The sequence below is a fragment of the Pagrus major genome, chromosome 8, assembly GCF_040436345.1.
Source record: "Pagrus major chromosome 8, Pma_NU_1.0".
NCBI lineage: Eukaryota > Metazoa > Chordata > Actinopteri > Spariformes > Sparidae > Pagrus > Pagrus major.
Window position 1 is genome coordinate 13958754 of NC_133222.1, and position 103678 is coordinate 14062431.

The 103678-nt window shown below is 40.0% G+C and overlaps 2 protein-coding genes across 4 annotated transcripts; both read right to left on the reverse strand.

The window, feature by feature from the left end:
* Positions 1-27485: 27485 nt before the first annotated feature.
* cd82b (CD82 molecule b) lies at positions 27486-51651 on the reverse strand. The gene is made up of 9 exons (XM_073472581.1): positions 51550-51651; positions 45600-45672; positions 44351-44423; positions 38401-38525; positions 37026-37100; positions 34791-34889; positions 32767-32940; positions 30732-30815; positions 27486-29469 (listed from the first exon to the last, which is right to left on the reverse strand). The coding sequence occupies exons 2-9, from the start codon at positions 45660-45662 to the stop codon at positions 29392-29394; spliced, it is 771 nt and encodes a 256-aa protein (XP_073328682.1). The 5' UTR covers positions 45663-45672; positions 51550-51651; the 3' UTR covers positions 27486-29391.
* Positions 51652-54486: 2835 nt separating this feature from the next.
* LOC141001397 (tumor protein p53-inducible protein 11-like) lies at positions 54487-93767 on the reverse strand. 3 transcript variants are annotated; one of them, XM_073472464.1, is made up of 8 exons: positions 93681-93767; positions 88608-88696; positions 67953-68092; positions 62890-62948; positions 62667-62715; positions 61360-61456; positions 58865-58966; positions 54487-57072 (listed from the first exon to the last, which is right to left on the reverse strand). In XM_073472464.1, exons 3-8 carry the CDS (start codon positions 68079-68081, stop codon positions 56939-56941), a joined length of 570 nt encoding a protein of 189 aa, XP_073328565.1. In that variant the 5' UTR covers positions 68082-68092; positions 88608-88696; positions 93681-93767; the 3' UTR covers positions 54487-56938. The 3 variants fall into 3 exon arrangements, with proteins under 3 accessions (XP_073328565.1, XP_073328564.1, XP_073328566.1); XM_073472463.1 differs by having other exon boundaries at positions 88573-88696; XM_073472465.1 differs by lacking the exon at positions 88608-88696 and having other exon boundaries at positions 56850-57072; positions 93681-93760.
* Between the last annotated feature and the right edge of the window lie 9911 nt (positions 93768-103678).

Here is a 103678-nt window from a genome sequence, read left to right on the forward strand (position 1 = left end):
TTCACTCAGTTGCTGTAGGTGTTACATACATTGTGTGTGTCTTGACAAGACATCACGGTTTAGATTAATTCAAACAGGTCTGAGCCACTTCTTCCGTCAGGGGACTGTGGTTGTATGTGCAGCACAAGTATGGAGCTCTGTGGTTATTGGTCCAGCCCAGACTCATTTTCTGGTCTGGGAGTCTTGGAAGGTGGAGCTGTGGGATATAAAAGATTTTGAAAAATGAATAATGATTTGTGGATTCAGGCGATGTGGCCCAGTGCACTGTAAAACATTGCAAGCTGGTTAAACTTAAAAGCAAAAGAGAAACAGAAGTGTTCGGTAGAAATAAAAAGGACTCATGAACAACTCATTTTCAGCTGACTGACTATGCAGACTGACCTTTATCAATTAACTAGCTCCCCTCAAAGTACAATCAAATCCTTGTTTAAAACCTAACAAAACACTCCAACAGCCATAGAAAGAGACATGATGTGATTACAGTGAGTGGTTTAAGCTGACACCTCTGTTGTTTCCAATGTAATGCTGTCAGAGCTGATGATGATTCAACTTTTCCAACGTGCAGTTGCAGCTTGCCATGTGACTATGGCAACGATAGCCACAGTGAGGAAACGATACAGGAGCTAATTTAACTGATAACTGCATTGCACACCTCTTCATCAGATTGATGAAGACAAATGGTGTTGGTGTGAGGAAGGAAGGTTTTTGAACTGAACCAATAAATACTGTTTATGATATTAGGTAGCAAAACTGCTGTATTTATTATGTCATACTGATGCCAGTTTCCTCTATTTTAAGCTACAACCTGCTCATTTAGCTCTGTAATGACATTATACCATGTAAATCGCTGCAGCATGTATTATAGTGGGCTGGTTGGGATCTGTTGTGGCGGTGTTGATGGCAGTTATTTGCTTTCTGAAAACACCTTTATAAACAACACTTTCATAGGCCTGGTTTCATGCTGAACTGAAAGTTTAACAAGCAGCAGACTAAAGGTCACTGTTGAGCTGAAGACAGCCAGAATCAGTGCTGCACATCACGGCCTTATAAACAGTGATGCCTTCACTTACTGTACATTGGCCTACTTGAGTGCATTTGGCAACCACTTAGCATTGTCAAAAAGTGAACAAACTACATAGTTATTGGCAATCTTTGTCCTGAACTGAGTAAAACGATTCAAATCAGCAAAGTGATTTGTAATTTCCACCTCTTATCTTAATAAGCTTCGATGAGCTAAAATGTTAAGTAAACTTAAGATTGTAGGTTCAGTCAACATTTCTTTTGTCACACTGACATATATTACAGTCACATTTCCTTTCCACTGACACTCTCAGTAGGAAGGGTCTGTTCTTCTTTTGCCTCAAAGTCTTCACAGCTTTGGTTGTTCCTGTTGGAGCCACGTTTGAACCAGCGCTAGAATAAAGACGTGAGGTTGCTTCCACCGTCTTTGTTAACTTAAGTGAATAAATACCATGATCAAGGTTGGCATTGGTTTCATTCTTCTTCTTTTGTCAAATGTATCATATCAGGATAAACCACCTGAGATGTATCATCTTGTTTTTAAGGGGGTCTTGAAATCACTAGAACAAACAGGAAATGAGACACAATATAAAACACAACACATAAAACTACTAAAGAAAAACTAAAACACAGACTTAACAACAAAAACAAAACAGACTTTACAATTACAACCTCAGAATAGACACTCTCATAAGAAAAATTAGAGAAAAGATGTGGTCCTAAAGTAGAGCCTTGAGGAACACCCTTTTGGCTATGTTACCAAATTTATTTTACACCATTGGAAAAAAAAAAACACATTGCTTTCTGTCTCTGAAGCATTCATTCTAAAAAAATATTTCTGTATGATGTTTTACAGTGTACTTTGGTGGCACGTCTGCAGATGCCTGGACGTCTTGTTTCCAGAGCTTTTAACCAGAGAGCAGTAACCAGGTGTAGTGTCAGCACTGTCATGGTGGTCAATATTATTTTCTGCCTCCGGCCTGCTGGAGTCCCCTCTCACCAAGATTAATGTGGAGACCTGTTAATACAGTTTGAGCTGGATGCTTGGTGAACCATAACTCCTGCTACTGTCCCATCCCACCATGAACGCTGTATTTTCATGTCCAAAAGCCGATAATGACGTTTGCAGAGTTTATTTTGGACCTGCTACACTTAACGCTGCAGCCTTTTTACAGATGCCCAGGTAATTTCCCTCCTTCCCTTCAGAGCACAAGCATACATAAATGAAATATGGATGCAGCTTGAAATCAACTCCAGCGGCATCCAATCTCTTGAATCAACTTTGGGGATGTTTCCCTGCCAACTCCTGCTTGGATACCAACACTTCCTTAGCAACTGCATGGCCAGCGGCTATATATGTGCATTTAATGCTGACAGGAGCTGCAGGGCTCAGCTGTTGATGGAACACAGTTATCCTTTTTCTCATTACTGCCTGCTCAATGTGAGATCCACCAGGCCTGCAGGATGACCATCAGGGACTTAGGTATGTGTGTGTGTGTGTGTGTGTGTGTGTGTGTGCGCGCGCACATATGGGCCAATAAGAAGAACAGGCCTCCTCCTTGGAAACACCTGTCCAATACTCTGAGCAGATATCTGAGCATACAAACAAAGGATTTTTTTCCTCATCATACTCCAGATGTCATCTGATACAGATGTAAACACGGCTCCCTGAGAAAAATGGAAATTGCTCAAACATGTTCAAAGTGCCAGAACTTGCATGCATAATTTCATTTGAGACCATAAAACACAAATCAGATGCTCCTCCCGTGACAGCAGTGTGGGCTAACCTGTCTCTACACGTACAAAGCTGCAGTCGTGCCTCCATTGACAAAACACACAAGTAAGGAAATACCCAAAAATCTGTGTCCAAAACAAAACCTGCTTCACTGGATGCCTTGTTTCCATGGATAAATACATAGACACATCAGGCTAGAGAAAAGGTGATGTCATGATATTTTTGTTTGCCAGACAATACATCTGACAATTCCTATAGAATCACAGGAGTGAAAGCAATATAAACACTGTATTTTTCTTTATTGATCCCCCTCCCCATACAGAACTTACTGTAAGTGGGCTCAATCATCAGCCCCTAATGGTAACACAAGGTCGGCAGCAAAGGCTTTCCTCCTTTGAAAATCCATGCAGCAAATAGCATTTCGCTCAAAAGCAGCCTTCAGTATTAACGTAAACTGGAAACGTGTAGACTTGATCAACAGACTGTGCCAATTGTTCTTATTGTTTGCAATGCTTTCTTTTATTGTTTGTTTAAAAAACTGCTATCATTACCATTTTACATTAAAAGAGGATTGAATAACATTAACGTGAAAGAGGCTGATCATAGTGATCAGAGAATTAACACCCGTTCTATAGAGCGTTTAGGCATCTTTCAGCCCATTGTCTGAAATGTTACTGTTTGGTTCACACTCTCTACTCTTATAGCACTGTTTTCTAACAGGCAGGTGTGTTGAGCAAAAACACTCACAAAACCAACCGTACACCACCTGCTGAGCTTCAGACAGCAGAATGACAAAGTCAGCGACAAGCTGGGGAACATAATGGAGCATTTAGCTGCTAAAGCACCTGACGTTTATCTCAGGAGTTGGCAGAGACCAAAGAGTTGAAAGAGAGTGAACATGGAATTATCATATCATGTTGACACAAACATGACTACAAGAAAATGCTAATGTTGCTACGTCTCTGCTGGATGTTTGCTTGCAAGTTTGACACATCAACTTAATACGTCTGTGTTTGGTTTCCAGTTTTTTTCTCAAAAAACACATCAGTTTTCTCGTATTGTCCAGTAGCAGTATCTAAAACGCTCTGTTTTAGCTCTTGTCTCTTTTAAGATCCTGCCTCCCGAATACCCAGTCTGCTCTGATTGGTCAGCTCACACACACCTGAGCAAGCATCGCAAACAACATCAGAGCAGCTGTGCTAAATCAACTCTTACATGCCAAACTAGCTGGTAGGCATAAATTATGCAAATGTGTGACATGATGACGTTTCAGGAGCAGTGTTTTCTGTGGGAGAGAGGAGCTTCTGTTAGTGCTGACTTTGATCTTTTTAACTTTCAAGACCTTTTACATACATACAACACTGAAGGAAAGGGAAAAAAACAAAACAATAAACCATAAGATTACCCCAAGATTCTTGCCTCCATACGGGTTAAAGTCAGTATTCTTCTCACAACAACACCCAGCTGCTGCATCTGCTGAATTCACACCATTCTTCACGACCAATACATAATACATTTAAAAGAATGACTGTATGTGTAATAAATAATAATTTCAGGATTTTTTAAATGAGTTCAGATGAAACTAAGATATTAATTATGGCTTGGTCACTTACTTTGGCTGTAAAGGTCATGTCACCAACATTGCTGTCAAAGAAAGTGGAGCGACGGACAAGAAAATGGACAGTTATTTGTTCAAAAGGGCAAAAGTGAGACTCATCACGTCTGAGTGATGTGACACATTAATTTACCGATGGATCTCACTTTCATTATTTGAAGATGTGATCGGCGTCCAAAGATAATCCAGGTGATTGATTGGAACGGTCCATCATGAGAAACTGAGGCACAGTGGTGTAATTATTTCTATACAAGGACAAGATGAGGTAAAGGTGGAGAGTCTGATTGAACGTTTAACCTCGCTCCACCATCATCGGTGATTCAAAGCTCAGCCAGTGAGCTCACAGTATTGGTTGTGAAATGTTGTCACATCAAAGTCCTGCTTCAAGATCAAGCATCAAAGAATAAATGGCAAACATGTCTCACACCATATGAGATGGAGGGCTTAATGAAAAGGGAAAGCAACGAGGGATGAAAAAAAAGCAAATAGGATCTTTGGATATCTAGCTAGGATATCTGATTTTCTTCATCATGTCAAAACTCAGCAGGCGGTTTCAGGGGAATCACCTGACTGCCGAGTTTCATATAGAAGCTCATTTTTAAATCATAAATCCAAGAGCTCTGGTCCATCAGGGGAGAATTGATGCCTTTGTCAGTTGGCAGTGTACATATTCTCAATAAAACAGGATCCGATACTTTAATGTGATATTTATATTCCCACAGGATGAATGTTCAATTTGCTCTGACTCCGTGATACCACTCAGAAAGTGACAGATACATGAAACTTTCACGATAGATGTGGATTCAGAGAGTACTGCTCATATAAAAACACGAGCCACCTCTGTCAATTTTTCCTGAGTGAAAAAACAACAAGTAACAATTTACAACAGGTCTTCCTGTTAAGAAATCTGCCTCGACCACTTACTTTGTGTCAAGAGCTTCCAACTCAGCTGCTTTACGTTTCTTTATTAGACTTTTCAACCTGAAGGAAAATGCATTGTTAATTACTGCTAACGATACAGATGTGCATTGCCGGAGGGCCTTGTTTAATAATGAAAGCATTTTCCTCTCTCCTGGCAGGGATGTACACTACTGGTAAACTGGAACAAATTACTGCTTGTTTTCTTTTAGGCCAACATTGGTCAGAAGATACCACCCATGAGTCAAACTCAGGAGTAAAAAGTGCGTCTTTATTTATGACATTTACATCATCAGAAGTTTAGACGGCAGAACAGGAGACAGTAAGAGAAAAACTGGATGTGGCAGACTTCCTCTCTTCTACAGTATGTGGGATAATGGTTTCATCAGGCAGGTAGAGAAAGGCTTGATTGTAATCAGCCAGTGAGTTCATGCCAGCCAGTGGATTCATATCTTTTTCTGAGCTCCAAAACCAATGTGCTCTGTCTTCTAGTGTCAAGATAAGGCACTATTGTTAAAGTCGAGAAGCATTTTAACAGCATTTTATAAAAAAAATAAAAAAAATAGATCAGACACTTTAGGAGTGTTAATTCTTTTACATGGCAAGAGAGAGATAAGAAGATCGATACCACCTTCAAATCTGTAAAGTTAATAGGTTTCGGTCTGTCCGGCTCATTTTAAAGCTTTTATTCTTGTTATTGGATTCATGCAAACCATTTCGAGATAAAACCACATCACAAAGCGAAAAACTGCAATAGCGGATGCCTTTTCATGTTTTAATCTGTTAAAAAATGCCATTAAGGGCATTACCGGAGATACCTAAGATGAATGCCGTTAGACTGACACCTCATTTGACCAGGTACAAGCTTCTATGCCCGCCCTGTAGCCTACAACAGCCAACGAGTGATTGCCTAGACAGGAGACCCACTCCTTGTTCAATCCCCTCTCTCCTGAGCCACTTACACGCCAGTCACTGGATGATTGATGCATCATGTAGCCAGTGAGATCAGGGAATATATAATTTTCATGGGTGTTTTAAAGCCTAACATACATACAACAGCTTTGAATTTACTTTGGGCTAGACTGGGAGAGACATTTTAGGATAATTTGACATACATATTCAGGAATGGTAATTAATATGAAGCTAACACCACCAGTTAGCCTAGCTTAGTGTATTGTAAAGACGCTCCAGCTTGTTTATATTTCTTTAAACCAATCACAGCCCCGACAGTTCCCCTGATGAGGGATCTTGTTTTGCACGCGGGGAGGCGAGCCCTGGCATTAAAATGGCTAAAACCGAAAGAAGAGGTAATAACTGCTGGCTCGTTGTGGTTTGTGCCGCTAGTGACCAGGTTAGTGTTATTGTAATTTCTCAAACTTTTTTCCCATAGCAAAGGTAATTTTTAAAACAGTAACATGCCCATAGCTGAATGGAGGTAAATTCTGACTGAGATAGACGTCCAGTGGCTGGCTTATATCCACAGTCTACATCCGGTGAGTCAAACAGGTGTTGGTACCTTCATATTTACTATAAGGCATAACAGCGACATAAAAATAACAATAACGACTCTTTTAAACAATTAAAACGTCTTTATTGTCACAGCATGATCATGTTAGACTTTAAAAACAAACTACATGACCATGGCGTGATACTAAAGGAATTTAAATAGTTTAAAAGAGAGTGTCTTTGAGTTTTCTTGTGATTTTTATGTCTATCCAAACAGCACCTCTCACAAACTTAATGTGAGTCCAGGAGGCGCTCCCACTCTTCCATTTTTTGAGATATAACAGTGATATTGATCATCTCATCTAACTCTGGGCAACAAAGGCTATTTCCCATAATTGAGAATTTCTCTTTTTTGTATTCGCACCTTGTAAAAAATATGTTTTTCACATTTTAAAATGTTAGCAGAAGATACTTTCCATGTGAAAGAAAAATTGGAACTATCACTGAATGTAATTATCAAGGAGAAGATGTGGGAACATTTATCTGTAGGTTGCCACAGAAGTATTAGCAGTCATACGTGAAAAGAATTTCAGTGGAGGAAATTAGCATTTTTTAAACATTTAATAATGTCTCAGAGCAGTTTTGGTGCCGGTGGAAACTTTGAAAGACGGGGGCTATTCTTTTTTTTTCAGGAGTTACACAGCTTTAAGGGAAAGTAGAAGCAAAAACGAATAGAAATCCCATTACTTGTGTGGGGGATGCGTACCTAAAGATGTACACAATGCAGATCAAATATATATTTCACACATACTCTTTCTGGCTGCTATAAAATAGCAAAAATATGTAATCATAAAATAAATGAAATGACTCTTTGAGGCTGAAACAAGCCTACATAATAGACCCTACATACAGCATGACAACCCGATTGCAAAAGGCGATGAAATCCTACAAAGTTAGACTCGAGTCAGACTGTACCTCAGGCTATGACTGACTAACAAAGACATGGATTGTGGTGTGGTTGTGTTTTGAAAACACTTGAATGATTGCTCAAATTACTGATATCCAAACTCTTTAAAGAATAAGTAGACATGAACTGCCATCTTTAATGAAAGGAAAATATTTGAGCCTTTTGCCGGAGCTCCTTTTGTTTTCAACAAAAGCTTTAAATCAGTGAAAAGCCGTTTTCTTCAGAGTGAGAGGAGAGATGGAGAGGAGACTCAGGCCACATCCTCCCCTCACCTCATTCCCTGTGAAGCCTCTTCTAATGGCTATTTAATTCATAGTACCAATGGATTATCAAAGCCATTTAAATTAGTCATCATGGAGAGGATAGATTGTGAGACTGCCATGGGAGGTAGGTCACGTTAACCAAAAGGCCCGGAGCAAAGATGAGGAAGAGCATGCAAATGAAATACAAAAAAAAGGATGATTTTTCTTCGTTCCGTCTGCAGATTCCACAGGCTCTACTTATGATTTAATCTGCTATAAAAGCTGAGCCCACTGTGGGAAGCCCTCGAGGAGGAGCCTTCGATGCTACACTTTAACCAGAAATAATGTTACAGATTTGAGAGAATCTGAGGAGAAAGAGGAGAGACAAAAGAATATGTGTGTGCTAGAGAACAAAGCTGGAGAGAGAAATGTAGGAGCGAGACAAGGAGCGTGAAACACAGGCAGAACAGAAGCCAATAAAATATAGATCTCAAACATCACATCCAAGTGACAGGGTGACCTTGTAGCCAGAGAGTGCCATTTATGAAAAGCCATGAAAAGCAAAAGGAAATGCAAATAGAGTTAGGTTGTACTTAATGTAAGCCTGCATTACTCTCCCAGCTGTCTCTCTCCCACTCTACATTGTTTGGTTTATGCATTTTGCAAGGTGGCTGGACTAAATCCAGACTCTGTAAAATCCCTTTCACAATGAGAGCAAAACTACTTTCCTGTCTGGCCCTGAAGACAGTATCAGTCAGAGAAAAATTAGAATTATGACATCCGAGTTTATTTTGAAGGCATAGTTCATTTTGGGGAAACGGGTTTATTCACTTTCTTGACGAGAGTTAGAGAGAGCATAAAGATTTGAAGCAGAGGGAGACAGCAAGTCAGGATGTGTCCAGAATCCAACTACCAACACCTCTAACAACCCATAAATTTACAAATGAACAAGTAATATCTTGTAACAATATCTAATCCATATAAAACCATGTAATAACGAGTTATTTGAGGGATTAAGTGCGGGACTATTTCTTGGCCGGAAGCAGTGACTTGCTAGAGTCTTCTTCATCATGTTAGCTTTTTCCCGTCTTTATGCTAAGCTAAGCTAACCATCTCGCTGCTCCAGCATCATATTTTACAAATTATTAATTTTATGAATGATGTTTTACCACTGTTTACAACTTTCACTAAGAAATGTAACCTAATAAAACCTTTGAGTCTATATCAACTAATCAACAGGCGCTTAGCTTAGCTTAGCATAAAGACTGGGAACAGAAGGATACAGCTAGCCTGGCTCTGTTTAAATGTAATAAAATCCACCAACCAGCTTTCACTGAACACTTTATATCTTGTATCAAAGGTGAATAATCAACACAAAAACAAAAGTTTAAAAACAAAAGTTATTAAAGGGATTAGGTGTTGGACTATTTCTTGGCCAGAAGCAGTGACCTCTTTGTGTCTTCCTCAGCATGTTAGCTTATGCTAAGCTAAGATAACCATCTTTTGGCTCCAGCTTCATATTTTACAATGACTCCCTTTATTAAATATAAAAAGAGAGAACAGAGAAAAACAGAGTAAAACAGTTAATCATCACATTAAAGAAGCTCCAATCAGTGGATGTTTGGTATCAGAGCTCTGCAGCAGAGATTAACGATTCAAATTTAGACGATTGCTGGAGATGAGTGAGATTTTAAATGCATTTTAAACACAATAAAATCCCTGTTTCTGTGTTACATTAAACTCCCACATCACATCATTATTCTTACCGTATAACCACGTGAGATTAAAGTGTGCTGAGAGATGCACTCGTGCATCCACACATGAGCGCAGAGTCACAAATGTCTGACACAGACCACTTCATCAGCTCATGTCTCTGCCCGCCACAGGCCACCAGCTCCCCTTCGCCGTGAAAATATCTTCCAAACCATATAAATATTTATGTCCATTAATAGTAAAGAGGCAGCACGAGTAGATGCATAATGCTTTGTGCTGGTCTTATTTTTGCAGGAGATGCACTCCAACTGCCACAACGTCTCTGTCGCCATGACAACGGAGTTCAGCGAGCGAGCCAAAGCAGGACTTGGCCTCGCCGGTCTGCTCAGACAAAAGTATCACGATTCTCACAGAGAGGGGAAACAATGTGCACGTCAAGTGTGCTCCAGCAGCAATATGCATGTTAATGATAACGTGTAGTTACTTAAACATCACAAGGACACGAATTTGCGCAGGAGAGAGTGGGCACAACAAGCTTCATCACTACCTCTTTTGAACAGGCTACATCACAGATGTCAAAACGTGGATATGATTAGATGATCTCAGGCCATTTCTAGACATTGTTACCAAACAGCAGGAGACACAGAATACTTTGACCATATAAAGATGTGAACGCTTATGAGGAAAGCAGATGTGAGGAGTTACAAGCTATCACATTCACATTCCACAGACCAATGTGTGCCTGAGTCCAAGTCCAAAATATTGTCTTAACAAAGAGCCTGAGATTTATTGTCCTCCTGCTGTCAGATGTTAGTCAACGGGGGAATTTCGAAGGAATCATTATACATATGAACACATTCACTCATATAAACTAACTAATAATCTCACCCCTGACTCCTCTTCCTTCCATCTCTCTCACTCAAACACATGCCGTTCCTGTAGCTCTGGGCTTCGCCTGTCAGAGAACTGAAGTTTTGTGATCACGGACATGATTCCTCTTTGCACTGACATCTCCTCTGGGAGCAGCGACGGTTCTGGGGTAGAAGATGGATGTAGAATGAAGGGGGGTCGGTCCAGCTACAGCTGGTGGATGAGAAACAAATGAAAGACAGGAAGCACAGATAAAGCTGAGGCGTGTGTCAGAAAACAGAAGCAGAGTGTTATTGGAGTGTGTGTCGAACACAGCAGCTCGGTGAGGGATTAGGAGACCGAGCAGCAGGAGCGATTTGCTCCAGAGAGAACAGCTTACTGACTTTCTGCTTTCAAGGTAGCACAGCTTTCACTCCCAGACTCAGCATGCGTGCATGCTCGGGCTCAAAGTGCATCCTGCAAGATTAACGAGGAAGTTTGCTCATTGTGTGAAGAAAATATCTGCCACCAGAAGACAGAGGTGGAAAAGTTGAGTTTTGTCCCAATGATAAAAAAGTCTGTGAGGTGAAGGTTTACATCATACAGTTAGTCATTTTCCCCATGATGAGAGAGTTCCTTTGTAATGACAAGGGTCTGTCCCCTCAAGCTGTCCTCAAAGACTTTAACTTTCCAGCGGAGAGATGACCTCGTGAGACTCGAAGCGTGTTTATTTAAGCTTTCAAACACGGAGAAAATCAAATGAGAGGAATGAAAATAAAAGAAAGTAAAAATAGAAACTGTCAAGGAATAAATATGTCAATCAGAGCTACGGGAAACAAAAGACATTTTAATTTAGATTTTGATCATTTGCGTGTAGTAGCTACATGAGCCTTGTGCTTTTAGTCTGAAGCTCCAGTTGACTGCTTCCTAAAGAGCCTGTCAAGAGCCTGTACTTGGTTTATAGTCTTCAAGCAAATTAGAAATTTATTTTGGCCTTAGACCAAAACAGTGATTTATAAACTAGCTGCGGCTCGTTAAAATATCTTCTACTAACTATATGGAAGCCAGTATAAAGATTTAAAGGATATTTCGAGGTTATCACAGCTTCCCCAAAATGGATCTCCCCAAAAATGACCATCAGAAAGCTGCAGCAGATGAAGAGAAGGTTGAGCAGCTGAGCACATTACTCCTGTTCCTAAACGAAGCGTGTACCACGAGTTTGGGTTTACTTTGATCATTTCCGACACCTTCTGATGAAATCTCGGATCACAATCACATCACTACAATAACGTTCACCAGGGAAGAAAGACGAGCGGCAGACAATGATGCAGGTTCGACGGGCAGCGGGTCTGTGATGTCTGTAACAGTCCCTCACTCCACAGAACATTTGAAATGATTTAGTTGTTTGAAATAGTACTTCTGCATAATGTATACCAAGTTGAATACCACTGTTGTGTTTTTGCTACCTTAGAATATGTCTTTTATTTCTCTCCTCTACCACTGAGTCCGCCATGTTGCACCGCCATGTTTCTACAGTAGCCCAGAACGGACAAACCAAACACTACAGAGAACCTTTCGCATTGTTTGCACTTTTAGTGTCCACTGCAGGACAGGGTGAGGGGTATTCAGTTGGTAGCAGTCTTCAACCTCACAGCTAGATGCCACTAAATCTTACACACTAGACCATTAAAGGGTAACTACAACAATTTTACACATTAAAGTGGGGGAGTACTGCATATGTGAAAGAAAAAAGTAGAAAGCCTTCTGTGGCTCCAGAGGAAGCTGCATGTGATCTGCCAAATTGCATTGTGGGTAATGTAGGCGCCAGGATTTGAAAAGCAGTCCAAAAATGGGCAGTTATGGTACAAATGATGAGAACTGCTTTTCAGATGACAACTGCACAAGCACGACAACAAAATTGTTCACTTCCTTGCACAGCTTGCATTCAAATAGGCGGATATTTTAGGGACACCACTGCACTAATGGAGACTTGTGTATTTCTGGTCATGCATGTATTCCACTTTAATTGTTTTTTTTAATGCCATCGGTTTGCATCCTTTTCTTGAATAAGATCTTCTAATTAGAATTTACTGTGTGTCAAAGTTGCACCAGGAACTGTGATGGATATTTCTAACAGATTTGCTTGGGTTAATAATGTTACAATTCGCCTCAGTGCTCTTGTCTAAATAAGTTTGGCTAACCAGCTGGTGTGTTCCAAGAACTGCTGTGAGCACAGTGTTAATACTACAATTTTAAAAGTTACTTTAAAAACGTCAGGAAACTGATGACCCCAGAATTACTATTGACTAATGACTATTAAAGTTAAGTTGTATGAGTCAAAAAGTTTTAACAACTTACAATTATTAGTCTACGCTACTTTTGTGGTAAACGGTTTCCTTGTTGTCTTTTAAGAATAGTCACTTTGTCAGATTTTACAGTGTACTGATAGAAATGATGTCCAAAGCTGTAAAAAAAATCCTATCAAGTTGTGATAGAGAGGATTTCGTCTTTAAGAACAGGAACATTGTGCTCAGCTCTCCTGTTTCTTGTTAAAATAGTGGTAGCACATTCGGGATGAGATGGGACTGTTAACGCAGTTGTCCACCTCGCTGGAGATCTTGATGAGCCCTTTTTTGACATGAAACTTCACATTTACAACCAGCGTCCACTGGAAAACGTGCCTGTCATTCAACACTGCTTTGCACTGTCTACCCATCAGAGGTGATGTTATTTGTTCAGACTGCGACCCAAACATCCCCCACTCCTATTTGAGTGGGCAAGAGAGAGAGACCTCATGTAAAGACAAAACAGACGAGGGTGTGGATGAAGACTCCCCTGCTTGCAGTGACAGCAGGACGTTCCCACACACACACACACACAGTCCATCCCTCTGTGATATCCCCAAAAACAGCAGGAACCCCAGGGAGCGGGAGAGCAAGCTGGAGGGTCAGTGGGTGGGGGTGTCTCAGCTGTGCCTGAGGACAGTGAGACAGCAAAATCCAGGACAGGAACACACACACACACATACAATTACGCACACACACCCACACATGCCACTCACTGTTATTAATACAGGTCGTCAATTAGGCCTGACCTAGAAAGCCTGTCTGCACGAAGGCTACACAACAAGCTGAAACAGACTGATGGGCCTCCAAATCCCTCCACTCAGCTCACTGTCTAAAAGCCTGGATTAACTCACACACATATAAACACACACATTTATGAGACAATATACACGCACGCCTCAAAAAATGCCACTTATAATCAACCCCAAGACTGATTTAAAGATGCAGTAACATGCAGAGAGGCACATAAACACGGCATGTTGCGGGACAAAAAGACAAATAGGCGGTGTGCCAGTGCTGAAATTAGGCAGCTAATTCAAAGCCTTTGAAAGTGCTCTCCATGCAGTTGTCAGCAGAGGAGACAATTAGTTCCAGCATGTCTGTAACTTGTTTCTGTGACTCTGCAGGTACGGCATGTTTGCGGGGAAGCTGGTAAACCATGTAAACGGCGTTAACCTGCCGCGAGTGATATGGATACCGCCGCCTTTTTGTCTCTGTGCTTTTCTTTCCGTCGTATAGAGTGCAGGGAGCAACTTCTTAGGGGCCACGTTGAGTGCATTAGCATTAGGAGGAGGAGGAGGAGGAGGAGGCAGGAGGATGTTCTGAAGGTGAGGAGGGTGAAAGTTGTCCTCCTGTGCCAGCCATGTGCTCTCAGTTAGCGGGCAAGGACATGCCAGGGGCAAGCAGTCGTGTTTGGCTCCGTTCCCTGTGCCCAGACCCTCTGCTTTCATTCATAGCCTCGTCTTAAGAGCTTTTTATTCCTCCATTGTTACACAAGGCCTATCTAAAGGGTTTATGCCTCTGACTTGTGCTAAGCACTCAGGGTGACAGAGCCAGAGCTCATCGCAAATCCTAAAACCCTCTGCAAATGCCTTTTCTTTTTCCTCGCTGCTTTCTGCCTTTATTATTGTTTTTTTCCTCCCCCCCTCCCCTCTCTCTCCCTCCCCTCAGTCCCCTCCCTCCTCACTCTCTGCTCTCTTCATATCTTAATGCTTCTATCTCCTCTCCACTCTCACTGTGACACTGGAGTGCAGGCGAGCGCTAATCTAAGCCAGATGAGCTAGAAAAACACAGGCTTCCTCCGTCGTTTGCTTTCCCCATTAACTGAGAGGCCCATCATTTCTCTGTCCAATCACAGGGCAGACTTCTGAGGTTTACCAGCACGTCTGCATATGCACTGCAGCAGACGAGCCAGTAAAACTCCTCTATGACTGATTTATAATGACACTCGATGGCTTTGCTGCTGTCATCTTCTATCTCCTCGCCACAGACTATTGGGCAGTGGCTCGGAGCCAGACTCATGGCACCTGTTGAAGATACGGCAGTATCAAAGCCGTTTTACATAATGTTCACTTTTTATGGATGGATGTGGATTTCCAACATCCTGAAGGTACTTTTTCAGTGTTGCCTGTAAATGTGGCTCCCGATCAGACCAGACTGAGCGTCCAGTCGCCATCATGGTTGGGCTGAGGCTCCTTCCTCTCTGTCATGGTGAGTTTGGGCTGAGGCTTTCATTTAGGACTGGCTGACTCTCACTCACTGCTGAGGCAGAAGGACATCACGTCCCTCTGGGGACGGTTGCCGTCCCGCCCTGTCACTTTCACTCTCTTATCCACAGGCCAAGAAGCACATGGCAAACAAGTCCAGACTGCAGTGAGGCAGTGGGGGGAAGAAGAGGGAAAGAAAGGGGAAAAGATAAACAGGATGCTTGGCAGAAGGTTGGAGATAGCTGAAAATTGTTTTTTTTGAATGACAGTTTCGAGTTTTCACGCAATTGCGTGAACGAAGCTGTGAATCAGGGAAACAAAATGTTATGTGCTGGTTGCCATTATGTTGGGGTTAGGGTTACACAAATAAACACTCCCACACCTCCGCACAACAGTGGAGGTCAGTAGTGCATTTATGGCTTTTGTGTGAATGCTGCCAAAGCACACACTTCATCCTGTCTGCTGTTTGCCTCTCTACTCTGCCTGTGTGTGTCTGTAGCTCAGCCCCACCCTCGGTCAAGCTGTGACACAAACCTGCAGCTCTTCATTTATCCATGGCAGACTGAGAGCAGAGGAGGAAGAAGGAGACAGCGATGTAACCTGGTTGCTACATTTTTAAAGGCTCCCAACAGGTTCTGTTAATGGTTGGGGAAACCTACTACTAGGACCTACGTCCTACTTCTAAAGCTAAATAAAATCCCCTGGCATTGTTTGGAATATGATCTGTTACAAAGCTGAAAACAGGGCTGTTTGTCTCGTGAATTCTCAAAGGACGGTCATACTACAAACAAAGCATATGATGCATTGCTGTTAGTAAAGTAGTTAAATTAACTCAACCAAGCAGTAAAATGCAACATACACATTCATGCAGTAGTTATGTTAATTCAAACACTATTACTTTACTTTTAATACTTTAATGATAATACTTAAAACTTTTACTTAAGTATGATTGTTTAATGTAGGACTAAACCTGCAGGGTATTTTCACAGCGTGGTTTCGCTATTTTTATTTCAGTGAAGAACCTGAATATGTCTGCCTGCACGCCAAACCAAGCCATTTCAGTATTCTTCTCTTTCCCACTCTGTCTTCTCCTTCCTCCCTTGTGCTACCCCCGTCATGCACCCACCTTCAGCTCACAGCAGTAGGTACAGTAAGTGAAGATAGTGAGAATTCAATCAGCGGCAAGATTTAGGAAGTGAGGGGGGAAAAAAGAAACTTTCCTCAACAATTTATCATTTTCCAAGTTCCCCCTTGTGACTGCTCCGCTCTTTTACAGGGCACATCTAAGATGGTAAGTTAATAACACAGGGAGGAGAGCATGGTGCGGCAGGAGAACAGGCTCAGGACCGCACAATAACACACTCACTAGCGAGCCCCACATGAATCAAAATGACAAAGCCAATCTAGCAAAAAATTCTCTCTTGCTGGCTGTAAACTGCTCGGCTCTCTGGATGGGCGGATACGGGAGTACAAGCTGGGGGAAATTGTGAGCTCAATTTAAAAAAGTAAAATTCAGTTAGGTGTGCAGCCTCTACAACCCCACCTCGTATTCCCCGCGGAGGAGTTAATCACATCCTGGTTTATGGCACTAGTACTCTTCCCAGTGATACAGGCTTTCACTTTTTGTGGCTGCACATGTGTATCATAAAGGCCTGTCAGCGGAGACGGGAGAGGTCAGTTAAAGTCGAGTGAGTTCACTTATCCCTGCAGCTGCCTGTAGAGTATAAAACTAACCAGAACCACAAGCTAACCTCAAGAGGGTAAAGTAATCTTTATATATACATACTGCTCGCCTTCGCTGTTGAATTCTGCTGCCTCGAGAAGAACAAGAATTATCACAACCATGAAGCCAACAGGTCATTAGAACACAGCGCAGTGAAAGGGAAATACATATAGAAGAGGTGAGATGGAAACGTGAAGCACGGAAACAGCTCAACCGAGGTGAGAAGGGGTTAAGCTTCTTTTTCCATCCAGAACCCAGGTGCACCGTGTCCCACCCCCAGGCTGTGAGAGTCTCCATGCTGGGGAGACCTTTAACAGCCTTGAGATGGAAGCACACTATCCCCAATAACCCATAAAAGACAGCGTTCCCCTGTCCCATTCCCCCCTGTCTGTCTGGTATGGCCTCATAAAAGACTTAAGTGGTCTCACACGACTCCTCTGCCCACTGGTGCATTGATTGGCTGAATCATCAGCAGCACGGGATGTGATTGGATGGAAAGACTGTAAAGGACAAGGTGTTTCACTGCAGAGCTCATCCTGTCTACTGTCAGCTGTGCCTAAGCCATGGGAGACAAATGTTTAAATATTACTAAGAAATGTTATTAACTGTCTCAAAAATCTTTAAAATACTACTCTGGCCATTGCACAAACATTGATGCAGTGGTACCAGAGATATCTTCTCCCTTATCAATACCTGGTGTCGGCATTACTCACAATGCAACCAAACCTTTATCAGCGCGGTCGGATATTCAGTTGTGCTTCATTAGCTATTAAATCCATGCTGTTTGCTCGTTGAGAGAATGCACACAGATTCACACAGAGCACCCACGCACATACACACGAATGCATCGCAAACGTAACTAGCTTAGTCACTGAAGTGCAGATGCAAGGCAGCTGAGTCAAGGTGGGTCGGACACTGTCGCCACAAAAAGCCTCGAACAAAGGCGAGTATATGAGGTAGGAAGAAGGGAGACATGACAGGACAGAGGAAAAGAAGATGGCAAATAAGAGGGAGAGAAACAAAGGGATGAAATGAAAAGGTAAAAAAGGAACAAGTGAACTAAACAAAAAGGGGTGAAGCGTATAAAGGCAGGGAGGAGCTCTAGCAGTAAAGCAGTAATATTTAAATATTTTACAGTAACTGTTACTGCAGTGATACCATTACATTAGATGATACAACTGGGCACTTTGTACTGGTCTGATGTTATGTGGTGGAATTTATGAAATAGAAAACGGCAAAAGTCATTGTTGTTGATGAATGTGTCACATTAATTTAGATATTTAATTTAAACTATGTGTTGAATTTTAAGTTATGTTCTATTTGAAATACCATGAGCCTGCGCCACAAAGCTATAAATTAGTAATTGAATTAATTTACATACTTTAAGCTTTTTAATATATTCAAATATGTGATCTGGGGCACTTCCTCTGGATGAAATTGCAAAATATAGGCCTACTGGTAATTTTTCTTATGCTACTATAACCAGATAAATGATCAAACCACCTGTTAAAAGGCACCAAAATACATGAAATGATATCTACTCTATTAAAACAGGAGAGAACCCCCAAACCTCCATTAAAATCGTCCCACACACATTTTAAGCGCTTCCGGCACCCATGTGTCAAGTTCACTTCTTTCTGAGAAGTCCGTTCCTCATTTTGCTTGAGGCTAGCAGCTCACACACAACTGGATCGATGTCCAAACTGTTAAAGCTTGAGTTGTGGGAAACGTCGCCACCAGGTATTGACAAAAGCAAAGAATACATGGAATAAAAAAGACAATATCTCAGGGACTGCTGCACCAATTTTGTGCAATGGAGTCATGTTTGAAGATTTTTTAATTTTATTTTTTAAACGTGTAGTCTTCAGCCACATCCGATGCTAACTGTTTCCATCTTATTGTCAAGCGAATTTGAAGCAATCTTTTGAAATGTTGCAAACTTTGGTTTACTCATCTGGAGCAGCAAGCCATTGAATACTGTGTTTTGAGTTGAAGTGAGTCCATTCAAGTTCAGTAAGTTCAGTTCTTCATTGTCCCACGTGGGAAATTTGGCTTGTTGCTCGGCAGTAACAGGAACATCTAAGCAGACATCAGACACATCAGACAGCGGACAGAGTAAATACGACCTACGTTAAAGCAAAATGCAAAAAAAAGACATGTACTGTGTTTGCTGTAGAAGGTAAATAAACTTTTTTGACAAACCTCTAAATGACGGTATACATAAATTGTTGCGCAATAGTCAAAGTGTGACCACAGAAGCTGTGTACAGTAACATGTGGGGGACTTTTCTCTGGATGTTTGCTTGTGGTTTTCTGTTTTGTTTTCCCTCAGCTGGGGAGAGGTCGGCTGTTGAGACCAGAGTGCAAATGCAGCACCCTGGGATCCATCCCTCCATCTGACCTCTGCCGACATCTCCCTTTCTGTCACGACGCTGAGGCTGCAGCCGCTCAGCTAACATGGAATGAGGAAGTGTGTGGCCTGAGGGAGGCCATTAGCACCGGGACTGAAACAGGATCACCTACACACACAGACACACTTCTGCCTAATAGGGGCCACTTTAGTCTGGCTGCAAACACCTCCGGCCCCCCCTCCTGCTGTCCACAATCACAGTCTCAACTCTTTCCTTAAAACTTCTCCCTCTCTATCTCCCCCACTCTCACACACTTTTACATACACACCCACAGGCATTCCAACACATTTGTTTCTGTTTCTGCATCTGGCCGATGTTTTACTCTTCCATCTTTGTTTTGAAGCGCTCACATGCCAAAAAAAGTAATTAGGTCGCAGTTTATCTGAAGCAAAGTGCTTGCACAATAGTTGCTCCTCCAGCTTTCTCTCATATGAAAAGGATATGTACACATATGTCCTCAAACTGGCTGGATTAAGAGTTTCTTCCTGGGGTCAACAGAGCTGAAAGCCTCAGATGTTCTCACCATGAACTCATCCTTAAGCTTACTGAGCTAAAACATCTGGGCCTCCTACTTTCTCTGCAAAGCTTTTCACTGAGCACAAAGATGGCTCCTTCAGGATTTGGCTGGTGGGCAACACACATATACAGTCTACACACACACACACACACACACTGAGGCACTCTGTTGAGTGACAGCACCTGACAGGCTATGATGCACTGCTTATAGGTGAAGAAACCAACAGCAGCGGCCCGTTTGTCATTACTCCTGTTAATGTGGGCCAGCTGCCTGCCTGTCACGTGGCGTCGTCACCCGTACTCAAATCCCAAGATGCCGTGCGTGTGTGTGTGTGGTGGATGGCTGCTCCTCCCAGAGTGCTGTGCGAGGTGTGTGCGATGTTAGAGGTACGACTTCACAACTGCGATCATTACAGAGTTTGGAGGAAAAAAGGCCAGATCCCCTGCTGTCTTAGTCTGGTGTAAACACGGCTCCCTCTGCGAGGAAGAGACAGACTGAAAGGAAGGACATGAGAAAAGGACTAAAATATGAGATGAGGAAGGGGACTGCGCGAAAGGGACGGCACAGACAGCCACAGCAGGGGGCATGCTGTTCTCCGTATTAGACTGTCAATGAATCTCATTAACATGGCTTCTCTAATCAGAATCCGAGAATATTCCACTGAAGGCCATCCGCTCCCCTCCCCACCTCCTTCCTCTCATTTTGATTACACTGATGCATAAATTTACCATTATTTTTCTCCCCGTTTTTATAAAAGGAGCCCAATTTAAACTCTTGTATTTCTCTGTTTCCACTGCGTCCAGTAGCCTGTCTTTGCATGTGAAACACAGCAGGTTGCCATGTTAAGGAGATCCACTGTGCACTCAGGAGAGACTTGTTTTCCACCATGTCAGCCCCACTCAATAAGCAGTGGAAATAAATGGGCACTCATGCTGAAAAGTCTGTATTTTCCAAAAGACAGCTCATGAGATAAATACAGACAAATTACTTCCAAACGCTGCTCACGGTGACACGAAAAAATTTGGGGTTGCTCTAACATGGTACAGTAATTCCTGAGACGCCGACAAGAGTCCTCTCGCTGTTATCTTCGATTTGTTGACACCACGTAATAGCAGTGCTTGTCAATTATTTCATGTGAGGACGAAAAAGCAAAAGGATGGCAGGATGTTTCCATTTCCACAACGCAGAGCAGGTTTTTCCTCCTGAAGGTCGAGGATGAACAAAGAGGTGTCTCATGTGTCACATGACAGGGCCCCCAACAGGAAGCTGGCTGCTTGTTAAACAGGAAGGTCGGACCCCCTGAAGGGGTGTTCCTCTTTTTTATTTGCCCTGTGCTTTTCCTTAATGAGAGCAGCTGGTATCCAATGCAAACAAACTGGGGTTATTGTCCAGACACATCGAAACAGTAATATTTGATTGCCCTCGGAGAGATTTGCGTGGCATAAGATAAAACAGAGGAGATTAGAGGTTGGAAGCGAAGAGTCATGCCAAAGACATTCCCAACACCACACATGCTCATTCTTTAATCATGATGAAGTCCTGCCAATATTGGGAAATCTGAATTCCAAAGGCTGTTTGACATCAAATGGGACCAGCGAAGCTTCGTCTATCTCCCTAACTTCTGACAGAGTGACTAATGGGAGCTACTGAAGCTCCACTTCCCCCCAAAGAAACCCCAAACCTAAACACTCACTCGTAGACTCCAAGTCTCCCCCTTTATGTCTTCTGAGGCAGCCTAGACTTTACATGCAACAGTTCTGACACACATCTTCAGGTCCAGACTGATTTACTATCTGTCCTCGAGTCCTTTCCCTTTCTCTACACTCTCCGGCGGCTCAAGGCAGCGTTCCCATAGTCCTATGTGCTCTCAGGGTGTGTTCCTGGCACTGAACGTGCAGATAGGATAAATAAATCACACACAGGCCCTCTGGAGAGCAGAGAAACTGACTGGAACGAGCTACAGGGAATAAAGAAGACATCTGGCGGAGGAGCTGGAGCCTTTCTGGTGAGGAGAAAAATGACTTATAGAAAGATATTACGATAGGACGACTACTGGAGCCAGTTACACCAATTCTTCATACATGTTCCACCTGAGCCGCTGTTTGCTGAGATTAGTTTTTAAATATTTACACCCAGTAACCGGAGGTGGTGGAATATAATTAAGTACATTTATTTGAATATGATGCATTGTTAAAGATTAAAGTGCCCAGTGGTATATAAAATAGTTGAAATTAGTACAGCCTTCGATAGTAAAAACGGCACTTACACATTAATGTCACACATCAGTGATAACAACCCAACAAAATAATAATAATAGTCGTATGAGTATAACAATTATAAGCGGTCAATATATCAAATATTTAATGTTATTATGTAAGAGATTAAACACAGGGACAATTCTGGTTTCACATCTTTTGACCAAGTTAACTGCTGTAGTTAACATGTACTGTGGCAGGTGCTTTACTATCGAAGGAAAGCTGAAACAATCGTCTCACTGTGAGATAAAAATGAACCACTGACCAGAAGGAGAGATCACATCTCTGTCAGCCAGCATCATGAGTCGATTCAGGGCGTATGTTGTGTGGTGGCACTTACTTTTAGTCATTTTGGATGGGCTGCCGCATTTGTAGGCCATGAACAAACGCAGCCATGAAACCTTTCACCGTTGATCCCCTATCGACGCTGGTCCTGGTGGGCTAACGAACACAGATCCTATTAAATACCGTTAGCTGCTGCATTCTGTAGAGGAGGGGGGAAAACACACATGCACCAACCTCCATCTGCTGCGGTCAGCTTTGGCACAGAGTCAGCGAGATTCTCCAAACGATGGAGCTTGCTTTGTGTGTGCGACGAGTGCAGAAGAAATTTCGAGAGAAAAGAGAAACAGACGCAGAGAGATGGAGCAGGGAGGGAAGTCAGGCGGAGAAAAAAGAAAGCAAAGAAGAAGCGAGAACAGCCATCCGCAACAAATGTGCTGCGAGGCTTTCGTATCAGGGTGACAGGTGCATTATCATAGGTTAATGAGAAGCCTAGTGCTGCCTGTAGCTTCAATCAGGGGAGCGCTGCCTCCAATACCACCTCCATCAATCAGATCAGACATAAACTCCCACGCAGGCACCAAGTACACACTCACAGGCACACACAGGTGCGTACACTCCACCAACACATACAGTACAGGTAAAGATACAAACATCCTCAAGAAGTCAATGCAGAAAATTATAGCACGTGGGGTACACTGATACAACAATATTGTGATTGGTACAGAAGATAAGAGTGTGACTATGAGGTATTTATGGACACAAAGAGAGATAATTAGCACCTGAAGCAGTCAGCCCTCAGGTGTGATCCTCAAAAGATGTTAACTCCAGCTGCAGTCTGTAATCTGTAGAAAAAGACAGTGGTGTAGATACTCACAGGCCCTGAAGGCATTTTCTCCTCAATCATAATCTTATTATGAGTTACAGTTACCACACAAGCCAACAATGGGTTTCACATGAGAGCTTTTGGTGTTTGTGTTTTGTATCTTTGCTCAAGTTCGAAGGCTCTGATGGAAAAAAAAAGGTGATGTCATGTGTTTCCATGCACCAGTAAGCATTAATATATACTGCAGTTAGAAAGTGATAACGGTTGCCAGGTTGTTGCTCATGTCACCAGGGAGACGCCACTGTTCATTCAAATCTGATCAAGCCACATCCACACTGTCATCTGTATTATTATTTTATCTATTAGTCAGCCAGTTATTTAAAAAAACTGAGAAATGTCACACTTTTTCACAGTTTCCCAGAACTCAAAGTGATGTCTTCAGAAGTCTTGTTTGTCAGAACAACAGTCCAGTACTCTGAACAATTAAAGGCTAAATAAAAACAGCAATTATTCACCTCTGACAGGCTAAGAGGAGCGACTTTATTGGCATTATTGGTTAGAAAATGACCTTAACTCTATTAACTTCATCTTTGAGACTTCCTTGGTCATGAACATTTTAATAAAAATATTTTTTTTTAATTTAAAACCAGGTACCTCAAGAAAGTGTAAGACCATGCTGTGGAAAAAAAAAACTATTACAGGTTATAGTTTTGTATTCGAGTTAAACTAACTAGCATGTTGCCAGCACTGGATGGTAATGATGGGTTTGTGTGATATTGTTCAGACTCCCAAGTCAGAATAACGGAAGGCTTTTGCTCTTTTCCATTCTGCAGACATGTGTGAATGCAGCATACAAAGATACTAGCTACCGGCAACCTGCTACCAATCTGTCAAGCTAACTAGCGTGTGTACAGCATTAGCAGCATGAATGAACATGGGTTGAATATACAAATCAAATTGCTAGGCGAGGTCTGCTCAACAAGTTGTTAAGATTTGGGAGGTGTGCATGTTGGCTACTCTGCAACCTATAATGCCCTTCTCAGCATAGGCCGGTAAAGATGTGTTCGTGTATCTTCAGTGTACCTACCTCAGTCTGTCTATTATAATTTTGCAACCTGCATTGCTTACTTCAACATTTACTTCCTGGCAGTCTTCTTCTTCCCTGCCTTTGTTGGTAAATTGATTGTGTTGGTTGTTTACCACTTCCTGTAGCTCAGTGGAATAGTGTGAAATCACTGGCAGAAATGTATATCCTGTTATCTGCCTGAATTTGTGTCATCGTGCACGAGAACTGGTGCCTATTTGTAGTTTCCGTCTCTCTCGGTCCACACTTGTCGCCAAGAGTCTCTCATCATGCCCATCTCTCTCTCCATCTCACCGGAACAGGAGTGGAAACAGTGTTTTCAGGGTCATATTGCTGATGTTCACCGGTGTTTGACGAGGAAGTGGAGCTGCAGCAGAGCTACTTTAGATGTTTTTACTCTCCGAGGGGCCAAAGAGGCCTCATGGAGAGGAGAGCTCGCCCTTATCACAACGGATAAGGCCACCAGAGGAATACGAGAGAGAGAGAGAGGTGTGTAAAGATGAAGAGAGAGAAAGGAAGGTGGCCCTGAGGGTGACTCAGTGTATCATTCTTCTCTGATGCTGGATTGTACAAGCCGCTGGGCAGGAAATGAGGCAGAGGACACCCACTGACCTGCAGCCACTTGCCGCCTCTAAGCCTATCACAGAAACAATTTAAACAGCTAATGGAAGTAGGCTGATCCTCTTTCCATCTCATACAGAGGCACTGTGACTCATACTGCTCATTTCTGATTAGGGCTCCTCAGGCTTAAAAGTAATCTGCACCAGACAGGGGATAGACCGGGCTAGTTATGTTATTATACATATCTATCAGACGGGTATATGTGTAAGCGAGCTGAGAGCACACTGTTTGTTTATGTATGATCCCTGAGAGAGATTCAGAACAGGAAAGCAGGAGGGGGTCCGTGCAGGAGAACGGGAACAGGGTCAGTCTGCAGGTGGAGGTGGGGTCCTTAGTTGGGGTGCTGCCTGAACATGTTCACGACACGAGAGAGCCCCCCCACCGTCATCCGTGGTGGATGAGCACCAGTGGAGCGGCGAGTTCTCAAAGCAAATAGATACAGTAAACACGTCTCATTTGTATGCATGAACTCCTCGCAGTGGTGTAAAATACGCGTGTGCTTCAAGTTAAGAAAGGACTGCATTATCCTCAAGAGAGATGTTTTTTTAAATCAGCATATTCTTTAGATTTCACTCCAGGTTACTCAGAGCTTACTGAACACGTGGACTTGACATCTTCATTATTCATCCTTTTTATTTCATTCGGTCTCAGTGGGATCATCATCTGTCCCACTTCCTCTGCCCCCGACTCACTGACTGACAGCTATGTGGAAAAAAACAGAGGAAGCTTTCCTTCCTTATTGTGCTTGGCTTGTGTGTGTGCACACGTGTGTGTAATCTGATGAGCCCAGCGGCAGCACACCATCCTGCCTATAGGCCCGGCTTACTTTTCCACAGTCTAGCTACAAAGACAAAAATCCATATTATGGACACAACTGCAACTATCTTTTTTAGCTTTAGAGGTAATCTGATGATTCGTTTTTGAGTAATCCATTAGTGCTGCAAATAACGATCGTTTTCATTATTTTAAGCAACATTATGTAACTTTTTACCTGAAAATAACAGCTTCATAATCATGTTGATGGTACAGTGTCTTGTAAAAGGGTGAATGGTGTCTCTGTCTCAGCCACTCCACCCCCCAATCGCTTGTTTCACACAGAAACTGTGGGGGGCGCCAAATCACACAAAATGCCAATTTCTACATAATATTGCTTCATTTATTGAATTGACAATTAGTCCCATGAGTATTATCCTGATTATAGTAGTTGTTTTCGATGATAGTTTTATTTTATTATCATGACTTGATTATTTATTCTTCTATTCATATCATTGTTTTTCCGAGTAGCATGAACAGTCTACAAATATCATTTCTTTTATTTCATCTCTATTAATAGTTTTGTCTATAAAATGTCAGAAAATAGTGAAAAATTACCATCACCATACCTGACTCCAAGGTGACATTTTTAAATGTCTCGTTTTGTCCGACCAACAGTCCAAAATCCAAACCACAGTGACGTCTTCAGATAGCTTGTTTTGTTCTACAAACAGTCCAGAATGGAAATGCATTCACTTCAAACTGAATTGCAAAATAGTCGCTTTTATGAACTTGTTTGAGCACTAATGTGCACATTTTAACCTTCTAGTGGTAAACCAATAACGCGGTAAGACTTGAGCTGACTAATCCAGAGACAGAAGATATTATTGGACATTCCTCAGCCACGTTGTCCCCATCATTTCTCCCTTTAGTCACACAATTATTCTTAGTAAGTTCTGAAACTTCAATCATATTGTAAGTGTTGTTGATTATAATGACACTAAAGCATGACTTGACTCCGATGTCAACAGGATGTAATCAGTTATGTGCTAAAATAAACTTTGTTCTTTGTCATGTTGGCCGTCTGCCTGCTGAATATCCGGTAGAGCCACAATGTTGTCTTTTTCAGTCCTATGACATTTTTGGAGCTTGAATCCAGTTTGTGGATACTCTCCTTCTTGTAGCCCACAGTTGTTGTTCTCGAATCACACAGCATGGACAGAATTCCCTGATGAGCAGTGGCTCTGTTGAAATACTTGAAAACAATCTCCTGAGAGAACACTAAGCTGTACTCATTAAACCGAGGTTAAGTGTCTTAGACGACAGTGGATTAGAGCAGGAGGGTCCGTGCTGTGATTGCTCTGTTTTGCTTGAAAAACAGCGTTGGTTGAGTCAGTGGTGAGGTATTAGCTCCTGGCATGACATGACATCACGAGACTCCCTTTCCTTGATAAGAGTCAATGCACTTAAATCTTAAGAGAGGAGCTTTTGTGTTTACTGCAGATGAAAAATCCTGTTATCAGAGGGAAATGAATGGATGTGGAGCTCTTTGTTCCGTTCAGCCACAGGGTAGTCAGACCAAATTAACAAGAAAACACAAAAGCTAAATTGGGAAATAATCCAAAAAACACAAAAAAGGAGAAATGAATTAGCTTAGAGGTGTAGGATTGAGAAACTGGGGAGGTAGTGAAGTAAGTAATTTCTTTCGAATCAGCACGAAGCCTTAATTAAAGCTGCAGCTTCTACAAATCAGGTTTTTAAAACATAATTAATCCATTGATGAATAATCTTTTATTGTACACAGAAAACGCCGTAACATACTAATTTTGCTCATCTGGACCAAATGCATTTCAGTCAGAGGCTGTGACACTGTTGATTGTATACTGCCATCTTCTGGTTGCTTTAGGTATAAAACCTGACAGTGGACCACGGGAAAGACAAAATATCAGTCTGCATGTCAAGTTGTGTTACCAATGTTCAGGTTTATTTAATAGTTCTCAATAATAAAAAGGTTTTAAACATGGCATACAGGTCCACAAATATTTTTTCTACTACATTGAATCATTCATTTTTTTGTAAAAGCGTAAAAATATCTTAAACAAACAGTAAAAAGCCTTCATCTCTTTTTAACTTAAATTAATCTTTCAATTTGGCAGGTCAGAAAATAGAAGATGAATTTAATTCTAACAGACATAACAGTTTTTTTTTTTTGAATGACCAGTCTCCTCCCTCTTGTGTAATCGCAGCATAATGAACATGATTTGAAATGACTCATGTGAGGCCTGAAAAACTACCAACAACATAAAAGTGCAACATAATCACTGAATTAACCATAAATTCATCCATGATAGTGTGTTTGAAGTGAAGCTCAGGGACTGATACGACGAGATGGATAAAGTTGAATGAGGAAACTCGACGCTACATTTTTGTAACAACATTTCCAGCAAAGTTGATGAACGCTATTTTTTTTCTGGTCATAGCAATCAAATCATTCTGAAATATGCAATCACTGCTGGCTTCCAACGTTTTCTCTGCTCTTGTTACCGATAATATAAACCAGGCAAATTGACTTCCTGGAAAACAAACTCCCCCTGCAGAGAAGGGAAAGTACATTGTGGTCACAAAGCCGCTATAATGGTAAAAAACTTGATTTTTCAAAATGGAGGAAGCGTGAGGAACTTAAATAAAGATGCTATGGTAGGTTGTCTGTTCACAAACTCACGCTGTGCTGAAGAAATGAAAATATAGCTTCAAGAGTGATGACAGATTCACTCGAAAGGGTTCCGATTTCTCTGATTCAGACCTAAATAGTGCTGACGAGCTGCTGTGGCAGCCACATTCTGTACATCATAAACAACAGACAGGAAACGAAGAACAATAGGACTCTTAAAACAAGAGCATGTGGGTGACAGCTTTCCCATATAAAACGCTGACCAAGCACTAAAGTGCCATAATCCCTTACCGAAGTCATATGTACAGTTGTAAAAAAACAGATGACATGAGAATATATAAAAAAAAAGAATACAAAGAAATTAAAATACTCACTCAACACATCATACACACATTTACTTCATGCAAAACTAGTCAATTTGGAAAGCTACTGGTTACCAGTCAGACACGCCCGCGAGGACGTGATTTAGAGACGCTAACAGATGGATAGCGGAAACGAGGAGGAGGCGGTGGCAGTGGGTGTAAACGGAGGTTAATATCAGGGCTACTGGGTACAAGGAGCTGATGAAAGAAGCCAAAACCTCCACCACAGCAGCCCTGCCCTGGCTCAGCCCTGGGCCTCTCCTCCACCCTCTGCACCAAAAATACCAGCTGCAGGATCACATAGTGGCATTAATCCTTGAAAAAGCGTCTACCACGCAGCCACCCACACCCTCCCGTCTCCCTCTCATCTTCGAGCCCCGGAGTCAGAAGATGCTCCGGCTCTCAGCTCACCAAATGTCACTAAAGTGCTCTCTCTACTACTATGATAAGCGCTTCATTGAGGTCAGCCAAGGAAAACAAAACGACACGTACATGAACATTTGCATAGTATCAAACCGCACAAGTTCTCAGGCTTTCACCATTAAAATATTACAGAGACATCATAAACGAAATGATAAGACAACAATGGTAACTTGTGGAGTCCAACAAGTGTGTCAAGCTTGATTGAGAGGTGTGTGTGTTTATGTGTGTGTGGGACATATGGAGCGTGAGAAATCTGCACAGCTGTCGCGGCAGGAGAAGCTCAAATGGTGGAGACAGCTGTCTTAATTTGTGTGTGTGTTCATAAGAATGTGAGACAAGGAGAGAGAGAGAGAGAGGAAAAGAGTCGGTCCATCTGTGTGCGGTGTGAAGCTGGCTCTGTCTTCAGCTCAGTACTTCGGTACTTTGGTATAATCCTCCTGGACGACACTCTTGCACAGACACATGGAGAGGATCATTCCGAGGAGCTGGAGGAAATGGAGTTGTCAGCTTAGTTATCAGAGTTGAAACTGACAAGTGAAGCAATCACTCAATCATATAGATGTTGAAGCCAACAAATTAAAAGACATGGCTTCCATCCAAATCTAGAGCGGATTTTAACCCAATTTCTAGAAAATCAGCACAAGAAAATCTGAATTTATGTCTGTGTTTCCATCTACTACCGTTGTATGAATGATGGCCGCTGGTTCATCAAGATAAACAGTTTGTAGAGCTAAATCTTCAATAAAGCACCATAAAGCATTGTGGAAAAAGAGGACGCAACAAGATGCCGGATTGCTTAATTTAATTTTAATTATAATTGTTATTAAGTCTGGCCTTTCTTTTTCTTTGATTTGGCAGTCTTTCTCTTAAAAACAATAGCAAACTGGTAAAAATCGTCCAGCCGTGCTGCAAGTTTACTGGTGTTACCCTTAACGACTCTACTCTACTCTTGGTCCATTGAGAACCAGAAGATGGTAAAAAATGGCTAAATTTCCTAAAGATAAAGAGAGATGTCATCAATTTGTTTTGTCAAAATGCCATTTTTGAGGCTCGTTACAGCCTCACAGGGTGGCATTTGTGCACGCATGCTCCCACATGAGGATGCTTTTCCACTCACGGATACTCTTCTGTGATTCATATCACCTGCACACGCATTGGTTTTAGGCGCACAGATTTAGAGACTAATTAAACACCGCAGAGGTGAACGGTCGAAGCTTCGACGAATTTGTGTCAGTCCAACAAGTCATTTTATCCCAAAACCTGAAAATAATGTTGATTTTCATACAGGACAAAGAAAAGCACCAAATACTCATATTTTGGACGTTGGAACAAGAGGATGTTGAGCTTGTTTGCTCGAGAAAGGACAAGCTATTAAAGTGATTATCAAAATTGGTGCCCATTATCGTGTCAACTAAATTAATTTCTCTAGTTTTTTGCTGTTGTAATCTCAAAATCCACACTGCTTCTTCCTTTGTAGGTTTACTGCTGCTTTTTTGTCCTGAGAGACCCAGACTGGTGAAGCCTCATATTAGCTTTGTTTAAACTAAGAATGGTTCATTTGTTTGGATTTAGTTTCCCATCTTTTATTATGAAGTTGAGTCAGCGAGGGATTGATTCATGGCCAGTATGAACAAGAAAATAAAATATGTGTTCAATACATATGGTGTGTGAGTATTGTATCATGATAGTTTTGAAAAATAAAAGCACAACTCATTCTTTAAGGCTAGTCTGGAAAAAAGATAGATACCTCAATGACTGCCACACCGACACAGATTCCCAGAATAACTCCACAGTTGTCCAGAAGCCATTTCTCCACACTGGTTATACAGCCCTGGAGGAGAGAACAGAGAGAGAGAGGTTAAGAAAGACATGGAAAGAGGGGGGTTTCAGGCCAACGTGCCGAGGAGAGATGAATGGCTACGTGATCCCAGCCGGACATGAACAGAGCCTTTTCAAAACACAACTGTTGGCTTTGGAGCGAATCAGTGAGGGGAAGAAAAACACGGCTTAGCTGAGCTGAGGAAAACTGTGAGAGAGACTAAAGTTTCTGAAACAGGCAGACCAAACAACAGAACAATGGAGCTTTCCTGGTGTTTGAACAAATCACACAGCACAAACAACACGCCTCGGCTGTCGGTGTTCACCGTGCTGATTAGGTACGACCACACTGCCACACCGAGCTGGCAGAGGGAGTCAAAATGACTTATGTAATGAGGTTTATCAGAACAATGCAGGCGTGCTGTAGCTGAAGCATCAGGGTTTAAATTTTTAAGTTTATGTAAACCTCAGAGGGGCTGGGTAGCATTTCTTATTCATTAAGGTGTCAGGAGAGGTGACAGTAGTGACATGACATTTTGAAGTATATGTACTTTACTTTAGTAGTTAAACTGAGTAGTACTTTAACTTCTACTTCGTACTTTTTACTTACTTTAACTAGCTATAGTTTTCAAATCGGGATCTTGACAAGCATTTGATTAGTCTATAACATGTTAATGATTTAACTACCCAACAGTATGAAGAAATAAGAATTTTGACATCATGTCGAAGACGTCTGTGCAGTGTTGCAGAGATATCTACTTAAGTTAGCATGCTAACGAGCTAGCCCTGGCCTGTCCTGTCTTATAATACCATGCTGAGCTCCCAGTACAGACTACTGACTACTACCAACTGTAGCTGCTGTAAGCTAGTTACCTCAGTTAGCCGTGCAGCTAGTGGTTACTATGGTAATAAGCTGCCCCGTATTTTTGTGGAGTATAAATTCAAGAGGTGGCAAATTCTTACATATTGCACCTTTAAAGCAGCTGCAAGGAACTTTTATTTTTTGTTGATTCTGGCAGTCCCTTTGGACAAAACATGACAAAGGTGAAACAAAATAAACAGTTTAGTGCCGTACTACCAGGCTACAGAGAAGCTGCTTTCCTTAATTCATCCTCAACACTCCGCTGTAAGAAATAGTTCTAATTTCATGATTTATCAATCCTGGATACGTCAGTATCTGATCCAGGGAGAGGCATTGGGAATACCTATTATAACAAAAAACAAATAGACAATCTTCTAGTTGATGGTCTTCTTGTTTATGTGCTTGCTTATGTAGGTCATATACAGAGGTCATATATGAGATTGAGACTGTTCCATAATCATTAAAAACTCCTTGTTTAAGTAAAAGATCTCAATATTGCTTCCACCACTACATGGTAAGTTTTAAAGCATGATGCACAGACTTTCAATGACTATATGTGAATGTTTAAGCAATAACTTACTGTCTGATATTGCAAACCATACCATAAAGACTTAATATAAGCAAACAAAAGATTCAAATTCATTAAAATGCAAGACATGTTTTGCAAGATATTGCCAAGGAAACCAAAAACAGCTGAGTGATATCCGACATGTCTGCATGGTGAATGAATCATCGCTGATCATCAACCAAAATTAAAACATCGACGATGAGTAAAAACCTGCATAGGTGAAAACTCCCTTGTTAAAAAGCAGTTAGTTCATCAGTGCAGCCGACCACAGCTGCTCTACACAGCAGTTTCACACGCTGCCTGCGTGACTGAGTAACCGCAAAAATGATGAACCAAGTTGGAAGGATTTTACAACCAATGGCAGAATTATGCTGCTTTATAACAAAGATTTATTTGCATACTGCCATGCCAGCCTCAGATGGAAAAAAGTGGATGAACAGCTGTTGGCTTCATGAGTAAATTCACAATTATGATTTACGAAACTACTTCCAACCTTAGTGCAGAGAAAACATGGCAGATTTGGGTGATTTGTACCGTTTCATAGATGGGTGGATCTGGGGACAGGTGCTCACACAGGCCGACCTGCTTGATATCCGGTCCAGGCAGGGACTCGTTGCGACAGGAACAAGGGTGGAGCCTCTGAGTGCTGTTCCTGATCACAATGTTCTCAGTCCAGTTTCCTGGACCAGTCCATCCACAGCACTTCATCTGGTGATATGAAGGAGAGGGAGGATATGAGTCAAGTGATTAGGGAGAAAAGAGGAAGGAGTGAAAACAAAAAGGCTGAGAGCCAGAAATTAATGGTAAAATAAATAATATGAAAGCAAAACTACAGTGGCAAATCCACTGGCTCACTGAAATAGTATTTCTTTTGTGGTGTTGTGACCAATCTGGGGGAAAGCGGCTTGGCAGGAAAGATAAAGAGAGAAGGAGGAAGGAGATAGTGAAGAAAATGATCAGATCACGGAACAGTCTGATTCAGCTTACTTCAAGTTCAGACTTGTTTTTACTAGCTATGGGCTGATAAGTTTAATGAGTCACTTCATCCACGTACAACAAACAAAACATATTTTCTCCCTTATCCTTCATGTGTTCGATCATGCAAATGGTTTCAGTTTTATGTGCTGTGATTCCAAAATATCCTCCTCTGAAACTGAAACTGCTGCCAGCCCAAAACATTAGCAGTGAATGAAATTTTGTTTGTTCTCCTCAAAACATTGAAACTTTAAATTTAATAAACTCAACGGCAACATGCTTTTCTTGAAACAGTGTCTCAGTTTCTCAGGATAACGCTTTCTTCACGAGAGAATAGAAAAACAATAAAAAACTCTTCACTGTGAGGTCTATGGGTTATGCAAAGTGAAGGTTAGACAAGTCGCTGTTTTTAATGTTTTGAGCACCCTGCACAAAATTTCAATTACCTATATTGTGCTAGATACAAAAAAAATAAAACTTTTTGAGTTTTTTTAAATTTCATTTTACCTTTATTTTACCAGAAAGTCCTACTGAGATCAAAGTCTCTTTGACAAGAGAGTAGGTCAAGGTAGCAGGCGTACAAAATCACAACATAATACGAAAATGCAGTTTCCCCTATCTGTCAAACACTAGGTACATTAAAAAGCAACTACTTCTTGGAGGGGTGTAGCTGGTAACACAGAGCTGAGACAGAGAAGGGGACACCGGTAATTTGGAAGTTTATAGCTTTATAGATAAAATTACACCAGTGCTGTTGTCATGTCGTCGACTAATTTTGTTGAAGTGGCCCTGTACAGCGAGCTTATGTTGCATTGCTTTGACCATAATTACAAGCAACCATTCACATCAGCCTCACAGTTGTTTGTCCTCATCGGAGGTACTAGAAACGTTTGAACGTTTCCCCCACTTGGTCAAAAGAAGTGTCAACGGAACGTTTGGCAAAATGGCTGCAAACCACCACTGTTAGTTACAGCTACATAAAATAAAATTTTAAAAATGATACTAATATTCGATTCACTTAATTTAAAAAGGAGCTATACTTGGTTTGTTTGTATTTGCTTTAATTTGTTAACAAACTAAAAGGTTAGCTTTGACCCACGAACCATGTGGAGTAAAGGTTAGTTTTCCTGTTCTTGCCATTCTGCTGACCTTGTGTTCATTGCAGCATTACAATGAAAAGAACATGCGACTATAGTGAAGGGTCAAGAACTCAATTCACACTGGAGACACCCAGTCTATAAATAAATGCACTCACGGTGCTGTAAGAGTCACTTCAGATAACACCTCCTACCAAATGGCATCTGTTGTTTTCAACCTGCTGCTGTTCATGCATCTATGCACGTAGCATGTATTCTTAAGATAACTTTGGCAGTGTCGTGGGCAGTAAAGGGGGATTCATGGAACTAGCAATGCAAACTGTCACTTTAATACAACACACTTGTTTTGATGCATTTAGTTCATTCCCTGTTCATTGTTTGTGGAAGATGTAAAGACATGATGTTGATTAAAAACCACATGAAGAAAATGGATATTATAATTTTTGATTACATTAGACTTTTGTGTGTGTTGAAGAGTCAACTCACCGTCCTCTGAATGTAGTCCCAGGTGTGCTCTGTGGTTCTGTTCTGGCCTGTGTAGTTGACTATCATGCCCTTTATGATGTTGGACATCTCATGTTTCAACTGGAAATGACACAAGAATACATTCTCAACAATAATCAACTTATATCTTGTTTTAAGTTGATACAAATACTATAAATAGCTGTGTGCATGTTTGTATATGATCCATATACAGAGTCAACAGATCGCCCACAGAGAAATCAATCTTTGAAGCAGAGTAGAGAGATAGAGTTGGAAAAAAGCAAACACTCCCACACTAACTCTCTTTCTAAAATTTACTACCAACATCTGAACTTAATGTTTCTTAGGGCAACACCTCGGGTGGTATGTCCCTGTGAAGTCTCAAGCTGGGCTGAAACATTGCACAAACACAGCTTCGCAGAGGCATGACTGTGTGTTTATGTGTGTAAAACCACAGAGCGGTGGCAGCGACGTATCTTCAGAGCTCTACAGGAGACGAGCGACTGACTCACCCTATTCTGGGAAAGAGCACCACCCTGCCCTGTGGTAAGCCTTAAACACAGGGAGTGTGTCTAAAGCTACAGATACACACGTGCTCTCAGAGATACACATAAACACACACACACAGAAGCTTGAGGGCTCACAGCTGAAAGAGCGACATCAGCCTCTGCCTATCCTGAGCGCTACAGGTGTGAGGTCTATCGAGGGAAAGGCTTTTAAGTCCTGGGAGGGAATGGACATGTTCAGAGTCTGAAACCGGTCCAAGAGATGGGTGTGTCCAAACACAACACTCCCTTCACACACACAGTGCAAACAAACATGGCTGATTCTTTTGTTTAGGCCTGTTCTATTATTAATTTGACCTCAGATTCAAAAGTTTAAGAGAGACCCTAAAGATGCCCAAATGCTCCACAGATGTAAAACTCACAATGTATGATGTTCTGATGTATTTTGTAATATTGCATGTATTCTTGACATTTGGCTGCAATGTCTGTCTATTTTATTGGTCTTGTGTAAGGTGCATCACTTGTGATTTGTCTTTTTTAACCTATGACTCATTTATAACTCAGATAACTGCCGGTTACGCCTAATGCTGTTTGTTTATAAGCATGTAAACTAAAAGTGAGTTGTGTTGTGGTTTGTCATTTATGTAGAAAGATGGGTATGTTCTAAGAAGTATGCCAGTTTTTAACAGTGTGTCTGACTTTGAGACCAACTAGCTCTGTTGTTTTTATCTTAAGCATGCTTTGCACATGTGCTCTTATCAATGTGATTTTTGCTGTAATGTCTGGTTTGATGCAGCAGTTCCTTAAATCCAAGACAGATTTCTCCCTCTGGAAACAATAAAGTAACCTTAACCTTAGAAAACCAACCTTGTTTTCAGCTTTGTCACAATGCTTTTTGCTTGTTTTAGATAATCAAGTGGGTTTTTACATTGTTCATTTAGCTTAAGATATAACAGAATTTAGTTCAGTTTACCTGGAATATTCAAAATCATCCATTTTTTCCCCAGGGCTTATTCATCCATCTATCAAAGGCTGTAAACATTCTCACACTTCTGTTTTTTTCCCATCACAGTCTGACAATAATGAAACATAGTCAATCGACCTTGGTGAGTTGGCGACGCCACCTTTAGGGGGCACTGTTTCATCAAAGACTTCGGTAGATAGTGGTTTCTGTCCCTGGGGTGATAATTACTGCCTTAGATGGGGCAGTGTTAGACATAACAATCTAATATGTCACAACCGCTTAGCTTTAGCAACTCTCATCCATCATAGTTTGTCTGCCCTCTACTTCTTACACAAAACACCCACCCAGAGGGGGAACTGAGACGACTACGGAAACTTTCAGTCCAAAAATCTCGCTCCCTTCTTCCTCTGTCACACATCTCCTAAATTCCACCTGCTTCATCTTACTTTCTACCAACTTTCAATCAAACTACCATTCTGTCACTTTCCATTCGCTGAGGCAGGAACATGTGTTACGTCACAGGATGCAGGGGGCTCCTCACAGCTTTGGCTAAGACCTACATGCAGTCAGCCACAGCTGTGAAGAGGGGGAAGCACAAACACCCAGTAGGCCCCAGCTGTGCCAGCGGGTAGAAAGGTTGTGGGAGGAAGAGGGTTAAAAGGTGAAGAAGAAAAAACACTAAAAGTCTAAAAAACATACTGGAGGGTTAGAGTTAAAGAAGGGAAATTAAGAAAGGGGGGAAGGAGAAAAGTAGATGTAATGTCTTACCAGATCTCTTTGGAAGTAAATGAGAACTCCAGCAGTGACCTGGGCGATGAGGATGAGGAGGAGGCAGGTGAAGTACTGCGGGGGATTAAGGAAAATGTTCATATAAAAATATTTACAATTACAACTTTTAAAACACTGACAATACAGCAAAAAACAATATTCTCTGCTTACAAATTGTAGAAAATTAAATAAAGAAGAAAAATTAAGCGGCTATAATCGAATCCACTAAATGACACCTAATCACCCAGCAGCAGACAGACAACAGTTAGCTACAAGCTGGCGGAGCATTTAGAAGCTAAAGAGCCAGATATTTCCCTCGGGAGTTGGTAGAGACCAAAAACAGGAGAGTGAATATTGGATTTACATTCATCATGTGGACAGAAACATGACTCCAAATCAATGTTAATGCTGCTCTGTAACTGTTGGGTGTGTAAACAAGCAACTGTTTGCTAACAAATCTGCTATATTAACTTAAAAGATGGTATATCGATGTTGTGTTTACAACTTGTTTCTGCTGCAAGAAAAATCCCACATTATGTAAGAAAACAAGCAGAAATGAAGAAGACTCTTGTGGAGACATTCTGCCTTTAACTAGTCATTAATCTGAGGTTAGAGTATTAGACATAATCTCTCAAGTCTTCTGCAAGACTAATGTAAGTCATAAAGATCCTTCCTTAGTGTAGAGGTGGTCTTTCTGTGCTTCTGTGTGTATGTGTGTGTGATGGGGGTCTTGCACCAGCTGGTCACTGTCACTGGGAGAAGTAGGTCACAGCAGTTCTTCAGTTAACCCCTAGCAGGTTTAACGCTGTCGAGGTCACGCACCCATCCCCACTCTTGTTGTACCCCCTACATCTCGCTGGCTTTATCCCTGGCACCCCCCTCCCCTCTGTAAATCCACACATGCTGCGAGCCACCCAGCCCACACATAAGCAGAAATGCGAAAGGGCTTTACTGTCAGCAGGAATCTATCATGTGTTCTTAGCTGAGCTTGAGAATTCAAGCAGGAGCTTTTTAGGTGAATGTTTCTTGCCAAAAAAAATTCGGCAATAACTTCAAACATATAGTTAGCAGACAAACTGCTCTGGTTGATTAGAGAGGCAAAAACTACTGAGAATCTTTATTATTTTGAGGGGTATTCTATGCCTTTAGAGACTAAATATTAAAGAGAGACAGGAAATGTATTTGCTGTCATATAACAGAACATTTTGTTTCCTGTGTGGTAATAACTGAGCTGTGGTAAGATGTTAGATCTTTCATAAGTTAAAGCTTCCTTATCGCACCATAGTGGCGGTGTTAACCCTGTGTCTGCCTCTTATTAAATGTAACCATACTGTAGCTGTTAGCATTGGAGCTTAAAGTGAATGTCATTCCTCACCAGACCCAGCAGACAACGGATTTCGTAGATGGCTCCGATGCAGCCGAAGAAGCCCATGGCCATTGACAGGGAGCCCACTCCAATGAGGATGTAGGAAGCCACTTTGACTGTGTCTGATGATTCCTCTGAACAGACAAAAAAACACAAGAGTTCAACTCACATAGAACCACTGAAACTTATATAGGCACTGAAAACTATAAACCTGCTACAGCAGCTTTATAGCAACAATTTGCAGTTAAATTCAGATCTTTAGCTCCTTTTTAAACAAAAAACACAACCACCTAGCACAAAAATGCAGTGACACACATCTCATCTTAATAGAAAAGCAGATGTAGGATGCTGATCTCTGCTCTTGTTTTTCTACTTTATCCACAGAGTGTCTGTGTGTGTGTGTGTGTGTGTGTGTGTGTGTGTGTGTGTGTGTGTGTGCCCGCAAACAAATGCAGCTCAGAGGAAGGCCTCGTTCACATGCAAAACCCATTTTCATACAGATGGTTACAGCATGCCAAAAATGATTCACAGCGCAAACCTTTTACTTCTCCAAACTCAGAGCATTCAATTGCTTTTCTCCCACAAAAGATTATTTTAATAGGCCACCAGAGAGAGTTGGACCAAAACAAGTCAATGTGTGGCAAGATTAATTGATTTCCCTCTTTGGTATGTGGAGCGGGAGAGCTCCTGGAGGAGAGGGGTGCAGGGACTGAAATGGAAGATTGGAAGGTTGGAGAGGAGATAAATTGGAGCCATTATGTGGCTGTGTGTTATCTGAGGCTGGAGGAGCTCCAGAGAGTCAGAGCTCGGTCTGCAGACGAAGCCAGAATCGGAGCTCTGTGAAACGGCTCCAACTCCTAAAGATTCCTGGGCCAAGAGAACCAGCCAGAGCGATCAGATAACTCACTCCCATCCATTTGGTGAAGAGCTGACAGACACAGCAGCTCCTCCATCGCTTCTTGGCTCGCTCGCTAGGAAGCTGAATAGAGGCAGCTCCAAGGTCCCTTATCATATTAGCTGCTGCTGCTTCATGCAGTCATATACAGTACGCACTCTGGCAGATGTGCAATGATTATGAATTATCCCACAGACAGTAAAAACAAGCTGTCTCTCCAAATATAAGTCTACTGTGTAAAACTCAATGGCTGTACATACACTGAGGCAACATTTGTTCACACATATATTAGACAAGTCAAACTGTAAGTTGCTGCTTGTGATTTAGCACCACCTTACTTTGCAGGCCTCCTCAGTCTTGTCTTTATATTCCATCATGGACACTCATTATCACAGGATGCAGGCTGTATCATTATCCCAAAGATAAATAAGCAATCTGAAGGGAGGCAGAGTATTTTCCTCCCAAGCCCCAATTCTTTGGAATAAACTACTTCACTCGAACACGTACTCAAACACCAAAGACATTTTTAAAACAAGACTTAAAACCAACTTATTTTTCACTGTCATAAATATGAATCTATAGGTACAAAAAGTTGTTTACAATAACAGCTTATTCATATGTAACAGGTTAATATATTTTACATGTTGTTCATTATTCTGTTATTTTATTTTTTGTGTATGATGTACTTTTCTTTGCCTTTTATGGACAGCTGATGGTAGAGAGACAGCTGGATTTGAAGCGCAAATTATTTATTTAACTTTCCTTTTCTTTCTTCAACCTCCCTTCCTTTTCTGTGATTTTGCCTGTTTTATCACTTTTATTCCTTCTACTTATAATAACTCATTTTGATATTTTGTGTTTTCACATTTCGTGTTCTGCCTTCTTGTTTTAACTCACCTTAGACTAGACTTCCTTGTGTTTGGCTCGACTGTTGAGTGCTTATTCTGTAATATTGTCTTCCTGAGTTTCCTGCTTTTTGCTTGATTGTCAAAGCGCTTTGTAAACTCTGTTTTTAAAAGGTGCTATATAAATAAAGTTTATTATTATTATTATTTTCTACGTTTTATAGGCCAAAAAATCATCTACTCAGGAAAAAAATCGGCAGAATAATAAAAAATGCAAGCAAATGTTAGTTTCAGCCATTCATATTTTGTACATCTTGTACTGAGTCACCAAATTACTATAAAGAAATCTACTAATTTACAACACAGACGCAAAGTACGCAAGCTTACACAAGGACATCATTATATGTATGTACAACGCTGACTGTTCATGGTTTACCAGAACGGTGCATGTTGAGGTGGTTTGACAGTAATTGAAAGCTAAAAGTACTTCAACATATGCAGAGTGTTCATGTGGCTACAGGGTAGCATTTAAAAGGAGGCAGACGAGCGTACTGTATGTTCTATATCTGGCAATCTGTTGAAGCATGTTATTTCAGTCGCTCTCTGTTTCTATCTCTGAAACACACACATATAAAGCATCAAAAGCAACAGATGTCCACAGGTTTCTTAAAAACAGGAGTTACCTGAAGACTTTTGGGAAGATTTAAAATGCCTCCTTTGTGACTGGTCAAAAGATTAAGTTAGACCATCATAATACACTGAACATGCAAAACCAAAAGTTGAGAGACACTGCTCGGTGTCTCGCAGAGGCATAACAGATCAATATCTCAAGCAGAGATAAAATAGAGAAAGCAGTGACGCAAGTTTAAGCGTCTAACTGGTACTGCACGATGCATGTTCATCAGTTTTTCTGCTACTATGATTACAGTTGTCAGCCTCAATGTTTGCTGAAAGGAACAGAACTGTTTCACTGTACTTGTGGCACATTTAGTAGGCATAACACAGATTTATTTGGTGGACCATTCAAATATTATATTTCCATGTAGATCATAAGCCATTTTTCCCTGATTATTAATTGTGGGAAGTGTAATAGAGATTGATGTTTGTGTGCGGTTTCCCTGCAGCCCAGTGATTAAGTCAACACTTGTTCCAGTGAAAACACACACCCTGGAGTTAGAGGAGACATCATGCAACACTAATGCAACCTCAAAACTATTCTCCGCTGTGACCACTTCTAAAGTTAAAATCGAAGCAGTTTTCCAATATTCTTGGCTGTACATCTAACATTTGGACACCATGTAGAATCAGTAGCTAACATGGAACATATTCAGGGGGACTTTTATTTTTTTAGTTGCTATTTCAATTCTTGAAATGAAAGTGTTTTAAACTAAAGATAAGTGGTTCCTCTCAGACCATCTGCCAGGTGTATAAAGGTTGGAACAACAGATACTTTACAACTTTCCTGCTGCAGAGCTAGCTTCTAGTTCTGCGGTAATTTCACACCTTTTCCTGAAGTCAGCATGTGTTCCCCTGGTTACTGCTCTGCTCTGTCGTGTAACATGGCAAGTTTCCATGTGGGTCACTGAAAGATATTCTAAAATAGTTCTTTGGGTGTTTTCCATGGAACTTTCCATTTAAAGAGGCAAGAATTATGGTGGCCTACAAGAAAGCTGCTGAGGGAGGAGGCGGGACTGTTTGCAGGTCCTTCTGTAAACATGACCAGAGCCACACATTTAGCTTGTACAGAGCTGAAGAAAAGTCATGGTTGGCATTATATACAGATTTAAAATGTAAACATAAGTAGATCGACTTTGTGTGGAATTTCTAGAGATTAAGCAGCTCCTCCACTTAAACTTCTGTCTTCGTGACTTTGGAAAGTTTCTGAATTAATCTGCAGCATATTTCCAAACTCTGCTCTGGCGCACAGACCTCCTTTTCCAAGGCTGACTTTTGTTTAAACATAAGGCAAGCTGTGTTTTTTCAAGTGCTAGCAAGATGAACTCAAGGCATCATATCACCGAAGTAAAGTATTAACAGCATTGTGTTGATACAGAAGGGTGTCCATTGAGGGGAAGATGCCCTTTTAACTGAAAAATAATGGACCCGAAACCAAAACATTCCCAAAGTTCCCTTGCCTGAAGTCATTGGGACAGCTGCAGATGGCCTCTATTAATATAACTCATAAAGAATGGAAACTGAAAACACACAGATCCTGTTTATGGTCAGGCAATGGTACGACTTCTGAGGGGAGCACGAAGAGTCAATAAACAGAGCTGCTTGCAACATTGGTTTTTGTTCCTCTACAGGGTGCAAAGACATTTCCAGTGAGGTTAGAAATCCATGGACCTAGGGAGGAGTTGAGGTTGACCTATCCTTGGTATAGGGAACAAAAATACATAGGAGGAGAGAAGGTCATCGAGCCCAACATAGGAAGGGATATCCTCAGGGTATCAGTGAAGCAGGATCTCTGCTATCTCTGGAGGAACAGCTGGATTATCATAACAATAGCACTGGGGCTGGCAGATATGATGGATACTGTACTAGCCTTTATGTTCTGGAGGCCTGACTGGAGATAAGCAAACTCAGCTCAATAATAACCTTGAAGCGATTGCTCCCTGAGTATTGACCTCCAGAGCTGAAATATGAGCCAGAGAAAGACAGGGCTCAGTCTGACTCCTTTAGGACCCAAGGTCAGTTCTGGCTGGTCTTCGTCAAAACTCCAGTGTTTTCACCATTTGGGAGCCAAAGCAGCACAGACCGCCAGCCTAAATATAGATTTCTCCAGCTCTGCTCAGCCCTCAGAGATCAGCCGTTCTCATTTCATCAACTGCAAACACAAGCTAAAAAATTTCAGGCTGAAACTTACGCTTATTTTCTTGTTTAATCAGTTTATTGTTATGTCTTCAAGATGTCAGAAAATAGTGAAAATCACAATATCCCAGAGGTCGAGATGATGTCTTCAGACATCTTGTTTGTTTTGCCCGTCAAACAGTCCAAAACCAACAAATATTCACGATGAAATAAACCAGTGAGAAACAGCAAATCCTCACATTTGAGAAACTGCAACCAGAGAGCATTTGTCTTGAAGAAAAACTTAAAATAGTTGTTGTAATTGAATCAAATAATGGTCTGGTGATGAAGCCTGAGTAAAGTTATTCACTCTTGAAATATTTCATTAAAAATTCATAGCTGTTGATTGGCACATTGATGGTAGCTATTACCGCATGTGATTGATCTGTAAGGGTTAACACTCATTATCAGACATAACTATGTGACCCACGTCATATGCTCACCTCCCATTGGAAAGGTGTATCTCACTGAAAGAAACGCTGTATTTGACTTCTAACACTTACATTCAGTTGGCAGATAATAAATTGAAAGAATTCTTCTTTATAGACTGATGCTGGGAGAAAACTCCACTGCTGCTCTCGGCAACGCTCCATCTGGGATGAATACACTGAAAACATTTATTACAAGATTTATGGCAACTAAGAGTTTCCATCCGTGGTTCCCTGCGCTTTTCAGGCAAGGCTGGAACTGGGTTTCATTACTCTCTTTTCACAGTAGATAACCAAAGTTAGACATAGTGTTGTCAATGACAAAGCTGATAACTTAGCCTTATTTTGGGGGCTTGGTTCCCTTTTTCACTTCGCACTGTCTAAAAAAAGATCTGTGACAACATGTGTGAGGGTGGGAAATTTTATCTGTGCACCTCTGCCATCTGGGCTTCAAAGTACAACTCAGTGGAAACTGTGGGGAAAATAAAGTCGCTGTTTTCCACCATAAGATGAAACAACTTGTGATGCCTTAATAATCATCAGTCTGTCACCTCCCCCTGACTAACCTACTCCCCTGGATCTGCACACATGTGTTTATCTGTGTGTTTGTCTGTATGTCTACAGGGTAGCTTTCTGAGTGGCTGAGGAAGTCATTAAATTTCATCTGTGAGTCACATTTTTGGTTTGGTGCGAACATCCCTTTGTGGTTCCTTGGGGAATGAGTCCTATGGGATAAATTTCACATAAACTACACAGAGTAGAGCCAGAGTTTTTTAAGATTTGACAAGCACACTCTCCAATCTCTATTTCCACTTCAACTGTGCTCAGGACAGCTGAACTGACATGGGTCAAAAGCGCTGAATGTTTGCCAACATGAGCGTTATCACTAAAGGACGTGGCAGCTGGACTGCGGGGGTGCGTGTGAGTGTTTTAACACTTACGTAGAACAGCAATGAAGCTCTGGTTATCAAAGAGGACCCAAAGGCCAAAGCCCATGATCAGCGCTCCGAAGATCTGTGAAAGGGAAACAGAGAGAATAAATCTTGTATGAAAGTAAAATGGAGAGCTTTATTTCTGCTTCCTCAGTCTGTCACATCTGGGATTAATCAGTTCCTAACTCTTCTCTATGTCCCTTTCTCTCACAGTGACGTGCAGAGGGAATGAGGATGTGGAGAGGATCAAGAGACCCGCTCTTCTCGTTTTTCTCACAATTAACACCAAGCCAGCCACAGATCTATTAGTCATACTCAGTCTGTGATATCACATTCAGAGCAGCAAACTGAACAGTGGTAAGTGAGGATAAGGAAGAAAAGAAATGAGAAGAATCATCACCTCTAGACCGGAACATTTTGTCTCTGGCGTCTGAAAGCCTCCGAAAATTATCAGTTTTACCTCATGTACCCTTGTAATGAGGTTATGAAGTGCAGAACTCTATGTAATTATGAGGGATCTTGTTTAGACGTTGTGGGGCGCTGCAGTGGGGGCAATATCCATAGATGAGAGGCTGTTGATTCGCCAGCTTCCCCCCTTGGACCGCCACCCCTCCCCAACCCCACAACAGTCATTAGAGCCCTGGGTAAGAACTGTTCATTTAGAGCGACTGTTATGCTCCCGGCAGCCATCATTAGCCCACCACTTCCTGGCTTCCCCTAGCCTCCACTAGTCTAATCTGTCCACATGGACAAACACTGACACAGACACACACGCTTCCTATTAGAGTCGAGTGTTCACATCAAACGGTCTGCGTCAGGTTTACAGCCGCAGTCTCATTGGAAGGGTCTGGACATCCTCGCAGAGGCAGTTTTAGGAGTCTGGGGTAGTATCGACCCCTGGACTTTATGTTGTGGCTGGTTTGAGAGAGGAGGAAACAAACAGAAACCATCTGTTGCTGTTTAGACCTGGTTGTTCTGAGGTATTCTGTAATGTGTCTCATCACAGGGACAGACACATTTCCCTATGTATCTCCACTAATCTCTTGTGCTATGAAAGGTATCAGACGACTCTCAATGTGTCATGACTGTCTGATTCAGCTGAGAGAGAGCAGAGCATACCTATCTTTTTTATCTTGGGTAAACAAGGCTGCTGACAAAGTGGAAGTCATGTGACATGATTCTGACAGGGCATGCTATGCTCCTGCAGCAACTGCAGCATGGCCACCAAACAGTGAGGATGTGAAATGTGATTACTTACAAAGAAGAGGAGGTTGAAGAGGAATAGAAAATACTTGGTGACTGTGATGCATCCTTTCCCCATGGCTGCGCCTCTGGAAGACAGAAGTAAACAGAATTTATAGGTTAAATTAGACATCAGATGGTTGTATTGCAGTATAGTGTGGGTGGGTCAAATAGAGAAGACGGATGGAGAAAAGAAACAAAGACGGCTAGCCTTTAGAAAAGCCTTGCTTCAATAGTATAATAAGTCAGCCACAGAACACACAGGAAAATCTGCACAGTTGGGTTCCTGATTAAACAGCTTTAATCTTCAAAGCAACAACATCAGCCTAATTCATTTTCTACAGCCGTGTTTCTCAAGTACTAAATTGCCCAAACTGCTCTAGTCCCCACATTTATAAGACAACAATTGGCCATTTGTCTTAGAATATTAGATTTAATGATGGTGGTGTATGTGTTTGAAAGCAAGCTTGTGAACAAATATAGTTTTATTCTTGACAAACAAGAGGAACTAGCCTGGTGAGACGGACTGAAGGAAAGACCATCACAAAAGTAACAAGTGGTGAAGTCATGATGACTATGTGGAGCCCATGACAGCATGTGGTTAGGCATGCTATTGTCATCACAAGCAGAAGGAAACCAGGCCCATCTACAACTGTGTTTACTAGCAGCAAAAAACTTTGTTAGAAGTAGAGTTTTACAGTCAATTTTATGAACTACTTAAAGCCGACTGTACAACAAGAGCATCCCATTTAAAACCATATCCAGCCGTGTTCAACAGGTCTGGCTCATGTCGGATAACCACAAAACAGACAACACCATAATGTTGTGAATCAAGCCCTCGAAAGCAAGCTGAGAACTGTAGCTGTCTGACATTTAAAGTCTGGGCATGTTACACTGACGTCTGTGTTATTTTACAATCCGTTTATGCATCACTCTTCTGTATTTGTAATTCCCATGTACACAGATGTTATCATGAGCATACAAGCCTACACATATGACTGGTAGGTGACTTTTCTGTGAGTAACATGTTCCTCTGAGGAAACACCTGTAGGCCAGGCCAGCACCACACATACAGCACAGTGGGGACACTTCATGAAACTCTCTGGCAGCACGAATCAGCCTGGGCTCCACGAGTCCAAAGAAAATATTTACCACAACCAGACCTTTTCCTTCAGTGGGAGAACTGAAAATACAACCAGCCATTGTGGTTATTTGAGGAGTCTGAAAATATCCTATAAAGACAACTCCCTGTGTATCAGATGACAAGCTGTTCTCTTCTCCCTGTCTCTTGTACATCAAAACTGTAGGTTCTTCCCAATGTCTAGGCCTATAATGGTGTGTATTTAGTTAAATTTTAAACAGTGCATACTACTTTTAGAAGCAGAAACCCATGACCTTATGTTTACTGTGTATAATCTCTGAATATACAAGGTACAGTTACTTACAAACCTTCAAAAAAGGTCCTGTACTTTGCAGTGTTTTGTTTTTGTTTTCTGACCGATGTCTTTTGTTGTGATGGATTTCTTGTTTAGAGATTTGTGTGCATGTGTCACTGAAAATGACTTTTGTGTTATGACAGATGACGTGCTGAATGGGTAAATAAAAATGTTTATTATTAATGTTTTATTAAGCAAAACATCACTTTCTACAGGGACTTAATATGTTATATTACCAGTTAAATAACTTTCGAGTTACCTTGGAAACACACTCGAGTAATTTGCAAATATATTAACTTTGCAGACATCTCTAAGTCATATTTTTGACTTTTATCTTCCTCTTCAGTCAGTGGTGTGTTTGTGTGTACGCGTAATTGAAAAAGGAAAAAATAACATCGAAGCAAATTATACATCATGAAAACAGGTAATGAAATGCGGCGTAATTTGAACAGGAAATGGGGTATTTAATAAGAACTACACCCGGCTAAAAATGCTATCAGGCTGTTCACTTGCTTTTTTTTTCCAACTATGGTGTTACTTTTACCTCTACCTTCTGACTAAAGGGACACTGTGTTACTGTGTTTTTGTCTAATCTAATCTTCCCAATTAGATTCATGGGTCAGAAATAAAAAAAAATTGAAAGTTAACATTCACCAAGTAATACAATTTGAACTTCTGGGAAATGTCACAAGAGCACAAGGTATTTTGAGTAACCAAATGCAAACATGGGCAACTAAATATTGTATATCTTTCTGATCCAAAATGTGTGGCTGGGTTTCAACTTTATGTGCAAAACAAAGTCTGAAGAGCACGCCTGTCAAAAGACAGCTACAGTTAACATTGTTATTAAAGGCTATTTAATGTACTTGATAACCTACATACCAACACAATATCATGTTTACAAAACTGCACACAGTATAAAGTCCAAACCACATAGCAGATAGCCCTGCAAAGTAGATAATCCTTAAAGGAGATTGCTGGTGTTTATGTCTAGATGGTGAGCAGCAGTGCGGATTAAAAAAGGCTTAGTTATGACAACCATTGTTTGTTGACTGAGCCCTGTCCATCTGAAAATAATTCCCAACAATGCCTCAATGCTGCTACTTGTTATATCTTTCAAACAACAATAAAAAAATAGGCTAACAGGCCCAGTCCAATTTATTCTGAAGCAGCCAGCAGACTATATTGAGGTTAGCAGCCAAGCCAAATCATAAATACACTCAGTGTTTCTGCAGAACTTTCATGCAAGCTCAAACATTGAGCACACACTGTAAACTGTGGGGGCATTTTATAGGTTTATTTCTGCTTAACCTACCTAGAAAAAACCCAATCACACTGGACTCCCTGAAAGGGAATGACAAATCTGTTCCGAGGTGAAAAAAAGGAGCGAAAACTGTGATGGAAATTCAAGGCAGAGCCAAACAGCAATTCCAAGTACCAGTGACATTATAACCTTGTATAACAGCTTGTATCCGTAATGCTGCTGACAGCACAAGATGATAAGAGAGCAGAAGCAGACAAGAGTAAGCTCAGTTGTATGGTGCAAAAACCATGTGTAGAAAAAGAAACAACTTGCTCCAAGAAAGCTGCAAATGAGTCACCTGGCCTTTCTGAAGTCTGTGACCTCCTACAGCCATTTTCCCCTCTGAAGCCCCCCGTTTCCTCCCAGTGCAGAGGAGGTGTTCAATTGAAATTAGTGTTTGTTTATTGAACAACAGAAGCATGGGGAACAGAGACGATTATGAAGACAGCACTAGTGGCAGATGGCATTGACTGTGTCTGTAATAGACCCAGCATGGATCAACTGCAGCTCCGTTGTACTCTAAAAGGCAGGCGATGCGCCAACATCCATCTACCACCACCTCCTATCATGTTCATGTATGACCCATTTACACATCTGTGAGGCCATCAGGCTGGCACGAACCTGCCAACACCATCCTGGTACTAAAGCCCTTAATACCATGTCAGAATCCTGCTTTAATAGAGGCAACAATGTTGTTTATCCATCTGTAAGGACAGGATGTAGCTCATCGTCTACTGTATAGTGACAGAACTACACAATTAGCATTTTTGTTTGAGTAACAGGAAACAGCATTACCACAGATACTTTTCTGAGAACAGCTGAACTCAACTTTGTAAAGGTGAGGACTAGGCCTGGTTGTAACAATAATTTTCATTATCGAAATATTGTATACGTCTTTAAATGTTCATTCATCTGGGTCATACAAAATCTGTAGTCTAGACAATATTTCATCGGTTCAGTTGCTTCATCAGTTGATAAGCTTAAACAAATTGTGTAGAATGGAGGGGATTTCCCATTGAGTAACTGGGTCTCTTACTGTATGACATGTCTGCTAAATGCCCTTAATGTAAATGTAACATAAAGGGTGAAATCCCTCACAGGGGTTCAGTGCCACCATCCAGTGGAAATGATGAGACATCAGTGGCAACAACACTAAACAGAGCATAACTGTTTTTTACAAACTACTACCAGATATTACTGATCATCTATGACACAATGAAACTTATCACTACATACCAGAGGCAAAATTACTTTAAAAAAATACTTTCTTGGTTTGTCCAGCTTAAACCATTCAACAGAGATTTATCTTATGAAAACTGAAAAAGGATGTGCCTTTGTTGCAACAAGGGCAATTTTTTTTCTTTTCCCGCTGATGTAAAACACAGAAAAAAAACCTCATGTTTCCGTCACAACCAGCATCAAAAGTGATGGAAACACCATTAACCTCTTGAAGCTTAATGTGTACATCATCAGTCGAACCAATATGAGCAATATGAAGCTTCATTTAGTTATAGCCTTCCTCCAATGTCTCCTGAGATATGATTTTCCATTTGCAAGCCGCAATATTGCAAAAAAGCTTCTATGTCAAAAACTCTGTGGCAATGGGATGTTGCCTTCAATGTGTCATGTAGGTCTTACTCATTGCTTCTTTACTTCTTTGACTCTGTAAAGCTCACAACCTTCTTCCTGTCAAGGCCTCGAGTAAATACACATATCCTAATGAAAATAAGTTTGTGTCCCATTGAACCTCTCTGACAGCTTTGTTGTTATCGAACTGTGCAGAGTACCAATGTCACATGAGATATCTGTACATAACCAGGGCTTCTGTTAAAGAATACAGCATAAAATACATCATACATACATGCAATGTTGTATAAATACCCAAACAACAAAATAAAGATATTGTGTAAAAATATTTCTTTGGTAAAAGTGAAAGTCCCCCATTACAATAGTACTTACGTAAAAGGTCTTTAAGTGTCTGATATTAAATGTACTTAAGTATCAAAAGCAGAAGTAAAAGTAAATGATGTATATCCTGTATACTATGGGTTGATCGATTATCAGTATGGCCAATTATCGGATCGATTATTCAACATTTTTCTGGTTATTGAAATTAATGGGGGTTTTTTTTGTCTGTCGATAAAATAAATTAATTTAAACACGCACCCATTTTCCTCTGATTCAGCCAGTAATCTGAAAAATCACTAGTAACTTAAGTTATCAAATTAATGAAGTGGAGTAAAAAGTATAATAATAGCCTCAAAGTACCTAAAAATTGTACTCAAGTACTGTCCTTGAGTACATTAATGAGTTAAACTCCATGCATACATACAGTAACAGTGCAGATAATATTTACTTCCTGAGCTGATGGCTCCATCAGTCACTTTACAGCTGAGACACTGGCCCCTGTGATGAGGACAGCTTTTCTGTCACACTGTACAGTCTCTAAATTGGCTTTTACCTCAGTTAGGTGAAGAAAAAAGACATTTCACCATTTCACCATATGCTGGACCCCTGACAGTAAAGCTAAGTTAGCTAATCCTGGAGGTCCATTCATACTGGGGGGGCCATATGACATCTGCTTTAACGTAGCGCTTTACTTATGGGATTAAAACCAACAGTACCGAACTAATTTAGCGTTATCATAAAAGATTAATCACAACATTCATGTCACACAACAGAAAAAGGCGATAACACAGAGCTAGAAAATGTCTCCAAATTCCCCGAAAAGTTGAGAAGTCCCCACTGAGCGTGGAGGACAGGTCCAGCCTGGTAATAGTTCTCCCTCTTCAACTGAGCCTGGATGTTGAGTTGAAACTGAAACTAACCGATTTACACAAACTTATTTCAGAGTCTTCAACACTTTGTCGAAGTTTATCAAACATTAAACCGAACCAGCTCCATTAATCATCACGGACTTTACAGAACGGTAACGTCACGTTACGTTAACGTCAACTGTGAACTAACGTGACTTTAGCCGAGACAGCTAACTTAGTTACCGACTACTCTAACAGGTTAGCTAGCTTTCTGTTAAACCAGCAGAAACTTGGTCATTATTTTATTTTTTTCGGGAGCTACACTTAAAGTTTTCTCCTGGCAAACTAGACAGCTGCGAACTGACAACGGTAACGTTAACGTTTACTACTCTGGTGTGAGTTAGCTCATCTTGTAGGCTATTATTACCAGCTAACGTTAGATATGTAAAAGTGATTACTGCTAAAACTTACTTTGCCTTCTTCTCCTGAGGTGGCTGAGAGGTTGACCGTCTTCTGTCCTGCTCGCTGTGTGACTAACGCGTCTCTGGTGAGAACCAAGTACCGTGTGTGTCTATCTGCATGTGTGTGTGTGTGTGTGTGTGTGTCTGGGTAAGTGTTCACACCCCTACCGTGCAGCAGACTGCTTTAACCCTCTCCTGTCCTGGCAAGCCAACTAGTCCGGAGCAGGGGTGCACAAACTTATTCCCCTGGAGGGCCAAAACTAGCACTTAGTGGCGGGCCACAGGCCAAAAACAAGCACCTTTGTAATGCTAAGATGTATTAATTATTGATCCTTTATTAATAATTTGGGATCCTTCACATTTAAAGAGCATTACTGCAAAAAATAAAGATCAAATAATGAAAGTAATTAATACAATATAGAATAAATAAAAACAGCATGAACATTGTTTTAATTATTTTAAATTAATTTAAAACATTTTTTCACTAGAAGCATCTGACAGGCTGAGTGAACCTTATAATGGGCCAGCTGTGGTCCGCTGGCCCCACTTTGGGCAACCCTGGTCTAGAGGACACACAAGTCCTGCATTGAAAAAGTATGCAAGTATGATCAGAAAAGTATGGAAGCCCATTACTGCCAGTGAAAGAAAAAAAAAATTGATGAAAACTTTGAGATAAAAAGAAGAAATAATTATGGGATAGAAAGTTGAAATTATGAGATTAAAAAAAATCTAAATGATTCAGGTGAAAATTAAATTTATGAGATAAATGTTTTAATCTTAATAGTTTTCATCCTTTTTTTTTTTCTTTAACTGGCGGAAATGGGCTCCCATAGCAAAGCATACTTAAAAGTACTATAAATAAAAATACTATTGTGGTAGTTTGTTGATAGTTGGTTGAGTTGGAGCTAATTTGAACTATTTTGTATGGGACTGTCACTCATCATCTCATTATTGATTAATAAGCTGATTATTCTCTTGATTAATTGACTGATTGTTGTGATTACCCAGAGCCCAAAGTAACATCTCCACAATGCTTTGTTTGGTCCAACAAATAGTCCATACCTCAAAATGATTAAATATTAATTTAAATAATTCATAGGGAAAGCAGAAAAAACTCTCAAATATTAAGAAAAGGATTTCTGGAGCATTTCTGGACTAAAGTTAAAATCTCAAATCTATATTTGAGTAAATGATAACTGAGCACTTAGTAGTTTTCATCTGATGATCACATAAGGCCTGCTTGGTTATCTTTGCATTATTCACCGTTGTTCTATAATCATCAGGAAACAGAGCTTTTTATAACACAAAATAATTATACTTTGCTCCTGAGAAAATACAACATAAAAATATGTAGTACCAGACAATTATCAACTGGTTATATTTACATGTATGTTGATAGTAACCTGTCGCTAGGGTTAACCCAACAACATGTTTAAAACAGTCTTTCAAATGATCCGTTGCAAGCAATCTTAAATACCGTTTACTACCATGCCTTGAGAAATAAACCAGCACTCAATAGATTTACTGGAAAGTATGGGGAGAATGCGTACGCAGTGGACACATGGGAGCTTTTTGCCTATAAACAACCCTGAACCACACACACATTTCCTGTGCCACACAATCCCCCTTTTCACCCTGAGCCCAGTATGTGAGTAAAGTAGGGAGAGCTGGGGATGGGAAAAATTAGGCTGGAATATGTGGGAGGCTAAAGATCTCTGTGCAGACCTGAGGATGATCCTGTTATGACATGTTCAACGCCTTCCAAAACAGAAAACACTAAACAAAGGGTGAGATTACATAACACTGTCGAGACGTGTTAGAACAAAGTTGTGGGATCTGCTCTGTGGAGTGATACGCTTTGTTAAATTTAAGTCTCTCCACTTTGAAGGTAACTAAAGGTAGCGAGCCTGTTCGAGGCTGCGATACGCTGTCGGCTATCAAATAAGAGTGTGTACCTATGCTTAAAAATGAAAGTCTCACCTCTGCTGCTGGGCATCACTTATGCAACATGTTTGAAGCGTACTTATGCTCACATCAACGGGAATACATGAGTGGAGTTAGAGTAGATGTTTTGGCTGAATGGAAAACTTTTCTCAACCTTGTGATTCCTAATATATAAGTTATTCATTTCTGGTATTTCAGTTTGTTGGAAGTAGATTCGTCAGCTTTTTAACTGAATTTAAAGGCCTTGAAACTGTGATGAATACATGATCGTTCCAGCAGACAAGTGAGTGTCCATGCGGCCGCTTAATAAGTGCGAATTTACATCATTTGTATTTCTAAAGCAGCAACCGTTAGTTGATCAGCAGATTAATCAACAACTACTTTTGTTTTTTAGTTACTTTCCAAGCAAAAATGTGGTTTGTGGTTCTAGCGTCTCTTCAAAAGTGAGGATTTGCCGTTTTTCTGTCAATGCGCAGGATGAGGAGAGGTGTACTGTGTTTACATCATTGATGCTTGGTGCTCACATGCAGTCAAAGTGGATGGACAGTGTTTCCCAGATGTCGAACTCTGATTGTAAAGATGCTTAACCACTTATTATAACCATGTCGCTGCTGCTTTTTACATTCAACCCCGTGGCAAACTCAAAATAATTCCTATGTTTTATGTATAAACTATATATATATATAACTAGCTGTATATATGTTCAATGTTTGTGTAGCATGCAGGAGTTTACAAGCTTTTCATGTATAACCCTGTGTTGTGCAATGACAAGTAAATCATCTTGAACCTTGATTTGTGAATATCTTTTGCCTTCAGACTGTTAGAAAAAAGACAAGCAACTTAAGATACCACTTGGGCCTGAGGAAATTGTGATTTTTCACTTTTTCAGACACTTTATGGACAAAATAATTAATTGATTAATCGAGAAATACACAGCTACAGATTACAGCCCCTATATACTGTATGCCAGAAATGACAATGGGAAAAAAAAAGATTACATCACTTTTGAAGTCTTCAAAATAAACAAGTGTCCTTTATTTCAAACTAAATTGTGGAAATCCATAACAATTCATTTCTGAGGTACAATATAGCACATATATACATAAAAACACAATGCTACAACTTGAAACAGTTTGACCTGGCAGGCTATTCACAACAGTATAATATATGTTGGATCTACGTAGCTCAACCTACTGTTCCTCTAAAGTTTCAAGGACACGACTTACTGATGTTTTTGACTAATTTACGTCAGAGAACCAGGAGGATGAAAGAGCTATTTCTTTGCCTCCCTGTTTCTGCCCATCCCCCTCAAAACTGCCCCATCCCTCCTAAAATAACCTGCTTCACAGACCTTTTTCATTTCACCAGGCTGATGATTTGAGGCCTGTAGTATCGACGGAAATGGAACGACATTTTTCTTGAACTCCATAATTACCATGCTAGTCAGGACAGAGCAGTAGGTTGGGGCGCACAATGTCACTCGGGAGAGCTGCATCTAATTAAACACTGGCAAAAAGATAATTACAACTTTTCAGGAATACGTGAGACCTCACCCATGTTTCACGTTCCCTATCTGAGCCGAGAGCTCACCCAAGCAATGAGCACATCTGCCTTCGATGCCGGACTCGCTGTTGCAAACCCTCAATCACTCCGACCTCAGGACCACTCCCTTCTGGGGCAGGACTGAACATGGTCATTTGCAACAATATGGACCACCTTTGGAGGAGAGTTACAGTATGTTTCTTGTTCGACTTAAAATAATGTTTCAAGTTAAATTTACAAAATGAGTCAATTATCTTTAGGGTGTCTTTGACTGGCCTTAGGTGCTGAAGAGGTTGACAAATTAGCATGGCTGGCACTGCTCTGAAACACTGAGCTGGGATGTCACGTACCTGAGGGCGTGCCAGGTATTGGGAGGTAGAAAATATATTAAATCTCATCTATCGATTGGGTGAAAACTGTCAAGTGCTGTGTCATATCCGTTTTAAAGGACAAATCATTAATTGCCTCATAAATCAAAATTTCCTTAGTTCACCACCATTAACATCTTTATTTGCGTTCTAGTCCGTGGCAGCTTGCTACACAGTTCGAGCTATTTCTTTTGCTGGATTATATTACATGCATAATGTCAAAAAACACAAATGTCACTTAAATAGGTACAAAATATCACACGCCAAGAGAAAGATCAACCTTTGAAAATCATTTAACTAATACTGAACAAGTTCCCTGTTCGGTTCACAAGAACACCACGTAATAGTAAATACTTTTATTTACATATGTACACAAGAAGTAGGACGCAGTGTTGATGACTGTTCTTTTGAGTAGTTTTAAGGCAAGGCTTAGGATATGATGTATGTAAAAAAAAACTGTGCTACATCACTGAAGAGGAACCAGCTCAGGTTTGTTTGACCCGCACACTGACATGCTCAGGTGTGACACTAGTTTTACAGTAAAAGTCAGAATGTTAAATACTTCCTTTCTGTAAGCTTGCTCAGGCTAAAGTCCTGCCTGACTGCACACACAACAAGGAGGGAACTACTCTGCTGCAATTTACATGTGCATTTATCAACAGAATACATGTATTAACCTCAGTAGTGTAAATATTCTGTACAAAACAATTCCCATCAACTTTGGTAGAACTTCTTGACCTCAAGGAATAATAAAATAAAAAGAAAAAAATCACTTTGTCCCTGAAAATTTTTTAAATTCAGCATTTCTTATTGGGTAGTCTAAATCTGAATGTGATTGATGGCCGTGATTTCAGAGTAAAAACTGACCTTTAGGAGTTTAGCTTATCTGACTGCACCTGAATCTTACACTAAGGACAGTTGATGCTTTTTTTCCATTCAATGTGTTCACTGGAGAGCTGTCAGAGAAGCATGCAAGAGCACAGATGTTCAGGCTTCACTTTGGAATACAGACAGTGTTAGTTAACATCAACAGCATCAAAAAGGAAACACATTATAACACAAACTCTTGGTCCTCCAGTGTGATTAATAAGCCATTTTTATCAGATTACACTAAATACTAAATCTGGAAATCATGTCGCTGTACATGAATATAGTCGAATGTTTGAAATCAATCTGTACTGTACATATTAAATCATATAACTAGGTGACACAAGAACACAATGCACTACAAACGGCTCCTTCTGTATAATACCAGCACTCAGGACTGAACAAAGGAGGCATGTGTGTCAAGAGGGGCTTGACCTCACAGCCCAGTGAAAGAGTAATTCACTTGCACTATGAGGTTTCTCGTCCTTGTTGTAGAGTCTGGAATGTGACACTGTGCTCGTCTGTTGAATACTGGGGGTTGTAATAGGTTAGGTCCACTGGACGAGGGCAGGGGGCATCCGCTGGTAATGCTCCGAGCCCCTGTCAAAAATTATTTAAAACCTTCCGACCCCACGTTTGTGATCTGTGCTCAGCTGTCCCCTCCCTGGAAGTATCGGCTCAGATCTTCTTCGGCTTACGGCCCAGGTGGTAATAGTAAGCCATGGTGACCACCAGGAAGAGCACTCGACTGAGGAGCAGGAGCATGGCGGCGTTGGGCAGGATGCCAATCTCCATTAAGGTGATAGATGTCACTGAAACCCAGAGCAACATTCAGCACTTTAAATATCCTTTTTTATAAAAAGCACATTGCACATGATTTACACCAGGGATATTTAAGAATGCATTTTTACATCCTGTTGAGTGTTTGACTGCATGTCTAAATCTCCTATATGATGATTGTATTTGTATGTCATTACCACAACCATTACCATTTTCATTATTATTTTATTCTGTACTCAGGTCTCACTTGTAAATGAGATCTTGAATTTCAATGCAGCTTTCTGATTAAATAAAGTATTACATATATTATATAAATAACTGTTTTATAATCATCCCAACCCTCAACCCTTAATCACACTATCTTTGAAAGAACACAAATTACATAATAAACATTCCTATTATTATTACCTTTTATTTGCATAGAGTTTTTCTAAACAAATTGACAAAGCAGCCTGCCTGATTTCCTGAGTTCCACAGTTTGGAGGCTCTGACTGAAAAGGCCCAGTCACATTTAGTCACAAGCAAGGATTTAGGAACACCAGAGCTGTATGAAATAACCTTCAATATAACCTTTTTTGAATGGAATTGAATTGAGTGAAAATGTATTTCGGACATGTGAAAACAAAACAAAACAAAGAAGTAGGAAGAAGTATACACTTATTTAATCCTACCCCTTCTCCACAACTCAGTAATTAATCATAATCAATTTACTTCCATTCTATTTCACATGAGAAAGATTATTTTTTTTAAAAGTAACTACTTTTCTTTTTAGCCTGACATATAATTTCCTACTCAATTATATTTTCAGTACTTACGTAGCCTTACAAACTGATGACAGGGAGCCAGTAGCTCATTTATGTGCCTGTGCACAATTGATGTGACATATGAGATAAAAATCAGCTATCGGTGATTGTCATCTTAATGGCTGATAGCAGTCAACAAGATGAATATGAGCTGGTGGCAATGTTTGGCTGATAAATCAGTGCATCCCTACAGGAAAGCGGACCCTAACGAATTAAGACCAGATGCAATGATTACGTGTTTCTCCCGTTGGTGCCTGATGTGACGTGAGCATGTTTTGGATAATGTGTTCTCTTTCAAGACATGTGACTGAAGAAATGCATTGTAATTTGTTAATGAACATTAGAGCAAAGGCAATGATTTCCAATTAAAGCATGAGCTCCGAAATTGTTTTTATTTCAAGGTTTTAGTGAACATCCACAATGCATTTTAAATGACCACCCCAGGTCTAAATGGGATTGAGGAGGTTCACATTTTTATAACTCAGTCTTAAAAACAATGCTCATATGTACATTGAAAGGGTTATCTGTCATTAAAAGTTCCTTTTTTGTTAGTAAATTCCCTTTTTGTGTTTCCTTGGACAGCATTTTCTTGCTGAGCTGTGGTAGAGGGATAATAAAACAAAAAGGGAATGTGGTACTCTCTTTGGTAAGACTGTAAGAAAGCAACTTGATTTCTTGACTGCTGAAGCCTCATAATGGCGTCAGTAGAACCTAAGAAGAAAAATTTCCCCATCACTTAATTAAAATTGCTTCAGGATGGAGGCTCTTCACATCCAGTATGGACAGTAGGAATGCTAATATTTTAATTTAAGGTAAGGCTGTGACTCCACACTCTGAACACAAGAGGGCAGTATCAACACATGTGCAAAACTCTGGTACAATCAATCCTGTCTAATGGCCTGTCTCAACTCTGTCACTATCATAGCAAGATAGAGAAAGGGGGGTGTCTATTGCTGGCATTCTAACAGCTAGAGACAAAAACACAGACCTGTGAAATAATCTACTTGACATGTTTAATCACCTAGAAACTGGACAGCAAAATAGCAGGCTTCACTGAGCAGCGTCCACTGGATGACGATCTTCTCCGCTGTGTAGAGACCATTCCACATGATGAGGGCCAGGCCTGGAAGAAGACGCGATAAAAAGGAAATTTATAGGTTCAGGGGCATGGGAATGAAAACAGAGGAAGCTCAGGAAAGAAGACTCCTACACGTCCAAAGAGCCATTCCATTAACAAAACTACTCTGAGAACAGTTTACTTGCAGCTGCAATCTGTGATTCCACGCGAACATGGTGATAATTGGCCTATTGATTCTGCTGAATGCTCTGACTCATTGATTCTGATAAAAGCCTGTGCTCAATCATTTCATTCCCTGCCATTCTTCCAGTTAATTTTCCTGCATTTCACTTCTACCCACACACAAACACACACACGCCCACACACACAGTAGTGAGGCGATGGAGACGAGCAGGGGTAGGCAGAAAGGTGGGAGAGCTGATGGACTGCATCCTCTCCCTGCCAGGTTCCATCTGTGTGGCAGATGAGACCTCATCCTTCACCCCCTTTACCGTTCCTTTTCTTGTAAGACATCCCCCCTCCTTCTTTGCTAATCCCCACAGCCCTGCTGACATTTAAAATAAAGAAGCCCATCTTTTGTTGGCCTTCATATCTTCCTCTAGAGTACCATGTGTTTAAGGTTGTATCTTTTCTCAGGGAATGCAGTAATTGTTCAAAGGGAGATTTTTTTGATTCGGAGACAGTCATCTACAAAGTTCTAAAAAGAGTCCTGGAAACCCAATAGTGCAGCCATCTAGTGGGGCAGAATGTATAAGGGCTGTTGTTTAGTCAGGAGATTACGTAGATACGATGGTAGTTTACCCAGTATTGCTTTGTAAATGAAAATGTACCAATGCTGCTGTCTCCTTAGGCTTAATGGAAACCAGGAAACCAGATTATAAAGTACACAGTGATGTGTTCGGTTCAAGGAGTTGGTTATAAAAACGGAGAGAGCTGTGATACAAAGCATCAAGGCGGTGAAGTGTAGAGGACACTTAAGAAAGTAGCCTGTACCAGTGTTTTCCTGGCTACCAAGTTAAAACAAGCCTTATTTCATTGAGAAAGATCAAGCTAAGCCTTCAGTTTCTTTACTAGGTTTTCAAAATGGACCGCAAAGGAGAGCCTGTCATCCACCAAAATACCCGAGTACTTGGGTAATTTATACAATCGTGTTTCACACAGTGAAAACGACTGAGCCTTTCAAGGATGCCCCTTTCATACCCAATCATGATAGTATCACCTGTTACCAATTAACCTGTCAATCTGTGCAATGTTCCAAACAGGTGTTTTTGGCTTTGAAAGGCTTTACTGGCATCAAATTCAAATTAACATCTTTTGACAAAAAATAAGCTGATGAGTTCAAACATGAAATATATTGCCTATTCTTCCGTTTTCAATTGAATATAGCTTGAAAAGGGTTCGGAAACTATCTCATTGTCTTTTATTTATGTTTTACACCACCTTTTAGGAATCAGGGTTGCAGATAGATTAAATATTTTGTGCCCCCACGTCAATATAAAGGTCTATGTGCTGACCTCCTGACATATGTCATGGTGTGCTTCAGCTAAAAATGAAAATTTACGAAATAAATATTCTCTTTTTCTGGCTTACTTTCCCATCAAGGAGCATCCAGTGTGCCACCTGCATCTGTGTCACAGTCACATTGTGCCTCTTCACCCTGCAATCACTAACTGACTCACCGATTTGCCTGACAGCCTTATCTCAAACTAAGGCCATTAAAATAATCGCTCACATCTCCAATATAATTTGTTCGTGAGAAATGCCATAATTACCTGCCATATTTATGAGCATTGATTGTCTCCTGTGGGTGGCATGGCAGAACTCTTCTTATTGTGCGTTTGAGTGAGCAAGCTGAACATTTTTTAATGTACAGCAATGCACTGCCTTCTCTCTGAGATCCAAACCAAACCACACACACACAAACACACACACACACACACACACAACAGAGCAATAGACTGTCCTGCCACCCCTCACTGTTCCCTCCAGATTTAGACCTGATATATGAGGCGACACAAAAGCGACTGGAGCTTTTGCTGTGAGTTGAGGAGAATTGGTGTCTGTACCCAGCAAACCCTCACAGTGAACTTTAGATATACAGAACTGCATGAAATTATTCAGCCTGTTTGTAAAGGACAGATTTTGCAACAAGAAGGGAGCTTTTTGTGCATAATCTGAATGTGTGTGTGACCTGTAATGAATGCATAAGAGGCCATTACCATGAGAGACCATGTGTAGTTGAGCAGCGTACATTTTTAGTATGTATATAAATAAATATTAAAATGACGTGCGTCAGCATCATTACAGCAAAGTGAATGAACTCCCTCATGCGTAGCTGCAGTATATTCACTGTGCTGCAGTTACGCATGAAGAAGCAAGAATAGCTGTATGTACTTATGGTCTGTGTTTCTTTCTTCATTTTAGGAGTGAAGACTTACTAAGCAGTGCTCCTCCATAAAGGCGAACGGAGATGTTAGTCGTGGAGAGCTCCTCCTCAAAAACAAGCTCATAGAGCTGGTTGGGAAACACCAGGGCCTGTGTAGGAAAACAAAAGAACAACACAACTCTGTCACATCAACACAACAGCATTCTGTCTTCCCCAAATGCCCCCAAAATGTAGCAGCAGTGACAAAGTCTTCCTGTCTGTGAATCACTGCGAATGTCCTGAACACTGAGTATATTGAGCATTTAGGCGATGTCGCCGACAAAGACGTAGCTGTTTTTCCAGATGTCTCTCACTGATAAGAATCTACAGTCATTGACTGCTGGGTTTGCATTACAAGGTTTTTTCCTAAAATGAGTGCTTTTTCTTCTTCATAACTGTACAGACGTCTCTGTTGAAAAAGCTGGGATGCTGCATAAAAACCAAAACAGAATGTCATAATTTTCGTAATCCTTTATGACACAATCTCAATTGAAACAGTATAAAGACAATATATTTAATGTTTAACATTATCAGCATCATTGATTTTATATACTTCTATATCACAATTGTGTATGAAAGGGGCATCTTTGAAAAGCTCAGTTGTTGGGGCGAGGTTCACCACTTTGTGAAACACATGATTGTATAAAATATATTACTACATTGGCATGGGAACACTTTTTAAAGTTGTTAAATGGTAAACACAGCTCGTCTACAAATTATTTCATTCCTGTTTTATTTACATTTTATGCCCTGTGTCAACATAATGTTTTATTTCTGAGCGCTGGTGTCTTTCTTTTTACCTTGTTTCCAGGAGAGAGCATATGCGGCAGCATGTTGCTGCCTAGAGAAAAAACACTGGACCCAGCGTCTTTTTTCAGAGTGCTCCGCCTTCATTGTGCATTGAAAATCTCTGAACTTTTAAGAAAGGCACTCTGGTCATTACCGTTGCTCTTTTTAAGGCACGATATTGCTGGGTTAGGGTTAGGGTTAGGTTTAAGCTGAGTGTTGTATTTTTAATCACCCTACGTGTGGTAAGCTTGTTATTAGCTATGTAGTCAGCCCTCTGTTACCATAGCATTAGCTAATGTCAAACAAAAACCAACATGCATTTTTTCTTTCACTGCACAAGCGCTCAAACTCATCACTCCCCAGCACACTGCCAGCTCTTTTGTGCTAGAAAGAAACGTTATGTGGACATGGGCCCTTACACAGCGTCACAATTTCTTTGGAATCGGGGTTGTGTTAAAATGGAATAAAAGCTTTTTAGTCATGAATGTGAAACAACGTCTTCACTGTGTTGCTAATTTATGTAACACTTACCATCAGGGCCATAACTGTGAAACCCACTGCTGAGATGAGAATCCACACCCTAAAAAGAGAAACATCACATGAGTTACTGCATCCTTCCTGCAACCACTGCTGATTGTACATTTGTTTTCTTTGCGTTTACAACATGTTGAACTTGACTAAGAAGTGATACACAGATGATCTCACACAGTCTGCCGTGTGAACTGTGCGCTGTTCTGAGCAGTTGAAGTCTCACCTCAGCCCGATAGGCTCTCGCACTGTAAACTTGATCTCATTTCCGAGCATCTGACTGATCTGTGAGCGAACAAGGCAAGACAAAAGAAAAAGGAAATGAGTTATGCGAAGGGAAATGTAACAGCAATCACATCATCTTAACAGGTATCTATTATGACAGCCTTCAACAAAAGCCACATAACCAAGAATAAAGTGCCTTTCATCAAGGTATATTCAGAAGCACATTAAACAAAGCAGTAGAGAGAAAAGAAAAGAGGCTTGGTGTCAAAGAAGGACCTATTAAGATGTTAATTAGAGACTGTAAATGTGTTCACCTCCTTAATCACCCCCTGACGATTAAGAGGGTATGTCATAACAACATCCTGCAGTGAATTCTGGATGAATAACCAACAACCAAGTCTACGCCAGAAGGAAAACCTTATTTTCTACACATTAACTTAATCCTAGCAACACAAGCACCACGTAATGCTCAATTTATAATCCTGAGGAGCAGTTAGTGGGAGAAAATTACCACAAACTCAAGGTACTTGTGCATTCCAGTTGAATAGAAAAACTGTTAATATTTCATTAAATGCCACACAGAATGAATCTTATCAAACAGCAATATGGAGAAGACAACCCCAAGTAATATATGTCAGGATAGGCATCTCTTATCACAAATGCTAGAGGATGCTCGAATGCTAATAATTGGCAACTCATTTGTCTTACTCTGCTCCATCAAGCACTAGAATATTCACATATAAGTCTCCAAGAAACACAAATGTAAAAGCATCCAAGAATACTGTGTTCAATCTGATATTAACAGCCTGCCGTCGTTTATCAAACAAAATGACAAACATTTGCTGGTTCGAGCTCCTGAATTTGTTGGTTTTCTGATGGGTTAGGATTTTCATAATGCACACTAAAAATTGTAATCAATACAAAAATATTGAACAGATTAATTAATAATAACAAGAATCATGCGCATGCCACAAATGAACAAGACCTTTATACAAAGTACAATGTGTATTCTACATTTCAGAAGAATTGTGGTGCCTTTAAAGTCTAAAGCATCCTAAACTCAACAGATTCCAAGTGAAAGGAAACACCTAAAGAGTTATATAAACTGAATCTGTCTGTATCGGTGTGTATATGTCTGTAAATATATGGGCAAAAAACAGAGGAGGTAGTTTAAAGAGTAAGAACATTTATTCTTTTTGTGGAGTGTGCAGAGGATATAAACTCAGAAAAAAAAAATCAGATTCAGACATCAGATTTTGTTATTTTCTAAATTCCTTAAAACACACAAGGGCAGGAAGGTAAACAAGCTATCACAGATAAACCACAGAGGACAAGGGGAATAAATAAACCCAGTTTTCAGCCTGAAGAAACAGCAACCCACAGATAAAGTACAACTGTTGGTTTGCTGTATAGTTGAATTCCTTCATCCAAAGCCTTCAGGTCCTATCACTCTCCTAACATCAATGAGTTCCCTTTATCATTATACATATCTTCTAGTGTTGCAGTGAGACGTACCATCACTGAAACTAAAAACTACATGGAAGCATGAAAACCGCTAATGCAGAGAAGATTAACCAGCTTCTGACTAGCCTTATTTTCAGGGATCTTGGTATCAGTTAGAAAGCCATTTTCTACTTGACAAGCCTGTGAAATCCCAGCGTGAATGAATCAAAATGATTCATGTTGTACACAGGAGTGATCAAAACATTTTGATTTTAACCGATCAAAACAAGGGTTTTCAAGGGTTTTGCCACCACGCAAATGAGTAATGTATCTGGAACCTTTTGAAAAACAACTGTATTCCATCTAGTTTATAGAATAGTGGTAGTAGTAGGAGTGGTAGTGGTAGTATGGGGCTTCAGACTGCAACCATTTTTGAAGACATTGTGAGTAAATGTTATAACTGGTAGCACCAATGCCCCTTGCAAATATGCCCCTTGTCCATCGTAAATAACACCAGAAGCAGCATTTCCACTGGTAACAGTCATCCAGGCTGCCACAGCAATAAAAAATAAATAAAAATAAAAAAATCACAAAAGAAAACAAAACACTCCACGATCAATCATCTGATCCACTTCCTATAAGTTTCTGTAAATTGTCTATTTATTATCAAATTTTGCAAATTTGTGTTGTCCACCTCACTGATTATGTAAAAATACTTAAGAAGCTTGTATTCAATAAGTTATAGCACATTAAGTGATACATGCGTCACTCAAACGCAGTAAAACATACATTATGTGTACAAATCGAAAACAAGTATAGTGGGATGTTCTTGCATCTTTGCACTGGCAGCGTACTATGATGCATTCAAACATGAATGAGTGATACCAATGGGCTGAGAGGCCTCTTTTAAGAAGCTTCATAGAACTGGCATTTTCAGATGTCAAAAATAGAAGAGAGGAAGATATGAAAAGATTTAATGCATCTTAATAGAACTGGAGAAAAAAGAAATCTCTGTGTTGCTGCTTTTTTCTGAGTTTCTGAAACATTTCCTCTCAAGCATGGTTGCTGCTCGCCTTTATCTGAAAGCAGAGCCTTTAAAAAAGACATCCCTGAAGTTAAACTCCAGGGATAACTCTAAAAAATATTAAGATAAAAGACTAGACTCGGTACATCTCTCCTTGCACTGCAGCTGAAGTGCCTGTACACAAATCCATCTGTGCCAGCTGTGATCACATGACCAGGTGAATCAGCCTTCCTGTGCCATGGTCTTAGGGGCTGTTTTTGACAGGAACATATAAATATTCATGACTGGCATGAGAAATACTCAAAGGGAACTAAGCGTCAACTGATGGCACAGGGCTGGCTCGGGGTGGAATAGAGCGGATGCGAGTTGGGGAGAGAAGTAGAAACAGGAAAAGGAAGAAATACACAATGCTGTTTGTGGAGAGAGACGCTTAATCACAGCTGCTGTGGCCTGGCCTTGTCAGCAGTCACTCAGTCAGCTACATTCAGTAAACAAAGGGCAACTTTTCAACCAGAGAGCATGAAAATTATTCAGGAGAAGTCTGTCATCCACCACACTGAAAATTTGTCATCTGAGTATGTGCGCTTCTCATCTGATGGATGTTTTCATTAAGAGGATTGTGATCACAGTTTCATATGTCTTTCAGCAGGACACAAAATATACACAAAACATTGTGGTATGTCTTATTTATCTGGGCTCATGCTGTCAGAGCCTGGTTGCTGCTACACGACGTTAGTGTACCGGTAGGTTAAACAAGCTGACAGTGACACAATGGGCAATATCTCCTGGCACAGTTGCACTCACATATGGTAGCTCAAAAACAAAGCCTCTCTCTCACTGAGGTGTAAGTAACAGGAGCAGTATTCTTATCTCTAAGCCGGCAGGAAGAGACAGTCAGCGGACTACAGGAGCACTTCCCTCCTTTGTTTACAAGGACCACCAAGTCAACTGTTTCCCCTCCAAACCAACTCCTGCTATGCGGCTAACCTTACTTTAGATCCCATGGGTCTCTTTACCACAAACACTTGTGGCAAGGATAAGTGGAACAGCTTAAGAGCAACAGCACAATGCAGTAGAAGAAGACAATAATATTGTAAGAGAAACAATTTAATTTCTAAAATAGGGTCAATGCCACAGTTAAATAGGGAAATCTATTTTCATAACGGCACATACAATGGAGTGCTGCAGGGATGAGGTAATTTTGTAGGCAAACCCAGAAGTTAGCATCGCCCTGGTTCCCTCTACAAAAAGAATTTGGAATGCTCTGTGGCAAACACAAGTTTATGAACACTTGCACATTTTGATCAGCAAGATGAAGTGAACATCATTTTTTTAATTGTGAAAATGAAATCGGCAGAAGTAAAAAGCTACACTTAGGCTATAAACTAACAACATCTCGGTCACATGACTTCAACGTCACCAGCACTACTCTTACTACACTACTGAACACACTTTACTATGAATTGATCAATTTATAAGTTGTAAAGTGAGAGTTAGAATTGCAACTACAGTCCACCTGTAAAGACGGACTAGTGAGTAGATGAGTCTCTGTGTTTGGCGTTCCTGCACCACTCTCCAACCACGATAACCCAAGTATTGCGTTACTGTATTTTGCATAGTCTGCTGCTGGATCATCAGTCATTACAGACAGTATCTAACCACAGGAATCTTTCTCAAATTAAAGATTAATGGGTATGGGAGCTGAGGCATTCAATGTTTCTTTTTCTTTCTCAGTATATGTATCCGTCAATGCGCTTTGTGGAAGAGATCTGAGTGGCAGATGTCTGGGTTAGTCTTCTCGCTAAAACATTGAGAGAGAAAACAAACACTCAGGAGGGCTGAGAAAAAGGGGCCAACATCTCATCACAAGCTATCAGCCACCACCGTATGCCCGTTCCCTTCTGTTCTGTTCCCATCTCCCACTTGCCTGATTAATATTTCAGTGAGGAACAGTTTGCTCTGCCTATCATACGATTGCAATCTGATAAAAAAAAAAAGTCTTGATATTTGAGCTCTCTGAAACCGAACAAGAAATCATTGTCAGCCTGCAACTGTGCAGCTCAACATGCATGAATATAACAAGTGTTTTTGTGTCTCCTGGAACGAACCAGCATGTGTGCTGTTGTGTTTGTGGTATACACATCACTGTGCACTGTCTGTATAAATGTGCAAATACATGTGAGGCAGGAATATAATGCATGAGATGTAAGATGCAGGGAGTCTCCCAGAGGAGCCAGTCACATCTCAGTGGAGCTGCGGGAACTCATGGGATTACGTGATCTAGATTCATTGAAGCATAAGGAGTAAATGCACACAATGGGACACTATGAGAGTGATGAGCCAATTAGAAGTCTATTGTGGCTTTTAAAAAGAATCCATAGCTCTTCTCTGAGTTAATGAACACTTCTGTGGTTGACTGCCATTGTTGCTTATGCATTGCTGCAATATTATCCATTTGAGTGATGATGGTTTAACAAATCTGCTTACATTTATAACAAGTTTGTTTGTTGCACTAATGCACTAGCTTCTTGCCTTTGTTGTCTGTATTAGTGCGAATGAAAATATCATGAATAAATCATCATGTGACGTAATCTGACCTTTGAGCGGTGCACTTCCCCATCATCATCCTCGCCGCCAACTCCAAGTATCTTCCGGCTCTTCAGGCGGCTTATCAGGTCTGTCTGACTGTGCTTCTTCATCAGAGGAGGGTGAGGTTTAGACGTCATGGTGCACACACCTGACAGAGAAGTGGAAAGAGATGTAGGTAAGCAGGGTGTGCGTGGCAGTATTGTTGGAAGGAATAAATTAAATAGAGAAAGAGTACAAAAGATGTGAAAAAAAATGAAAACATTATATTTGAGTTCTCATACTATTATATACTTTTCCTGTGTTATTTCCCCTCACACTGAAGAGGATACCTCTATGCAGCACAGGCAGGAAGAGGTATCTACCAATCTACCAATAATCCCCTTGGGGACTTGACTTATGCAACACAATTACATAACACGGGTCGAGCAAATACAAGCAACCTACAAAATCCTCCTATTAAGTCAGAATGGAAGCAGGAGCCAGATGTCCTCCAGGTCTGCTTAGAGGCCAACAGACGCAGGTGCCCACTCTTAGAGCCAATGGATCTTGACACAGGCTTTATACACACACGCACATACATACACACACACATGAGCAAATGGAGCTGGGCTTTCTGAAGGCCATGGGTCTCACTATTCATATCGATCAAGTTCAACTGTCCGACATGTGACTCATCAGGTGCAATATGATCGAACCTACAGACACATTTCTGTCTTGTTTGAAATAAACTCAATGGTTTATTTTCTAACAACAATTTCATTATCTGATTTCTTTCTTTCTGTATAGTTTGTCACAGTTTCCTGCTTTAAGCCGTAAGAATGATTTATTTTTATCCCCACATACTGCTGTGATTAAAAGAGACTAAAGCTTCACTGTTGGACAGCCAGACAGCTTTGTTAGTTTTTCAAGTAATAAAAAATGGATTTCATAACCAAGCAACAGTGGAGAAAGAACTCCGCTTACCTTTATAAGTCAGAAAGTTAACAGTAAAGCTGTGATCCCTGTATTTTTTTTTTTTTAGTAGCTTAAAACTTAAAACAATTAAAAATCTGATCTATATATTCAAACAGTGATTTATTTAATGACTAAAACTAAACTATAAACTAGAAATATTGTAAATGGCAAACATTTAGATGCCACTTATTGTATTATTGTCTATGTCTGTTTGAACTCTGTTAGCAGAATACACTGCGGTGGCCCTATTGATCAGTGTGAACGAATAGTGAGCACAAGCAACAGTCGAATCAAGAGAGATCATCATCGACTCAGTAATGAAGTGGTAGTGGTTCAACTGGATGCAAAAAGGCACGCACATGTGCACACACATACAAAGGGACTGCCTGTCTAAACATTGATGGCTGCAATTCTCTAGAGGAGTTCAACAGGAGCAATTTTGAGCTTCTCTTTCCAGAATGAGGACAGCACCTCTAAAAGACAGCTTTGTCCTCAGGAAAGGGAAAAAAAAACAAAACAATATCAGCGGCACCAGGAAACAACATCATCATCACAGTTAGAGGCACAAACATATAAATAAATACTGTTGGTTTTCAAACAAAAGCCAAAATGCACAGCAAGGCAGGTTGCAAAAAAAGAAAAAAAAGAGAAAATACATGTCAACACATCATGTGGGATATATTACATTTCAGTGATAGTTAAGGGAGGCGTTGGTTCAACTATTATTCTATTAAAGCTTTATTAAATGTTCTACAAGAATTTGTGCTGAAACAATTAGTTGATTAATTAATTTAACATATTTATTTTTTATTTTTTACAACTGATTAATTCATTAGTCAATTACCAAGTAAAAATGATTACAAGGCACTTGCTGGTTCGAGTGTTGATGATTTGCTCCTTTTTCTTTTTCATATTACAGTACATTTAATATCTTTGGGATTTCTGACTGCTGCTGGTGAGAAACAATGTGAAATTGTATAAATCCCTTGGCAAAACAATTAAGTTAAAGCTGCTACAAGGAAGTTTCCTTTTTTGTTGATTCTGGCGGCCCCTGTGAACAAAAGCGATATGAGCTCCTGTGGTGAAAATCTTAATTTGGCGAGCGCAAGAAAGACGCAACATACTTCAATGCGGTTTTTCTTTTTTTGAGCAGCTGTTTGCAGGATACATGGGGATAAGTTAATGTATCTATTTGTGTCTATGTAAGATTACAACTGTAATATGTTGATGGTGAAACAGAGTAGACTTTGTATTAATGCTATACCACCAGACCACAGAGCCGCTTCCTTCCTCAGGCTGTGAGACCCCTCAATTCATCTTCAGGAATACACCATAAAAAATAGTTTTATGACCTGGATAAGTCAGAATGTGACTCAGTGACACTCACAGGCATTTCAAATAACTACTAACTATACAGAAAAAGCCAGTCTTCTTGCTAATGACCTTGTTTGCTGATGTAGGCCATATCAGACTGCATCAGTATTAAACTAGACTGTTTCATAACCAGGTCAAAGTTCCTTGTTGTACGTTTTTATATAAACAAGCTTAAACAATAATGTAAATAAACACATACTGCAGCCATACGTCTTCCTCAAAGTTTGTTCTCCTTCCCATGTGTTCGAAGGGACCGACAGGTGGGAACTAAATGTGCTAAACTGAGTACATTTCTGTCATATGGGGAGATTTGACTACATTCCCTTGTACCGGCATGCATACACAGGATTGCAAAGGTCAGTGAAGGGTACCCAGCATGTGTTCAGGCTTCTGTTGTCAAACATTCCACTTTGACTCCCACACAGTGCCTCAAGGCTCTAGACTTTCCCTCCTCTGTAACTATCAGCAGGAAGAGGCACCCCAGGAGGACAGGGAATATGATGATGTGCTTCAACCAGGCCTCAGTGCAAGGGCTGAAAACACAGGATTGCTTTTTTGTTTTTGTGAAATGTATTTAGCGAATTTAGCAATTTGCAAAAGCTGTCTCTTTACTTAATCGCTAATTGTTTTACACAAAAATCAATCAGACCTGTAAGCTTGCTTTATATGCTCACTGAATAAGTGAACCATCACATTGATTGTGATAAGACATTTGCTTCAGGCGACATTATGTTAACTATCAGATGAAATACACTGTCTATTAGCCATTATAAAAGAAAACTTAACTAGTTTTCAAGCAGTAAAATCGAGTGTTGACATGCTGGGCCCAATTTGCTCTGTAACACTGCATCCTTTGTAATTGTGTTCATTCCATATGCTTACAATCAAAGTTATATTAAGGCTGAGATGATATATTTTTCGGCCCTACAATCGCCCTTGAATCATGTCTTGTTTCATGCAGTAAAGTGACCTATTGTATCCCACAACATCCCCATTCATAGAAAAGTAACCAAATCATTCTCCCTGCTTTCATTGCCACATCACTGGCCCTATCTGAGGAGCACCGAGAAAGCATGCATTGCATTATGTACCTGTAAATGATGCAGAAATACAGCAATGACATTGTGGCTCCACCATTGAAACACCATCAGAATGTGCGATAAAGCAGTAAATAAGAAACATCTCAATGCATGCATTGGTAAGCCGCGTGCTTAAATACCCTTGCACGTCTCATCCTTTGAATCTCCCGACCAGTGCTACTCTACTTCCCAGAGTAATGCTGATGGAGTTGCCTAGCAACTGCCAATGGAGGAATTTCTTCTTCATTATCGAAAACACCTTTCATGATTGAAGCCACCTTTGATGATGAGGTTTCTGCTGAGAGCCACTCATGACTCCACTGTTGTTACATGTTAGGATAAATTAAGACACTTTGATCTGCGTTCAGTCAACTCGAGTGAAGATATGCGCTCCTAATGAGAGGTTTGAGTCGGCATAATTTACTTAAAAGGAAATTACTTTTAGTCTTCAATAGGGTTGCCACTATATGAAATTTTCACGTTTCTTGGTATCACGTTAACGCTACCACACAGTTATTAATTTTATTTTAAATATTATCAGTAACAAAATTTCTTTCGTTGAACACTTTAAAACTATTACAAAAAATTCTATATTGTGATTTCCCAAAATATTATGTCTAGACAGACACTTAACTTGATATACATTTTAAAAAATGTGCTTTTTTTTTAATAACACTAATATTAATATAACTAATTTAACTAACACTCGGTATCCCCAGAAAATGACTGCAACCATTAGTCTCACAATTTCAGATTAGCAGTTTGCTTGAGGTGTGAACCAGATCACATTTTACCTGGATGAGAGAAAGGTACAAGTTGTACAAAACACTGAATTATTGAGTGAGCTCGACAGGATGAATGAAGAGGAGCTGAATATAGGAGCAGATCAACTGAGACAGCAATCCATTTTTTTTTTTTTTTTGGCATCCGGGAGACAAACTTCAGCATTCACAGAAGATGTATCATGATGTATGTTCATCAAGGTGAAGGGTACTTATTATGCTGCCCTGAAGTAAGGGATTTTGTTTCTAATCAGCCTTTAATGCATTAAACACATTTGCCTTGGAATATACATTATGCTTAACATAATCATGTTCAATCGTGCTAATGTTACAGGAACCATTGAACTGAGGAGCATTAATAAGTTTAGTAGAGTGTAAAACAAACTGTCATTACTGCTGAGAGCAGAAGAATGGCAGGTGAAATATTATCTAAGACATGCTAATAAAACAGCCTCCAAAAATACGTCCAGAACACTTGTCGTCTCAGCAGGACAAGAACTAATCAGTGCTGTGTTATAAGAGGGATCATTTTCTAGAAGACATAGATGTTCCTGGAGTAACTGCATAATAAGGTAATGCCATTTCTATTCGGGAAATCCTGTTTCCCATTTCAAGCGTGCATTACTTGAAAGAATTTAAAGATATGGTTAATTAAAAACAGCCTCATTAAAATAGAGCACACCCACTCAACAATTTCCAGCAATACGAGTGTGGTTAATGTCTTACTTTAGACTCTCAAGCATCATCACCAACCAATTCTATGTAAAACACAAAAAAGAAAAAAGGTACATCCACAGATTCCTGAAAAGATGACACAAATAAAATTGCCTCAAAGATGGCAGATGTATTTGTGCGCTGGGAAGCCTGCTATTGATGCAGACTGAAGAGACAGGATTTTACTATCTGTGAGTGTGATTGAGTATGTCTGCAGAACATCGATGCATTTACCTCCCTGCAGGATAGACCATAAGGGAAAAGAGTCTTATCACAGAAGAACATTTAAATGAATCAATGTGTCTTGGGGGGAGGACAGGTTAGTCCACCTGGAGGGAAAAAAAGAACCAAAGTGGGGCTGCACGATGTGGTCAAAAATCACATTGGGATGATTTTCATAGATATTGAAATTGTGATGTGATTCGTGATTAGTGGGGACAATAATTTTTTCATTGTGGTTTTCTTGTTCACTATAAAATTATTAAAAACATGATGTGATATTTGTTGGGGTCTTAAGATGTTACTTATATCTGAAGAACAAGATTTGTAGGCCAGAGCATCTCTGCAACACTACAGTACTTCATTATAATCAAGTTTGGTTACACATTTTACCAAATTGAAGCCTCTTGCAATTTGGATATTGCACTTTGCCGTATTGTGGTTTGGATTATATTGTGATTAATTGTGCAGCCCTTAACGAAAACCTGAGAGTTTAGTACTACCAATAATGTGAGTCACAAATACTCTTTCTGTTCCTTCACCAGGATTTTGTGACAGAACATGTGCTGTGCAAATGAAAAGCTGCTAAACATAGGAGGAAGATATTGTGGGAAAGGCGCGAACTCCTTGAGAGATTTCTGTTAGTGACTACGAAGATGTTCTGTAAAAAATAATTGTATCATACGAACAAAGCAGTGTGTGGGTGTGGAGGAGCAACTGTGAACAAATGTGTTACTCAAAATAAGAAAGCAGACTCTACAGCCTGCTCGTCTCCTCCTTTCCCTCAATAACACGAGACACAGTTGCCCAAATGCCTCTAAATCCCCTCACCACCATGTTTGGGACATATCACAGCACCACATAATGCCAGGATTAGATAATCTCTCCTCAACAGACTCTAAAAACAATTGCCATCTGTGCATCATCAATAAAATGTCTGTCTCCAGTGCCCAATAATTTACTGACCTTTAGTAAATGTTTTACCCCTCATGGTTAGTGTTAATGGTATGGATTTCTCATTGCCCTCAGGAATACTGGAGGGCTGGCTCAGTATAACTTTAAGATTAGGACAGGAAGATCCAGTCTTTGGTGATCTGACGGAATAAGATCAAGCATCATTGACTATTATTGGATTCCACATATCCTAACAATGTTAAGTGTTGTCTTGCTGTTGCAACACACTGAGCCAGTCCCTCTGATCCTGAGGTTGGAGCTGTAAACAGGGAAGAGGAATCTGGAGATGTGGAGAAGTACTTTGTAGCAGCATATCTATAGCCTAGGGAAAGCAATGTTGTTGTGTTAGTCACCTGAAATATCCTTTTGCTGTAGGTTCATCATGATTTTCATCTTTGTTTTTGGTGAAATGTCTCAACAACTATTGAATGCCATTAAATTTGGTACAGATATCTATGGCGCACAGAAGATAATTCCCATCGACTTTCACTCTTGTGGGTCTAAGTTTCCACTTATTCAATGAAATATCTACATATATGTGATGGGTTGGTGCATTGGTGTATAGACTTGCATTGTTCCAAGATGTAGTATCATGATTTTGGTTTCATTTAGTGCCACCATGAGGTCTACATTTACGATTAAGAGGTCTTGGGCAAGATGCATAAAACTTTGAGTACATGCACAGAAATATGCATCCAAAGTCTTTCTATCAGATTTATAAAGCTATACATACACATTCTGTTTTATATATCTCAGTCATTGTACAAACGGTGCACGAGCTTAATTTCCACTCCCGCAATCATCCATACATGGATGCAGAGACACACTTAAACTTTAATATTGTATATCAATACTTAAGTGCTTCACAATTCAAGATCAAATGAAAAGATCATTAGCAGTGAGGCTCCAATGTAATAAAAATAATAAAATCAATCAAAAGAAGCCTATAAATGTGACTTAACTGGGAAAGTGGCTGGAAATTGCTCTAATGACAATTTTTTAGCTGTGTTATGAAATAATTACATCCCTGTTTGTGTGTGACCAACATCCAATTACTGGAGAAGATTGAGACATGGGTTTTCCTTGACACATGCCAATATGACTGTCTGGTGCCCTAGGGTGAGTGGAGCTGGGTCACTGTAGGACTCCACTTTGAAGTCTGTGAGTGCTCAGCATTTCTACAACAACTACCTACTCAGCTGGGATAATCTGATTCACTCCCACAACCACCATGAAGTGCTTACAAGATCTGGGTTTGGATAGATGCCTGTGGCATGCAGCAGCATGAGCAATCCTGAGCAGAAGTGAAGGTGTAAACACTGTTTCTATATAATAGGAAGAGCATTAGAAAAGGCATCGTTCACCCTGATGATGTGTCTGTCCTCAGCTGTGAATCTAAACTTGTTAGTCTAAAAGCCTTACTTCAGTCTCTTTTTCAACTTTTTGCTCAGAAACCAAACCTGTCTGACACACTGATCAGAGAATACTATAACCCTGAGTTTTGTTATGTCCCTGCATTACAGTTCTAACTAGTCATGTAACAGATAAAAGCCTCAACTGCTCTCTGATCCACTTTCCTTTTAGCTGTGCTCTATCAGAGCTGCAATTAAGTCAATTTCTCCCTCACAATGTTCTGCGCTGATTCAATAGAAAACAAGCACTTAGCAATGTCCACACATCAAGAGTTTTCTCAAGCAAAAAGTTAGCTTCCTGTGGCTTACCCTGGCTGAAAAAACAGTATTTATTTTATGTAACTCTAAAGCCTTTAGTTTCTACATCTCATTAGTTTCTACATTTTACTGCTGGAACAACAAAAGGTGTGAAGAAGCATTAGACTAGTGGAAGGCTTTTACTGTTCGCTAGTGTGCAGTACAGTCAATTAAGACCATAAAGGAGGACTAGACCTCATTACAGCATCAACAAAGTCATTACAGCACCAACCAAGCACTGCTGAAAGGAGTAGATTAAAACACAGTAAGGCTCATACGAGGTGAAAAACATTTGTCTTTGGTTGGCCAAAACTGAATCCAAATGGCAGACCATGTGCCAAAAGAGAACACCAGTTGTACTGTATTGTTAGGATGCAAAATGGTACTGGATGCAAAGTTCTCTTAAATGACTGACTCTCTGCACAAACTATCAATTTGCCACCATGCTCAAATTTTGAAATATAATTAATTTTGGGATCCTACATATCTAAAGAACATTTTTCCTTCTACAGGATGAACAGTCATTTATATATTTTTATAAATCATTTTTAATTTTATTTCCTATAGAAACATCTGGCAATCAACAATTGATTGATCAGTTTGGGTAATTTTGTAAGATAAAAATAAGTAAAAATCTTCTGCTTCCAGCTTCTTAAATGTTAAAATTTCCTGTTTCTTTACTCCTCTATGCCAATAAACTGAGTGCCTTTGGGTTGTGGACAAAACAGGACATTTGAGGACATGATCTTGGGCTTTGGAAAACACTGAAGAATTTTTTCAGACTTTTTGTAGACTAAACAACTTATTGATTAATCAAGAAAATACACAACAGATTAGAAAACAAAAATATGGAAATAATCGCTAGTTGCAGCCCTAGATCCTTCAAAGTCACCAACCCACAAGAGTGAACGACATTACCAGAAAACAAAGCCTAAAGACAAAACCCTCTCTGATACAACCAGAACAAAAACATCACATAAGTATTTGTTGCAATTATATTGTAATGAATATTAGCTTGCACAGGTTGTCAAAATATTTTGGCAAACTCCTTTGTCTGTTAGATGAACTAAAAAAAAAAGACACAAAAATGCTAGCACCTCATTGTGCAGGGGCAACAAAACAACTGATCGATGAACCTAACAAGTCTTAAATGGTGCCTTTTCTCTCCCTGTGGCCTGCGTCAATGCACATTTTATATGTTCAGTTGACCGTGACATCAGTACAGCTCAGTCAAGGTTCAAGGCGCTGGTAACAGGGATTATACCATGTAAATTGAGAGAGAGAGATCCTGTAGTTGTCCAGGGGTGTTGAAACTCAGATTTCTTCAGATTACCTAAAGTAAGGGTTTCCCCGCCTGATAGATGCTGGATCTGATGTAGTGGAAACTACGAATGAGGTTCAGTTGTGGCAAAAGGGCAGAGAAAAGGAGATGTACACAGAAAACCATGCTCATGACTGCTGGTAATAAACAAAGGACAATGAAGAAGGCAGTGAATTCCTATCTTGAGACAGAACAGATCACCAATGCATGCCCTGGAAATTGTACACGCAGTCAATCTGAGAAGAGAACTGCTCCTCAGTCTCCATCAATGGATTATTGTGCTGAGTCGGACTGATTAATACTGTTAAATCATCTGGGGACAGTCACCAAGGAATGAACTAGTCCTAATGATTGTTGGGAATTGGAGTTTCCCTGCCTAATATTCAGTTATTACATCACACTGCAGCTAGGGAAATTACCCTCTTGATGGCTGACTTACTCCAACGTTATTATGTAAGAATGTTCCTAGAGTGGATCTTCGCAGAGTCACAATTACATACAAAGCCGACAATCCCAGGAGTCACTTTCACTGAAATGTGATGTTATAACTGTATCTGTTAGCACTTTTAACAAAGCAAACGTGTTGAAAAGCACAGTTTCAGTATTATTAGAATCATAATTGAATGCTACTTGACTACTCACCTCATAAAGCGAGATATCAAGAGCATTTGTGCGTTTCTGAAAAACAATGTCAAGTACTGTCCTATAACTACTCAGCAGTAGTGACTGAGTTCACAGCCTGAGGTAAAAATAGTAAATCTGGTTGGATTGGTAAATACACAAGTGGGCTGAGTTTAAGATAACAAATACAAATGTTAAAAACTTATTTTTAATCACTCATTATGAATTTATTTACTCCATGGCAGCAAACATATAACAATCATCACCACCAGACATTCCGGTACAGTAAACCTGACTTCCTAGCCTGGTAACATTAACACTCCAAGCAACCCATAATGCATCACTCTCCAGTAACAGGCTCACTCTTTACTTTCCAATTCAAGGAAAAGTGTTGTGTGAATGTTTAGCCTTAGAATATTACACAACCTCCATTTACTCAAATTTAATTTCCAGGGAAAAAAAAGCATCAGATATTGGCATTAAAACTCTAGATCTTTGCCGAATAAATTCGGAATAAATTTGACAATTTCACGTATCTCTGCAACTGCCAGTTGTCTACCCAGATGTGACTGCCGTTGATAGCACACATCACACTGATTCAGTATATTAATAAAATTGGTTTAATCCGGATTTTCAGCACATTTGCAGTTAAAATTTGGCTACACTTAATACTACTACTAGTATTATACTATTTGTAGAATTATGTTCCTGGGGTGGTTGCATAGGGATGTTTCCAAATTGTGTGATCCAAACATTAATAATTCCAGAACACTGTCATGTCCGAAAGTCAAAATGTATCAAATATAGATGGATGTAATCATTTTCAAAATTCACAATATGTTTTAATTGGGCCAAACATTCTTCTTTAATTCATATTTTTAGCCTTTCAAAAACAGCATTTTACTGCAGTCTAAAAATGGTTTGCTCTCCTGATTAACGAGTAATACGAGTTATATTAATTAATTAAAGTTGATTTAAAGCTATTACAAGGAACATTCTTTTGTTGACTTCAGTGGCCACGTCAGACAAATGATGAGAGGGGTGAAACAAAGTGACTACATCGCAGCTTCTTTCCTCAGGCTGTGAGACTCAATTCATCCTCAGCACTCCGCCATAAAAAATAGTTCCAATTTTATGTTACCCAACCTGGAACCCAATTAAAGATATTAAAAATAACTATAACAATTAAACAGAAATAGCCAATCTTCCTGCTGATGGTCTCTTTTGCTTGTATAGGTCATATAGGGGCATCAGTATGTAACTGAGACTGTTTTATAACCAGTTAAAAATTCCTTTTTTAGGGTAATGACATCCTAAATTATGACAACATACACTGAAACCTTCAATCGAAAACCTCAACTGAAACTTCGAATGTAAAAAATTACATTGGATACAGTCCACTTTCAAATGACAGCAAACGCTTGACACAGCTTTGAACTCGAATGCACCAACACAACGTATAATTTAATGGTGCATAATAAAGACAGGTGGGTTATTTTTACCATCGGTTACATGAACTGAGGGGGGCCCTCTAGTAGTGATTGGTTGGTGTTTCTATCTCTGGAGCCATCTTGACATGGCAGGCTAGCTGTGAATCCAATGCAGAAGCAACAAAGACGTGGTGAGGTAAAGCAGAGCTGACACTTGGTGCACACACGCAGCTGGGAGGTAAATGATCCTCCTCCGAGGAGCAAAATCATCGGAGCTCAGCAGGGATCCAGCACACAGAACAGACGACGAGAATGAGATCCCTGCCTGCCTTCAATCTACACACAAAAAACAAAGCTGACGCAAAGCTTCAGAGCCTGTCTGTACTGTACTCGAAGACACTGCTGTGAAAAACAGCCAAACAGTAATTATTACTACTTATATATAATTATTATTTTACTGTTGCAGTGACAGGGTTGTTGTTGATTTCCTCATCTCTGAAGCAGCATATTATAGCACTGTCACTATGAAGAAGCAGAAAATCGATGTTCTGTTTCATTACACATACACTCAGTTTTTAGTGTATTAGGTACACCTAGCTAGAAGTAATGCAGTCCAATACAGCAGTCCTGCAAAAAATCCTACCTTTATCAAGGCAATAATGTTCAATTTATGTTGAAGCCGTTATATACCACTTTTAACCCCAAATTAGCATATTTATGCTGTTTCTTTAGGTAACAGGTAAACCTGTTAAAAACAGGCAAATGACTCCTTTCCCCTTTGCCTGAGGACTGTTTTCCTTTATGTTTCTGTCAGCTGTGGAAGCCACAGATGATCAGATCGTTACTTTCTTTTAAATATTTTATACTTCAGTTTCTCTTTTAAACTCAGCGCCGACTGAACGACGGTCATGAGCTGCCAGATGGAAAAGTATTTACAAGACTCCTTCACATCAACGCGTGTTATAACATGGTGCCTGACAAGGGGCAAAAATCTGCATGTTCACCAGGTTGTGGAGCCGATAAACAACAATGACTACTACAGAGTCATTTGACGTGGGGGTGAGTACCAATTGTACCCATTCACATTTAAGACTAAAGTCAGGCAGGTGTTATTTGGAGGATGAAGTTTGTGGTGCTAATGCTTTATACAGAGAAGTGTTTCTGTTGTGTAGTCTACCTCTTTTTATAAAATGGGGTGGACAGCATGTATCTACAGAGTTAAGTCAGGAGAAATGAAGGCCCTGGTGGTGCAGTGGAGTCACAGGTAGCTGGAAATACCAGATGTCAAATGCTTGTTGTCCAGGGTAACTGTGAGCCGAGACTAATTAAATGATCGAATGAGGCAGCTTTAATGACGCACAACAAATGGTTATTAGTGGATAAATCTCTGCACACCCGATTATTTTCCCCTCAAGACCGCTGGCATATTAGAAGAGATTTCAGGCATTTCTAGGGGACCACAGACCCTTCACTACACAAAACACCGTCACAGTAAAAGGGGTTGTGTTAGTGCACTTTGTGGATGAAGGTGAGTTACATTTCAGATCATGGTGCTAGAATGCTGTACATTTTTGCTTGTGGGTAACAGTGAGAATTATTACTTACATAGCCTTGAAATGCAGGCATAACAGCAGCAGTGATTTCGTGAGAGAATAACAGAAAAATTATTATGATTATGGGGTTGTTTTGTATCTACAAGTTCATCTTGAGAGCTGTGAGAAATATGAGTATGTGTTTAATAAGTAGATTGCAATGGGTAATGATCAGTAATGGTGATATTTCACAGCGGTGGTATGAGACTGGAGCTTATAAATGATAATCCTGTGGGGAGGCACTTTTCAGTGGTTTTATTTTGTGTGAGTTAGTTTGTGTCATGTCTCTCCCTGGGGATAATAATGTCAGAAACAGGATCCAAAGGTTATTATACATCGATTCCATTTGGCATGCACATTTTCATACATTCAGCCCACTGTTGCCTGTAGATCAAAAGATTATTTTGCTACCAATTTGAGGAATGATCAATTGAAACGCCGTATGAAGAAAGCACTGTACATAAGTCCTGGAGCTGCAGAGGTATAGGTTTAGAGATTAAAGGGAGAAGTGTACATTTGATCTGGGTTTCTGACTCTAAAATCTGGGCCTAAGGGCATGATGTCTATTGATACTCCAACACCATATAACTGAAATACATGTCTTAAAGCAGAAAGAAGGTAGGAAAAATCCCATTGGTGTTCTTTATCAATCTCACTCTTTTTCTCATCTTTCTGACTTCCCTTTTCACGTTCTTCTCTGATCTAGTTGACCGTGGTGCAGAAAAACAAAAAAAAGGGGTGTGTGATAATGTGCAATTTCTTAAAGTGAAAAAGACATGTTTCTGTGTTTCTAGGGAACCCTACGTCGCTAGGGGCATTTACTTTCTCTCGCTGACAAAAGTGAGTGTTAAAGCAAATGAAACAGCTTCCTGACTGTCTACCTCCTGGAGCCTCCGGACTGTGATCAGCAGTAGAATGGAAATACATTCTTTCTATGAATTTTAAGGTCATGTCATACTTAAGAAATACTGTGAAAACTGATTTTGGCATTGTTATGAATGTTGATATATTTCCATTAGCACAAATCAATACAGGTGTTTCACAATAGATGAAACAATGTTAAATGCATAGAGGATTGATTCTTGAGGTTTCACAATATGACTATTTAAAGACTTCGACTTTGTCCCTCCTTCCTCTGCTTGCCTTGCTTGCTGAAGCGCTACCTGGTTGCTAGGCAGCCCTACTGGATGACGAAGAGGATTCATCTGAAGGCTCAATATGAGTAACTGAGGGTCTCTCTGTGTGGAATTAATTGCTTAGGAAAGCTCAAAAAGAAATCCTCAAACATCCAACATGTTGTTTTTTATATTGGCTTCTAATAACATGTAGTTCATGTCATTAAATGTTATGTTATCCTCCACTGTCTCACTTCCTCTCCTAAACAAGTGTAAGATAGCTTGTTATACTATAATCCTCTGCTCATCATTCCAGACACAGAGGAGGTAATGAATGCACACACACGTACATAGGTCCATACAGCAATAAACACACGTTTATTGCCTATAAAGTTCAAATGAGCCTACAAGAAGGTTCCACAGTAGAGCCAACATCATCATCATTAGTGAGTGTAGGTGCTGGTCAGCTTTTCAGTATAAGGCCTTAGGCACAACTACTTCCATCTTGTTGTTACACACTTGAAAATCAGGCAACAACATGGGCTCACTCACTCCATGATATGTGACTGTTTGTACATAACAAAGGATTGGCTTTCAGGAATAAAGTGGTAGCTTACATTTTAACATTACAGAGACAACATATATACAAACACAGAAAGAGAGAGAGGGAGATCTTTTCTTTTGGACAAATTAAACTAGTGTAACAGATCCACCACACACTGACTTTTTATTTTATTTTAAAGCTTTGTGTTCCAACAGCAACAAGAATTTATGAAGTTGACATTTCATTTGCTGAATAGTCAGTATGACAAATCATCTTGCTCTACAGCTCACACTGCAGCAGCAATTATGACTCAAAACAACCTTCTTGGACTATAGTTAATCGTCTCACCAGTAACCCTGAAACAACAACCCCCAACCCTTCAAAGTAGCCCCTTGCGTTGTTTTAACACAGGGCTTTTTTCTGTCTGAACAGCCACTTGCAAAAGTGACCAATAATGTGATTAAAACTAGAGATACCATTTTGCTGGGGCTCAAGTATTTAAGAGCGATACCCTGGCCTAATTATTACACAAGATAGCTAAATAGATAAAGCCACTAGTTGATTGATTTACTCCACATTTCACAATCAAAGTAATTTACTGCCATAGGTCAGTAGGTCAGAATGTCCTCTCTCATGAGGCCTATTCTCCTGAGACAACCCTAGTCTCCGTGCTTATGGCCACCCCCATGTCTAATACAAAGAACCTGATTATAGCATTTCATCAGCCTGTCATTGTTTCTGTGTTACTCAGCTCTGATACAAAGACATAAACGCTTGAATCAATTCCCCCTATTAGTAAGCAGAGCACATTCCACAAACAGTGCAATATACACTCTGCATCCATGTCAACGCATACCATTCTTGTTTCGATTCAGACTCTGTGATTAGTTTGTCCATCATTCTCCCACACTGCAGACAGAGCGCAAATAATAAAGGTTCTCTGTGACAGAAAATCAATACTTTCAACATGAAATGTTATAACCTCCCTAAAACTTCAACCTCTCTCTTGTCTGTAGAAAATACAAAGCAATCATCAACTAGAGACCAAATTGACTCACGTACTCATATAACTGGAGTTACAGCCTGTGACGTTAATTACCATTCCTTACTCATGTCAACCAACATGAACAACAATCTAACAAAGAACCACAATTACTCCATTGTTGTCTGCAAAAACCAGCACAGGAAGTGAAGACCCAGTGGATTAACTTTATTTTTGAAGGAAATGTCCCCACAACAACTCACTTCAAAACTCAAGCTCAAGGATCAGTCATTAGAGCGTTCAAACTTGGAACCTGTAAGTTTCGCCACTTCTTAAGGATATAATTTTGAAATCCTACTACCTACCCCAATTGGACAGCAATGAACCATGCAACATAATTAAGTGACAGACAATGGAATTTCAGTCATCTCCTTCAAGAAGTTATCTCTTCTTGGGAATGTTATAGCTTTGCTCAGGAAGTTGAACATGGCCTGCATCTTGCCAGGACTAGTACACACAGCCCAAACACAGAATAAAGGCCTAAATCAAGCCTTTGTTCGTTAGTGTGTACTGGTTTCATCTGAACCAAAGATTGCAGCTGATTTTTTTTCAAAGGGTTCCAACTCTTCAAAGTGTCCCCAAACTCTGTCTGGGCATGTGTGTGTGTGTGTGTGTGTGTGTGTGTGTGTGTGTGTGTGTGTGTAAGGCCTTTGATGTAGCGAAATCACCCTTTTGCCCTAAACACATTCGTATTAGACTGCCAGAAATAGCTCAGACAGCTTGTTACTAAAATTGTGGAATTTGCTCAATAGCCCACAGTAGCAGCAATCTGCGAAGAGCCAAAAATGATTAGATCACTTTTCACGTCCATAGTGGAAAAACCATAACAGTACAGCCATGGCCATTGATTAAACCATCACTAAATAATTAAAAGTGCTGTAACGTAGTCAACTGGACATGTTGCACATCCAGCGGCCTCCGATACAGCACTTAGAATTACCATGACCTGGATGACTGAGAACCTTCATCAACATGTCACTAAATATTGTGTTTGTTTATGCTTTAAATATTTCCATAGGTAAAACTTTGATTTTTCCTACTTACATCCAGATAAGCATTCTCTACCACTGAGCCATTACTGCCAATTTTGTCTCACTCTATATTGTTAACCTATCCTCACATATGCCACAGCGACCACTTGGTAAATGTGAGTACACCCACACAGCTTGCTAATCAGGTTTTTACTGAGCACCACAAATGCCATGAGGGCTCAGCTGAGTTTACACAGAAACAAATGAGGGAATCAACCTTAGCCAAAGGCTGATGTTGAGCATGATGAGGTGGATATCTAATAGTGAAAAAGGTTGCATTTGACTCATGGCCCTATAGCTTCAATTTACTCCTTTGACAAGAGCCCGTTTCTGACTGCATTATTTTAACCTATTTAGAAGAAAATTAAACTTTTCAACAGCAAGAAGTTGCTAATTTCTCTGGCTCATTAATGTCAGAAATTCTGTCAGAACCATCCAAATAAAATATTGACTGATGTTAAGAACACTATGAAAGCTGGGAAATAAAGTTGTGACTATCATTGGATTTATAAAAACATTTTTAAATCATTAAATTATATGGCAAATGTTTGCAAAATGACATGTAAAATAATCAAATTAATGTGCATTGCAATGAATTATTTTCCACTGCAGTAGATCAAACAAAATTTCTCAAATTTTATACAAAACACCTTAATTAAATCAGTTTATTAGCTTTTAATTACAATTTGTTAAGAATCAAGGGATCAACCACTATATTTTTTTCCCCAGGCCAATAACAATACCGATTTTGATCAAGAAACTGAGTGAGACCACAATAGTGGTGACTAAAAAATTATAAAGGATGCTGCATCAGAGCCAAAGGAGGACATTTTGTATTATTCTATTTTATCAGCAATAGGTCACGAAAAATACTGATACTAATAATCACAAAAATGCTAAATATTGTCCCTGCAAGGCAAATAATCAGTCTACCCCAAATAAATATGGCCGTCAGAATTATGTAAAACGACCTAATATGATATCAAGATACTGTATGAGTCCACTGTAAGGCAATGAACTATGATATTGTAGAATACCACAAACATGAATTACTTAAAGTAGCAAGCACATTAAATAGGAGAGAAAAATAATAATAAATAATATATATAGTATAGTATGTCATAGAACAATGACTGGACAGACGTGTCTTGTTATCAATGCAGTCTTTATTTCAGACAAGGTGGGGCACCTCCACTATAAAACGCTTTGTCAAACCCTGTAAAGTACTGCTTCACTGTGTACTGAAGAGCTTTTCTCAGAAGAAGTGGCATTTGATTGATTTATTTTTTTTAAGAATGGATACAGTTTTAAAAAGGTATGAAAAAAGGGCATCAAAACTAACCAGAGTTAATGTGTTAGAATGAAATAAGTGAGCACAGTTTGGTTGTTATTAGATAAAATGGGAGTCAAACAGTGTTTTACTCTGTGAAAATTAAAACTGCATGATGTTTTGACCCTTGTGTGAGCTCTAGTACTAAGGACAGGTGTGTACCTGTGAGTGAGTGTGTGAGTGTCTAATATGTGTTTCGTGCAGGGAAGGGGAAGGCTGGCGCGTTAAGACTGAATTATATTTTACCCTGGGTTTCAATCATTTTGCACAGGGCGACTAGGGTGTTAGCATGCATTTGCATACATTTGCATTGAAGATGCTTCATCCCTCAGGAAGTGCAATTTATTACCATTAGTCCTTTGCCTACAAGTGGTCGTGTTTCTTCGGAGTGTATGTGATGGAGGTATACATGAAACTTGGTACTGGAAGCCCCAGCATGCATCACTCTTCGCAGCTTGTCAAGTGCGAAAGGGTACAAAAACAGGAGCGCCTGTTGTTGAGCTACCTTGATTTGAATTCTGTTAATTACATATATTACAGTATACACAGTACTGATACTAACCAGTGTGATCATGTTTATTTGAGCTCCTGACATGCAGTTTAGTTAAAACAACTCACTGGGGATGATGCACAGAATTTGGACATGGTATGATTTCAGTTTTTACCATGAATGCAAGCTAGTTGTAATTTATTAACCTAGAACAAAGTTCTCTTCAAAATGAGAGAGGAGGAACAATCAAGTCATTAACTAGTGAAGTCAGCTGAAACTATTTTGAAACAGCGTCATAGGATTGAGATTTCTGTCCTTCTCTAAACCAACACAACAAGAAAAGGCAGATAACAGACATATTGTGAAACAAAGTATGCCAAGTTAGTTAGCATGGACATACATTCTTCTGAAAACAGCTGCTGCTGAATGTCCTCTTCAGCATCATATGATAATTTAGACCAACTTCAGGTTTAGATATTTTTCTGCCTCTTTATACACCTGTCTTGGTAACATCTGAAAATGGTAACCATTAATCAATTAATTGACTGATAGATAGAAAATAATTGGTGAATGATTCTGTAAAAAATCCCCAGAATAAATGTTGGCAATGTACATTTCTGCAAACCACGGATATGTTAAACTTAACATATTTTAGGTTTAATTTTACCTTGCTATGCTAATGCCCTAGTTAGGTTGAGGCACAAAAAACACTCGGTTAGGGTTAGGGAAAGCTTGTGTGTTGCCTTAAAATACCTGTTTTGGTCCCTATGAACATGGCTAGAGATTAAAAACACCCAGTTTTGTCCCCACAATCATGGCTGTAAATTTTCCTGAGGTCTCCTTTAAAATATCCAGTGGTTTCACACTTCGTAATGATACAAATCAGTCTTGAACTGCGGTCACTGGCTTTGCAGCGTTCTCATTTGTAACTCCATCACCATCCCCAACAGAACATGTACAAATGTGAACGCATCAGTGGGTTGCAGAAACTTGAACTGCCAACATTTAATCCTGGTGATTGAGCTGGAATATTCCCTGTTTTCCTGTCTTTCATGGTAGAAAATTGGTTATATTTGGGTTTTGTACTGTTGGCCAAAAGAAACAATTTGAAAGCCTTAACTTGGGCTTTGGAAAACATTTTTTCCAAACCAAACAATTAACCTAGTCAACATGTTAAATTGGCTCTATTTAACAATTCGTGGCAATTTACATGCATCAATCACTTTTTTATTGGCCATATGTGAGCAGATTATAATGTGATGTGAAAAATTAGACTTTCTCCGTCTCTCTCGGCTGCCTATACAAGCCTGTGGACAACTTGATTAAGTCATTTAATGCTGCTGGACTCTAGATTTCTTTTTCAAGGACTTTGGTTGAATTTTCCAGTCCAAAGGATGTGACTTCATGCACGTTTTTGAGCGCCTCGTCTCTGTTAAAAGAGAGCAACAGTAGCTAAAATTAGATAACAGTAGTCCGCTAAAATAAAACTAATGACGGGCTTCCAGCACAACACAGAAGTCCCACATGCCCCTTTAATAGAAAATGAAAAATAATAACTGTTGCAGCTCTATATTACTTACATTTTCTACTTTCTCAAAGTATGACAAGATATGTGAATTAAATTCACAAAGAAACTACTTTAGAGAAGCGACGTCTAGATGAACCCAGAACATTAAGTGATCCATTATGCAGTACTCTGGCACAGTTGTCAGTACAGTGAGAACCAAATTTTCAGTGGTGAACTGCTACTGATGTCTAAATGGAATCAGTGAGTAAATGAAAAAGACAGAACGCCAACAGGAAATGGATTAAGCAACCTGAATAGGGATGGCTGTGAGGTTATAGCCTGAGCCTATAGAGAGATAAAGCTGCTGCCTCAATTCTTAACATTTAGCAGCTGAGGTACTTCCATTTCTTTCATCATATTTTGAGAGTGTAGTCCTTCCAGTAAAAGGTTGCTAGGAGGTCAGTAAACCAGACATACTAAGCAAGTGATGAAAATGTTAGGCGTGCTGCTGAAGAAAACTGAAAGGGGACTTTGTCCAAAATGGCAAGGGAGAAATGTGAAACCATATTATGAAAAAAACCTCAAAGCGCTCACACAAGCAGCCAAATCAATCACAATGCTCCACTGTGAGCATGAATACATACAGACCTCAAACAACCAGTCTCCACAGAATGACTCTTTAAACAGCTGACCAGCACAGCCTGGCAAATTCCTCTTTTTGGGTGACTGCAGGCCTTTTACTACAAACATACCAATTACTAAACAATTACTAAACAATTACAAAACAGGTAAGTGAAACAAAGACAAAACCTTTACTTACTGAAATACAGATATTATCAGATGTGGAATACACACTTTGCTCTTAACCCCAGTTGAAGAAGACGAAGCTTCTGCTGCCGACACTCCGCTCTTCCAAATGTCCTGTAGGGTCTCCTTAAGTTTACCTGTCAATTAAAAATTAAATATATATTTTAGGGCTACACGATATGGTAAGAAAAAAAAATCTTATTGCGATTATTTCAAAGGTATTGTGATTGCAATATGATTTATGATCCCAGGGAATTCGTATTTTTGTATCACAATTTTCATTTTCACTGAACAATTATTAATATCGTGATAAAGTGACATTAGTTGGGGTCTGTATCAAACAAACATGTTTTCTCACATCTGGAGAACAAGATTTGTAGAAGAGGGCATCTCTGCAGCACTACAGCACTTCTTCCTCATGTTGTTTAATCACACATTTTGGGTTTAACAAAAAGACTGCAGCATGCTGCGATTTGAATATTGCACTTAGCAATATTGCAATTTGGACTGTATTTCGATTAATTGTTCAGTCCTGATATATTTTACTACGAATGAAATGAAATGAATGAAAGTCGCAGAAATATTCTTTGACCAAACAAGAGGAGGCAAGTGAGCCAAACAAAAGATAGCGCCACATGATGCAAAACATTACAACATAAAATGAAGGGTTTATCAAAGAAAATGAATTCTAAATTAGATTTTGCTGAGTTTATATGGACAGCTGGAATTGCCTGAGGGAAATTACTTGCCAAATGTACACAGAAATCGTCTACAGTGTTTTGCCAGCACTCAACAATAGAATTGCTTTTCAGTCTTCCCCACATGTAATTAATGAGTTGGGCAGCCGATGATCACTGCCATAAAACGACAAAGTCTGAAAAGCAGCATCTGGTCTTAGCTTCTCTAATCTTGTTCACTGGAAATAAACAGAAGCACATCTGCTGTAGAGTCTTTATTAAAGCCAATGGCTAACCCACTGTCACACCACACAGTAGGAAATTAAAAGCAAAAGGAAGAAAAGGATCCTTATTGGCAGAAGAATATTGCGGGCACACAGCAACAGTAGTCCCTTGACAAAGACCAGAAGTCAGTACAGTGAGATGAAACTAAAAATAGCTAACCACCATTTTGCTGAGGTAAATCACATCTGTTGCTGTTGTAAGAATTAATCTAAAGTAACAAAACAACGCTAGTAAAAGAGATCCACATTCACTGTAAAAAAGCCTGATCTATCTGTTCTCTGAGAATCATAAAATAAAGGAACAAAAACAAAGCTGTGAGGTAAAGATCCTTTACAGCCACTGTTTAAAGGAAAATCACATGGGCTGCGAATAATTATTATTTTCATAATTGATTATTTTCTCAATTAATCGATTAGTTGTTTGGTCTTTAAAATGTCAAAAAATGTTGGTGATTGTCTTCCAAAGCTTGGAAGGTCCAAAAGGTCTTGTTTGAAATCAGAGAATCTTGACTTAAAATGATTTGAAAAAAATGACTCAAACAGATTAATCGATTATCAAAATAGTTGCCGATTAATTTAATAGTTGCCAACTAAATCGATTAATTTGTGCAACTGTGCCTTAAGAGCTAAGCTAAAAAAATAACAATTACAGTTGTAATAATTACAGTTTGTTGTGTGATTTGTGAAGTGTTAATTAATCACTGAGGGGTTAAAACTAAAAAAGCGGTCACCATCTGCTTTGGTTCCCCAGCATGCAGCATGCCAAGAGTGTGTGAAGGACCTGTGGGACTGCCTCAGGGCTGTCCTCTGTGCCACTGCCTGCCTCAGTGCCCCTTCACATGAAACTATACAGGGATGCATAAGTGTCTACATATGCTACTGCCTAACTCTCCGAGGATTAGTTCAGCCTCACAGCCCCGGCTCCACTGAGACCGGGTTAACTCTCTATCCAGTTTGATGGACTGCACTGGGGACGTTCAAAACTTGCAAAGAGATATTATCCTTTTCCACTTGGTTTTGAAGAAAATATAGTGATACTTCCACCAACAGTACCCCCGCACTGAATCTGACTGTTAAATAGGGAGTTCACAATTTAATGTAGTATTTCCATGGGTCGAACAGGTGTAAAGTACAGTTGTAAGACATGTGTACCACTTCAGGGTGACACCAAGAGGTTTGCTGTGGTTCTGCATGAGAGCCAATAATGAGAAGAGCTTGCAACAAAAGCTGAAAGAGTCTTTGAGGTTGGCTGAGGTGAAAAAATCCTGCAGTCACAAGCGTTCATGGAAAGAGAAACAGTCTAAAAGGTCAACAGGGCAGATACGACCCATTTACCAGAGCTACTCTTGCATCCAGAATGTGGAGTTCTACGTGGTTAACGGTGGAAATATCTGATGGTTTGATCTTGCTTTGGTTAAAAGGAGAGAGATGCTGTTGAGCACGTACCTCCGACCAGAAAAACTGCTGATGGCTACATCAGCACTGCCACGGTATCTTCAACAGACATCCACTGCTGCCCACTCCACATCAACTTTATTCATTTCCCACAAAGCTAAAAACTTTGTCATTGTGTACACAAGGAACAGAGGAGGAAGCCATGTTTGAGCTTTCCTTTTTCCTTGGCCAATTAGAATCCCCCGCCCACCCACAGAGCCAGGATGACAAGTTGATTCCTGATCACAAGGCGATTAGAGAAAAACCAGTATGACTGCTGCCATGGGAATAAGACTTGATTCATAAAAAAGACAAAGCAATCCATCATACTTCATTCTGAGCGGTAGAATAGCTCATTTGTCTCCATGTCACATTTTTCATTTTGAGACATAAGGAATGCAATAACCACCATGTTGCTTCCCTCATGTAATTTGCTTCCGTTCCTGTTTTCAGGTTTTGTTGTGTGTTGAAATGCTTGTAGTCTTACAAACATGGGCATGCTGATGCATACCTCATTCAGCACTGGTATCATTTTAAGGTAACAATACAACTGTTTATTGTCTGTTCTTGCTTCTAACACACTTTCAAATTCAGTAATTGGAGGTTGGAAACACTTAACACAAAACACTTACAATAAGTTGATCATGGTGAATAATAATCGTGAATATCTTCACATTGTTGGCTTGAAAAAGCTGTCTAGCTAAGCCTGTCATCATGGCTGAAGGCATGGCTTGTTCATTGTTGAATGACCCCCACAAAAAGAAGCTTTATTGGATGTGGTTAATACTATGGATACCAAACTAGAGAAACTGCAGGGAGTTGAGGTTACGATCATTAATGTATCCTTTATTTTTGCAGAAAGACCTTAAAATGTATGATAACTTATTTGAGATTCTTTGATTGTTTGGTTTTAACTAAAAAAAGATGCTTGTCATACTGTGATGCAATAAAAACATTATTTTTTAGAAAGTAATTCCAGTAATGTTTCGCACTGCCTCAATTCTAGTTTTAATTTTGAAGTTTTAAGAATATTTTGTTGATTATCAGGATAATATCGTGAACAGGATAATCTTGACATGAAATTCTCATATGTCCCATGCCTGCTTGGAAAATAAGCTGATATTGCCAACCAATCAACTGTCAGACTAATCAGACTTTCCCTGCAGGCTGCTAAACAGAATGCTACGGTTGCACAATGAATTGCAAAATAATCTAAATTGCAGTAGGGGTAAGTGAAATATTCAGATTGCAAGAAGCTGGAATTTATTGACAGAGGTAAAATGTGCAACAAAACATGATTGTAATGAAGTATTGTAGAGATGCCCCCGCCTACAAATGTTGTTCTCCTGATGCAAGAAAACTTTTTTTTGTACAGACTTTAACAAACGTTATTCATCTTTGAAATGTTTGAGGTTATCGCAATTTCTTGTAGCGTATGCTGTTATTTAGATGAAGAAAAACATGTATTTGCAGCTGTATTCCTGTATACAATAATTTACAAATTGTGTTAAGAATTCAAACATATGCACCTAAATGAAAAAGTTAGGCGAACCAGCACAAGTTAGTCAGGAGCCCCTTTTGTGGTTTTAATGGTGAAAACCAAAACTGATGCAAAAATTATCACTCCTACAAATCTGTATCCCATCGCCATATCTGTCAAAATAGTTGCAATATGATTTTTTGACTATGTCGTGCAGTCCAACACAACAGCAATAGCTCATTTCACAGCACTGACAAAACGACTGTTTATTCTGGGAGTGCTGCAGCATTGCTGAACTCCACTTGGGACAAGTCTCGACACCACAAACACTAACCTGATCTGTTAGGCTGCAGACTCACACTGAGTCATTCATCTCTGCCAGGAGAAACAGCCACTATTTCAACACACAATTAATCTCAATTTCAGAAGGGAAATCCAGCCATATAAACATGAACGCTGATACAAACCCCTTTCATTTTTATATAAACATGGCAGCACACTACTGTGTATGCCTCCCTTCTTTCTTGCAATAAACACAGCTTGTACATTGGCATTTCTTTTCTCAATAATAATCCCAAGTGCTGCCCTTATTGGGCCATTTCGATCACTGAAACATCCAGATATCGGGTGTGTTTTGGCTCTACCACACTGCTAAATAATCCACTTTCACCTATTAAGCTGTCAACTCTGTCGCCTCCTTTTGAAAACTTAACATTTTTGAGGGATTTTCAGGCAATACACACGTTTAATTAATAATGGCAGCACATGTTTTAGGGCTTCGAACTGGGTAATAATGAGTTGTGAACCTTTGGCTGCTGAATAACTTCACAGTTAAACTGTGTGGGGTGAAGCGCCTCAGTCGTACGGGGATAAATGGAAAGGTTCACCTTCTGATTAAGATAAACGTTTTTCTAGATAAAGCTAACTAATGGGAATTATTTAAACGGTTTATTTCCTTTACTGGTTTTTTGACAAGAGCTGTCGACCACGCTCAACTTCACTTCCCCCAGCTTTTTCTACTGTTACCCACACTTCAAAGATAAATTCACCCCGACTACCACCACAACTCAACAACTTCACCGCCGGATAAAAACAGTCGAGCGCGAAATTTCTTACATGTTTTAGCTAGCTGTTAATGACGAGGACAAAACACAGGGTGAAGCATCTTGAAGTACAACTGTAACGTCACTTCGACGATAGTTACGGTGTTTTAAAAAAAAAAGCACAGAATAAATGCGTAACTCACAGTGAGGAGCGGAGAGGTGTCGAGAGTTTGCTTCAGAGTGGGACGGTAGCCGTCACTACAGACGGCGGTCACAGTGAGAGTGTGGAGGCTCCGAGCTTCACTCACAGCAGCACAAGCCGAGCGAGCTGCCCTCTACCGTAATGACCCGCGCTCACACGAAGGCGCACATTGGATCGTGTCTACCGTAATACACAGACCAGCATGTGATTTATGCAGTGAAAAAACTAATGCTAGTTTCAATCATCGGTGTAAGAAGTATTGACATCTTTAAACTGTATTCAATTAAACTCATTTCGATAGGCTCAACTGGCATGACGTTTTACATGTGTTGCCAAAGTACGGAAGCCCTAAAGGGCCATGCATTCATACATTTTATTTCCTCCGTTTTCCCGTGATAAGGAGTTAATTTCATTTGTTTTCTCGAGATCTCGAGTTATTATCTGGAAATAACAACTGCCATTTTCCCGAGATAACGAGATAATTTTCTCGAGATCTCGAGTTATTATCTGGAAATAACAACTGCCGTTTACCCGAGATAACGAGATAATTTTCTCGAGATCTCAAGATAACGAAACTTTGTTTTCCCGACATAACGAAATAATTAATTCGAGATCTCCTCATTAACTACATAGTTGGTCAGCTATGTAGTTAATGACGACATCAGGCTCACTTAGATTGCGCCGCCGATATAGCTGAAGCCTTGCTAACCGTCTTTTTAGATTACGCACACTAATGTGTATATTATTATGGAAGCCCTAAAGGGTCATGCATTCATACATTTTATTTCCTCCGTTTTCCCGTGATAACAAGTTAATTTCATTTGTTTTCTGAGATCTCGAGTTATTATCTCGAAATAACAACTGCCGTTTTCCCGAGATAACGAGATAATTTTCTCGAGATCTCGACTTATTATCTCGAAATAACAACTGCCGTTTTCCCGAGATAACGAGATCATTTTCTCGAGATCTCGAGATCTCGAGATAGCAAAACTTTGTTTTCCCGAGATAACGATATAATTAATTTGAGATCTCCTCATTAACTACATAGCTGGTCAGCTATGTAGTTAATGACGACATCAGGCTCACTCAGATTGCGCCGCCGATATAGCTGAAGCCTTGCTAACTGTCTTTTTAGATTATGCACACTAATGTGTATATTATCTGTAATAGCAAGGCATAATGCTATTTCAGCCTGTGTCAGGCCTTGATTGAAAAGATATGTGACGTGGTGATCGATATGCTCCTGCTCCTCTGACATTGCTACACTGAATGATGTTTCCTGCAATGATTTAATATACTACACTATCATTTTGTTTTCTCAAGATCTCGAGAAAATTATCCCGTTATCTCGGGAAAACGGCAGTTGTTATTTCGAGATAATAACTCGAGATCTCGAGAAAACAAATGAAATTAACTCGTTATCACGGGAAAACGGAGGAAATAAAATGTATGAATGCATGGCCCTTTAGGGCTTCCGTACCAAAGCACAATAATGAGATTATTAAAAAAAAAAATAAGGAAGGAAGAAACTCAATCTCTGACTACATACAAATCTATGTGTCAAAATATAGTCCTACCTTAAAGCAACATTATGTAACTATTTTTTTTACATTAAAATAAGTCTCAAAATCATTTAGATGGCACAGTGTCTTTCAGTGGGGAGCTAAAGTCCGGCGGACCCCATGGGACCTAATTTTGGAAGAACTTTGTAATGGAAAGAGACAAATCTTGTTTCAACCCGTTTGAGTTGTGTCATGAACTACACATATGATGTTTGACAATTTGAAAGATAATTTTCCAAGTCAAGAGAGTCACAGTTTGTCATAATTAAAGTGAAATACCATCTAGTTTTGTGTTAAACCGCTCAGTGAGCTACATCGTCCTGCTCAACAGACATCACCAACACCAATGCCAACACCAACTCGACACAGAAAAAGTATTAACAAAGGTGAAAACCACAATAAATCTATACATATAGACAACTGCAGTTACATGAAAGGGTAGTTCGCCAGTTCTGTGAGCAAGCTAATATACAGGCAAAAGCAAATAAAACTTCTCTATCGAAGTCAGGCCCAGTTTGCCCCATGGGAGCTTATTGGTAATACAACTGTTTGCCCCAGAAAGTTGGACCCAGAAGAAAAAAAAACTTTGTATGGTAGAGAATGCTGTTAACTTTCTATTAACGACTGTGCTTTTCTAGGATTAAATAACCTGTGGAATTGTGCTTAGAGTCAGTCATGATTGGCTGAATTCGAGGCATGGATTCTTGTGAACTCTTTCTACTTGTGCGTTCAAGTATCGCTGATTATTTTCATAATTTCAATCATAGGTTATGCCCTACTGATGCTACGTTATGCAAGATTTTTCCCATTTCAATTATCTTCTTTTACCTTGTACCAAACCCCCTATCACATTCCCTAAAATACAATTTTTTGAAGACCATTAAAATATGTTTTTTTTCATCTGAGCCCTTATGTCCCCACCACTTTTCAACACAAAGTGACATCCTTGTACAGAATGGCCCATTTCAAAAAAATAAATCTATTGCGTCTCTATTCACCGTTAAGATTTTTCAGCAACAGTTATATAATACAAAAAATGAAAGCCCATATAATCAGGCATATTCATTCAAATATTGTACTTCAGTATAATTTTGTTTTTCCATTGTATGCTACTTTACTACATTTATCTGAGATAATAAGCTTATAAAATACAATGCACCGCTTAGGATTATAAACAAGCAGGTTCCATTTAGATTTTGTTTTCTGTTTTCCTTCTTTTATACCCCATATCATCTCACAAATCACTTGCCTTGTGGCCTTTGAGTTAAGTCTGTTAAGTCTGTTTTAACACAATAATTGCCCATGCTGATACAGGTATTACTTGCTGTAATCATCCCTTCCTAAGACACTTCCAGCTACTGTATGGACACCGAACTATTGTTTTAAGACAAAATGGACATGATTAACAAAGTATGACAGCAATGAAAAAAGGCATATTGTAGAAAAAATTAGCAGAGGCTTTAAAAATTCAACACAGTGGTTTGAGAATCGTTCTCTTCATTTGACAATTGTGTCAAGGTAATTGAGAAAAACAAAAAAGAAGATTGTCCACAGGCATCAATCACAAAGATATTTTCTTTTACACAAAAGTAATGACTCGAACAAGTTATTTCCTGTCAGAAATATGAGATGGCCCTGAGGTGCAAAACATCCTGTACATACCTGAGTGTGCAAATAGGTTCCTTTGCATTCCTGTGCCTATTATGGATTCACTACATGGCTTTTCTCGATGCTCATTTCAGCCATTTCAAAGAAGCACCTTGACAGCATATACAGACCATTGCAGGCACTATCATATATATCGAGTGAGCATATGGTCGTAGTGCTTCCTTAAAACCTAGTATTTCAACAGTGAGCCTTTCGTAATATTGCAAAATAGTTACAGCTCAACAGCTTTCTATTTCCACATTTTATCTCTAGAGCCTGGCTGTAAAGGGCAGGGTTATTTGTCTTTAATTGCCTGTGTAACAGCATCAAGGATACACAGGCAGGTGCTAATAAAACAGGCTCCTCAGCTTTGCATAGAGGTGGTAAATTAGTGTTGGAAGAAGGACCTCTGAGGATTTCCTGGCAGATGCAGAATGAAAGGTGTGGGAGGGAAAAGGTACACGGAGGTTGGCAACCAGATGGAGTAGCACACACTCAAAAGAACAGCTTTATGGTGACATAATGTACACACATTTCTCTGAAAGAAACATCACACGGGCTACTGCACTGTAGGAAGAAGTCGGCCAACTTTTTCTGATGTATTTTTGACACTGTGACCGAAAGAAAATCACACAGTAGTGGAACAATTATATGTTGTATTGTTATTACGAATGTTGCTTCAACAGACCATATTCACACAGAGGCCATTTTCCTCTGACATCACACTCAAGTTGGAAAGCTCAAATGTCGGACTGCTGTGTTCGCAGGTTGCAAGTCCAATAAACACAGGGATTGTCATCAGTTGTCATCATTTGACCACTTTCTGATTGGTCAGCCACTGAAAAGACAATGGATAGTGAAAATCCAGAGGTGTATCGTGCCATATTCTAAGGTAAACAACATTTTTGATAACCCAGTGTGATGGTTTAGGGTTTTAGTTTCAGTGTTTCCCAGTTTATTATGTTAGTTTTATCCTCATGTGTCTTGTTCTGATTTTACACTTCCCGTCTTTGTGGTTGGATAAAATGTAAACTTCATATTGAACTGGAGAATATTTTATACAATAAACCCCTCTATGAGCCAGTGGAACTACATGATTCTCCTTCAGCATATCACCAGAGTGAGCGACAACTGATGCTCTTTGCTAGCTGTCCTTGGCTGTAGCAAGCTAACATTCGCTAATTAGCTCATGGCTCAGTTAGCCTTGGAGCCATTTGCCCAAGAGTTTGTCTGGACCGGATCACAGTGGATGTCACCATGGATGACAGGGCCATGCTCAACTGTATATAGCAGCCTGATCTGAGTGTGAACACAGCTGGACACCAAACTGGGACTGAACACAGCCTCCAAGGCCGACTAAGGTCAGGGGGGACACAGTACCGAAGTGATAAACAGCGGGTCTGACCAAGACTTCAGGGACTACAAGACACAGCAGGCGGGGATGTGAGATGTGACGGAGAATCGACAGAGTTGAGCGTGTAGAGCTGGAATATTTTTACATCTTATCTGTGAATTGAAGATTTATTACGACCAAATAAGAGGTGATTGTGGAAAGAAAAACCAGGACTGTTTAGGTGTGTTTTACTTAATTTATGTCGAGTTGGAATGAAGTGTGTTTTATGACGAGTTAACAAGGCGGTGAAGCTTAGGGAAACTTGAAATCACAAGGTGTACAGTTTTATTTTTCTGTTTAGTAAGGAAAATAAAGAGAAGAGTAGTTCATTTCTTAATATTTTGCGAGTTTATCTTGTTAATGTGTTACACTAACAGCTGGCATATACAGTATCTGCCAGCTGAAACTACAAGGGCTATCAGACTATCGCCTCTTCCCGTTACAAATAGGTATTATGGGACAGGAAAGGGCCGGGGCTAGCTGGTTAGCATGCTAACCTCAGTAGATATCTCTGCACACAATACTTAAATGTCTTTGACGTAATGTCAACGCTGTTGTTTCTTGTTGTTGAATGATTTTTTAAATATTTTAAACTAAAATTCAGGCCATATCTTACAAAATGTCAGTGGCTATTTGTCTTTGATACTGTTTTTTTGCACATGCAGCTCAGTAAAAAAAAAAGAAAAAAACTGTAATTCAGATGTAATTCATAATGTGAACAGTCTAACACAAACAGGATCTGAGCTGTAAATCATAACGTACCATTGTTTGGTGTAAATCAACATTCGTGAGTAGAGAATATCTGATAGAACAGAGCCACTGACACAAAACAGACTCAGCAGGGTGACCAGTGAAAGGCCGTGATGCAGATGTTATAGTGATATCTCCAAGTATTCATAATGTAGCCAAATCTAGGTATTACCAAGGAAGTCCACTTCCACTAAAAGCTTACACTGTTACCTTTAGACATCTATTTTTACACACCAGATGGGTCTTGCTGTTTATTAATAATGTCAGTCAGGGAACTAACCTATGACAGGATAATGGAGAACATTTTGAAATCAGGACTGTGGTCATATTTCAGTGGCATTTTCCCCCACCTGCGTGATTATGACAGCCACCCTTCAGGATGTTGGACATTCAAGCATTCAAGGGAAACAGTGACATTTAAGAGGGACCGGTAATAACTGTGGGTGGATGCAGGTGAATGGCAGGCAGGGGCAATTTGTCAAGAGATAGAAAGGGTAGGAGGTCTGGTAGACCGGCGTGAGCAGAGCGAAGATGTGTGGGCACGCTGAGAGGAAAAAGAATTTTTTTATTTATACAGGGGGATCCAATGAGAGCTCAGTTAGCCGTGCAGCTAGTGGTTCATATGGTAATATGCTCCCCCATATTTGTTTGGAGTATAAATTCAAAAGGTAAGCCAATTCTTAATGCACCTTTAAAAAGTGAATTCCATTTTCCTTTAACTGAGGTAACGACACTGCATTAATAGCAGCTTGTCTACTTCCACCTACAAACAGGATGCAGCTAAACTGTTTATAAAACCTGCATTAAATAAAATCTAAACCCAATAATATGGCATAGTTAACCTTCAAAATCTGCACCACACTAAGACAAGATAAGACAAGATATGACAAGATAAGATAAGAAAAACTAAAAATGATAAAATAGAAATAGACTATCTAACCATTGCAGGTACATGAATTGTCAGTAGTAAAAAGTCTGAAAAATAAATCTTTAAAACTTCTCGTTGAAGTTGATTTTGAGATTCCTGCTACAAAAGTAGACCACACATGTAAATTATATCACCATAGTCCGGTACTGACAAGATTATTATGATTTGGGTGGAGAGACGGAGATGTTTTCACTTTAATTCTGTTTATTATAACATTCTTCTTCAACACTGGCCATCTTCAGCCTGCAGACACAGAAATGTGCACATGTACTGTATGCGCTTTGAGCAATGAGGGAGAAAATATGGGCTCTAAGAAAGGGGCTGGTATGTGGGAGGCATGTGTGCTTTGTCTTCACCCACACTCAAACCTGTCAAACAAACAACACTCTTCTACCACCCCCAACCTGCAGCGACCAATCATGTTTCAGGATGACAAAACCCAATTTCCATCCTCTTGCTCGGTCTTTCTCAGATGAAATTGTCTGTAACAAGGGGTTTCACTCTCATGGATGAGGAGGAGAAGCTATTACAGCCTACCTTGCGCGCTCTCATGCTTAATTATTCTACAGCTTTCAGTTGTAATTTATCATTTGAATATTGTCTCAGATCCAACAACAGTAACAGTAACAATGACAAAAGTGTTTTTTGTCGTTCACTGTTTATGTTTTGCTGCAGAAATGCAAAAACAAATTAACAGTAGGAGGAAACAGAAAATCCCTTTACTCCACTGAAACATGTCACGTGACATAAGAAAATCAGGGTTCTTGGTCACGGCCACTCAATTTCATTACCAACAACTCTGAGATCCATGTGATATTCGTCTTGTTAGCTATTGTCCCATGAATAATTGTCCTTCAGGAGAAGCTGCAGACCAACTCCCTACACTCAACACCTCATTGGACCTTGGTGACACTACGCTTGAGTTATCAGCTCCTTTACAGACATCCCACCTCTTCAACTAATCATGTTAGACAGCCCTGTAGGCATGCGTCTTAAATTCCCCTGCTGTGCCTCGTCTCGCTCCACGTCCTCAGATTCCAGGATGTTTTTAGAGCATGAGATATCTTTCACATATGGTAATCATATAGCCTTAAAAATGTATTAAAATCTTATCCCCTTAATCCCCCCGTGCCTCAAGAAAGCAGGATATGCTGTTTAAGAGCAAGATTGTGATATTTTTTTTTCATTTTAAGGATTGGATTATTTAGGCTTTTTGCCAGTGGGCAGAGAAAACTGAAACCACAGTAATCACAACAGGAAGACTGTGGGGGATCGAGGAGGATGGTGACTTCCTGGAAAAGAGCAGGAATCAGCCAATACTGTCCACAGCCAATAATGGCAGGTGAGAGGATGTGTTGAAGCAGACACTGGACAACAGGAAGAAGAGAGGTGATTCAACAAGTACCCAGGGGTGATAGGGCTTTCTGTTCTGTAAAGGAAAGGTCTCACATGGCTGTTAGTCATCAAGCTCACTGTATCAAGAGTACAACAGTCCTGTTCTTCAAATGTGGCTCCACTAATTTAGGCCAACATGCTTTTATATGGCTTCAATATTCTCATCCAGCTACTGTGCTTCTTTAAAAGCAGTTTGAACATTGATTTGACAATCCTGGATGAAGTTATCTCTTGGGCAGAGAGTTGAAATCATCATCAGTGATTAGTTGAGTACTGATCAATGATTGCAGCTGCATATGTGTTGGTTGGAGAGGAGGGGCCTTTCTCAAACCTGACCCTCTTCCACTCCCACTCCATTGACTGAATATCCGTCCGTTCACTCTTGTTTTACCTCCATTTCTATCACTATCCCTTTTTCGCCTTTTTTGCCTCCTCCATCAGCGGGGTTCTTCCTGTTTTGGCAGGCAGACGACCTTCCTCTGTGCCGAAATTCGACCTCGGTTTTTCTGGGAAGAATCCATCCCAATGGAAAACCAATTAGCATAGTGAAAGCGAGATTTATAGTGAACCAATCTATTTGCGGACGGTGTCCTTTTTCTGCAGCCATTACACTGCAGTCAGTATTTACTTCAGGATGATAAGTTAAAGCAAAATAATTGTCTGTTCCAAGCTTGAGGTGTCGTACCTTTCCGTCTCCGTGGTTTTGTGCCAGCATTGTTCTGAAAGCGGCATTTCTTTGTTTTTGTTATTGTTTTGCACTATGATGCTTATAAGCTGCTTGTTTATATCAAAAGTATATTTGATCTTAAATACAATTTAACCTTCAAGCAGCGTTTGTATGACGACCTTACATTTCTGTCTTAGTTTGAGCAGTTCATGCTTGTACAGGTAATTGCACAGAATTTCTCTCAGAGAGCATCATCCAAGACAAACACAGCGTGGCGTTGCACGTGGTCACTAAGTCAGCATCAATGTAGTCACACTCTTGGAGGGTTTTATGACCCACTTCCATGCCTCGCTTGTTGATTTTAGATGGAACTTAATGTGGCGGATCCACACGTGGAGGCGCCTAGAACTGGGTAGGGAAAGGGTGCAGAGGGTGATTTGAGAGAGGCCTGTGGAGCAGGGTGGGGTGGGGGGTGCATGACGAGTGGCAGTCAGCTGTGGCTTGGCTGTTTACTTATCAGTGAGAGTCTCCCATGAGCTTTAGCCCAACTGTTGCTCGAAAGTAGAAGGAGGCAAAGGTCAACTATTATTGAAATGCAGTCCCTGTCTCCCCTCCACTCTGTCTGCACACAGGCTTATTGACCCGGCCTACACCAGACTGGACGAATGCACAGCCAGTTAATCATTTCCTTGGCTCATCCTTTACCTTGAGATTAATCATTATTTTCTCTATCTGATCCTGGACAGAATTACAGAACCCACTAATCCAAAAACAATAATGACACGAGACAAGAAAAACAGGAGAAAAGCGATGTCTTTGTGGAGGTGTTGTCCCTCTGAGAAGCACTTTGGTACATTCAAAACGATTAAGCAAATGGAAATGGTTTTAAAAAAAAAGAAGCTGTCAGCACATTGTGCTGCTACGTGGGATCTAACTAAATATTTAACACCTAAGCTGCTCTTCTTATCGCAACAATGGTTTCCGTTCTTTCAAGTGTAATTAAATTTCCTCTTTGCTTCAGCCAAGAGCTATTTTCATAACCTGGCTCTTATTTGTTCTAAGCAGGAGCGAAATCATTAACCCAAACATGGGATTAATTCAGATTTGAGGGCATTTTACCTCCCAGATTTGACAAAAGAGGCTCAGGAGTTGACTCATAAGGAGCTAAATCAGTTTTTATATCATAAACTCTTCACACGCTGAAAGATGTCCAGAGGGTGTTATAGAAGAAATAAAATATATAGGAACCTGTACGCTTTAAAATGAGGTGCCAGTGGGTCTCAGCCAGAAGAAATGCTAATAACTTCATTAAATACAGATTCATTCTAATTAATTCTGGTTTGAAATTAGAAGAGATGCTGACTGTTGCGTCAGCAGACTGGATGCACAAACAAGACTATATACTTGAAAACAGCAGCAGTGTTCAAACCTTTTAAACCAATAAATGTGTAATTGAAATCACTCCCACACCCACCGCATCTATCTGATATCCAGTATACCACAGAGGGTATAAATCCACTGCTGTACAGTATTTCTCTATGCATCTATATACTCCCCCCCCTCCAGGATGAATGTATGATTTCCTGCACAGGCCTGTATATTATATTTACATAATGTTTCATCATTAAGGCATAAAACTGCTCATGCATAGAAGGTG

Coding starts and splice junctions, on each gene's coding strand:
- cd82b (XM_073472581.1), bottom strand. CDS start 45,662: ATGGGGAAAGGATGCATCACAGTCACCAAGTATTTTCTATTCCTCTTC. Junction 44,424..45,599: donor TCTTCAACCTCCTCTTCTTT/GTAAGTAATCAC, acceptor TCCCTTTCACAG/ATCTTCGGAGCGCTGATCAT. Junction 34,890..37,025: donor TTTACTTCCAAAGAGATCTG/GTAAGACATTAC, acceptor TGTCATTTCCAG/TTGAAACATGAGATGTCCAA.
- LOC141001397 (XM_073472464.1), bottom strand. CDS start 68,081: ATGACGTCTAAACCTCACCCTCCTCTGATGAAGAAGCACAGTCAGACA. Junction 61,457..62,666: donor TCACAGTTATGGCCCTGATG/GTAAGTGTTACA, acceptor TTTCCTACACAG/GCCCTGGTGTTTCCCAACCA. Junction 57,073..58,864: donor TTTTGCTGTCCAGTTTCTAG/GTGATTAAACAT, acceptor TCTGGGTTTCAG/TGACATCTATCACCTTAATG.